Raw genomic sequence first — 144,179 nt, 5'->3', positions numbered from 1 at the left:
GCATTTAACACATTTATATGATACTTTTGATAGATTGTCAAAATCAAATTTGACTGTTAATCTTGGTAAAAGTGAATTTTGTCAGGCCACTGTTGATTATTTAGGGTATACAGTTGGCCAAGGTCAAGTAAAACCTATTATGGCTAAAGTGGAAGCTATTTCCAAATTCCCACCTCCTACAAATAGAAAACAACTTATGAGATATTTAGGCATGATTGGATTTTACAGAAAATTTTGTTCAAATTTTGCTACTGTTGTTCAACCATTGACTCATCTTTTACGGAAAGATTCTAAATTTATCTGGAGCGGAAATTGTCAAAAAGCTTTTGAAAATAGCAAATCACTTTTAATTAATAGTCCAGTTCTGATTACTCCAGACTTTGAAAAACAATTTAAACTTGCCGTTGATGCAAGCGATGTAGGAATAGGAGCTGTTTTATATCAAGAGACAGATGATAATGTTGAAAAACCTATATCATATTTTTCTAAGAAATTGGATAAACATCACAAAAATTATTCAACTATTGAAAAAGAGTGTTTTGCAATGTTGTCAGCACTTCAACATTTTGATGTATATTTGAATCCCACTGTATATCCTATTCTTGTTTATACTGATCATAATCCTCTCACCTTCATGCATAAAATGAGAAACAAGAATCAGAGGTTGACTAGGTGGAGTTTATTGTTACAGGAATATGATGTAATTGTAAAACATATTAAGGGTAAAGATAATGTAATAGCTGATGCTTTATCTAGAGCTTATTAAATCACTTTGTATATATTACGTATTTTTGTTCATATTATTCATGATAAGTTTTTGTTACACTAAAACTTCTTTTAAGGGGGGAGGTGTTATGATATTGTAATTATTATGTTTATTTATGTTGGCCTAATTTGTGTTGTATGGCCTGATAGTTGTTTACCAAATAATCTTATAACTGTGCAGTTAAGGAATCACTGGAACAATCACAGAATGATTGGAACTTTCTAGAATGATCCTTATAAAAGATGCGTAATTTAAACTTCTACGTTATTCCAGAAACTTCCGTTGTAACTTTCCAGGATTTTCCACAATGTTTCATTATAGAGTGTTCTAGAATTTTCCATGACAACACTATATATACAGACACTAAAGTTAAACTCTCATAATTAAACTTGGACATAGACATTGATAGACATTAGTATTCACAGCATTTGGATTGACACTTTTATTCTACAAACAACATCATACTGGATTGTGACCTTAGTAGTGAACATAATATTCAGATTGGATTCCGAAAGATTTCCGGATACAGATAAAGATAACAGATTGGACTCATATTTTGACAGTTAAGTTAACAGTAAATTTTGTGTAATACCTTTTGTAAACTTTTGTATAATAAATATTGTTAAATTTTACTATTGATTTGTGTCTTTTGTTGGCTACAATTTAAAGGCGATTTCTGGCCGTAACAAAATTTCTTTCAAAAATAAGGCTCAAAGAACATTTTACATTATTTATATTAACAATAACAACGTACACACATGTTGGCGTATGAATACACAACGTCAGAGTGGGCGTGTCGCCATCAAAATTGACAACATTGAAAATAAAACTAATAATTTTAACCAATCAGAAGACAGTAAATACACCAAATTTATTTATTATGAGACAGAATTGCAAAAGCGCATGCACATATTTTACTCCATTAAAGTGCATCATTTCATCTAAGATACGTTCAGCATACACACGTTTGACCAAGGAACACACGTTTGACCAAGGAACACACGCCAAGCCCTGAAACATTGAAAGAATAAACGTATTTACACTTTTGGAATTTAACTGTATTTTGCCTCCAAATGATATTAGATCTACTCCGAATCACCTTTTGACGTCAAGCAACAATTACTTTTTATTTGTGACGTCAAATGTTTTGAATTATGATGTTAAAGTTTACGGGAACATGTGTGATTTTACGTAATGGCGGACAAATTTGCATACAAGTGTAAATACGTCTATACGTTGAAATAACGAATTATATGCCAATGCTCAATTGATAAATAATGGCTAACCATTTTGCTATTCTTATATTACGGCGATAGTAATTTACTGATATTCAAATCTAGTAAATCGTTTGCGACAAATTAAGTTAAGAAACAAAGACTAAGGTAATCGCATTAACCCTCTTGCTGCGTAGCGAAATTTCAAAATATTGCCCAGAAACGGGTCAATTTCAGTAAAAAATACCAAAAACAGTAAATTGTTATTCAGTCTTGTATAACAGCATGTTAACTCAAATAATTGAAGAATTACGAAACATAAAGTATAGATGTTTATTTTTTTCAAAAAATAACGTTATTTACATGACATAACGTAACGTCATAATGATGATCACGTCACGTCCTAAGGAAGTTTTGCGCTATTCAATTAGTCAAGCACTTTGCAGTGTTTTGAAGAAAACTTTCAGTTTTTGCAAAACAGCACTATACTTTACAAAATTTTAAGTCAGATTTACTTATTTTTGGTTGGTCATCTTAGATCAAATCAAACATTTCATTGGATAAAGCACATATTAAAAAAAAAGATGGTATTTCGTATTCCAAGTGTACTTCAACAAACATGACATATACAACATGACAAGTAATGTAAATAAAACATAATGCAAAATAAGAGAAAATTTATTATATGCTGTATCTATAACTAAAAGTCTATTTTTTGTATAGTTCTTTATTTATTTTTGGTAGACTAACTGACACTAAGCATTGTTTTGAACTTTGAATTGTGGTTTTCTCATTGTTAATTTAATGACCGTACGGTTGCCTGTTATTACAATGTACTACTTATATCCACTTCATTTGAACTTTGGTGGATAGTTGTCTTATTGCCAATCATACCACATCTGACATCTCCTTTTTTTATATTCAAAATGCTTGTCTTATATATTTACAAATTTGGTTGGCATCAGCCATTTTATTTTGATTAATTACATATGATACTGATTTGATAACATTTACTTTAACCAATTTTTGAAAACTCAAACATGAATTCTCCCGAAGGTTTTTATATTGGGGACATTATAAAAGGAAATGCGCACAATATTCTGCGTTCTCTCCGCAAAATTTACAGAAACTTTCAGTTGCTAGTGCTTTATGTAAAAAACTGTGTATCACCCCGTTTCAATAGCAAGTGATTGTGCACTTTTTTTTGATTCGTAAGAAGTAAGGGAGCTACCATTTGATTTTTATGGGGGGGGGGGGGGGGGGCCAGGATGGAATTTGAAAATAATTAGCAGGACAGGAATTTTGAGTAAAAAAAAAAGGCAGGATGAGACAATTGCCAAAAAAAAAGTCAGGACGACAATTTTGGTAAAAAAAAGTCAGGATAAACTAAAAAAAAAAAAAAAAAAGCAGGACCAAACAGAGTGAAAAATAAAAAGGCAGGACAGAGATTACAGCTAAAAAAAAAAATGCAGGACAAAATTTTTCATCCTAGCCCCCCCCCCCCCCCCATAAAAATCAAATGGTAGCTCCCTAAGCTCTCATATTTTGGTATAACAAAGCATAGGCAAGCTTTTTAAAAGTCAAACGATTAGCAAGTTATACAAACCAATCTGAGTTAAATAGTGCTGTGTTATTAGGTTAACTATACTCAAGTTGATATAATGTTATAAAGAATGTATGTGCCCCAACATAAATATCGCCACACCTAAAAACAAAACCATTTTATTGGCTTAACTATGACGCAATTTATATTCAGCCTTAATTTCTTAAGAAAGACACATTTAAGATTAATGGTGATTACACATGCACACTTTATATCCTTTTTTTAATAGAAATGTTTAAAGATGCCAAAAATATGTCAATGCTGTAAAATGTTTTGCTATGTATACTATAAAATGGACCTGTCTCCGTAAATATTCTCCATCAGTGATACACTGTAATCGTCTTGTTCCCTTTTCTGTGTAGATGATGGTTGCACCGACGCTAGTGTCATCACTTGAAATATTTCTTGTGTTTACTACTTTTATTCTTTTCTAAGTTATACTGATGTCCAGTAGTTGTCGTTTGTTGGTGTGGTTCATAAGTGTTTCTCGTTTCTCGTTTTTATATAGATTAGACCGTTGGTTTTTCCGTTTTTTTTTTACACTAGAATTGTTTGGGTTCTTTATAGCTTGCTGTTCGGTGTCAGCCAAGGCTCCGTGTTGAAGCATGTATTTTGACCCATCATGGTTTACTTTTATAAATTGTGACTCGGATGGAGAGTTGTCTCATTGGCACTCATACCACATCTTCTTATATCTATTCATATCATATTTCATTTGTCATATTCATTATCATATCACATTGATGCTTGACGAATCCAAATCAAACACACATTTTTACCTGCATGCTTACTAATTACCACCATAAAATTCCTTCTTAACTGTAATATCTTTGCATACCTGTATTTTTTATTCAGGTGTTGGAATCTGTGGATGGTGTGCGCTATTAGCTATATTTTTACATGTTTGTTTTTTTCTGTTTCTTGTTTTTTAGGTTCGGTTCTAATATTTTCGTTAATAACTGCTTAATTTCTTTGATTACTATTGTTCAATGGTATATTTATACTATTTGTAAACATCAATATGTATATATTTATAGAATAAATAATTAGAGGGCCCTTCCGAATTTATATGAGTACTTCAATCTAATATCTGCACATATTTAGAAAAGATATTTTATTATTTTATTACATCTTTCGATTTTTACCCCCCCCCCCCCAAACTGATATATCACGTGAAGTATACTAAGGAAAACATATAGATTTTTGTTTAAAGCACCTTATTCAGTATCAGCATGATAGATCATTATATGAGTTTTAAAAATGTTTACTGGTCTCAAATTTAAACATCGTATGGTGTTACTTCATTGAATAAATGTAAAGGAATTTCAAAATTTGCCGTTAAAAATTTGAAACTCTGATCTTCTATTGGTATAAATACAGTTCCAATGTGGTGTAACTTCGAGTCATTACAATCCACGCGTTATAAAATTATAAATATAATAAGAACACTTGTTCTGAAAGGTTGAAAGGCAGGATACAAAAATCTATAACACAAAATAGATTAAGTTAGACATAAGTTTTCAGCAGCAAATATTTCAAACGGTAACAACACTCGTCAAAAAAAAATGACCGGAAAAATAAAGATAGCACACTCTTTTGTTTACGTCCCAAGTCCCAAGTCATGAGTCTGTAATTCAGTGGTTGTCGTTGGATCATGTCTGTCTCATATGTTTTTCATAAACTACATTGTTATAAATTATGCCGTTAGTTTTTATGTTAATTTTACATTTTTTTCATGTCGGGGCCTTCTTTAGCTGACGGTAAAGGCTTTTCTCATTATTTGGCTGATTCCTGCTCCTAACGGGTTTTCAATAACTCCATAGTATCTATCAATTTTTGCACATAAACTAGAGTTTATAATAGCTAATAATGCATAAAAAACATTTAAATGCAGAATGCTATTTTATGCCAAATTTACAATTCGGGTCAGTAAATTAATGTAGACTTATTTACCAACGTAGACTTTTCGTTGTTTAATTAACTTGTTTTTTAAAGAAGTAAGAAAACCAAGGCAATCATCAAGTTCAAGACTTAATATATATGTATCCCTCCAAATCTAAAAGAGTTAATAAGGACATTTGTTTTAAATATTTATGTATTGTTGGGCACAAGAACTAAAACCAATTAGCAAATAGTTTTATTTGTATTGCCTAATGATCATTTGTTGATGTTGGCTTTTTTTTCCTTCTGTTTCATACTATGATTCTTTTTTATCTTATCAATAAAAGCATACAAATCGTTCATTCTAGATAGCGCTATCATGCCGTCAAATCAATTACGACGTCGAATGACGTCAAATAATATATGACGTAATGATGACGTTTTATGAAAAGATAGGTAAAAAGAAAACAACAACAAAAATAATAACCACATGATGAATAAAATATATAAAATGTATTCAATAATTGAAGGAATAGGTGTTTTTTTAGAAATATTACGAAAGGGAAAAAAATAATCGTTTTTTTTTTACTCAAAGGACATATATGTCCTTCCCGCAGTAAGCCAGGGGAGGACACATATGTCCTTCCCGCAGTAAGAGGGTTAACCCCAAAAGGAGAGAGACTGCATACATCGACAGTATGAGCGTCACAAGATATGCATGTAATACCCGCCATGAGAATTTACCTCTAGTCAAACTGTCAAAATTTTGAACACATTTGGACACATTGGTAAAACAACAGATACGACTATAATAGAGATTAGGTTGTTAGATCACGAAGAGATGTCACTAATACATTACCCTCTTGCTGCCGACCGTTTTTCAAGGTTGCATTTCATATGCCGGAAGATACGACAGCTCAACGTCTGTGACGTTACATGCCAAACAACGACGTTATCCGATATATGACGTCACAACATAATGACCACTACAATTGGGACCCATTGGAGAAAAACATAACCCTGTTTGATCTTCGGTATTTTAATTGAAAGAGATACATCATTGATGAGAAGCTTGCATAAATTTATTCATGGACATATGTGTCCCTCCGGCACTGCCGGTTTGGACATATGTGTCCCTCCGGCAGCAAGAGGGTTAAGACACCGAAACAACGTATTGGCCAATCAGTTTGTGGTGGTGACCTTGGTGTCCATTTGTTAATAACCTTTATATAATAACCCTCTATGATATTTTTTGTATTCTTGTCTTTCAGTTTTGCTATTGTGCTTTGTCTTTATGCCTTTTTGTGTTTTCTTGATACCTACGACGTGGCTCAGTATTTATTATTCCGTTATTGTTCTATGATAAGTTTTGTATTCTCGTTTTTTTGTTTTTTGCTAATGTGCTTTGTCTATATAAGTTTTCGTGTTTCCTTGATACATATGACGTGGTTCTGGTACCTTTGATAACTATTTGTACCGTTACATCCTGTTATTGTGATTTTGTGCTATGGTAAATTTTTGTATTATTGTCTTTCAATTTTGGTAATATTCTTTGTTTATATACCTTTTTGTGCTTCTTTGTTACATATTTGATTATTTTATATTGATTAAGATTATAACACAATACAATGCTGACTGCTTTACACCTAATTTTTGACACTTTTACCTATAATGTCTGCTTGTTTTGTTCACACATAGTTGTCAATACAATGGAATGTGACTATATTACAAGTGAGAGGTTAAGCAAGCTATAACACCAGGTTTAATTCCCCATTTTCTACATAAGAAATGCCTTCACAAAGTCAGGAATATGACCGTTTGATGTGTTTGAGCTTTCGATTTTGCCATTTAGTTAGGGACTTTCCGTTTTGAATTTTCCTTGGAGTTCAGTATTTTTGTGATTTTAGATTTGTTTTCTTACGGCATAGACGAAAAAATAAACATACACCTCTCAACACACTTTTCTGTTAGTATTATCAGTGTTTGTTTCATTTGGAGATATTGCTTTTTATCTTTCTTAATTTAATTTTCAAATTATACATGTTAATGTGCCAGGTTTTTAGACAGGAACCTTGACAGTTGTTTTATTTTGTTTATTTTAATGACAGTAGGCGCTCGAAAGTCTCATTAACATTAATTAACCGCATATACGTAAAGTTAATAAGATAAAATTGAGAATGGAAATGGGGAATGTGTCAAAACGACAACAACCCGACCATAGAGCAGACACCAGCCTAAGGCCACCATAGGGTCTTTAAGGTTTATGACCCCTTCTGTAGCCATTTTTGTACGAGTTTTTCAAACATCAATTGTATCAAAACTACAGATATGATGAATAATTGTGACAGGCTATTTTGTACATAATCTAGGGGGAAACTTGATGCAATGCATTATTATTTACTGTTTTGTTGCATTTAATAGAAAAAGAGTACGTTGTGGCAAATAAACCAAGATTTTTATAGAAAATCCACAGCCTTTAATACTGAGATTTTCGTTATAAAATTTGAAACATAGCTTACTCACTTGCTTTTCTATGATGTGCTAGTGTTTATTTTTTACAAAAAGTTCCAACCAACCTGTAAATTCCAAAATACCTCGTGCAGAGTCACTAAAGTCGAGTGCACCCTAAATGGTGTACTTGATTTGGTCCACATTTTTATTTGTTTTAACCAATAACTACATTAATAAACTTGTTTTAAGGAAATCAATGCTAGTACTGCATGCAATAATCCTATATCTATCAGTTATCGAATTGCCAAATATGATAGTACAAGGATAAAGGCTGTGGATTTTCTATAAAATTTCCATATGTTTAGCATTGAATCAACAGAAGGGTACATAATCCTTAATGTAGCGATAAACTCCCGCACCCGGAGGTGTCCTTCAGCTGGCCCCTAAACAAATATGCATACTAGTTCAGTGATAATGGACGTCATACTAAACTCCGATTTATACACAAGAAACTAAAATGAAAAATTATACAAGACTAACAAAGACCAGAGGCTACTGACTTGGAACAGGCGCAAAATTGTGGCGGGGTTAAACATGTTTTTTGCGATCTCAACCCTCCCCCTATACCTCTAGCCAATGTAGAAAAACAAACGCACAACAATACGCACAGTAAAACTCAGTTTAAAAGGTTTGGCATACGGTATAAACACGTGTTTTAGTAGAGAAATTGAGTACTGACCTTAGATGTCGTTCGGTTTTTATGTGGTATAAACAAATGGTTATGTTGGAGACATTGTTTTTACTTCCTTGGTTGTCCCGGGAAATCTCTTATTGAAGTATACTCTCAACAAGAGGCTGTCACAACGACAGCAAACCGGATTTATTAACATTTATTTGTGTCCTGGCAATATCACAAGAACCATTACTGATGAATGGTGAAAGTGAAAATCGTCAATATCAAATTTGACCTCCATTTTGTCATCAGTATCAACATATTAACATTTGAAAAGCTTAGATTGAATGGTTCATGAGTAAATGCAACAACGTGAATGGAAACGCCATTTTACGATCTTTCAAGAACCATAACTCCTGAACGGTAAAAGTCAAAATCGTCATTATTGAACTTGACCTCTATTTTGTCATCAGTAACAGCATATTAAAATTTCGGAAGCTTTGGTTGAATAGTTCATGCATAAATGCACGGACACGACTGGAAACACCATTTTTCAATCTTTCAAAAACCATAACTCCTGAACGGTAAAAGTCAAAATCGTCATTATTGAATTTGACCTCCATTCTGTCATCAGTAACAACATATTAAAATTTGGGAAGCTTTGGTAGAACAGTTCATGCGTAAATGCACGGACACGACTGGAAACTCCATTTTTCAATCTTTCAAGAACCATAACTCCTGAACGGTAAAAGTCAAAATCGCCATTATTGAACTTGACCTTCGTATAGTTGTCAGTAATAACATATTAAAATTTTAAAAGCTTTGGTTGAACGGTTCATGAGTTAATGCACGGACAACATTTGATTGCCGTCCGCCCGCCCGCCCGACCGCCCGCCCGGCCGCCCGCCGTACATCCCCAAATCAATAACCGACATTTTTGTCACAAAAATCCGGTTAAAAACCTTTTCTGGTTTCGATATCGTTTGGAGAAAAATCCATAAACAAAGAATATATGGTTATGATGCTGAAAAGTATGTGCTCATGTCCTAGTGTTATTTTGATAGATGTAGCAAACACAAATTTGCTTGGATGATGACATTTTGGTAAATGTAAATTATTGCAGAAAAAGCAGGTCGGTCTCCAGCATGTTTAAAGTTTTGCACTAAACCTGTATATGTTAATCGCCTTGGTATGTATATTTACATTTTAGTGTTGTGTTTCTGTTGTGTCGTTGTTCTCCTCTTATATTTGCTGTGTTTCCATAAGTTGTAGTTTGGCAATCCGGATTTGTTTTTTTGTCAATCGATTTATGAATTTATGAACGGTATACTACTATTCATTGTCAATAACATAAGAACACTATTTTTTATCATCATTAAGTATCCTAATACAGATTACATTTCCTCGAAAATTATATTTGAAAATTATACTGCTGAAATTCAACCAACTTAATTTAAGTAATAAACATAATTTTATAAGTGATATTATTCAAACTACTGCAGACTATAATAAGAAAGTCCATGTTTTGTATATAAAAAACATACACATATGCGTCACATAATGATTTTATGCTATATTTGATTCCAGTGCTTTTGATACTAAGTCTTTACACTTCATGTATGTCAGATTTTATTTGAACCTCAAATTTCATTTATTTATAAAACCTATTAGTTCATCTTCGTACAAAAAGATCGCATTTTCTTCATTCATTTGGAAGTCCTTATAAATCTAAGACTACCTAGTAATCGTTTCTTTATAAATTCATATTTTACTATTGTTAATGAATCCGGTATATAGTATAAACTTGAATCTACAAATCTCGCCATCAAATGAATGTTTACTGTATTAACTATAATTTTATCGCCTGGAAAATTGCCGGTTTTAAAAACTAACAGTAAATCTGTTTCCAACAAAGTAAATCTACAAAAAAGTAGCACATCTATTGATATAATCATACATACACAAGTCTGATATTATGTAGAAATGTTGTGATGTTATACTATTGTTTCAGAAAAAGGAGAATGCTGGTGGACGATTCGTCCCCGAGGGTATCACCAGCCCAGTAGTCAACACTTCGGTGTTGACATGAATATCAATAATGTGGTCATTTTTATAAATTTACCGTTTACAAAAGTTTGAATTTTTCGAAAAACTAAGGATTTTCTAATCCTAGGCATAGATTACCTTAGCCGTATTTGGCACAACTTTTTGGAATTTTGGATTCTCAATGCTCTTCAACTTTGTACTTATTTGGCTTTATAAATATTTTGATATGAGCGTCACTGATGAGTCTTATGTAGATGAAACGCGCGTCTGGCGTACTAAATTATAATCCTGGTACCTTTGATAACTATTTACACCACTGGGTCGATGCCACTGCTGGTGGACGATTCGTCCCCGAGGGTATCACCAGCCCAGTAGTCAACACTTCGGTGTTGACATGAATATCAATAATGTGGTCATTTTTATAAATTTACCGTTTACAAAAGTTTGAATTTTTCGAAAAACTAAGGATTTTCTTATCCCAAGCATAGATTACCTTAGCCGTATTTGGCACAACTTTTTGGAATTTTGGATTCTCAATGCTCTTCAACTTTGTACTTATTTGGCTTTATAAATATTTTGATATGAGCGTCACTGATGAGTCTTATGTAGACGAAACGCGCGTCTGGCGTACTAAATTATAATCCTGGTACCTTTGATAACTATTAGGTACCATTAAACCGTTTAATCCCGCTGAAATTGTTTGCACCTGTCCTAAGTCAGGAACCTGATGTTCATAAGTGTTTCTCGTTTCTCTTTTTTTTATATAGGTTAGACCGTTGGTTTTCCCGTTTGAATGGTTTTACACTAGTAATTTTTTGGACCCAAGGCTCCGTGTGAAGGCTGTATCTTGACCTATTATGGTTCACTTTTATAAATTGTTACTTGGATGGAGAGTTGTCTCATAGGCACTTATATCACATCTTCCAATATCTAAATGATATATGTGTACGTACTGAAAACTTTGTGAAGATTTCCATGCGCAACTGCTGCGTAGGAAAATGACTGTTGTTATCCATTCGTTTGAGCTTCAGATTTTGCCATTTGATTCGAGTCTTTCCGTTTGAATTTTCCTCGTAGTTGTGATTTTACTTTTTCGACAAACTCATTTTTTATTAAATATACTATTTCAACTGTAAATTATAGATGTACATATTTAATTTATATCGTAATTTGCACTAAGTTTTTTCTTCCCAGTCAAGTGATAGGAGCTTAATAGTCAAGTAGATATATCTATGAGAAACGAAAATTAACAAAAACAGATTAAATGCATTTTTTTTTTTCATTTTTGTAAAGTGTTAACAATGGTTGGTTTTTTTTAAAAAAAAAGGAGATATAAATTTGAAAAAATATCCAATGCATTTGGAAATATATTCCTGTTATTGCATCGAAAATTATTTTCTGAATCAATATTCTTCAACGTAAAATACTTGTTTGTAAACTTCAAAATCTTAATAAATTTGTATGAACATATTTGAATTTGATGCGACTGACAAACAAGTAACAGGTAGCTAGCTAGCTATAAAACCAGTTTCAGTCCACCATTTTCTATAGAGGAAAATGCCTGTACCAGTCAGTTGTTATCCATTCGTTTGATGTTTTTGAGCTTTTGATTTTTGCCAATTGATTAAGGACTTTTAATTTTTTCTCGGAGTTAAGTATTTTTGTGATTTACTTTTATTACTTACATAAAACGTGTGTCATTACAGCCAAAGAAAGAGTCCTCCGCTATAAAAGCCAAATTCATCTGAAAATAATCGAATATTTGTACACAGAGTATTTGCACTGAAAGGATAATCAGTCATTATATGTATACAGTATATTTCAAGTGAATAATTCGACCTCATTAAATCCGTATATATGAACTCCAATTTAACCCCGTAGAAAGATGTAGAATAACGCATGCATTGTCCATGTACGGTTATTTAAAGAAAAAGAATGTCAAACTTGAAAGTGAAACAAAGGTAAATAATTTGATTGACTGATTCGATCCACAAAAAAAAAAAATCTTATAAAGGTAAAAACGACGATAAACTCACTTTTTTTAATCTATAATACAAAATTTAACAGACCTATAAAAATCCAATTGCACGAGTAACTCAATCTATTTATATCTAAGCTTATGTTTACATTGCTTATATGGTCATAGAAGGCCAACTCGATAGTTAGTTAGATGGCGTCTTGGCTAAAATTCACACGAAACGAAGCTACATCTTATTGAGACCATGTCCGGTAAATTGTTTTTTTTTTTTTATATACTTTTGATAGTTTGGACAAATGTTTTACATTGTTATAAATAAAATATTAGAATTTGAGTCAAATCGGTGAACATTAATTTGGCAGCTAGTGTAATATATAATCGTAAATTACCTCTTGACAAATACTGAGATTAAAAGCATCTGTATCAAAACTTTGGGACACCGAGCTATTAAAACTCATCTTGATTTGAATCGTTACTGCAAACAAAACAAACACTAATTAAATTAATCGTTAGAAAATTATTTATCATGTCTGTTTTGGTATGCTCATCTGCTTTTGTCAATATAACTTTACGCAACTATCATAAAAGTGAGAGGTTTAGTTAGCTACTAACCAGAATTAACACATCATTTCCTCGGTTTATTTTCGACATAGTAATATAGACCTATAGTTGTTAATGTCTTTGTCATTTGGTCTCGTGTGAATAGTTGTCTCAATGGTAATCATACCACATCTATATATACCCCTTTTTTTTAATTTACCATGGAGATCGGTATTTTTTTGTAAATACTTTTTTCATTGTCATCAATGTTTCTGCTAAATTGCATTGGAAACAAAATATTTTTCCATCTTAGATAAACTGAAAGTGACAGATTTTTTTATCTTGATATCAATTTTCATCTTTAGACATTCTATCACATCTTTCGGACATAATACTTGAATGAAGTAATGCATCCTAAAGCTATCATTATTTAATTTGACGTCCACAATTGTTCTTACTATACTGTCTGTGAGAAGAAGTGAATAAAAAAAGACTGCAATTAAAGTTCTGTGTGGATCAAAATTAAACGATGATAATGTATTTGACAATTTACAATTTTCAACTTGGTTGCTTCATGTAAGTATTATATTGACGACACTATAATATCGATGGTTGCTTCAAGTTGATCATTAGTAATTAGGTAGAACGTGCATATAGAAGGCTATAGAGAGATGCAGAATCCGAAAATTTTATTTTGCGAAATGAATATCGATTTAATTACTGGCTTTATTCACGAACGTTTTATGAGCTGTATTTTTTTAATGATTTATTCTATATTGTTCTATATTGTTCAATAAAGTCATTTCTCGATGCAAATAATTAAAAAGGCTGATGTCACACAAGTACGAGTACGCTTTTTGTCGTAGAAACATATCAATTTTGTTTCATTTATATGCATTATTGAATAGTGTATGTAAAATATACATGCTATTTCATATAGGTTCCATCAGGTATCTTACCGTAATCTGACTTGTCTGTATCTGAAAGATCAATAGAAATTCATAGTATGTAACATATGCAGTTGTATCATCAGTAGTATACTACTTCTTTTATCATATGATAATAATAATACTTTATTCAGAAGCAATACAGCTTATAGAATATACTTTTTTACAATATAGTATTATCATTTATTATCGCTATTTTGTGCATTTGTCCTTTGATCTTTTTTTGTGATAATTTTTCATATCATGCTACTCGCTTGAGATGGAAAATTATCGCTAGAAACTAAGGAGCGTGGCGTTGCGTTGCTAATGAAATTAACATGAAATTGACAACGTTGTCAAAGGTAAAATAGCGATAAACAGATTATCATTGGTCATCTCAACTCGATTGCTTTTCTCGCTTTCGCCGTGACCGGATCAAGCGAGAAAATCAATCTCGTTGAGATAACCAACGATAATCTATAAATATTGTCCGTAACGATCATATTTGATTTATTATCAATGTTTATATGTATAACTTAACATAAATACTGCTACTCCTTGCAGTAATCTAAATTTTTCAGTTGCTTTATAAATATGCTCTTATGCTTTGCTGTTAAACCACTGTACAGGTTAGAAGGGATAGTTTAGCATTCATAATCCTGTTGAACCCAGCAATATGTTGTGTTCGTTTTTTACAAAGGACAAGGTTCACTAATGGCACAAAATATCAACTTTATCATAAAACACCAAAAAGGTCTCAATTTGGTTCGTAAATGGGTCTATTTCAAAAGTATAAATGCTAAATATATCAGTTCTTTTCATAAGACTACAAGATATTCGCCAAAGTAAGCCCATTTTGGACATTTTGTCAAAATATGATGATTTTGTGCATTTTTCAGACCTAAAAGCTTTTGAAACACCTTGGCCGCCACCTACGATCCAGAATGTGTTGTAACCGAAAGATTCCAATTTTGATATAGATTTCATCAATATAAAAACATTTTGGATCGTAGATGGAGGCCAAGGTTAATTATGCCAAAAACAATTAAAATTATGGACAAAAAGTACCAAAATTGACCTTTTAATACAAATTATGCTCATTTAAGGGGTCATTGCTCCATAAATAGTAAAGGAAAGTGACAGAAAAAATATTTTTGTCTTAGTAGAATTATCACAAGTATTTCTATGTGACATTTGTAATTTTTTGCCCCAATTTAAAAAACAAAAAAACAAAAAAATCAGGGCCAATTTTAACCCTTCGTGAACCTTCTCCAAATTTACAATGTCAATTACTTCATTAAGGTTGTTAGTTTTCCACTTTTCACACTATTAAGATACTAGTATGAAAGAGCATTTTACAGATTGCTATACGTTATTGGTTTTGCTCATCATTGTTTGTGAGCTTGACTTATTTACATCATTGAGGGTATGACGAATAGATCTCATTGAAAATTAAAACACATATTTTTCGTTCCTTCACTGATTTTTTACAATTTTTTTCGCTAATTTATTAGAATGACATTTAAAATAGAGATACTTCAAAAGGAATAATTCTTCGAAGATGACAATAAGCAATCGGTATTAAGAGTGATGTTCCTTAGCGAGAAAAAAAAAATACAACAGCTGTTGCATCGCACTTTTGATCGATGTCATATGCAAAATATTTCAGCTGGCTATAAACTAACATAGTTAACGATGACTATCCCAATTATATTATACTACTACTTAAACGCATACTTACATATATAGATGACACTTATAACGGGGAAAACTGCTACAACTATCAGGAATAGTCCTAAAATACACATTACTACATTATTTGTCTTGTTTCTTTGGTGTGTTCCTTGATCTTCTTTGTCAGCTAAATTTGACCTTGATATATTTATCTGGGTACCATCAGGTATAGTCCTTGAAGGTGTCTTAAACAATAAAATCAATATGTTTGCAGATAAATACATATACCACCAAAAGACCGGAGAAAGACTTTTAATTAAAAACTGTATATCTTAACTCCTTCATTTGCTTTTTAATACTTCAAAAGATGTGTGTGGCTATTACGGGGCGCCGAATGGGACTCTTGTGGTTTTGTACTCAAAATTCAATTTTGTACGGACAAAAGTGACTTTTGTTCAACAAAAATAAGTTCAGTTTAACAAAATTTGTATCATACTACAAATTTAAAATTTTGTCATACAAAATTATCTATCAGCGGACAAAAGTCACTTTTGTCATGACAAAATTCATTTTTGTTACACAGACTTGAATTTTGTTACCTAATTTGAAAATTGGGCGACAAAAGTCAATTTTGTATTCAAATTAGTTTAGTTTGGTTTCTGTGAACTAATTTGCATAAAAAATCGACTTTTGTTACACAAAATTGACAAAAACGAATTTTGTCTCAACAAAATTGACAAAATTGACTTTTGTCTCAACAAAATTGACAAAATTGACTTTTGTCTCAACAAAATTGACAAAATTGACTTTTGTCTCAACAAAATTGACCAAATTGACTTTTGTCTCAACAAAATTGACAAAATTGAATTTTGTATCAACAAAATTGATTTTTGTCTCACGAAAGTCAATTTTGTCTCACGAAAGTCAATTTTGTCTCATAAAAGTCAATTTTGTTGTTACAAAATTGAATTTTGTCGTCACAAAAATGAATTTTGTCGTCACAAAATTGACTTTTGTCTCAACAAAATTGACTTTTGTCTCAACAAAATTGACTTTTGTCTCAACAAAATTAACAAAATTGACTTTTGTCTCAACAAAATTGACAAAATTGACTTTTGTCTCAACAAAATTGACAAAATCTCAACAAAATTGATTTTTGTCTCACGAAAGTCAATTTTGTCCCACGAAAGTCAATTTTGTCTCATAAAAGTCAATTTTGTTGTTACAAAATTGAATTTTGTCGTCACAAAAATTGAATTTTGTCGTCACAAAAATGAATTTTGTCGTCACAAAATTGACTTTTGTCTCAACAAAATTGACCTTTGTCTCAACAAAATTGACTTTTGTCTCAACAAAATTAACAAAATTGACTTTTGTCTCAACAAAATTAACAAAATTGACTTTTGTCTCAACAAAATTAACAAAATTGACTTTTGTCTCAACAAAATTGACTTTTGTCTCAACAAAATTGACTTTTGTCTCAACAAAATTGACTTTTGTCTCAACAAAATTAACAAAATTGACTTTTGTCTCAACAAAATTAACAAAATTGACTTTTGTCTCAACAAAATTGATTCTGGTCTCAACAAAATTGACAGAATTGACTTTTGTCTCAACAAAATTGACAAAATTGACTTTTGTCTCAACAAAATTGACAAAATTGAATTTTGTCTCACATAATTGAATTTTGTCTCACAAAAATCAATTTTGTCTCACGAAAGTCAATTTTGTCTCACAAAAGTTAATTTTGTCTCACAAAAGTCAATTTTGTCTCACAAAATTGAATCTTACCTCACACAATTGACTTTTGTGATTTAATTTCCATATCAGGTAACAAAAGTCAATTTTGTATGCAAATATGTTAATATGTTAATATTTGCATACCTTTTAGACAAAATTGACTTTTGTCATGACAAATATGAATTTTGTCTACAAAAATGAATTTTGTCATGACAAAAATTAATTTTGTCATGACAAAAATTAATTTTGTCTACACAAATGAATTTTGTCATCACAAAATTGAAGTTCTCACAAAACAAGTCTGTAGCACATAGTTTTGAAAGACAATCGGCGCCCCGTAGCTATTTCTATGTCATCTGATAAAGGTGGCCTTCAAATGAAGCGTTTCGCAAGCACAGCATTTATCAAGTTTTATTTTCATTTCCTATTAGATAGTTAATACAACTGTGGTGGAGGTTAATACCATTTCTTTAATTTTTGTGCTAACTTTCACATTTTTTCAGCGTAGCGAGAAAAATTATTTCTCCTCATCAGGGAAAACCCTGTTTTCACCAAATGGTTGATTGGTCGAAATTTAAATATGACGTTAAATTTTTCTTGATTTGATCTGAAGTTCCTTTTTATGACGTTCTGAAAAAGGTGACCAAGCTTGATGACGTCGTCGCGTATAAGAACATAACTTTCTGCAAATCTTTAAAAAGGAATAATTAAAATCATTAAAGAAAAAGATTCAACCCTATATTTTATGTATTACGATATTTCTTCACTCTCAACAGTTCTGATTATTTAAAAAAAAAATCGGCAAGCCTCGCGCTTTAAATGTTAAAATTTAACTGTCTCGAGTGGGAAAATATCGTAACACGTGTTGCAGTAATGGAATCTATATATCATCAGCTAAGTAACCAGTGCTTCGGTCTTGATAAATTACACAACTTTTCCGTGAATAAACTTTCATTATTATGATACTTTTGTTCCAAGTCCCTCACACAATGTTGACCTCAATTTGATTTGGCTATTCTTTATATGTCATGTTTTGTCATATAGATTCTTAACTATTCAAGTATTTAGACATCTTTGGATTTCAATTTTATGGTTTTAGATTTTTGATTATAGATTTGTTACATTCATTCTATAAAAGTATAATGAAAATGAAAGCAGGAGTTATACCTGATCACGTGGTGAATATGTCCGCGATGGCCTATTGCTTCGTATTCGTAAAGACCATTTCTGTATTGATTCTTTTACCTGGAATGCAAAAAATAGGAAATTAACTAATTTGATTAATTCAGAATGTATTACACACACTTTAAGATTATAAAAGATATTATTGATTATAAGTAGCAAGAGGTACATACTACAGTTTATATTTACCACACTGTGATCATTTCGTCTTGTCTTAAAAAAAATGTTTTTCTAATTGATTACTGTGTAAATTTACGAATAAAAGAAGATGAGGCTCTTGACTTACAACAGGTATTTGAATAAGTTAAGAGCCAAAAACACCATTTGGTCAAAATGCTTATTTCATATTGACCCGTCTCTCTCAATTTTTAAAAAATTATGTCAAATAGTTATTACAATGTATTAATCAGTGAAATCGTGATATTTCATAATTTCTTTGAACAATATTATTCAAAGAAAACACATTAATATACTTCTGAAAACGACAATGGTTTACCTAAAATCACCTTATTCATATATGGTATTGTAAATATTCACCTACTTGTTGAAATCGTTGAGTAAATGAAGATTTTCTTGACAGTAAGTCTTTCGCCCACTTTGGCATTTCAAAATCGGTTTCATCAGTTTCTGTGCTCCTATAACAACGCTTGTTTTCTTGAATATGGTTCACATTTGTGCCAATGGAACCTTTGGAAGGACTATTTTGACAACTATGAGTTTCGTTCACATAAGAAGTTGGAATCCTATCCACATCGTATGTATTGTCATTTTCTCTCTGACTATATTGAAACGGATATTGGAGTTTATCCTCTGCTTCATATTGTATAAGTTGGGTTGGATAAGCCCCTATTGGATTGTAATTAAATCTTTCTCCCTGATCGTGAGAATGTGTTGTCGTTCTGTAGTTATCTACTCCTGGTGCATGATTTATTTTTTTCTGCGTTAGTTTGAAATCAGGCTTAAACTCAACCTTCGAACCAAAATTTCCACGATTGTCAATACTTTCATCTCGTAATAAAACCTGTCCATGTGGTCTGTCATTTTCAAAAGAAAATGATGTATATGGTTTATCTGAAAAATCTCGTCTAAGTTGTTCACTCGCTGTTATAAATGAAATGTCTTCTTTATCGTTCACTTCTGGTTTGTTCATGTAATGTGTTCTGTGATCTTTGTAGGTTCTGTCGAACACTTTCTCAAGTGACGAATTATTCCATTGTACATTTCTTCTAAACTTTCCTGAAGTTCTAAGCTGATAATTACTCGAACTAGGTATATAGCGTGGATGGTGAATTCTATACACATTGCTTCGCGATTTCATATAATTGTAATCCATATTCTATGAAAGCATGCCTCGCGGATGGAAAGCTTTGTATCTAGTTCTGTGATTTCGGTTAATTACATTTTCTATCGTATGGAAGCATGCATCACGGAAATGAATAAAAGCAAATGTTTGAATTACAACTTTTACTAAACACAATCATTATATTAGGCAGACATAAAAGAACTATAAACTGGAAAATAATTAAATGTAAAATACCGTGTATTGTTTTTGATCATAATAATACAACCATTGACCCATAAATAGCGTAAAGAGTACTCCTTTCACTGAAATCTTGTAAATGGGTGCTTATAAATCGATTGTTTGCTTTAAAGAATTAAGTAATCGAATCAGAGTACGACAGCATATATAAATACTGGAAGTAGTATAGTATAGTCATCTTCATTAGTTGTGGGTACATGACAATAATCTAGTGTCAGAATTGCTTTTTCGGAACATCAAACCTAATATGTGTAGCTCACGGATATTAAGTATGTAGAAACGTTAGGAGGTATTTGATCAAAATTACCGAAAAAGACCGTATCCATTTTAGGCAAACTTTACCTGAGGGAATTGGAAATTTGGTTTCTTATTAATGACTTTGTTTATCAACTGGACGATTTAGAAATGTATGTTGTAAATCATGCAAGTACCTGACTACTGAGCCTATGACATACTCGGGGACAAAGAACACAACGTTAGAGTTATCGTACCAGTATTTGTAAAACGTTAAATAACAAAATACCTCACTCCAAAGAAATTCCAACACTGATATCCCTTAACAAATGTCAATATCAAAAGTTCAAACACACCAAAATGAATGAAAAACAACTATCACATTCCAGACTTGGAAAAGTCAGTAAATGAAAATAAATAGTAATTAACTTTGCTCGTCTGAAAGTTTTTCCTTGTTTACTTTCATCACGAAATTATTAATCTAAAAATGTGTAAGCCATGGAAATGTTAACAGCGATATAAACCAAAAAGACTTCAGAAATAATTGATGCAACCTATAATTTATTTCTGTTTTAACATGGGTAGGCATTATATTCGTGATTAATTTTGCCCGAGCGATATCTATCATTTCGATTCTGATTGGGACAATTAAGGTAATTTCTATGTCCGGTAAGTATAAGTGTAAAATCTTGTGTTTGTGTAGGCTCTTCCATCAACCTCCCTTTTTTGTTTGTAAAGAGGCAAACGGCTGGTACTGTGATTTTTCAGAGGGAGGAGTTTTTGAACAGCCAGCATAAATGGTTGTCGTATCTAGGTCAAATATGTCAATTTCGGAATGCAACACATTACAGTCATTATAAATGAATAGTAACATCATGTGCACCATTTGAGAGTTTGGAAGTGTTTTAAAGTTAAGGAAATTTATTAAGTGCATGATAATTTGATAAAATTCGTTATCCTGAAGAAGTGCAAACACATTTTATTGGATTGGGAGCATGGATTTGCTCACAAAGCCAAAGAAGCACGTCATATTAGAATTTAAGATTAGGCGAAGAGTTCATTATAGTTTATCAGAGTTAACTTCTTTGCTTCTATAGTGGCAAAACAGAGCATGACCTAGATATGCGATGTTTTATTCAGTAAGTATGAGAAAGGCATTTAACCGTGATTTGAATTTTGATTATTGATTGCATAAAAGTAGTTTAATATCGAATTTTATGTAAGATAAAAACATCCCGATACCAATATGTGTTTCATAAAGTGTACATAATATCTAATATTTAAAAGGGCAGGATATGGAGTAAATAAGTTGGACCAAAAGAAAGGCAAAAGATAATAGACGGACATTCAACCATAGATGTCGAAAATAGACAGATAAACGCCATGACTAAATAAGAAAAAAAACAATCGATAAACAATTGTCTACAGAAATAATAAGGAAATACAATTCAAATGTATTTCTTTTTTTTTATATCACATGTTTCAATTTCTTCAAGCTATGTCAACTGGGTGTAGTCGATTCAAAGACTTATTTGTTTTAAAAGTTGCTGGAAATAATCATCATTAACCCTCCCTCTCTATATTCGTTCTGTGAAATTAAAGATGAAATACAACACATATACTGGTCAATCTGAGACTAAAGTTTCAATGCATAATGAATTGAAAACATATATAAAATATACATTTAGAATCATTTAGGAGTCCACAAATTTTTAAAAAGCGCAATTTCGCTAACTGGTAATATTATAGAATCAAAAATTCAAGTATAAACAGGAGTATTAACATAAATTAAAAACACCAAAAACGAATGCTTTCTGATAACAAATAATTTACTCGAGAGAATTAATACTCATAGGAATCCATTAATGATCATAAAAACAAAGCTGATATTATTACGCACAGCTTTTTAATGGTCAAGTTCGTAAGATATGATAGACCATAAGAACAAAAATAATGAGATAATACTGCAATATATCTGACCTCTGTTTCAATACAGTGCAGACAAAAGACCACGTTCGAGTTAATATGTCCATCATCGATAAAACTTATGATCGCCTTTACGACGACTTTTACCGGAAAGAGTGGACCGCATTATCCCTGCACTGTATTACAGTTCATCAAGAGTCTTCGTAGTCGTCAATATGCGGGATAAACTAGTAATCATGCTTGTCCCGTTAGTACTTAATCACAATTTCCTGATGACGGCAGTGCTGATTATATATTATAAAACTTTAATAAGCCTTATAATTCGTGCAATATATCATCATTTGCTATTTCAACACGAGAAGGAAGTGAGGAGGTCCCTAAACGCACGAACGATGTTCTCTTAACCCGTCTTTTGACGGCAATGCAACGAACTCGAAAATAGTCTAATGAATTTTCATATACATGTATATGTCCTGTGCACAGTATTATGTACAACCTGTACATTTTCCCTGTCTTTGCACATGATGTTTAACAATAAATTATCATTTTTCGTTTTTGGACAATATAAAAAACCGAGGCTTCACTTTCGTAACGTGTGAAACAGGCCTAGTTTAGTTTTGAGTATTGTGCCTTATAGCGACATATCTAGTATAATATTAAACCGTGTCATCTGACCATATACTGCACACAGTACAAGCACACGTTGTTTTTGATATAAAAACGTTTCCTCTAACATTAATATACACATTATCAAAACTCATAGTGTATTGTATTCAAACGTGTCCTCAGACCATACAGTACCCATTTCTTGATGGTCTTGAAGTATAGATTATGCGCACTGACGTTGTTTATCATCTTAGTAAAATGTATAAGTAGTCTTTTGTTTGTCTTTGTTAATATTACTTTTAGTGTTAAGTCTGTTTTTTGTGATATCTATTTGACGTCACTCTGTACTTAGACATCCCGTCTTCTTTAACGACAAAATTATTTTATATTTACCTGTGTGACGTTAAACGCGCGATTCTATGTCAGAGTTAATGTTAATCTAAATATAGGTAGCACTCCACAGTAAGGTGGGTAGTTCCGCATTTTGACCCATGTGGATTTTTCAAATATGAGAGATAGTGTGCAATAAAATTCAATGTTGAATAGCTGCAGATTAAAATAGCCTTCCTAGTGGATGTATATTAATATCAAGATTATGTAATGTATGTAATATAGGCTGTTTAGGTGGCACGGTAGTATTTCCTGGCCCATAAGGGATAATAATAGCCTTTTTAGAATTTTCACCACCTTCTATAAACACTACAAAAAGTTCTACATTCACAGTTAACTGAAGTACTTTCATTTTACTATTTAGAAATTGATTTGAATGTGTATCATGACCGTTTACTTTTTTCGCTATTTTTAAAAACCTAAGGCCACTAGTGCTTTTAGGTCTTTTATCATGAAGTGAATACACAATTAAAAAAAGTTCTCAAAAAATCATTTTACCACCCTTTTGTAAAATTAGTTCATATTTTTCTACTATATTTTACGAAAAAATTAGGCGAAATACACCCACTTTTTATTTTATCTCTTTGTAGATTTATGTGAACAGTAACAGAAAATGTATCACTCAAAGGCATTGAAATTCTAGTTTAAACTAAATTTTGGGGGAATATGTGACATTTTCCCCTCCCTTTTTGAAATATTTTATGGTACATAAATGCAGAATGTTGCCATGGATAAACAATAAAGGAATTATATTTAACCATTTTAACTTTAGAAAATCAAATCTATGGAAGATACTGATTACATACATATGCATATGTATGACACAAACATTTAGGTTAATGTGATAGAAAGACAGGAATACAAGTTTATTAAACATTTAGTGGTTCAATTTTACTTTCATTTTCTAACTGTGGAGTGCAACTATGTGTCTGTCCCATTGTTACAATCCTTTATGGGTGGATTTTACATAGATAAATTGAAATTGTATAATAAAAAGCAAAATGAGGTTATTGGGTTCGATGTATGCCTTTTTTATGCTTCTTTGTTACATTTGTTTGTTTTTATAGTGATTAAGATGATAACACAATGTTGACTGTTGTACTCCTATTTTTGACATTTCTACTTATTATGTCTGTTTGTTTTGTTCACACATTGTGTCAATGGAATTTGATGCGACTGTCATACAAGTGAGGGGTTTAGCTAGCTATAAAACCAGGTTTAATACGCCATTTTCTACATAAGAAAATGCCTGTACCAAGTCAGGAATATGACAGTTTTTAAAATCCTATTACCTTTGATAACTATTATCCATTCGTTTGATGTGATTGCGCTTTTGATAATGCCATGTCATTATGGACTTTCCTTTTTTAATTTTCCTCGGCGTTCAGTATTTTGGGGATTTAACTTTTTTCTGAATCATGCTCATAAGATCTTAAATTATAAACGTTCGTCCTATTGAAACAAAAAGTATACACTTAAACTAACTATATGTAATACAAATATAATACAAAATCAAGCCAATTGTTATCAAAGGTACCAGGTTTATAATTTGATACCCCAGACGACCGTTTTGTCTTCATAAGACTCACCAGTGACGCTCAGATCAAAAAGTTAAAAAGCCAAACAAGTACAAAATTGAAGAGCATTGATGACCCCAAATTCCAAAAGTTGTACGGCTAAGGTCATATATATCTGGGATTTTCCTTTTTGAATTTTCTTCGAAATTCATTATTTTTGTGATTTTACTTTTGTTTAAGCACACAATTCTTTATTATATAAAACATAATTTATTTTTTCTTGCTTTACACAAAACTGACACATCCCATATTGTATAAAAATATTGCAGATATTTCAGATATTATTTTGATATAACATGTGACAGAATTGTATACAATACATGTGGAAACGGAGGACATCTTATACTTAATACCAGATATCTTTTAACAGACTGAAACTAGATTTCTCAGGATTCCAGACAGTCCTAATATAAAAGACATGTTTGCATGGTGCTAGAGTCAGTTTCTATACATGAATGTTGACGTTTGGTTTTGTAGCAGTTCAGTGTTTCTGTTGGTCCATTGTTTTCCTCTTATATTTTATGTGTTTCCCTCGGTGCTGATTTGTGACTCGGATTTGTTTTCGATTATTCGATTTATGACTATTGAACAGCGGTATACTACTGTTGTCTTTATTCATCTGATGCTAGATGACTCATAACTGTAGACAGTATTTAACACAGAACTTTATAAGATGCTAAATAACTCACGATTGAAGCCATGCATTATATGATGCAATATTGCTAAGGGCTATGAGAGTTACTGAAATAGAGGATCTTTATATATATATAGGATACTTGATGTCTCATGATAGTGGAAAGTAAAATAACAAAAATATCGAACTCCGAGGAAAATTCTAAATGGGACGTCCCTACAACAGTACTTTAAACAAATGGATTTTTTAAGTAATATAGTTTTATTTGTAAAATGTTGAAATATTTAAAACGGTAAGGTTTTTTTCTACCCAAAATATAAATTTCCATAGCCGGTTTTCGCATACAACATTTGGGAATATTCGTTATAAAGGCTGTTCAACTTCGTAATATTTGATTTTTTCTTGTACGGACGAAACGCGCGGACAGCGTACCAAAGTATAGATCTGGTATCTTTGATGAGTATGTTTGATACTTTGGTTATAATAACCATAGATGTAATACCCATAGCTATGGTTATTATATCTATGTAATAACTGATTTGAAAGAAAAAAAACAAAAAAAAACAATACAGCTTATTTCCAATGTGATCCTTTCACAAGTACTGGCTTAAAGAATGCGTATAAAGTTCAGATAAAAATCAAACATAAGCGTGGACGTGGTGTTTCTAACATAAAGAAAAGTAAATTGATAATAAAAAAATAATACTATGACTTAAGATATTTATATCAACTACTTCCATTTTAAACATTTGCAGCTTGGTCACATCAGGTATAATGAATTCCTATATTGCATTATTGTAAAATGTTGTTGATTATATGCGTCTGAATTTGACAACTATTTACACCACTGGGTCGATGACACTGCTGGTAGACGTTTCGTCCCCGAGGGTATCACCAGCCCAGTAGTCAGCACTTCGGTGTTGACATGAATAACAATTATACGGTTATATTTATAAATTTACTGTTGACAAAAGTATGAATGAATCGAAATACTAAAGATTTTTTTTTATCCCAGATTTCCTTAACCGTATTTGGGACAATTTTTTGGAATTTTTGGTCAACAATACCATTGGCTTTCTAACCATTTTGATCTGAGCGTCACTGATGAGTCTTATGTAGACGAAATGCGCGTCTGGCGTATCAAATTATAAAAATCAAACTCAGTTAATTTGTTTTGTGTGTATACTTTTTGTTTCAATACGACGAACGCTTGTATAACAGTCGCATCAAATTCCATTGAAAACGATGAGTGAACAAAACAAACAGACATAGGTAAAAATGTCAAAAATAGGGGTTCAGCAGTCAACATATTGTTATGATCTTAATCTATATAATAACAAACAAATATGTACCAGAGAAGCGCAAAATATGCATATAGACAAACAACATTAGCAAAAATATAAGATAAGAATACAAAAATGTACCATAGCACAATAACACAATGGCGGGATATATAAGTACAAAGCCACGTCATATGTATGAAAGAAACACAAAAAAAGCATTCAGACAAAGAACATTAGAAAAAATGAAAGACAAGAGTACCAAATGTTTTATAATATCCCAATAGAACAATGACGGGGTTATAAGAATAGAGCCACGTCATATGTATGAAAAAAACATACAAAAAAAAACATATAGACTAAGAACATTAGAAAATAAAAGACAAGAATACAAAAATCATCATAGAACAATAACGCATTGACGGGATGTATAAGCATTACATGTAGGTACATATCCACGTCATATGTATCAAACAGACTAAACAGTAAAATAAATATTCATTAAGACAAAAACTGCCAGTATACCGATTGCCCTTTCTCTAAAGATGTCAGTATAATGGTAATCTCTTAGTTATAACAGTTAAATTGTTAAAGGGGCACAACTAAAGAATTGTTTTTAGGAAGGAACAGATAGCAAGTCTACAGTCGATGAACCACTTACATATTTTAAAAATAGGGTGCAAATTTCATCGTTTGGTCGAGATCATATAACGTTCCATAGGCTTGATTATCTTTAAGAAAAGTTGCACATGATAATACAGATAGCATACTATTTGCTCTATTTCTTTAACTGCGATAGCACATGCTGAAAATATGATATATTCAATTACGGTGTATCAATATCAGATATAAAAATAACATCTAAGATATAAGAGTAAGCTGTAATCATTTCCTACAGTGCAGGTGTGGTATTCCTTAACGAGAGGTCGGTGTTCATATCATTTTTACAACTGCATCGTAAAGTAGTAGTCGAAGGGAAGCATCTGTGAAAGCTAGGTAAGTAATTTTGTTTTATTTGTGGATATGCCTCCTAATGAAGATATTACTTTTACGTCACTATCAAGTTGCATATACTTTCAATTTTAGTATCAGACTTCAAGTTATTATAAAAGATTACCACAATGAATCGTATATGATAAAAATATATATATATAAACCAGAAAAATAAATGGCTGCGTATCTATACATCCTGTCCCATTTTCACCATGGTTTTACAACCGAACGAGAGAATTCCAAATATGCCCATAGTTTTATGCCCCATGTAGTCAACCAAAATGTGTGAAGTAAAAACCTTATAAAACATTTTTTATCATAGCTACGCTAGTCACAAGAGTCATGTAAGTATCGTAATCTCATTAAATCCTATCCTTCATCTGAGTTATAGTAATCACTCAGAGATAAACTAATAGAATTAAGTACAAGCTGTCAAATTATACTGTCCATGTAATCTAACTCGAGACAACGTTACTAGAAAGACCAATACAAAAACTCAAAAGAATAGTCATCAGTCCCAGAATTTTCGGAGAGTGTATTTAAATAGACTCCAACACGAAATATATTTTTATTGCGCCTGTCTCAAATCAGGAGCCTCTACGGCATTGTATGTTGGTTTTTTTTTTTTTGATTTTAGTTCATTTATTTGCTTTGCAGTTTAGTCCATTTTACTGAACTTGTTCACATGTCTTCAGATTGGTGTTTTAATCGCTGCGTTGAACACCCATTAATGGCCATCGGCTGTTTTCTGCTCTTTGGTCGGGTTGTTGTCTCTTTGACACATTCGTCTATAGTTTTCAAGTTACGTAAATTGTCAAGTCAAGTGTAACAATTAGCGATAAGATATATATCTGCGGGTATATTAAAATTATCGTATTATGCATACGACAAAGATAGAATAGATACACATTTAGTTGGGTTATAAACACTTTCTACTTTATCTCTCTAATCTTTTCTAAACTATAAGACACTTATTTTTTCTTCCTTTCAAAATGCGATGTTTTACCCTCAAAAACTTCAAGAGACTTTTAAATACACATGTATGAGATGAATGAATTCTATTATAAGGAAATATTCAGAGAACTATGTAATACCCTTATAATCTCAATCGAAATATAAAATATGAATTTCATTAGCAATTTACATGTACGAGTCATGCGTAAGAACATGCTTTGCTTGAAAAACTGATAAAGGCATGTAATAGAATTAAACCGACCGTTGATTCTTTTTTTTCTGTTTTTGATCGTTTGCATACAAATGTTTCATTGTCTGATGTTCCTATCCGCTGATCGTTACATCGTGAATTGTGCATCTGCTGCAATATTTATCTTTGTGATGCATGCCAAAACTACGTTTACCCAGTCCTGTCGTTCCTGATGATGAAATAAGTTGATATGTTTCTGTATTTCTGCAGTGAGATCTGTGTATTCGATAACACTATCATTGCTTAATTTTCCGTGGAAGTTAATGAATTATTTCATTTGATTGATGATAAACTTAGAAACAATTTTAGACAACATTATACAATTCAAAGTGAGTGCAGCTGTGTATCTACAAATAGCAAGCTGATCTATATATTCATATCCATAAAATTACTATTTTTTATATTAACCCAATTTTTTTTTCCGCGTTAGAATGGCTTAGAAATCCACGTTTGTGGGATTCAGCGTAAAACGATTTTACAATTTATTGTATATTATGTAGTATTATAGATAATGAATCGTTTAGAATAGAATAGATTATCAAAACCGAGCTATTTCTGGCATATAATATGTCTCCTTTAAAAAAAATATCGAACTCCAAGAGAAATGCCGTCAAAAAGGGGCAAAACCAAACGCTCGACTTTATAAAGAAATCAAATCAAATCAATTTGCTTTTTCCAATCATATTGTTTTGTAAAATGATGCCCTTTATGGGTTCTTTGGTTAGAGTAATAAAATTCTTATCTTATCTTATTGTCAACATTCGCCTCCCTTGAATTTTCTACAGCAAAATTTTTTTTTGAAGTAATAAAATGAAATATTGACAATATGTACATGAAGAACTTGAATTTATATTATAAACAACACAAGTTTACAGTTTTAACAGTGTTTTACCGAAAGTGAACCGTTTCAGTATTTTATTTTTCGTGTGGCCGTCCGTCTGTTATTCGGTATTCGTACGAGAACACATATGAAACTTTGCTTTCGACAATTTTGAATTAAACTTAACTATTCACATTTATTTAGGGGCTCCATTAAGCAGAGGAAATTCCCTTTGTATTGTGAATCTGTTATGATATTGGAAATTCGTTACCGGCTGAATCAGCTGTTGTGTCATTTTTTTTAACGTCTCCCGGCCGATCGTACGAGAACATTATGGTCAATGCCTAAGTAGTTAAACACTCCCATTTGTTGAAGTAGAGACTTTCTAAACTAAGTATATACTAGTTTAGAAAGTCCCTGGTTGTAGTTATATACATGTCTGTTCAGCTTTCAACAATATTAAAATTCAAGGTCCTCGACAAAAAAAAAATTGCTTTCTATGATCTTGCTTTTTATATGTTTTTTAACATACCAGTTTGAATTCTAACAAAAATATCTTTAAAAATACAGAAAATAATTGTTTGCATAAAAAATTGCTTCAAGGATCCAGCAATACTGATGTTTCTTTAAGTAAGGAAATCGAAGGAAAACGGCGGGCGATTTTTAGCCATATTGAGAACAAAATCCGCGGTCACAATGTATTTAATGTTAATAATTATAGGTTAAAGTTCGGCCTTCAAGACGGAAACCTTGGCTTACCCCGAACAGCAATCTCAGTTTGTTCAACTTTGTTGTGCATAAAAAATGCTTCCAGGTTCAAGCAATACTGATGTTTCTTAAAGTAATTAAATCGAAGGAAAACGGGTCATTTTTAGCCATTTAACTGCGAAAAAAAAAAATCGGCGGGGGGGGGGGGCTGCGCCCCCAACCCCTCTCTCTAAGGGGCATCAATCGGCGGCCCCAAACCCCTGCCTCCCCTGAATTCGAACCCTAGTTACGGCCCTGTCAAAATAAAACAAAACAGTATAGAAAAACGCAAGTGACAAATCTATAATAATATTACAATATTAACACCCACGTTACAATGAAGTAAAAATCGTAAGGTTTGCATATTTTGGTATTTATATTGATTCACTAATACATAGGGTGATTCACTAATACATAGGGTCTTTGCATAAAAAATAAACCTCATTTATTCTAAAACCAGTTGTTGGCATGATACGGGTTATGTTCTTCTCATATATTTTATGATGGTATGACACTAAAACCCTAAGGGGAATGGATGTACTTGATTTTCATATGATGAAGACATAATCTTTCAATCAGTTTAATTGAGGTCTGGTGCTGGCATGTCAGTAACTGCTAGTAGTCCTTTGTTAATTTGTGTACCATTGTCGTTTTGTTTAGTTTCTTTTTTTATGGGCCAGCTGAGGACTACCTCCGAGTGCGGGATTTTTCTCGCTTCGTTGAAGACCCATTAGTGACCTTCGGCTGCTGTCTGCTCTTCTGTTGTCTCTTTGACATATTCCCCTTTTCCTTGCTCAATTTTATAAGCAGCTCCGGTTTCTGACAACTGTTTGTCGGTTGCCACTGAAAAAGTTCAATAGCAAGTAAAAAAGGTTAGCAGAACATTTCTATTTGAAGAAAAGCTGTCCGACTTAATTTTTATACGTTAGTTGACCACTTTATTGAAATCATTTACAAAAACAAAAAAATGAAAGAAAATTGAAAGCTTCGAGTAAAAAAATATATATACAAAAAAAAAAATTCAAAAGAATGAATGGTTTTCCGTAGTTTAGAGATATATATATATAAGTTTCATTATACATAAATCAATTGAAAAATATTTACAATGAACATAATAACTTGAAGGAAATTGAATGAACACTTGTTTCAATTAGTATATTCAAAGTAGCAACAAATGCTTTTATGTTTATATCAGAATGTCATGATCAAAATGAATAATTTAATGGAATAACATGAATAAATGAAGTGTATTATCACAAACAGATATTTTGTTTCCTTCAAACGAGATATTATCATTTCCGTATAAACATTTTTGAGTGTCGAACCTAGAAATAAACCTGTATTATAAGAATGCCGACCTAACTGAAAAGACAGTACGTGCAATGTCTGTGGAATGGTGAATCATTGCTAGAAATATTTAAAGTTCATGGAGTTAAGCTATTGAATGCGTTCATCGTTCACCGAATAAGGGAAGTACTATTCGTCAAACAAATGAAAATGAAAAAAATGTTTATTAGTAAACTCACGTATATGATAAAAGATAAATGTATTATATGTATATGCAAAAAAAATATGAAATAATATGTATATATATATATACGTCTAGAATTCAGCTCTCAACAATGTTTAACTTGTTCGACAGCTACGTTTGTGCGAACTCGAGCTGTTTAGAAACTGATTAAATTACCATCTTTATCGTGGTCAATGCTCTGAACCCTTTGGTCAAGCAGGCTGTATAAAAATGCAGCTTTCGTTTGACGGACAATACCTTTCCTCAATTGATCGTACACAAGCCTTAATCTTGATTTTAGAGTTTGCTTATTCATTCCATTTTTGAGGCACGTGCAAAACACGTGGCGATTAGGAGCAAGATAAAAAAAAAAAGAACTTAGGAATCATAAAAATATGTCTCAGTAATTTGAAATTCTCAACAAAATATTAATCAAATAAAAACCCAACCCAGACTAGCATGTCGATCTAGTGATTGCAAGTTTCCTCCTATGTCACACCAATGGTTTTGTCCAAGTGTTTGTATGTAATATTTGTAACTGAACGTTTAACACAAATACGCCCATGCATCATATTATTTATCTATACTGTATTTCGTTTTATCGGTCTGGTTACTATATCACAGTCTATTTGATTGTGTTGCAGTAACCTGTTTGAGTTTATTTTGTTACTACACGGAGCTGTTTATTTGTGGAATCAATACAGACTTAAGTAGAAACCCATCTGCATCTATCGATTGATAAATATGTCTTGCTATGTTTACGGAATTATAATAACAAATACCAAATATTTTTATCAAATGTATAAATATTTTTGCGATATGATAAACAAACAATGATACAACTCGTAAAAAAAATGCCTTTGAACTTGAAATAATTGTGATACAAAATACGAATGCAGTTCTATACTGGTTATCTATCGTTTTGGTTCGAAGCTCAATTCGGCTAATCAGGTGGTTGAATAGGACTGATATAGTTGGGTATGATTATTGGCTTCATCTATGATTCCAAAAGATCCCGAATTTATTGTTTCTATGAAGTTTGGTTAAAGTAGGCCCCTCATATGATTATGCACGATTCTTCATTTAAATTGTTCGACGATTTTTAATTCATAGGAAATTAGAGAAAAGGGCAGGCATGTGTTACCTGTCCCCAAAAATAGGATTGTGTTTTCGTTAAGATTTTCTTAGAAAAAAAATTAGACACAACAGAAAAAAGGGGGGATACCCCAACCCTGGTGTCTTATTCTCAGTCCAGGCATATCAGTGTTTTCATAGATCTCCGTTGTAATATAAATTAAAAATAATGCATCCAAGCAAGTTTGATATAGTATGTTTTTCCGAATGCGTTTTGCCTCCATAAGGTAAACGGAGGTAAATCATCAATTTCACTTTGATTTCAGGCTTATTCCTCACAGTTAACATGTATACGCTACTGTTCTGGAATCACTCCTATAGACATTTCTTTAAAGCAATCACATTCTCACTGGCTTTCTTTATGACATCTTTAAATATAAATCACGATCTCCATTTCTCAAAACGTCCATTGCATACGCGCATGTGTTATCCGACACCGCGTGTGTTATCCGACACCTCATCCGGGACGCTTTCCGCGTCACATGACATTTTTGTTGCTATTAAAGATTTGCGCATCCGCAGACGAATGGCCGGACGAATAGAGATTTTTAACTATTCGTCCGGCTAGCCGGACGAATAGACACTCCGTATTTGAAAACTCTTTTAGACTCAGAGTCAGAGCTTTGCCTATTGTAAAGACGCCTTAATTTTTCTACTGCCTTAGACTGTATGTTGACAATAAAAATAAAAATACTGTTTTGGTTTATATGTTTAATGACAATCTCCACATGCCATTTTATTCACTTGGTTACACGGCTAAAAATGTACCTTCAGTTCTATCAGTGACCAGTAGAGGTGTAGGTATTGACATATTGACAGTTCTTGTACAAATACTCATGATTTGGATAACAATAATTGAAATATCCTCCCTTGAAACATGTGGCAACCTTCATCAGGTCAAAATGGTAACTGTAATGCAATGAAAGAAACATTATATAAAATGTGATTCGTCAGATAGAGAACAATGTATACAATGAAGACTTTAATTACACTTGCGTCATATTCTAAACTTACTATTTGTATATCATTTAGTCTATTTCTATTTGTCCTTTTCTATTTTCGTACTAGTGTGTATTTATAGAAAAACACGTCTATATATATATATATAAATATATTCTTGCAAATATATGTATGGGTTTTGCTCATTGTTTGAAAAGCGTACGGTGACCTATAGTTGGTTCTTTCTCATTTGGTCTCTGGTTGAAAGTTATCCCATTCATAATCATATTGCATCTTCTTATTTTTATAAAGCATTTAAAGACAATAACGCTCAATTCAGAAAAAGAGAGATAAAACAAACGATTGATTCATGGTTGTTGGTGTCCAGTGGCAAATATTTCATGCATATTCAGAACAGTTATAGTGAAGTTAAAATCATGTAATCATCGAAAATGTTACCATTATCTATCTATATATGCTATTTAATGTCACGTATATTTAAAACATTTTGAATTGTATCGATACAAAAATATATTTATATCTTGTTTGTACTTAATATTGGTAACACTAATCTTAAAATATTTCTCCTGTAAAATGACGATTAGTCAGCAGACTTAAATCGGCAAAAACGCAAAAAACAAATACATTTAAATATAAAGTTTTGACATTGATTTTAATTTGCTATAATTTTCCAGTTAAGTTAAAGTAAGTGCATTTATACACACACAATAGTGCAAGGTTTGTTATTCAAATATGAGATTTATTAATCGAAGAAAAGAATATAGACAAAAAATTGCGACGCGGCTGAGGACAACCAAACTTAACAATTGTAACCTTGTTGGTGCTTGATGGTCACCGGCCATATTTTTTATAGACTTTTGTCATGAAGGCTCAGATTCCATGTATATGAAGTGAGAAATTGGGGGTATATAAAAAAACAAACGAAAATACAAAGTTGAAATTGTTGGAGATCAAAGTTCAATGTAGAAATCCAACTCAAATACTTAAATAGAGCCGTTAAATCCGATGCACGAGGGTCTATATATACGTTCTTTGTATGAGAAAAAAAAATGCAACAACCACAAGAGATTGTTACATTTAAAAGTCAAGTTTAAGTCGCTACTAAACATACCCTCTGTTTCAATGACTGTTCAAACTCTCCGTTCCTTAGTTAAGGTCGACCAAATCGACAGAATCTGCCTATTAGATTTACAGGTATTTGAAATGTGCTTTCGTCATTAATAAACATGAATTATTTGACAGTCGACATTAAGCAAACAACAATCAATCAAGCAAACATCTATTTTCAAAATCATAACTGAAGTTTGGTATTGTTCCTTGCTTCTACCAAGAACTATGACAACTTTGATAATACTGCAATCTTGGCACGAACATAACCATTATTGCATTAGTCGGTTAAATGGGAAAACAGATTTAACAAAGGTAAAGAAAGTCAACTGTTCAAACAGAAGCAGTAATTGTAATAGTTTGAGGTAAAAGCCCTTGGGATTCTTCAGGTTAATTACAATGCATGGCTGTTCTAATTATCAGGAGCACGTGCATTCATCACATCACTGATGTAGAATTGTAATTTTGTTTTATAACCAGTTTTTTACGTTAGTTATTTGAAACCAAAAAATGTAAGACTCTCATAGCTTTTATACTTTACAAAAATCATGAGTTTGATAAGCTATTTTTTTTTTTTTTTTTTTTTTTTTTTTTTTTTTAAATATAATTGAATTTTAGAATTATTCCAAAAATATATTATTATATTTTCTAACGTTAAATATGAGGTTTAAAATAACAAAATCGTCAGACCGACATTCATCAGTAAGCAGGTAATCATCTTAGACTGTCACAAAGCATGAAATCATCTTATCTTCAGGCGGACATTAGACTGACACGAAGCAGGTTATCATCTTATCGTCTGAGTGACATTAGACAGTCACAAAGCATGTAATCATCTTATCTTCTTACGTATTTTAGACTGTTTCGAAAGCATCTATTAATTGTGTCGTCCGACTGACATTAGAATTTCACAAAGCAGTAATCATCTTATCGTCCGACTGACATTTGACTGTCACGAAGCAGGTAATCATCTTATCGTCCGACTGACATTTGACTGTCACGAAGCAGGTAATCATCTTATTGTCTGACTGACATTTGACTGTCGCAACGCAGGTAATCATCTTATCGTCTGAAGGAGGTAATCATCATCTGACCGATATTAGACTGGCAGGAAGCAAGTAACCATCTTATTGTCTGACTAACATTATATAGTTATGGACTTTGGCAGTTAATCGTCTTATCGCTGATTTTTTATACATGACAGTTATGCACCTTTTTTCAAATGTTCATCGGAAAATACCAAAATATGGGTTATTTCTGATTTTTAATCCCAATAAACTTTCATACAATCTCTTATATGTTGCATATATATAAATTATATATTTGTTTTTGTTATGTACTTTAGTATTTCATCTTTTATTTATTAGTGAACTGGCATAATTGATAAGCTTAATATAAAGCATGTTGCTTGCTTCTGACATTGTTTAATTATAGAAAGCATGTTGTTTGCTTCAGGCATTGTTTAATTATATAAAGCATGTTGCTTGCTTCAGACATTGTTTAATTATATAAAGCATGTTGTTTGCTTCAGGCATTGTTTAATAATATAAAGCATGTTGTTTGCTTCAGACATTGTTTAATTATATAAAGCATGTTGTTTGCTTCAGACATTGTTTAATTATATAAAGCATGTTGTTTGCTTCAGACATTGTTTAATGATATATAAAGTATATTGTTTCCTCCTGATATTGTGTAATCTGTGCTATCAGTTTGCACCTTTATTGTATTATTAACATTTCATGAGATGCAATAACCCGCACAAGGAGGTAGAATTGATTCACAACAGCAGGTCCAATTTACAATATTTTAATTACAGTTTTAGAATTGGTAGGCTGGTTGCAATCATATCTACATATTCTTTTTATAGGAATGCAAGTTTAAAATGCTGCCGAGTCTTGTAATACCTCTATTACAAATGTGCTATATTTGCTGAGGGAGACAATGAACTTTACTATATAACTTTCATCTGTACAAGCCACAGTATGCTTTGACAACCTATCATTATATTCATGGTACATAGACATACAATCTTGTCGATCTTTATCTTGTTGATCTGTCTGTCAGTGATACCTCTATTCTTACTTGTGTCTTTTATAACAGTAATAGACTACAAGGTTTTATAGGGATATCTAACATCTAGTCCGACAATCTTTCTAGAATGATAGGGCACCATACATAATTTACGGTCCTCTTCGACAGACATGCCGAATGGAGGAGACAAAACAAGAGAGATATTTATGTACAGGTACATATGTCCCTTGTGTATGATAGTTGTCAAAACATGCTTTCTCTTGGATGGAAAGTTGTCTCATTGCCACTAATACCACAGTTTCTTTATATTAATATATATACCTATCACGCAGTAAATTTATTGGAATTTACAAAAGCCGTGTCTGCAGCAAAATAAGTATATTTCTAATGAAGACATTTCAAGGTACCCAATATATATATATAGGACTCTAAAGTGCGATGGGGACGCTAAAGTACGATGGTTACGCTAAAGTGCGATGGTCTACGCTAAAGTCCGATGCCTTCATACGCTAAAGTGCGATGGTCCGCCAAAGTATAGACGTACAAAACATAGTTGGATTATGACGTTAACAGTCGTTAATACAAACCAAAAATTAGACTGGTTCCCGATCGCAATATTCAGTATGTTACACATATACCAAGTCAGGATCCTACTTCGTCAAAATTATCTCCCCATTACGCCAGTTCATTTTCACAATCGTAGAAACGGAAGCCATTGTAGGGATGACGCGCTACCAATTTTGCTCTTGGAAACCGATAAATTTATCCATATTGCACCATTACGATCCTTATATGTCAGTTGTATTTTTAAAGACAAATGTATCAACTAGCTAATGAGCATCAGTTAATAATCTTGTCTGCATTGATTCAACTTAAAACTATTGTCTGATCGGTTGTCAGTGGAATTTTCGAAAATTCATAAACATTTAAAAAAATTCTAAATAAATATTTCGTGGAAGGGCAGACTAGATTTTTTTCGTGTATGAAGACTATAAACTCTAGTTATCACACACAAAAAATTGGAATTTTTCGAAGATATGCATTTCATCATCCAACTTGAAAGACTGTCGTCAAGTACTTTCAGTAAAAAAATAGCTATTCGAACACACTTCTCTGTTTTTGTGACTCATTAGATAGGTATTTCACTTGACCTATATATTTCATCTTTTAGTACTGTGATTTTTTTTGTGTTATAACGTCAACCTGTAGCTTTAATGTATACAAATAATAGAATTTGAAGCGAGACGATGTATGAAATATCTTGCTTTGTACGATATCAAGACAAAATACTCAACTCAAACACGCCCTAACATAAAACGGTGCACTCAATTTTCTCTTTTCGATACAATTGTTACCCATTTTTGGATTTTTTTCTTCAGTCACATAATGGAAGGGCAGACACGAAAATTACTGATGTAATAGATTGATATGGTTTCCGTCCGTGGTAATTTTTTCAAAAAAATCGGAGGTTATGCATTTTTGTCATCCAACTTGAAAGATACCCATGTCGTCGACTTGATATCTAATTGTTCTGCTTAACTATGAACTAGATAAATTGAAAACTTATGCAAATGGTGTTTTTAAAATAAAACACCTCGTAATTGAGAAGAAAATTGCAATTTTGTTTGTTTCTATTAACTTTTAAAATTTTTTGTCAGTATAGTAAACTTTACAGTAAACATTTATCGCCTTCTCTAACAAAGAGCTTCGATTCTTTTGTTCTATTTCAACCTGGTTTCCGACTGTACCAATATCGTGAGAGAGTATGCTAATAGCTAATACCTGGAACGTAGTCCCGGGAACCAGGATAACCAAAAATGAACATACCGGAATATGAAATAAATAATGGAAGCGAACAGATGCAAATTTATGTTTACGTTAACATTAATATATTGATTTTATTGAAGAGTATAAACATCGGTAAAATGAAGGTTCACGTTTTCAAGCGTAAATCAGAAATTGTCCATTAAAACATCAGTGTGTACATTTTGGTTAAAGATAACATGTATTAATACTCGCTACGAAAAAGGGGAAAAATAAATTTTATTTATTCCGTCCAGTGGCAAATAGTTCATGCATGTTCAGGACGAAGGGCGTATTGCATGTAGCTTGATGTTTACACAGCCTATTAATGTAAACACATCCCCTTGCCAGTTGCAAATACAAAATTCGTCTTCTTAATTTATAAACAGTCACATAAGACTACCGGTAAAGTAAAAGCCTATCGCATTATATGTTATATCATAGCAGACTAGATTTTGCAAAAAGACTTGTTTTTAACATTAGTTCCCTTGAACTTTTCTCTTTTGTGTCATCGTACTTTAGCAAATAGGCAACCATTGTACTTTAGCGTGAGACACCATCGTACTTTAGCGTGAGACACCACCGTACTTTAGCATGAGACACCACCGTACTTTAGCGTAAGACACCATCGTACTTTATCGTTACCATCGCACTTTAGAGTCCTACATATATATGCATGCAGTCAACAGTTCAAAATTCATACATATCGTTGAATTACATAACATATAGTCGCCGATATAGACTTTCTGTGTTGGGGCGTCGTAAAGCAACCATCAATCAATCAATTATAACAGATTGTTTGGTATATTAGTTTTACTGAAAAGACACAATTGATTATCTTGATATAAAACAGATAGTTTCCTACTGAAATTGTTTAACATCTATTATCAGATTGCACTTTATTGCATTATTGAGATTTAATGAGATGCATTTACTGACACAAAGGAGAATAATCAATTCACAACAGCATGTCCAATTTCCGACAAGGAGCTATAATGATATATACGATTATATATCAATTACGGTCTGGATTAATTTTCAAAGGCTGGTTGCAAATATATACTTATAACCAGAGATAGGAATAAATATTATAAAAACTAGAAGTATCTTTTAAAAAAATACATTAGTTTGCTGCATACACGACTCCTGTAAATTTCAAATTAATGTACTATACGTGATAGATAGCATGTTTTCACAACCATCATACACTAGTTGTGTATGTCTGTACACAAACCACAGTATGTCTCCTTTGCCTTTGGCATGTCTGTCAAAGAGAATAATAATGATTAAAAACTTGTCCTGTTGAATTTGAAAACATTTGTATATTGCAGAATTAACCAAGTCTTATTAAGACCGTCTTACATAATTCGACAGAAATTCATGATGAATCAATGCTCGGATTCATGCTTGCGTTTTTCGAGGGCCTGTTCTTGTCATTACTTCGAATACTACTACTATCTTAATTAAATGGTTGTTCACTTATAGAACATACCATTTTCAGTTTCATTTTTTGACATTGATTCTGACCTGTCATAAGTTTTTACCATGCGTACACTCAACATATTTTTTTTTATGTCGGTGACAGAACATTGCAAGGATTAATTCTACTTTACCTCGATTCCTCATTTGTCCCTACTTAACTGCACTCAAAGAGAGGTAGTAAATATAATCAACTTTTTATGTTTGTGTTTCTCTGTTTACAACCTTGTATAAATTAACATTATTACACAAAGCAATAAAAACAGGAACTGCATGAGCTGTATCAAAAACTACTTTGGTACAAATAAAATTATCCAATAAATGTCTTCTTTGTATAGTGTCGTTCGGTACAATAACTAAAGAGGCTTTTTTTTACAGAGTAGTGCATATCTATTATTATCTGAAATGCATTTTGATATTTAGATCTATGTGATTTCCTTATCTGTATGATCTTTTCTATTTAAAATTTTTGATGTAGAAATATGATGGGAATTTTGGAGATTTCACAACAAAACCAATAGTATAACACCAAATAAGTTAAAGACCCGAGATAAAAAGCGAAAATTCAACTGCTCAAGAAAGCTTATAAGTTTTTATTCGACTTAACTTGGTTGTCACAAACTTTTGTTTTATTTCATTGTTACAAGAGTTGTGGTTTTGCCTAAGTAAATATTATCACTGTCAATCTTGTACATAGAGAATTGCCAAGTGTGTATACATAGTATAGACAAAGGTACATAATACCGTTCAGCCAAATATAATAATTAGATTAATGACAGTCATTAACCAATCAGTTTGGAGTATATAACTGACGGGGGGTAAACGGTTAATTCATTCTAACTTTTCTCTTACAATTGATTTAGTCCAACAGAAAGTAACGGTAAGTTCTTTCTTACTTTCCTTGTATGTTTTGTTATCTTTTACTCTTAGATAAAATGTGTGTTTTCAACTTAAAGTTAGGTATATAAAGTAAACATAAATGTTTTCCTCATTGTTGAAGGTAGAGAGATACGTTTGATTTTTTAGTTTTTATTAAGGTACATCTGCATATAAATTTCTCGGTATACGCAGTAATCAAGTGTTTCGTATATTCAATACCTTTTATATTTGAAGATGTATTATCTAAGGTTATAGAATTATTTTTTATAAATGGGTGATAGTTCAATTATGTAATGAAAAGAGACATGCATACCAATTCACTGTCTCACCATCGGATATGTTTCTTCAAAGTATTAACAGGAGTATCACAATGGATATCACTGGTGGAGCTAGAAATACTATCCCTTCCAGACCTCATGAGTTTATCCCTGTGTATGGTTTAGTTAATACTTATTCTTTGGCGTTTTGTGTATGTGGACTTGTTTGTCTTTTTAGATTTTCATTTGTGTTTAATTCCGTGGCACTCGTTTGTTTTTATTGCCTCCGGAGCACCTGGATCACCACCAGTTTTTTTGGTGGGGTTCGTGTTGTTCAGTCTTTAGTTTTCTACTTCGTTTCTTGTGTACTATTATTTGTCTTTTTGTCTTTTTGATTTTAACCATGGCGTTGTCAGTTTATTTTCGATTTATGAGTTTGGCTGTCCCCCTTGCATCTTTCGCCCCTCTTTTATCATATCTCCCCTTTTAATTTCAAGCAATGATTGACTTAGTGATTATACGCAATTTAACTTTCTCTTATGCTCTTTGATAGATAATAATAGAGCCAAATGGTTAAGAAAAAAGTAATGACTTTGCTTCTCATACTTTTTTTTATAGTAATATTGGAACTTGTCAAATAATAACATTGTTTGTAATATCAGTCGTAGCAGCAAATATGTTGTTTTTACTATAATCTTCTTTGCTTAATAATCTTAAAATGGCATACTGTAAAACATGGTATGGTATGATGGTATGGTATGTGTTATGTTATGATGGTATGGTATGAATACCATCATACCATGGTATGTATGAATGGTACCATGGTATGGTACAAATTCCTATACCATGGTACGAATTCCTATACCATGGTACAAATTATTATACCATGGTATAACTTTATAGTATGAAGCATGGTATGGTTTTTTTTGAAGTGGGAAATTTTGAAAAATGAATTTAGGTAATATGAACTATGATTTTTTTTTTATTTGTTGACATTATGTATCTGTTTTATTTATTAGAATAATATTTTACGAAATAGATGTTGACAAACAAGATAGAATATCACTTACATGTATAAAGCTGTGAACAGAAAACAAGAGAAAACTCAATTTAAACATCTCAGATAACTATTAAGTTAAGATAAGATAGATATAATGTCCTGTTCTGACACATTGTAAATAGCTGTCAATTATTCTTTGAAATTTTGGGAAGTACTGCATATCTTTTGATTGTAATCTAGATAATGTAGTTAAAGTTTTATTGCATAACCTTCTGTCAATGGTCAACTTTTATATTGTTTTGAAATATGACACTTTAAACAGTTGCATATTCTGTCTACATCTATGGCCAAGAAATTCCACTAAAAATGTGAATAAAAGGTGAATGCATCTCCTGTGTGGATTAGAAAACACCATACTTTCAAATTAAACTGTCACTAACAAATACTATGTTAGTTGATAGATACCACATGTTGTAGAGTGTATATTGTTTTCTTCATTTATATGTAACAAGAATGTGTCCATAATACACGGATGCCCCACTCCCACTATCATTTTCTATGTTCAGTGGACCGTGAAATTGGGGTCAAAACTTTAATTTGGAATTAAAATTAGAAAGATCATATCATAGGGAACATGTATACTAAGTTTCAAGTTGATGTAACTTTAACTTCATCAAAAACTACCTTGACCAAAAACTTTAACCTGAACTTTGCACTATCATTTTCTATGTTCAGTGGACCATGAAATTGGGGTCAAAACTATAATTTGGCATCAAAATTAGAAAGATCATATCATGGGGAACATGTGTATTAAGTTTCAAGTTGATTGGACTTCAGCTTCATCAAAAACTACCTCGACCAAAAACTTTAACCGGACGGACGAACGGAGGCACAGACGGACGGACGGACGAACGGAGGCACAGACCAGAAAACATAATGCCCCTCTACTATCGTAGGTGGGGCATAAAAACAATATGCATTATGGAAGTTAATACATTTTGTACACAATATCAACCAAGGAATGAGTCTTTTTTTATTATGTGAGATTTTTACTAAACAATTTTATTTCATTTTTTTAATACATGCTGAGAGTGATAGCTATTTCTGTGCAGATAGAGATCAGAATAGTTTTTTTTTAAAATGTATATATTTCAAGGTCAATTATAATCGACATGTGTTGTTAATATTTGACCTGTAATTACATCAATATTTAAGAACGAAATTTTTTCGTTTGAGCTTTAATAAAGGGTTATAATAATTTGCTAGACGAAAAAACGTCGAAACGCAATACCTTTTTTGGTATTAACCTGTTTCTGCCTTTTTGTTTTTAACTGTTATTTGAGACAAAATTAAACTGTTAACTGTTTTCAACTTACTGGCTGTTATCTGTTCTGTTAAAATTTGAAATGTTGTTTACTGTTTATGAAAATGGGATTCCTGTAATCTGTTACTAGACACTTAAAGTGTTTTTGGACATAATTTGTCCCTGAGAACTATTCTTACATGTACCTGTTGTTTACAAGAATTTTAAGATTCACGCTAATCACATTATATTTGCTGTCCATTTATTTCTTTACGGTGCTTGCTCAAAGGAGTGACATGAACAGCATATATGTAACTGTATTTGAGTATAGTAAATCCTTCACAAAATTTAAAATGGAAATGAGGAATGTGTCAAAGAAACAACAACCCGACCAGAGAGTAGAAAACAGCCCAAGGCAAACAAAAAAAAAGTTGTTAACACAGCGAAAAAATCTTGCAACAGGAGGCGGGCGGAAGCTGACTCCCAAGGGAGCAATAATTTAACTTCAAAAAAGGGGGTGGAGGTTAGAAGTTATATGACCATTTTCTGAACAAAAATGTGTACTAATTCATATAAAATAAACGTGACAATACAATCCGAAACATATAAATGAACCAAAATTTAAAAAAAACAAGACTAGAGCAGAGGTTCCAGACTTGGTACAGGTGTAACAAATGTGGCAGTGTTAAGCATGTTTTGTGAGATCTCAACCCTCATCCTATACCTCTAACCAATGTAGTTCATTTCTGTCTCCTATTTATAGTGTATCCTAAAGTTAACAGCCAGCACTCCTCAACAAGCTAAATCCCTGTTTTATTTTAAAGTCATCCAAACCCACCCAAGCAGAAAGTATTGATCTATCTTCTATATTAATATGCTCATATGCACTGGTAATTTTAAAAGTAATTGTTTTGCTTTCCATATATATATGTTACAGTGAATTTGTATAATCAGGGATTATGTAGAATCCCTAAAACTTTCAGGGATTATGTATAATCATTGGTTAGTTTAGGTATTATACATTATCACTAAAGTTTTCAGGGATTATGTATAATCACTGGTTAGTTTAGGTATTATACATAATCACTAAAGTTTTCAGGGATTATGTATAATCACTGGTTAGTTTAGGGATTATATATAATCACTAAAACTTTCAGGGATTATGTATAATCACTAGAAAAAACGTCAGGGATTATACAGAATAACTGAAATGATACTAAAATATATAACATATTGAAATATCTTAAAAGTTAATCTTAATATATCATAATAATAACCTTAATATTGTAAAACGTTAGGCATAATTTATTAATATGAAAGACACAAAAATATTGAAATGTTATACACAAAATAATTAAATGATAAGCACAATATAATTAAATGATAAGCACAATATATATAGAATAATTGATGTTTTGTTTTTAATGCTGACTTTATCAGTAATAATATCAAGCAAGCCCTTTTTGATATTGACTGTATTAGTATTAATAATATCAAGCGAGCCCACACGGGCGGGTTGATGAAGTCAGTATGAAAATATTAAATTGCATAATGATTATTCTTTTTATCGTATTGTTTTAGCAATTGTTTTTAGGTGGAGGATATGAAATAAAATAAAATTGTCATTAAAACTATTTTTATGCGTACAGTCGTTTTGATAAATGTTAATGTTATGTATAATATTTTAATATTAAACATTTTATTTACAAACTAAATTTGAATGGCATCGACTATTACACATTTGCCCTGATTTTCTACAGGCATATCTATCAAATTCACATCTGTTTTTACCACGATATCAAATTTAAAAAAATGAACCTTGTCCTCAACATCAAATCAAATTTTACGACACGTCTCAGAGAAATAGAGTTTTCAGCACAAACATCTGAAGGTACAAATTGTACCAATGAAGGGAAATCAGCAACCTCAAACTGATTTCTTGTATAAAGATCCGAGCAGGATTCAATGCTATATAGCAAGGCGATATCCTTCTTCAGCCTTTTCGTGAATATTGACTATTAATAGTTTTTTGGGATCTCTCTTTCCTGGAACCAAGGATTTGTATAGTAAGACTATACAAATCCTTGCTGGAACCACTAGTGTAATTGGTTTGAGATATCATCTTTGAAGCTTTTAATTATTGATAATCCCTGAAATCATATTAGGGAATGTGTAGAATAATAATTAAAATTATCAGTGATTATATAAAATCACTGTCATTTTCAGGGAATCTATATAATCACTAATGTTTTTAGTGATTCTACATAATCCCTAAAAAATCAGGGATTCTACATAATCCCTGATTATACAAATTCACTGTAACATATATATGCTCATTAGCATTGATGTTTTTTGAAATGATCATAGATTTCAAAATTGAACCAATAAATATTTGGTTTACATTGTTTTTCAACAAAAATTCTTGTTCCTGTTTCTCATTAAAAAAAAGTTTGTTTTGGAATAGGTCAAAAAAGAAAGAAAAGAAAACAGATATTTAATAAAATTCTGTTTAAGAATAGGTTTATTAACTTCCAAATTTCCTCTTTTGAAAAACCATACCATGCTTCATACAATGGTATAATAATTTGTACCATGGTATAGTAATTTGTACCATACCATCATACCATACCATGGTACCATTCATGCATACCATGGTATGATGGTATTCGTACCATACCATCATACCATAACACATACCATACCATCGTACCATACCATGTTTTACAGTATGCCTCTTAAAATAGTCCCAGACGTTTTACTATAATCTCAGTCTCAGTGGTTTTACTCAGTAGTTTTCTTACAGTCTCAGTCGTTTTATCGTTTTACTATTATCTCAGTCGTTTTACTATAATCTCAGTCAGTATTGAAGTTTTCTCATTGATGCAAACAGTCATTTCACTTGTTGAGATGTTATTCATTATCGTGGCGATATAGGATTATAACATGTCTATCTATTTAATACCAGTTGTAAGCCTCATAAATTTGTAAATCCTGATTGATAACTTAAACCAGGTTTTAACAGTATACATTTCACCTCCATTTGAGTCCTGTAATATGTTTCCGATCTATCTATAGAATATGATTCGTATTAAAAAATTAGATGGCTTTCGTTTTCCCATTATCTTATTCTTATCAAATGCCTTCTTACTCTGAAGTACAACGTGCTTTGTATACATTTGTAAATTTAACTATTTCATTGATGTTTGATGTATGGTATACACATCTACTCTTTCGTAATGATGAAGATTAAATGTTAAATTAAGCACAAAACGAATAATTTTCAGTAAAATTATAGAGCAAGATAGAGCATTGCCAATCCTTAATAAACCAGGTCAAAGACCGAGTATATATTAACACCAACAGTAATGTGTTAAGTACATAGGTTACTAACGTACGGAATTTACGTTCTTTACATTTAATGTATGCAAATACTACATTCTGATGTTCTGCTTTCTCATCTACCGAAATACCGACAATAAATGAGAAGGATGTTAGTGATTTGTTCGAGGAGGAGGATAAAAGTAATGATATGTTTTATTGTTGCTTTATTTATTATACTTGATTGTCAAGTAGCTCGTTTTGAGTGCTTACTAGAACTGAGTCTAATTACACATACACACAACCACTTTAAATTACTGTTCTAGTGCAGAACATCAACAACAATGGTTATAATGCTACAATAAAGTGCCTTATTGATACGCTGCTAGAGCGGGTTGCCATCTGATGAAGTATTTTAATGATGACAAAAAAAAACAAATTAATTATCATAAATAAATCAATTTTATTTTCAAATTAAAACTTTGGTCGATAGTATTGAAACTTCGGTATGTTATGGAACGTTTACTAACAAATTGAAAAGCACTTCATTTAAAAAAAACTTCTTTATAGTTTTAATCTTAGCTTGAAAAATATTCTTTATTTTGGGCATAAAACTGATTATATATGTTCCTTATGTCTTAACTATACAATTCCCTTCCATTTGCATGAATGTGACTTACCGAATAAGACTAGTACCGGGTTTGTAATAGCATGAGTAACGCGACATGCAGGTGCCACATGTTGAGCAGGATCTGCTTACCGTTCCGGAGCACCTGCCAGTGAGACCACCGCCAGTTTTTGTTGGGGTTCGTGTTGCTTAGTCTTTAGTTTTCTATGTTGCGTCATTTGTACTATTATTTGTATGTTTGTCTTTTTCATTTTGAGCCATGACGTTGTCAGTTTATTTTCTATCTATGAGTTTGACTGTAACTCTAGTATCTTTTGTCCATCTTTTATTGTTATTGTTACAAATTATTGAAATAAGTTTAAAATTTTGACACAATATCACTGGAGTCATACACATCAAATCATGTAATTCTAGTCCGTCCTTATGTTTACTGTATAAATGAACAATTATAACAATGACTTTAGTCCATCCATTTGTATACTTAATTACACCTTATCTAAGAATGCTGGGTTTTGATTGGTTGATAGCCAGTGTATTTTTTACCAATTTACTTTTATCTAATGAATATCATTATTTTTCACGTGACTAAATTAGAAAATTCATACGCATCGTTAATACAAATGTTTCCCGCTATTCAATGAAACGCGGGAAAATGTAATTACTCTTATCCATCTTTTTGTATACTTGTAAACAAAAACAAACAATTACTCTAGTTTGTCTTTTTGTAAACTTGTAAACAACAACAAACAATTACTCTAGTTTGTCTTTTTGTATACTTGTAAACAACAACAAACAATTACTCTAATCCGTCTTTTTGTAAACTTGTTAAAAGTCAACAGACAATTACTCTAATCCGTCTTTTTGTAAACTTGTAAACAGCAACAGACAATTACTCTAATCCGTTTTTTTGTATACTTGTAAACAACAACAGACACTTACTCTAGTTTGTCTTTTTGTATACTTGTAAAAAACAACAAACAATTACTCTAGTTTGTCTTTTTGTAAACTTGTAAACAACAACACACAATTACTCTAATCCGCCTTTTTGTAAACTTGTTAAAAAACAACGGACAATTACCCTAATCCGTCTTTTTGTAAACTTGTAAACAGCAACAGACAATTACTCTAATCCGGTTTTTTGTACACTTGTAAACAACAACAGACACTTTTTAAGTCTGTCTTCTTGTAAACTGTGTTTATGAAAACCAAACTAGTACGCTTGTGTCTTGCAGATATACGATGAATATATAGTCTGTTTGGTATAAGTGACTGTGTTGTGCTCTTTACTTAGATATCATTCATTAAAACAAATGTAACTTGGTCTTGATATTGTTGTATGCTATCATACATAATTATCATTGTATGTTTGTTTGTTTGTTATTTTTATTTTTGCTTTGATTCTGATTGAGGCTTTTGGTCATGTTCCGGTATATGTCATATTGTAATGTTTTATTGTTGACTCAATTACTTTTGTTATTGGTTCTAATGTATATTCTCTTTATGAGCCCTATAATTTGGAAAATAAAATATAAAACACTGAATTATGTCAGATGTCTGTGGTATGTCCGATCTCTTTGATATGTAATACGTAATCTAGTTATTCAACAGCTGGTCGGGAAATCTCATTTAACAGTCTGGTAATGAAAGATCTGCGTAAATAATCAAATATTTACATCTCCTTTGAAAACGGAATAGTAAAGCGGTATCCCATCTTATAATTGTCTGTTAGATTTTACACGAGTCTTATGTTTTCCTCTGTAATAACATCTTAAATACAATATCTAAGAGTTACTTCCAAAGACACCATATTTTTTGTAAGGGAGTTTATTGTTATTCAAATATTTTGACATTTTGAGCAATGTTCTGTCAAGACCAGTAATCGGAAATTATCTAACTTTTTCGAGGCATTAAATCGCCCATTTTTTTTTTCACTTCGCTCCGCACGGGGTTATATATACCATTTTTTTGAATTACAGTACTGTAGTTGAAGAGTTGCCAACGTTAATTGGCGATTTGACGGTCGCAAATGCAGGTTTACTGGCGACGCGTAGCGGAGACAGTAAAACGGAAATTTTCGACCGTCAATTATAGACGTCCTTCTTTTATTTTCATTTTCATTAAGTGAAAAATATGTTTTGTGTTAAAATGAGAAGAATGCTATAAATTCGATACAGGTTCATTCCGATTTGTTTAAATAAATTATTAAAACTGATGAATTTTTCAGAGATAAGTTCATCCTCCCACATGCTAGGATAGTAAATGAGTGTGTAATATTAGGATTGAAGTTGAGTGAGTGGCAAGTACGTAGAAAATGTGATTTATTATAACAAGTCCGCATACATATTTTCTTTTCAAGAGGAAGGGAGTGGAAGTTGTGTAAGATTGTATAGTTTGTGGCATCGCTGTATTTCCTAAACTAAGGTGAAAATTGGACATATAACGTTAATAAGTAAGTCTTAATTTACTTGCGTACATGTTTAACAATTGGTTAAATAAGCTTGAAATTTGTCAGATATCTGACTATTTTGTTTCCAAATTGTTTATTCATCTAAGTTTGGATACTATGTATATTTAAAGTTGCGATTTATAGAGGTATTACTTTAAAAAAAAAATAGATAACCAGTGGCGGATCAGTATAGGGTCCGTATAGTGCGTTCCCTTTTTTGATCGCCAAAAAAAATCTATTTAAAAATCTCATGTTTTTTCACCGATATTAAACTATCGAGAAAATTTTCGCCGACTCCCTTTCAAAATACTGGATCCTCCCCTGGAACCTGAGCCTGCAACAAATCAAAAGTAACTTGTTTATCGTATAAATGTAGGTCACGATAAAACCCGGCAAAACCTACGTTTGCCCTATCCATGTTTCAGAGAACAATGTCTTGTGCTTCATATGTGTTTTTAACAAATAACAGATGGACATTGTCGGTTGAAAACACCAGATTTAGTCATACCATATTACATCTATGGTAATGCTGTTAAACTTATACACAGAATAACCCCCTGAGCATTTCTATTTCATTCAATACATTATTCCTAATTTGTCCAATCAGAAAGTAGTAGTAAAGGTCTGCATCCAATCAGAAACCAGCATTATTAGTTAATGCATTTCCTAAGTATCATGTCACAATACATAATTAAGTAAATCAATCAGGTTAAGAGATGCCTGATTTTTGTATGTTAATATATTAAGTAACGGATTTCTTCTTGGCAATATCATCCGTGTACTTCAGAAGTTGGGTAAGTCCGTGTCTTCATATTTATATTCTTGATATCTATTTTCGCCTAAATTATTTTTCGGAGTTTTATGATTTCTTATGAAAAGGAAATCCTTTATATTACTATAAATTATGTGCATTATCTTTAAACTGTTCTTATCTATAAGCTTTATAGTAAATGATATGTTTGCTTGACTTACAAAAATAAAATTTACATTGTACCACACAGATTATTAATTTGTTTTTAATCATATTACGCAAACACTTTTTTAAAACTTGTATAAAAGTTTGGTTATTTTTAAGTTTTCTGTATCTATAAATCTCAGGTTACCAATCCCAATTACAAATGAAAAAGGCACTACAATAATGTTTGATTATGGAATTACATTATTTATTCAATGAAAACTTTTTTTCATAAGTAAAAGTCATTTCTGTTTCGCACTTCAATTAATAACCGTGCGAAGCATCTGCTGCATGACTTTGTCATCGTGTTCTATCAGACGGTTGCAGATGTAGATTGCAGCAGACCTAATCATAAAGTGCACAATAATTAATCCGATAATGACAACACGGGTGTTCGGCTGACAGGTTAATTGTTTCCATCTTTCGACAGTTCGCTTAATAGCCAATGCCAGATGATGGATTAACGAGATTATCAGTAAATTATAAAAGAATAAGAGATCCTCGGTGATTTTTTTTAAGTCTTATCAAAAGCTAGGCAATACAGTATAATATTGTTATCACTAGAAATTACACATGTAACGTAATATTACATGGCCCTTTATGTACTACATATAAAAACAATGATTAAAGTATAAAATGTAAAATAAACAATATGTTTTTGTGATAGAAATATCAGGGAACTAATACTTTAAAAAAATAAATTTCATACGTTTTACAGAGGATGACCGTGAGGGCATTCCGGTGTATTGCTATCTCCTAGATTTCCCTACGTAGTATTCGTATCGGGTTTTTAACCGATCTATAAACATGAACAATGCGTAGAAATCATCAAGTGTAAAGTAACATTCCTAGTCGCTTGTTATAAATTTTACAATTATACATATAAGTGAAAAATCATAAATACCTATGCACATGCGGAAGAATATCTCAAAAAGGTTTGCAATCTTAAGGAACGATAACTCTGCATGGATGTTTAAACATTTCTTGTGGGAAATTACGAATGCCTACTCAAATCCATTCTATTAGAAAAATCGAATTATTACAGAAGAGTGACGTGTCAACCATGCACTTGCATTGCACTATTATTAATATAGTAGGATAGAATGATGTAACTGTAATATACAAGTATTAATATAACATATAACAATAAACCAGAGTATACTGATTTGTATCACTACAGTATAATAGTCATTACGGTGAGGATGAATAATTTCCCTGTCATTAATTTATCATCCACGCACGAGCTTGTCCCAGAAAAAAATTATATCTGTACATTAACCTCACTTTCGGGTATAGAGATGTGATTTTTTTCTGAGACAAGTGCTTGTCGGACCATGATGTTCAGTACTTCAGTACTTTGATTATGGTATAGTTTCCTAGTATTCATGCAGGTTGAACCATAATTTCATTCATACATTCAGGCATCCGTTACATACCAATTTAAGAAAACCTTCCATGGTCGTTAAATGTAATAACCAAAAACATTTTCGACGAAAAGAAGAAATTACCAGAAACGTAATGGGTGTCATTATATAGATGCTTTAAATTTTAGTTTCTTGTGTATAATTCGGAGTTTAGTATGACGTCCATTATCACTGTACTATTATGCATATTTTAGGGGCCAGCTGAAGGACACCTACGGGTGCGGGAATTCTCGCTACATTGAAGACCCATTGGTTGCCTTCGGCTGTTGTTTGCTTTATGGTCGGGTGGTTGTCGCTTTGACATATTCACCATTTCCTTTCTCAATTTTATTACATGTAAAAGTTATAATCAAATAGCCATGTTACTAATTATGTATATTTATTTGACCAACTGAAATCATCGCAACACTTTCTGATACTTTACACACAAATGCGTTCTGTGAAAAAAAAACAGAACTTGTGTGTGCTCAATTGTACAAATGCTGAAATTTATTTGACTAAATAAAAACTGTTTAGGGAAAAAATACCGAGCTCCTATTCTTGTTTGATAACCAATGAACAAATTTCCAGTGCAAACTAATTTGCGAAAAAAATCTCACGAACCCCACGGTACCCCCCCCCCCCCCTACTCCCCCTACCCCGGACGTGAATCGTTTAAATTTTCTACTTTATAAGGAGTTCTTCTGTATTTTTTTAAGTGTTAAAAACTCAAAAGACATGATCAATTTCCATTTTAAACGGAAAGTTTAGAATGGCTTTCAATATTTGGGCAATAATATTCGTCTAGTTCTATCAAAAGTAAAGCTATATGTACTGTCGTTCGTCGTTTTAAATTTCTACTTTATATATACAGGAGATAGTTGACATACCAATCTACATGTGGTAGTGAGCTGCATCACCTGTTTTTGGCAGAATTTTAACTGGTTTTTTTTTCACACAAAAATTGTACGATAAAAGTTGATTTTAAGTATGCTGAGACTCTATTCACAAAACCACTCGTAGGACATTATTAGGACATTATTATTTCTGTAGAACTTAAATGATTGGTCATGACTTTGTGAAACTGTTCACTGATTCAAACAATTAACTTGCAGCGTTCCATCATTATTGTATTGTTACATTGTAGTTTTATGATGACCGTTATTGTAGTTCTATGATTAACATGATTGTTATAAGAGGTAATGTGTTTTCCGATACAAGGGATTCCGATGATTAATGTAAAACAACAGAGATCTGACAAACTAATTTCACAATGCAATGATGAAAGATGAGAAACTAGCGAGGTGCAGCTTAATCAAAATAGCAACGTATTCTTTTCTTGTCTTGTCTAATCAATAAAGCAGAGACAAAGAAAATAAAAATTGAAAAATATTGGCAAGCTGCATTATATTTTCTGGCAAAATGTGACGAGTTTTTTTAATACTTTTCCATTTAACTTGGATGGTCATAGCTCAATTTTAAATCTAATACAGAATTTATAAATACCATGAAAATATATTCCAAAATAGTTGTTACGGTCAGAAATCACCTTTAAGTTGTAGCCAACAAAAGACACATATCAATTAAAAATTTAACAAGATTTATTATACAAAAGTTTACAAGAAGTATTACACAAAATATCAAAATATGAGTCCAATCTTTTATCTTTATCTGTATCATGAAGTCTTCTCGGAATCCAATCTGAATAATACGTTCACTACTAAGGTCACAATCCAGTATGATGTTGTTTTCAGAATAAAAGTTTCAATCCAAATGCTGTGAATACTAATGTCTATCGATGTCTAAGTCTGAAAGTTTAACTTTAGTGTCTGTATATATATAGGTGTCACGGAAATCTCTAGAACACTTCAGGAAACGAATGTCATAGAAAACTACAACGGAAGTTGTTTCCAGAAAAATGTAGAAGTTTAAATAACGCATCTTTTATTAAGATCATTCTGGAATCCTTATGTAATTCAAATGGAAAGTTCCAATCATTCAATCAGTATCTGTGAATTTTCCAGTGATTTCTAAACTGCACAGTTGAGGCCACACAACAAAAATTAGGCCAACATAAATAAATATAATAATTACAATATCATAACATAGTAACTATAACTTGTACAAAGTATGTATCTTAATCTGTGACTACAGAAAATCTGCTCTAAGAGCATACGAGATTTGAAAAGGTTCAATGATTAGTATCTCTTCTTCCATGTAGGTATAGAGAAACAACTATAACCTTTTCACACTCGATGATGGGGTAGAATCTATATTTATCGCTTCTCTTAGCTGGAGGGATGTTTTTAAGGAAGCAGGTTTGAGACCCTGATATTACTGAAGCAGGTTTGAGACCCTTATCCCAACCATGATATTACTGTTTTTAATGAAGCATGTTTGAGACCCTTATCCCATCCATGATATTACTGAGACCCTTAACCCATCCATGTTATTACTAAGACCCTTATCCCACCCATGATATTACTGAGACCCTTATCCCGCCCATGATATTACTGAGACCCTTATCCCACCCATGATATTACTGAGACCCTTATACACTTTATATTTTCAGAGAGGAAAACCAAAATGGTGAGTCTGATTGACAGTTTGTTACCGGAACAATGGAAGGAAGTCACGTTAGGTGAAAAAGGAGATGGTGAGTTAAATTCCATTGGTATCATATTAAAGAAAAAATAATGAAATAACTAGTATAAGTGGAATCGTTTAAAATCTTGACATTTATATATATGCTGTTAACTTCAATGTCATTAGGTTTCTGTGGAGAGTTTGTCTCATTGTCAATCATACCATGTCTTCTTATCATAGTTTTATACAATGTATATACAATTGAAATTTACAAAACATGTAAGAATCGATTTCTTTTGACGCACAACTAATGTTAAAATTGTATACAGCCTTTCATCCCCAGCTACCCATGTTGTTTTCACTGCAATAATTGATGCAGAAAAAAAGAAATCTTATAAATAAAACAAAAAAATAAAAATAAATAAAGGTTATCCTTTTTCTAGCTTCTTAAATTATATAAAACCTTCCAGATTCATTGGCATTCAGTAAATGTTCAACAACAAATTGAGCTGTTCTACCAACTAGTACGTTAAGAACTTACGGGGGAAGGTTTGGCGCTAGCAAACATGTTTAATCCGCCACATTTTATATGTGCTAGTCCAAAGTCAGGAGTCTGTAATTCACTGGTCGTTGTTTGTTTCTCTATGTCATATTTGTTTATCGTATATTGTCTACATAACCAGTTCATTGGTATAGTTTTCATTTGTCTGTTTGGGGCCTTTAATAGCTTACTATGTGTTAGGAGTTTGCTCATTGTTGAATGCCATGCGGTAATCTATAATTTATAAACGGAACATCATCTATTAATCTATAAGTATCGTTGGCCATTTCAACGAGATGGATTTTCTCGCTTGAGCCGGTGTGGCTAAAGTGAGAAAAGCAATCGAGAAAGGTTGAGATGACCAATGATAATCTGTTTATCGCTATTTTACCTATGACTACATTGTTAATTTCATTGACAACAGCATGTGCGCCCTTAATTTCTAGCGATAATTTTTCATATCACTCTACTGCGCTGACATTGGAAATTATCAGTCAGTAAGATCAAAGGAGAATTTCGTAAAATACCGATAATTGTTCATTCTACATCATTTGGTCTCTGGTGGAGAGTTGTGAAAATGGCCGGAGTGGTGTACCATACTGATCTTCACATGACTCGATCAAGGTTTTCTGCATCGATGATACTAAAGAGAGAAAACAAATATTCTTTCAATATCTATTCAACCTTCTGAAAGTTTTCAGAGAATAACCAACATTGAAGCCATGGTTTAAATGAATGAATTGTACATGAATGAAAAGTTGTTAGTTTTTGATCATACTACTAGTACTTTGCCCGTCTTTTGATTTCTTCATACTGCTAGTACTTTTCCCGTCTTTTGATTTCTTCATACTACTAGTACTTTGCCCGTCTTTTGATTTCTTCATACTACTAGTACTTTGCCCGTCTTTTAATTTCTTCATACTACTAGTACTTTGCCCGTCTTTTGATTTCTTCATACTACTAGTACTTTGCCCGTCTTTTGATTTCTTCATACTACTAGTACTTTGCCCGTCTTTTAATTTCTTCATACTACTAGTACTTTGCCCGTCTTTTGATTTCTTCATACTACTAGTACTTTGCCCGTCTTTTGATTTCTTCATACAACTAGTACTTTGCCCGTCTTTTGATTTCTTCATACTACTAGTACTTTGCCCGTCTTTTGATTTCTTCATACTACTAGTACTTTGTCCGTCTTTTGATTTCTTCATACTACTAGTACTTTGCCCGTCTTTTGATTTCTTCATACAACTAGTACTTTGTCCGTCTTTTATATCAACACAATAATAAAACGTGTAACTCATTAAAAAATGCCAATAAATTGGCAGCAGTCCTTTTGCGCCAATTGCTATTTTTCAGGGTTATCATTTGCGCCAAATTTTGTTTTCCAAATGCCTCAATTGCGCCAATATTCGAAACTCATGTGCGCCAGTTTACCTGTACACATATCTATCATAAATATTAATGATTACTATATATTTATTCTTATTTTTTGCTTAAACGTATCATATGTTCAGAGATATTTCACAATGAAGATGAGCATCTGAAGAGAAATTACTTAAAATGCATAAGACAGTCAATGTACAAAGAGAGAAATATAGATTCCTACACTGCAACAAGTGTATTACGATATTTCTCCACTCGAGACAGTTTAATTTTATTATTTAAAGCGCGATGCTTGCCGAGCACTTTAACTAACTAAAATTTAACTGTCGAGAGTCAAGTTACAAGCTAGTACATACATTAAATTGGGAGGTATCCATGCACCAGCAGTAAGAAAAAGACATGTTACAGAAAAGTAAACATTTGCCGGTTTAACTACCGGTTCGAAGTCCGAATAAAGGAGTAAGGAAGTAATTTTTCTTCTAATTGGCGCAATCGTATGTTTTATATTTGGCGCAAATGATACCATGTAATTTGAAAACATGTGGCGCAAACGTATCATTGAAGAAAAAAAGTTGTGGCGCAAAAGGATGCATTTTTGGCGCAATCGGATCTCTCCCAATAAATTAGCAGTATTTTTCTGCAATTAATCTCCTTATTTTCATATTACTGTTACACTCTTCTTTTAAAACCTGTTTTAGTAATAATGTACTTTTATGTATATCAGATTATTTTCATTTTAAATCCATTCCAGGTTTTGTTGAATATCATCTGAACAGACAAAGAAACCACCCAGATCCCAATACATTACGTCTTTTCTTAACTAATGATGATGGCGATCCTATAACGGCCATGATCAAAGGAACAAAACCAAATGATGATCCATTCAAAGCCGTCAACGCATGTGAATTTAAATTAAAAGGGGAGGAAGTTGTCGGTATAGACATATGTGGTGATGTGGTGTTAAAGAAAACGTAAAATTCATTGACTATAAACTGTGCTTGTTGAAATGTGTCTTTATATGTTACCAATGTCCCTCCAACTATTCCACAATATATGGAACTATACTCAATTATATTTTTAACAATTGTGTATATATGTTAACATGTACCATTTCATACAGATATACAAAGGACATTCTATATGAAACTATACTCAAATGTATTTTGAACAATAGTGTATATATAAACATGTGACCATTTTATACAGATCTACAAAAAGGACTACAAACACCGAGAAATAAATGTTTGTCTTTTTAATCAATATTGTGATGAAACACTTCTCGCTTTTTAATTCTTTTTTCTGTACGCTCCAAATGGATGAAAAACAATGTAAATGATGATCAAAAAGCAGTACACCAAGTCATTATTTGACAATTGCTCAATTAGATGTACGGTTATAACTATATGCTTCAAGTTCCTATTGTCATAACCATGTACGATTATAACTATATGCTTAAAGTTCCTATTGTCATAACCATATCGTAGTGGTTTGTTCACCTTTTTTATTTGTTATTTTTGTATATTAAACATGTAAATAATGGATGTTTTTACTGATTTTAAAATATCGCATTGCTGATCATTTTGTTGATCAATTCCGCCAATTTCGTCGAAAAAACATTCAAGAGTCGTGTTTGATGTGTTATAGGAAGATTCGTTACTAAAGGCAAGGTTTGTTGTATTGTTATATACGAAGAGAGTAAGAAGACCTGCGGTGGTTCTAGTGAATTGTATTGTATTGAATAGATTTTTAAGGCGGCATGGATTTTGTCTTAAATATATCATAATTGTTCAGATGATACCGTGTTGATTTCGTGTTGTACACTGGTGTCCGAGGTGAATGTGTTGTTGTCGCGTTGTTCAATGATGTAAGAGATGGATGAATTGTTTTCGTTTTGTACACTGATGTAGAGGTGGATGCGTTGTTGTCGTGTTGTATACTGATGTCCGAGGTGGAAGCCTGGTTTTCAAGTTGAATACTGATGTAATATTTGTATGTGTTATTGTCGTGTTTAACACTGAGGTGGATGAGCTGTTGTCGTTTTGTAAAGTGATAAAATAGGTTGATGTTTTGTTGTCGTGTTGCACACTGATGTAAGAGGTGGATGTGTGGTTGTCGTGTTGCACACTTATGTAAGAGGTGGATGTATGGTTGTCGTGTTGCACACTTATGTTAGAGGTGGATGTGTGGTTGTCGTGTTGCACACTGATGTAAGAGGTGGATGTGTGGTTGTCGTGTTGCACACTGATGTAAGAGTTGGATGTGTGGTTGTCGTGTTGCTCACTGATGTAAGAGGTGGATGTGTGGTTGTCGTGTTGCACACTGATGTAAGAGGTGGATGTGTGGTTGTCGTGTTGCACACTGATGTAAGAGGTGGATGTGTGGTTGTCGTGTTGCACAATGATGTAAGAGGTGGATGTGTGGTTGTCGTGTTGCACACTGATGTAAGAGGTGGATGTGTGGTTGTCGTGTTGCACACTGATGTAAGAGGTGGATGTGTGGTTGTCGTGTTGCACAATGATGTAAGAGGTGGATGTGTGGTTGTCGTGTTGCACACTGATGTAAGAGGTGGATGTGTGGTTGTCGTGTTGCACACTGATGTAAGAGTTGGATGTGTGGTTGTCGTGTTGCACTCTTATGTAATAAACATGTTGCACACCAATGTCATAGATGGATGGATTGATGTCGTGTTTTACACTGATGTAAGGGGGTTGTTGTTGTCGTGTTAAACATTGATGTAATAAATGATTTGTTTTCGTGTTGTACAATGATATAAAAGGTGGAAGTGTTGTTGGTGTGTTGCATGAGGTGATTCTGTCGTCATGTTGTTTACTGATGTCAGAGGTGGCTATGTTGTTGTTGTTGTTTTGTATACTTATGTAATAGGTGAATGTGTTATTAGCGTGATGTACACTGATGTCAGAGGTGGCTACGTTGTTGTCATATTGTATACTAATGTAAGAGGTGGATGTGATGATGGTATGGTGTATACTGATGTCAGAGGTGGCTATGTTGTTGTTGTTTTGTATACTGATGTAATATGTGAATGTGGTGTTGTTGTCAATTTTTACACTGATGTCAGAGGTGGCTATGTTGTTGTTGTTGTTTTGTATACTGATGTTATAGGTGGATGTGTTATTAGCGTGATGTACACTGATGTCAGAGGTGGCTACGTTGTTGTCGTATTGTATACTAATGTAAGAGGTGGATGTGATGATGGTATGGTGTATACTGATGTCAGAGGTGGCTATGTTGTTGTTTTTTGTTTTTTTTTGCATACTGATGTAATATGTGGATGTTTTGTTGTCATGTTGTACACTGATGTCAGAGGTGGCTATGTTGTTGTTGTTTTGTATACTGATGTGATATGTGGATGTGTTGTAGTCATGTTGTACACTGATGTCAGAGGTGGCTATGTTGTTGTTGTTTTGTATACTGATGTGATATAATGATGTATTGTTGTCATGTTGTACACTGTTGTCAGAGGTGCTATGTTGTTGTTGTTTTGTATATTGATGTAATATGTGGATGTGTTGTTGTAATGATGTACACTGATGTAAGAGGTAGATGTATTGTTGTAGTGTTGTAGTGTTGTACACTGATATACGAAGCTGATGGGGTTTTGTCATGTTGTACACTACTATAAGGTTGAAGTGTGTTGTTGTCGTGTTGTACACTGAGGCAAAGGCTGTATGCGGGGTTGCCATGTTACATACTGATGTAATAGGCAGATGTGTTGTTTCCGTGTTGCACACTGATGTAAGAAGGATATTGTTGTCTTCGTGTTGTACACTGATGTAAGAGAGGGATTGTTGTTGTAGTGTTGAACACTGATGTAAGAGATGACTGTGTTGTGTTCGTGTTGTTCACTGATGTAAGAGGCGGATGTGTTCTTGTTGTTGTGTTGTACCTCTATGTAAAAGGTGGATGTGATGTTGTAATGGTGTACACTGATGAAAGAGGTGGATGTAGTTTCGTGTTTCACTGATATAAGAAGTCGTGGTTTTGTTGTGGTGTTGTGTACTGATATAAGAAGTGGATATGTTTGGTTTTTTTTAAACAAACGATATAAGAAATAATCTGTTGTTTCGTGAGGTAAACTTAGATAAGAGGTAGATGTGTTGTTTTGTTGAGTAAACTGAGATTAGAGGTCGATGAGTTGTTTTGCTGAGTAAACTGAGATAAGGGGTGGATGTGTTGTTTTGTTGAGTAAACTGAGATAAGAGGTGGATATATTGTTTTGTTGAGTAAACTGAGATGAGAGGTGGATGTGTTGATTTGTTGGTTAAAGTGAGATAAGAGGTAGATGTGTTGTTTTGTTGGGTAAACTGAGATAAGAGGTGGATGTAATGTTTTGTTGCTAAACTGAGATAGGAGGTGGATGTGTTGTTCTGTTGACTAAACTGAGATAAGAGGTGGATGAGTCGTTTTGTTGAGTTAACTGAGATAAGAGGTGGATGAGTTGTTTTGTTGGGTAAACTGAGATAAGAGGTGGATGTGTTGTTTTGTTGAGTAAACTGAGATAAGAGGTGGATGAGTTGTTTGAGTAAACTGAGATAAGAGGTGGATGTGTTGTTTTGTTGCTAGACTCAGATAAGAGGTGTATGTGTTGTTTTGTTGCTAAACTGAGATAAGAGGTGGATGAGTTGTTTTGTTGAGTAAACTGAGATAAGAGGTGGATGAGTTGTTTTGTTGGGTAAACTGAGATAAGAGGTGGATGTGTTGTTTTGTTGAGTAAACTGAGATAAGAGGTGGATGTGTTGTTTTGTTGACTAAACTGAGATAAGAGGTGGATGAGTCGTTTTGTTGAGTAAACTGATATAAGAGGTGGATGTATTGTTTTCTTGACTAAGCTGAGTTAAGAGGTGGATTTTCTTTGTTTTTTGAAGTAAATCTGAGTTAAGACGTGTATGTGTTGTTTTGTTGGGTAAACTGAGATAAGAGGTGGATGTGTTGTTTTGTTGCCAAACTGAGATAAGAGTTTGATGAGTTGTTTTGTTGAGTAAACTGAGATAAGTGGTTGATGTATTGTTTTGTTGAGTAAACTGAGATGAGAGGTGGATGTATTGTTTTCTTGACTAAGCTGAGATAAGAGGTGGATTTTCTTTGTTTTTTGAAGTAAATCTGAGTTAAGACGTGTATGTGTTGTTTTGTTGGGTAAACTGAGATAAGAGGTGTATGTGTTGTTTTGTTGGGTAAACTGAGATAAGAGGTGGATGTGTTGTTTTGTTGCTAAACTGAGATAAGAGGTTGATGCGTTGTTTTGTTGAGTAAACTGAGATAAGAGGTGTATGTGTTGTTTTGTTGCTAAACTGAGATAAGAGGTGGATGTGTTGTTTTGTTGAGTAAACTGAGATTAGAGGTGGATGTGTTGTTTTGTTGCTAAACTGAGATAAGAGGTGTATGTGTTGTTTTGTTGCTAAACTGAGATAAGTGGTGGATGTGTTGTTTTGTTGAGTAAACTGAGATAAGAGGTGGATAAGTTGTTTTGTTGACTAAGCTGAGATAAGAGGTGGATTTACTTTGTTTTTTAAGTAAATCTGAGTTAAGACGTGTATGTGTTGTTTTGTTGAGTAAACTGAGATAAGAGGTGGATGTGTTGTTTTGTTGGGTAAACCGAGAGAAGAGGTGTATGTGTTGTTTTGTTGCTAAACTGAGATAAGAGGTGGATGTGTTGTTTTGTTGGGTAAACCGAGAGAAGAGGTGGATGAGTTCTTTTGTTGACTAAGCTGAGATAAGAGGTGGATGAGTCGTTTTGTTGAGTAAACTGAGATAAGAAGTGGATGTATTGTTTTGTTGCTAGACTCAGATAAGAGGTGGATGTGTTGTTTTGTTGAGTAAGCTGAGATAAGAGGTGGATGTGTTGTTTTGTTGGGTAAACTGAGATAAGGGGTGGATGTGTTGTTTTGTTGAGTAAACTGAGATAAGAGGTGGATGAGTTGTTTTGTTGACTAAACTGAGATAAGAGGTGGATGTGTTGTTTTGTTGAGTAAACTGAGATAAGAGGTGGATGAGTTGTTTTGTTGGATAGACTGAGATAAGACGTGGATGTGTTGTTTTGTTGGGTAAACCGAGAGAAGATGTGGATGAGTTCTTTTGTTGCTAAACTGAGATAAGAGGTTGATGTGTTGTTTTGTTGAGTAAGCTGAGATAAGAGGTGGATGAGTTCTTTTGTTGACTAAGCTGAGATAAGAGGTGGATGAGTCGTTTTGTTGAGTAAACTGAGATAAGAGGTTGATGTGTTGTTTTGTTGCTAGACTCAGATAAGAGGTGGATGTGTTGTTTTGTTGGGTAAACTGAGATAAGAGGTGGATGTGTTGTTTTGTTGCTAAACTGAGATAAGAGGTGGATGTGTTGTTTTGTTGAGTAAACTGAGATAAGAGGTGGATGTGTTGTTTTGTTGAGTAAACTGAGATAAGAGGTGGATGTGTTGTTTTGTTGCTAAACTGAGATAAGAGGTGGATGTGTTGTTTTGTTGGGTAAACCGAGATAAGAGGTGGATGTGTTGTTTTGTTGCTAGACTCAGATAAGAGGTGGATGTGTTGTTTTGTTGAGTAAACTGAGATAAGAGGTGGATGTGTTGTTTTGTTGGGTAAACTGAGATAAGAGGTGGATGTGTTGTTTTGTTGACTAAACTGAGATAAGAGGTGGATGTATTGTTTTGTTGGGTAAGCTGAGATAAGAGGTGGATGTGTTGTTTTGTTGCTAAACTGAGATAAGAGGTGGATGTGTTGTTTTGTTGGGTAAACTGAGATAAGAAGTGGATGTATTGTTTTGTTGCTAGACTCAGATAAGAGGTGGATGTGTTGTTTTGTTGACTAAACTGAGATAAGAGGTGGATGAGTTGTTTTGTTGGGTAAGCTGAGATAAGAGGTGGATGTGTTGTTTTGTTGCTAAACTGAGATAAGAGGTGGATGTGTTGTTTTGTTGGGTAAACTGAGATAAGAAGTGGATGTATTGTTTTGTTGCTAGACTCAGATAAGAGGTGGATGTGTTGTTTTGTTGGGTAAACTGAGATAAGAGGTGGATGTGTTGTTTTGTTGCTAAACTGAGATAAGAGGTGGATGTGTTGTTTTGTTGGGTAAACCGAGAGAAGAGGTGGATGAGTTCTTTTGTTGACTAAGCTGAGATAAGAGGTGGATGAGTCGTTTTGTTGAGTAAACTGAGATAAGAAGTGGATGTATTGTTTTGTTGCTAGACTCAGATAAGAGGTGGATGTGTTGTTTTGTTGAGTAAGCTGAGATAAGAGGTGGATGTGTTGTTTTGTTGGGTAAACTGAGATAAGAGGTGGATGTGTTGATTTGTTGGGTAAACTGAGATAAGAGGTGGATGAGTTGTTTTGTTGGGTAAACTGAGATAAGAGGTGGATGTGTTGTTTTGTTGCTAGGTGGATGTGTTGTTTTGTTGAGTAAACTGAGATAAGAGGTGGATGTGTTGTTTTGTTGGGTAAACTGAGATAAGAGGTGGATGTGTTGTTTTGTTGCTAAACTGAGATAAGAAGTGGATGTGTTGTTTTGTTGAGTAACAAGCTGAGATAAGAGGTGGATAAGTTGTTTTGTTGAGTAAACTGAGATAAGAGGTGTATGTGTTGTTTTGTTGAGTAAGCTGAGATAAGAAGTGGATGTGTTGTTTTGTTGAGTAAACTGAGATAAGAGGTTGATGCGTTGTTTTGTTTAATAAACTGAGATTAGAGGTGGATGTGTTGTTTTGTTGCTAGACTCAGATAAGAGGTGGATGTGTTGTTTTGTTGCTAAACTGAGATAAGAGGTGGATGAGTTGTTTTGTTGCTAGACTCAGATAAGAGGTGGATGAGTTGTTTTGTTGCTAGACTCAGATAAGAGGTGGATGTGTTGTTTTGTTGCTAGACTCAGATAAGAGGTGGATGTGTTGTTTTGTTGCTAGACTCAGATAAGAGGTGGATGTGTTGTTTTGTTGCTTAACTGAGATAAGAGGTGGATGAGTTGTTTTGTTGAGTAAACTGAGATAAGAGGTGGATGAGTTGTTTTGTTGACTAAACTGAGATAAGAGGTTGATGTGTTGTTTTGTTGCTAAACTGAGATAAGAGGTGGATGAGTTGTTTTGTTGAGTAAACTGAGATAAGAGGTGGATGAGTTGTTCCGTTGACTAAACTGAGATAAGAGGTTGATGTGTTGTTTTGTTGAGTAAACTGAGATAAGAGTTTGATGAGTTGTTTTGTTGAGTAAACTGAGATTAGAGGTGAATGTATTGTTTTGTTGCTAAACTGAGATGAGAAGTGGATGTGTTGTTTTGTTGCTAAACTGAGATAAGAGGTGGATGAGTTGTTCCGTTGACTAAACTGAGATAAGAGTTTGATGAGTTGTTTTGTTGCTAGACTCAGATAAGAGGTGGATGTGTTGTTTTGTTGCTAAACTGAGATAAGAGGTGGATGTGTTGTTTTGTTGCTAAACTGAGATAAGAGGTGTATGTGTTGTTTTGTTGCTAAACTGAGATAAGGGGTGGATGAGTTGTTTTGTTGAGTAAACTGAGATAAGAGGTGGATGTGTTGTTTTGTTGAGTTAACTGAGATTAGAGGTGGATGAGTTGTTTTGTTGCTAAACTGAGATTAGAGGTGAATGTATTGTTTTGTTGAGAAAAATGAGATAAGTGGTGGATGTGTTGTTTTGTTGAGTAAACTGAGATAAGAGGTGGATGTGTTGTTTTGTTGCTAAACTGAGATAAGAGGTGGATGAGTTGTTTTGTTGAGTAAACTGAGATAAGAGGTGGATGTATTGTTTTGTTGACTAAACTGAGATAAGAGTTTGATGAGTTGTTTTGTTGAGTAAACTGAGATAAGAGGTGAATGTGTTGTTTTGTTGCCAAACTGAGATAAGAGGTGGATGAGTTGTTCCGTTGACTAAACTGAGATAAGAGGTGGATGAGTTGTTTTGTTGAGTAAACTGATATAAGAGGTGGATGAGTTGTTTTGTTGAGTAAACTGAGATGAGAGGTGGATGAGTTGTTTTGTTGGGTAAACTGAGATAAGAGGTGGATGAGTTGTTTTGTTGAGTAAACTGAGATAAGAGGTGTATGTGTTGTTTTGTTGAGTAAACTGAGATAAGACGTGGATGTGTTGTTTTGTTGAGTAAACTGAGATAAGAAGTGGATGAGTTGTTTTGTTGCTAAACTGAGATAAGAGTTTGATGAGTTGTTTTGTTGAGTAAACTGAGATAAGAGGTGAATGTGTTGTTTTGTTGCCAAACTGAGATAAGAGGTGGATGAGTTGTTCCGTTGACTAAACTGAGATAAGAGGTGGATGAGTTGTTTTGTTGAGTAAACTGATATAAGAGGTGGATGAGTTGTTTTGTTGAGTAAACTGAGATGAGAGGTGGATGAGTTGTTTTGTTGCTAAACTGAGATTAGAGGTGAATGTATTGTTTTGTTGAGAAAAATGAGATAAGTGGTGGATGTGTTGTTTTGTTGAGTAAACTGAGATAAGAGGTGGATGAGTTGTTTTGTTGGGTAAACTGAGATAAGAGGTGAATGTGTTGTTTTGTTGGGTAGACTGAGATAAGAGGTGGATGTGTTGTTTTGTTGGGTAGACTGATATAAGAGGTGGATGAGTTGTTTGAGTAAACTTATATAAGCATAGATTTTTTTGTTTTGTGATGTAAATCTGAGATCAGAGGTGGATGTGTTGTTTTGTGAAATAAAAAATGATGCAAGTGACTGGGTTGCACAAACGTCTATTAAATTTAATAGTCTATTAACTCATTATAAAATACATTACTAATGGATGCCGCACAAGTGTTTGGCTTGCATGTACCTCAAAATTAGATGTGTTGGTTTGTGAAGTAAAAAAATATGATGTGAGAAGCGGATGTGTTTGGTGGAGTAAACTGATGCATTGTTTTTTTTTTAATAAAACATATGAATAAGGCAGCTGTTTTTGTATGGAGAAAACTGAAGTTAGAAAGGGTGCTTTGTTTCATGGTATAAACTAATGTTAATAATAGTCATTTGTTATCATTGATGCAAGAGAAGATTGTTAATTTTTTTTTTAATGAGCATGTCCCACAAGCCTTTGTCTCAGATTTTTTTACCTATATACATTCATTTAACATTTTGTTAAATGTTAATAATTCAAATGAGACTAGTACCTTGTCTAATATTGAAAAGCAGGCTTAATTGGATTATTGGATTGATGTGTTCTATCATAAGTTATCATGCTTTGACCCAACTAACATGGTTATTTAGACGGTGTCGAAATTAATCATACTAATAATCATAATAGTTGGGTCAAAGCATGATAACATTTTTGTGCAGTTATGCTTACCGTATTAGGTATATAATTAATGAAACGTTTAAAATACACATGTGTCCTAGATTTCCCTACGCAATAGTAACATGTCAACTCCGCCCACTGACCTCACTCTTAATGTGAAGTATACTTTTACATCATTCAAATCACAAAGAAACAACACCATACCTATTGCTATAACCAATTCTATCATCTTCAAACAACAGGCCACCTACAACCTACAAAATGTTGTTGCAAGTCTTTTTACCTGCAGAGACCATCATGACACTTTATCCTTTGGCTAATGAGTCATTTATACTACTAGGCATACATCTCTCAAAGAACAATGCTTTAACCTGTGATGCAGATTATACTGGCAAATTTAAAATTGAACTTAAATGTATACCCTAATAGAAAAAAACTTTTCCTTTTATCCAACTTTGATGGTCTGCTTCTTAAAAACCAGTTTCTTTGGGACAGGACAGCTTTTTTCCTTCTCCTTTTATCCGTAATGTGTTTGTTGACTTTCATATCCTATTGTGTTTTACTGTGCTAGACTTGCATAAATATACTAGAAATAGCATTTGTTTACTATTTACTATCAACAGCGGTCACAGATTATTTAATCAGTCTTCACGATCACGAAAAACTCTTAAATCTGCACTTTTACAAGCCTGGACTTTGATAATATATATGTACAGAGATATTATTTTTGGACCCAATATTCTCTATTCTGGATACCCAATTCCAGACCCTCATGATATATTTTATATAATCTAGAAATATCAACTAAGAACATCCTGAATGAAGCATATGTCCTTTATAAGTGTAATGACATATTCCAAAACTCTAGCCTCCTGTAATTTAAGTTTGGAACAACATAGATATTGGTGGTGGCTGGATATTATCATATAGTTATAACTGTTAGTAATTTGATTTGATTTTTGGTGTTTTAACGCCAGTTTTAAGCACCACATTTAGGCTATTCCATGGCTGTCAGTTTTTATTGGTGGAGGAAGCCGGAGTGTCCGTAGAAAACCACAGACCTTCAATAGGAAAACTGACAATCCTAGTCAATTAAGATTGAAGTTGAGTGCACCCACACGAGCGGGGTTCGAACTCACAACCTCAGTGTTGACTGGCTAGTGATTACAGTAGTAACTACTTAGACCACTCAGCCACCGAGGCCCCTATAACTGCAAGTAAGACAATACTACAAATTAAGTTCTCTTGTATTTATTAGCTACAAAAAATATATAAGCACATGATACATGTACATCAGTATGACAGATATGGCAATAGGTAATTAAATAGTTTTCATAAAAAAAAATGTGCAAACAATATCTGTAACAACCCTACAAATAATTATCAAAGATATATCACCATAACAATATATTATCCTTTAAACAGCAAACTTATATTTAGATACATGCATACATAAGTTAATATGCACTTCAAAACTATGATATACTATAGTATACTTCAAACTTGAGAACTGCACAACACGTCATTTCAATCATAATGACACTAGAATGATTTGGCGATTGCATTGATGTCTACTCACAATTTTGATAAATTTCAAGGAAAAAAAATATAACCTTAACATTAACCTTTTTCTATTGTTTACAGGGATTTTTACATCCTTTCCTATAGTGCTTACTTAAATTTTTGTAATCCTTTGTTAAAAATTGAAGAAAATTTAGAATTTGTGACAGTACCTGGTATTTATACATTACAAATATGCTATAAAAAATATTTAGTAAATAATTTTTTTAAATTTCAAATAGTCACACATTGTAAACTCTACAGTTCATTTTCTTCTTACTCTCATTTCTTTGTGTATCTTTCAAGTAAGCAACATTGTAATTATTTTTAAATTAGTTGTTAGAATTTGATAAATGTAAAAAAATAAATACAACAGGTTTAAAATACAATATTACTCCTTAAATGCATATTTTCCTCTTTGGAAACAATATCTAAATAAACATTATTTTTTACATTGGTTACCTCATAGAATGAAAGCAATGTGAAATAAGAATAGTTTGTCATTCCTCCTTCTGGCATAATTTAAAGACTATAAACATTAAACAGAATGCAGTTAAAAGTGACTGTCCCATGAAACCATTACTTTTATATGAAAGTTTCTGAATAGGATTGGCTTACTGATACTTTAATCAAGTCAGTTATAACAAATAAAACCAATTTAAAATTAAGTAAAAACTTTTCCAATAAGCTATACTAAGTAATTAAAAACAAAATCAGAAATACTGGAATGTAATCAGAATGATGAACATTCAAAAACCTTACTCAACAAAACTGGTAGAAATTTTAGAAAATTCATCATTTTCAATTTTGTGAATCATAGTGATGGTATGCACTGAGAAGTTAAAGATTACTTTAAGTAAGCATTAAGCATGGCATTAAATTAGGCAAAACAATATATTTGTAAATTAGATATCTGAGTATATATGATCAATCAATTACAGGACATGGATATAACCTTTATTCAATAACACCAAGTCTTAGTTCTGGCTCCTGAGTTCCACATACTTGACAGACAAGCAGTATATAATAAAACTGTTTTTGGATCCAAATGACTATGGGTAATTTCATTGTTTTTACCTCAAAATGAAAATTAAATCAGATCATTGATTTAATTTCCATAGCTTAGGATATGGTTAGCTAATCACATGATTTTAAATTCTAAATGACACATTTTTGTTTAGTGGATAAACAGATAGATAGAAGATACCAGGAGTGCCATCAAAACCATAAGTTCAAAAAAACAAGACAACACCCAGTGTTCTCCCCAGGGCCTTTTAGCATCATGGTAATGTGATGCTATATTTCTGAATGTGATGCTATATGAATTGATTTTCTTATAGAATGTGTTATGGATGTGATGCTATAATTTTTAGAAACAAGATGGTATTTCAAAATTCCTTGTTTACCAGGATGCTATATGAAATATCTGGGGAGAACACTGACACCATGTCTAAAATAAACAAGATTACCTTTGAGCCATGGCTCACTTTTATTTTTCCCATATTAAGACATAATTTTTTTAGCATACAAGAAGTAGAATATTGAGGGAAGTGAAAACAGGTGATAAAGTATGGCATAACCAGATGAAGTATGGTTCCATACCAAGAAGCTGTATTTGATGAGAAAACAGTAAGGCCGTAGTTTTTTTATTTTTAGTTTTACGAACCCTCCTACCCTAATTTTTGCCAAATAGGAAAAAAAATAAAATTAAAAATGTTGATTTTTATTTTTTTTTCTCCTCCGACCCAGTGTTTTTCATGCAAAAAAAAAAAAATTTTAGTTCATAACTGCATGAAAGAATCTAAATTTATGCTCTTGGTGATTTAGTAAGTTGTTGCACATTGATTTTCAATTCAAACCTTGTCAAGAAAAAAAAAATAGTTCGTTACACTAGTAGAAAATCTCCTGGTGAAATAATAAAAAAAAAATTTGATATTAACGGTTGTTTTTTTTTATTTTCGTCCTCCTACCCATTGGTTTTGTCAAAAAATTTCGTAAAACTAAAAATATAATAACTATGGCCTAATGTGTTATAGACAGAGGTAAAACAATATACCCCTTCCTTTATATAGGTGATCAACAAGTTCAGTACTTCCTGTTCCTCAAATAACACCTGTCATGTTGCTCTGTTAAAATCCATTGATGAAAAGTATCTTGTGATAAGGCACCATAAAATAGTGCTTGGAATAACATCTCTCGTCTAACCCTAAGACATTCATAAACTATCAACAAATTATCTAATAGTATGGAATGACTGGATATAAAAGTTTGAAACACAACTTTTCTGGACAAAGGGTACACAAGACCATTATCAGTCTAGGAAATTGACCTGTGAACTCCAAAGAATGAGAGAAAAAAGTCGTCAGACAAACAAAGAATGGATGATAAAATAAAAAGTAACTACTCATTTTAGTCATATAGGACAGGTGGGCTAAAATTAAGACTGATTGATGGATGCCTAAAATAAGCAGCAAATATCATATGCATGTCTTCCAATCTGAATATCAAACATTGTATTGTTAGACTCATTTTTGCTGAAGATGTAAGGTAGATCATAAGTATATATTTTTTGAGACAGAATTTTCTTATAATTTGCCAAAATGAAGATTTTTCTATGCTTTTTTCAAAAATGTAATAAAAAGTATAGGTCACCGTGCTATTTTTCAAGCTATGAGGCGTTGAAAATTGACTAAATTTGGTTAGTTTGTTCATGAAAAAACACATTAGTGTGCTTAAAAAAAATTCTATGAGATAGAATTTTGAAATAAATTGTGAGAAGATAGGTTTCATAATATGTTTTAAGAAAATAAAAAGAAAACATAGTGTCACCGAACTTGTTTTAGTTCGGTGACACTATGTTTTCTTGCTACAAGTAAAAATAAAAAAATTCCATATTAGCCCAGTATAAATTTTGTACTGAAAGAGTTATCTTCCCTTAAATGGCTCATTTGAAAACAATGATTTTAAAAACCAAAATATTTGATATTTGTTAAAATGTTTTAAATAAAACAATAAATTAACAAGTTTTCTTTATATAAATAAACAGTCTAACCATTAAATTGCAAATCTGTCTCTAAATTTGCAGATCTAGTCAAATATCTAGACCGATTTTGTACTGTGATTGTACAATCCAAGATGGCGGTATACCATGAATCTACCTTAAGACTTTCTGGTTCAAATGAAAATTTAAGATAATATAAAGTACAAGTACATAATACAGATCAAATACAACGAAACTGTTATTTTCTAAGAAATGGCAGTTGTTTTTCAGCAATTCAATAACATTTCATAAACAAAATGTCATCTGCTGTAGTTAAAAATGCTATACACATGATACACAAAGACACTCATTTTAATAAAAGTAAAAAAACATATAACAATATTTTTCATGCATGTGAAATTAAAGGGGCATTAGCTGTTTAGTTCACTGATTTTACTCAAATTCTCATATTTGATTTATGACACACTAAAATGTATATCAAAATAACAAGTAGTCTGAAACAAGTGAAACTGGGAGCTACTGCTCACTGATGATACCCCCGCCGCAAGTGGATAATATTAATTGTGTAAAAATATGCAAGTGTTCGGTAAACAGGAAGTTGTCGAGTGATGAATCTGAAAATGCATCACACGGTATAGCTGACTTATATTAACCCTTAAACCAAATTTCAGAAATCCTTGGATTGTAGTTCCTGAGAAAAATGTGACGAAAAATTTTCATGGTTATCATGTGTAAAATCAAACAAGTGTTCGGTAAACAGGAAGTTGTTGAGTGATGAATCTGAAAACGCATCACACGGTACAGCTGACTTATATCAAGCCTGAAACCAAATTTCAGAAATCCTTGGATTGTAGTTCCTGAGAAAAATGTGACGAAAAATTTTCATGGTTATCATGTGTAAAATCAAACAAGTGTTCGGTAAACAGGAAGTTGTTGAGTGATGAATCTGAAAACGCATCACACGGTATAGCTGACTTATATCAAGCCTGAAACCAAATTTCAGAAATCCTGGTAGTGTAGTTACTGAGAAAAATGTGACGAAAAATATTCATGGGATGGACAGACGGACTGACAGACTGACGGACTAACGGACTGATGGACTGATGGACTGACGGACTGACAGACAGATGTAAAACAGTATACCCCCTTTTTTTCAAAGCGGGGTATAATAAACAATTAACAAAGTATGATATGTCTATTAGTCTAGACGCCATAGTTTACCCTAAAGATACTCTAAAGACTGCTATGGTCACATAACCTGATATAAACACTAATATATATAGATAATGATTTTTCTGCATCTGTTTCATTTCATGTTTAAGGTTGAAAACAAGAATGTGTCCCCGTACACAGATGCCCCACTCACTCTATCATTTTCTATGTTCAATATATGGGTTAAAAACTCTAACTTGGCATTAAAATTAGAAAGATCATATCATAGGGAACATGTGTACTAAGTTTCAAGTTGATTGGACTTCAACTTCATCAAAAACTACCTTGACCAAAAACTTTAACCTGAAGCGGACAGACAGACGGACACACAGACAAATGAACAGATGCACAGACCAGAAAACATAATGCCCTTCTACAATCGTAGGTGGGGCATAAAAATAAGTTCATCATCATTTTTACCGGTATAAGATTGAGTTTTTGTGGATAGAATCAGTCGACGAAATGGATCACCATTTTTCACTTTCAATGTTAACATTTTCCTGAAACATGCCTTATACATCAAAAAGTAATATTCATTTATACTTTGACCTTTAATATGGTTTACGTTTATAAATTGTGACTTGGATGGAGAGTTGTTTCATTGGCACTCATACCACATCTTCTTATATCTATAAACTAATCTCTACTTAAGGGGTTTAATTAGCGGTCATATGAATAGGTATTCAATGAGGTCGATTTATTCAATTGCAAGTGAAAAATTCATCAACAATGTTTCTTACCTTATTTTTGACAAAATTGAACCTAAAAGCGTAATTATTATTTTACTTTTTACTTTTATTGATGATTGAACAAAAAAAAAATTTTTTTTTTATTTTTTGTATATCTCATAGCTAATGTCCCCTTAATAGAATAGATTCGCTGAAAAATTCCTTGTAGTTCAGCATCTTACATTACATTCAATACCTAATGATAAAAATAATTGATATTAAATGCCCAAAAGGCTTAAGCCAGGGCTGACTGTACCAGACCAGGATGGTCCATTTCATCCATAAACACCCACTAGTAGAAGTAGCAATAGATTATAGTAGTAGTCTTTCACAATTTTTCAGAAAACATCATATTTTGATTTAAAAAATTATTACTTTAAAATAATGTAAAATATTCAGCAAACTATTCTCAATATCATTTTTTATCACAGTTTTTAAACGAGCATATATATTCCTACACACAATAATGCTTCATACATGCCAAAAATAATAATATCTATGTGTGAAATACAAATATTTCAATTATATAAATAAATATAACATATATTCCTCAATTTAAGTTAATTCAATTCTGTCATCTTGTTGTCTGTTTGACCTTAATTCCCTGGCCATTGCTTGACCGTCTAATGACTGGACAGTATAATTAGCTTCAATCCCATAATCCTCTCCTTCTGGGTCATCAAAAATGTCGGCTGTTACATCTTTCATTAAAAGTTTTTCTTTCATAGAGCGTCTACTTCTAGTAGATGAGAAATTTTCAGAAATTCTTATTCTGCTGTTTAGTGAAACACTTTCTGGATTTATGGCATCGTCATTATGATGAATTCTGAATAAAAAAAAGTAAGAATGATAATACATTGTTGAAGAGTGGTAGAAGAGGGTGTCATCTGAAATTCTTGGAAAAATAAATTATAAATTTGAAACTCCCCAAAAATCAAGCATGGTTGTGTTTTGTTGATGTCGTTCATAAATGTTTCTGGTTTCTCTTTTTTTTAAATAGATTAGACCGTTGGTTTTCCCATTTGAATGGGTTTACACCAGTCATTTTATGGGGCTCTTTATACCTTGCTGTTTGGTGTGAGTTATTACCTCCTAGTTAAAGAAGGTACTTTGACCTGTAATAGTTACTTTTACAAATTGTGACTTGGGTGGAGAATTGTCTCATTGGCACTCATACTACATCTTCTTATATCTATTTCCCATTTTCCCTAAAAAAATAATTATCTATTACTGAAACCTGAAACATGTTAATTCTGAAATTTAGCAAAATCATAGGTAAATTCAACAACAATAAAACTGGACTAAATGCTGCCATTGTCAATAGTATCCTTATAACAAACTAATCATTAGTAAACCATTATAAGTCAATGGTTTGTGAATTTAGAGCTTTACTATCTCCATTATAAGTCAATGGTTTATAAATTTAGGGCTTTACTATCTCCATTATAAGTCGATGGTTTGTGAATTTAGAGCTTTACTATGTCCATTATAAGTCAATGGTTTATAAATTTAGAGCTTTACTATCTCCATTATAAGTCAATGGTTTATAAATTTAGGGCTTTACTATTTCCATTATAAGACAATGGTTTATGAATTTAGGGCTTTACTATCTCCATTATAAGACAATGGTTTATAAATTTAGAGCTTTACTATCTCCATTATAAGACAATGGTTTATAAATTTAGAGCTTTACTATCTCCATTATAAGTCAATGGTTTATAAATTTAGAGCTTTACTATCTCCACAGATCGTTGATGGTTTATGAATTTAGAGCTTTACTATCTCCACAGATCGTTGATGTTACTGATGATACAGCAACTGCACACAAAACATCACAGACTTACCATAAATGGTTCCTGTTAAACCGACTTTCTTACAAACTTTAAAATGTAAATATTTATAAGTCAGGGGACAATGGGGTTGAGATTTAGTATTTAATATATGATGTATATCATATGATGCATAATCACATCAAATAATAATAAAGTTTCAATATCAACATTTAATAAATAAGTGGAATCCATTTTCTTACCCAAATTTGGAGAAAAAATAGAAAAAATATCAAAATTTCAAATTCACAAAAATAAAACTTTTATGATAATATTATTGCCATGAAAACTTTACGTCTTTCTTATTATTTTCAACAATAAACACAAACATTAAGGACTGACAGGAATTCATCTTGTAATAAATATTGTATATAAACGATATGTATCATAGCGATATTAGTCAATGATGATTAAACTAAGATTTATAGAACAAAGTTTGAAAATCGTAAAAGATATTAGTTAGTATATTATATAATAAGGAAATTCTAGAATTATTTGAAAAATGGAAAAAAAGAAATTTATAGATTTTCTTCAATATTTTCTCCCCTTTTTGAAATTCTGCTAAACAAATGAACATGTTAAAAGTGACAGCATGAAAGCAGAAGGTTTTTATGCAGACCTAGAAAGCTTTTATTATAAAAACAATAATGACAGGAGTATTATGAATTCTTTTTGCAAAATGAAAATATGATATTATAATGTATTTTACTTTCATGTATAATATAAATTCTTCAAAATTTTAAATTAATTTCAAAACAAAATGGAAAACATTTCACCTTATCTGATGGAATAAATTTGTCATGTGCACAATACAGAAATGACATTTTCCATTGCAAAGATTCAACTTAAAATCCATCTGTTTTCTCCAGCTTTCAGGGAAGTTATTATGCATAGACACAAAATATTATTTACAATTATGATGTACACAACATCAACATGGAGTTTAGACAGAAATAAAAGAGAAGAGAAATGTGTTAGATATCATTAGAGCGTGGAGTTTAGATAGAAACAACAGAGAAGAAACATGTGTTAGATATCATTAGAATAGGGTGTTAAATAGACAGCTATAATAGGGATTTCAATAAAAAAAATCTTCCTTGTTATTAGTCAATCAGGTCACACTGTATTGTTATACAGTTCTTTTATGGTTTCAAATCATAGGTATTCTTTGATTACAAAGTTTGTCTCCCTTATATCATTGAAAAATAATGAAAAAAGTTTGATCAAACATGTGCCTATCGTCGCTGGGCTTCTAAAATGTCATATATGACTTTTTTGGCTAAAAATACTTCTTGACACCAATGGTCTGGGCGGAAGGAAATCTTTGGTATTACAAAATAGCATACAGTTAAAACAATCAAAATGTGTGAAATAAGACATATTACAAAATTGCCAATGTTAGCTGTTTGTAAAGTTTGCTTCCAAAATGTTGTATGAAAACTTGAAAATCATTGTAGAATGGCTTTGAGAAAAAAATAATTGTACATTTCTTTATTTCTGTGAAAATAATTTAAGTTCTTGGATAATCCAGAAATGTCAAAGTTTTTATTTCACTGCTATTTACAAAAATGTTCAAGTTCGCATACGACATTATGGAAGCATGCATTTTGCCAAAATTTTCAAAGCCTGTTTGTGAGATATATTTTCCTTGAAAATTTTGTAATTTACAACATTTTAGAAGCCCAATCGACGCTATAATAATCCAACGTTTATTCTAAACACCTTCAAAATTGATATCTAGTGAGCTTAAATCATGTTCATCGTTTTTAGAATGATCATGCTCCTTATAGTACATGACATACAAGTTCTTTAGACTCTTACTGTTGAAAAAGAAGAGCGACTATAAAAAAAAAAAATGTAAAAAAAAAAGCATGACTGATAGAGGTATTCTTATAGTCTCCCTGAAGTTAAATAAGGCAAGCTATGAACTTTATTTTTAATTCTACTTTTAATTTGCCATTTAATATAAGTAAATGAAAACAGAACCTACATTCAGCTTGATGAACAAAACTTATTATTTTATATTTGTTTAAGTAAGCTGTTCAATGCACAGAGACAAATAATAAATTGTCCATTTTTATTGAAAACCCTTTGAATGATACCTTACATCTTTAATTTCCTGGTCTTTTAGGACCAATAATAACATCAGTAAAATATACTTGTTTAGGACTGAACGTAGATCTCAGAATTCGTCTTCTACAAGCATTAATCAAAACTTCATTAGATTTTATTTAGAACCAGTAATTGGACATAAATGGATCACATTTAATAACTTCATTTGATATATGTAACAATTTTCGGTAGAATTTTTTAAACAGACTAAAATAAGTACCAACTCTAGGTTTTTCACATCAAAATATGATCAATTTGAAAAAAATCATCAACAAAAAGACTTGTTTTTATTTTATTTAAATACTAACATTTTTCTATTTACTTTACTTTTTGTATTGTTATATCACACTGTTAAATATGACTTTCATCACCCATAAAAGATATATTAATACATTTTTTGTTTTTATGATTGGAATATTTACCTTTGAACTATAAATATTGTTATGACAGCTAAAGCTGATAAAACATCTACGGCTATCCATAGTATCAAATAATTCCTTGGTGGCTGTAAAATAGAAAGAAAATAGTTAAATCAGAGGATAAAATATCTATGGCTTTCCATAATATCAAATAATTCATAGTTTTAACTGTCCTTTGATAAGTTTTGATGATAACAGATCTTTGGTAGTCCCTGTTGAACTTACTCATAGCTTATCTTTACTTATTTAGGACAATTCAGACTTGGAAGAACATTTGTCAAGATTATATTGTTGGCCTATTGATGTCATTGCTAGTTAAGTTGTTTGGTTGCTGTCTCATTGATTAACAACCCATGGTTCATCTATGCATTTAAATGTGTTCAACTTTATGTAATGAGAGCAATGGCTTTTGAATCTTAAAATTTAATGGTGATTCAAAAGCTGTGGTTCATATTCATCCTTTATCCATCATTTCATTTGTGTTTCTTCACAGTCATACTTACTAAATGCCAGATAGGTTCCTTCAGCCTTTCTAGAACATGGCATTTATCTGAAGTGACCGAGGACAAACCCATACACCAGTACAAGGAGTACAACCATACTGCACTAACTTGAAATACATTGGTTGTAATGTTATACTTCTGGAATTCCCTGTGGATGAAAAAAAATTTAACAGCATTACAATAATATTTAGAAGTTTTAAATTATTATCATCTTTTTATAGAAATAAATTTTTCATATCATATTGTTTCAAGACAAAAGATGATGTTTAAACAATTAATCAGCATAACTACAATTATAGACAAAGGGAGATAACTCAAATTTAAAATATGACTAATAACATTCACCATGCACAATTTGTGAATTATTATGAGACACATGGTTACACTTATAAAAATTGTGTGGTTTCTATCGTATTTGGGTTTTTTTTGTAATGCTTTGTTCATAAATTTGGTTGTTAAATTTTTCTTTCAAATTGTTTTTACATTTGTCATGAATGGGGCTTCTATTTACTATATAATGGTTTTTTTCCCCTTGCTCAAAGTTTGAGCTGTACAGTCTCTTTATTTGCTTACATCCATGTTACAGTAATTGGACAGTTGGATACTTGTCTCATTGGTAATCATACCACATCACCTTACCTTTATATCAATACTTGTTGTCTCATTGGTAATCATACCACATCACCTTATCGTTATATCAATACTTGTTGTCTCATTGGTAATCATACCACATCACCTTATCTTTATATCAATACTTGTTGTCTCATTGGTAATCATACCACATCACCTTATCGTTATATCAATACTTGTTGTCTCATTGGTAATCATACCACATCACCTTATCTTTATATCAATACTTGTTGTCTCATTGGTAATCATACCACATCACCTTATCTTTATATCAATACTTGTTGTCTCATTGGTAATCATACCACATCACCTTATCTTTATATCAATACTTGTTGCCAAAAACAAAAAATATAATACATTTATAATTCATATCTTCTGTAGGTAATGAAAAAGTGAAGTTGAAACATTAGTTACCTATATCATTTACTTACTTAATTTCCTCTCCAGAGAGCATATGGTGCTCAAAATTGACATGTGTAAAGTTATCTCGCATCACATATTGTACAGGATTATTGGTTTTAGGAAAAGGAATGCTTGTTACATTATAGTCTTTGTGGTTACCTGTTACCCATACCTACAAAATTACAAAAGATAAATAAATGTTCATTTTCTCTTTATGAAGTGTCTTTTTGATGCTATAAATAGTTTTATGGGATCCTGCAAGTCTACCAAACAATGGAACTGTTTTCAATACTGCAATTCTAATTCAGTTCTATCGCATCTTACAACACATATTTGTAATTCATGTATATTAAAGATCTTACCAATATGAAACCTATGACACACATATGAAAGCAAAACCACAGATCACAGCTATATTCTCAGATGGTCTTTTAATGTACATACCCGGGATTTTGGAATACCACTGTTTTTAATCATCTCCATGTAAATTTCGATAGTTCTGTTGTGTTCTGGATGCCACTCTGATGTTCCGAATACATCCATCATTAGTATCAAATCTGTCTTGTTTACAAACGTTAACAACTCCTCAAACGTTGGAATGCTCTGACTGTTGTAAATGTTCTTTTCTTCATCAGACAAATCTCCAACAGTCCCAAAAGGATTCTCCTGTTAATCAAACAAACAAAATTTTATATCATTGTTTAATTATAAGGATCATTAGCTATCAAATAACAGTTAAAAAAATACAAAAAATTATTTCCTTATTCTCTGTATGTGTTTGGATGAATAAAGGAGGAGGCTATATTACTTGGTTTCCAACAACACAAGGAAAAAAAATTGTATCATTCTTTTAAGGTGGTACCCAACACTTTAACTAAAATTAATTTGGCTCGTTTAATTTTCATAAAATTTTGACAAAGTATTTACTTTGACCCTATGACAAAAATATAAAAATTTCAAAAAATTTGAACCAACCATTTTATCAGAAAAATTACACTGGTTATATAGCAGTTTGACAAACACTTATTTTGATCATTGAGAAGCTTAATATTCCCTTTTCAACACAACGTAATTAAAACGTTTAGCTGATTTTACAGAGTTATCTCCCTGTAGTGTTAGGTACCACCTTAAACACTTTATAACACAACTGACGATGTGTTCAATCATAAGTATCACAGGAAGTAAATAGCTCACCTGGCTTCTGGCTGAATCTGTTTTAGTCAAAACTAAAATTAACTAATTACTATAAGAATTAAAACTATCATATAAGAAATACTTGCCTTTAAAAACCAAGACCCAACATTGAGTTGTTTTATTTCTGATATGTTAAATGCTGATACGGAACTATCTATATAATCAGGAAAGACATCAGCAATGTTTGTCGTACGACGGAATGTGGAATCATGAAAAACAAAGGGCACTCCATCATAACTGAAAAACAAAGGAAAAACTTTATATAAGTTATCATATCTTTATAAAAGTTATCATATCAAATAAAAGGAATTTAAATGGCACTCCATCATAACTGAAAAACAAATGTGTAGAATCATGAAAAGCAAGGGATACTCCATAATAACTGTAAACAAATGTGAAATCATGAAACACAAAGGTCACTATCCTAACTGTAAAACAAATGTGGAATCATGAAAAACAAAGGTCACTCCGTCATAACTAAAAAACAAAGGAACCATGAAAAACAAAGGTAACTCAATCACAACTGTAAAACAAATGTGGAATCATGAAAAACAAAGGACACTCCATCATAATTGTAAAACAAATGTGGAATCATGAAAAACAAAGGGCACACCATCATAACTAAAAAAACAAAGGAACCATGAAAAACAAAGGTAACTCAATCACAACTGTAAAACAAATGTGGAATCATGAAAAACAAAGGACACTCCATCATAACTGTAAAATAAATGTGGAATCATGAAAAACAAAGGACACTCCATCATAACTGTAAAACAAAGGAATCATGAAAAACAATGGGCACTCCATCATAACTGTAAAATAAATGTTGAATCATGAAAAACAAAGGACACTCCATCATAACTGAAAAACAAAGGAATCATGAAAACAAAGAGCATTCCATCATAACTGTAAACAAATGTGGAATCATGAAAACAAAGAGCATTCTGTCATAACTGTAAAATAAATGTGGAATCATGAAAAACAAAGGACACTCCATCATAACTGTAAAATAAAGGAATCATGAAAACAAAGAGCATTCCATCATAACTGAAAAACAAATGAAAAACTCAGTCATTATATCAAATCAAAGAATACAATGAACACAGCAATTTTTAGACGTAAATTAAAGTATTCATGAAGTTGATGAGCAATGGATGTGAAAATGCATCACATGGCATACCATGCTCAAAATGAGTTTGGTTTCCAATTCTAGTCTCTCTTGATTTATAGGTTAGGAAAAATGTGATTAACATTTCATACATGGCCATTTTGTGTAGGAATAGATAAGTAATTAGCAGGTAGTTGATGTGTATGAATGTAAAAGGTCACAGCACACACACATGAAGCTTGTTAACAAATTATAAGGCAGGGCAAAACTGTTTTTTCTAATACTCAACCAATGATTTTTTTTTATCACAAACCATATGTATGACAAACAACAATACCTCAAATTGTCAGCCATAAAGTTAGTTTACATTGTAAATCAAATTATTACATAGAGTCTCAAAAAACAAACAAGGTGTCTTTTCTCTATTTAATACCTACCTTAATCTTATATCAGTCTCTATACCATATACATTGTAGTTCATGGCAGTTTGGAATGAAATTAGAGTATTTTCTGGAGCTAACTGCAATAAATATATAAAAATAAGTGATTAAAACTGTAGTTTGGTCAGAAAATCAGGGTCTATGTTTGTTTTCTCCCATCTGGCTGTCTGATACCAGATATTTTCTAGAATTACTTCAAGGCTTTAAGTACTGATATCTAAAATTACACTAACAAGCTTGTAAATGTATTTCTTACATGATCAAACTGAATGATGTGCCTCTGAAATAGGCATTCATATAGTGTGTGAAAGAACAAATCTTGAAACTGTCCACCTTTCAAAATTAAAATTAGGATCAGTGCTTGAATATTTCAATTTTTTCAATTGTTCAGCATTTTGTACACCTGCCAATTTAAGCTTACGGACTTATTCTATTAAATTAAAATTGAATATTATCACAACAAACTTACAGCTGGTGCTCCTCTATGGCCTATTATATTTGGTTTATGAGGTATATCTTTAATGACCTTGACACAAGGTGATTCTATAAATAGTGGTGATATGTACAGTCCTGACATCACAATTAAATAAACTGTCAACCAAACAAATTGCACACCTAGAAAAAAAGAGAAAAAGCATTACAATATATAAAGGAATTATAAAAATTGTGACTGCCATATATCCCTCCTGTAATTGTATTGAATGCTATTCAGGCAATCTAGACTTATCATCTTACATAGAAGCACTGATAGACAGACAGAGTAATTACTATGGAATATACATTCTTCAATGATGTAATGATATATAGTCTTCATATATAAATTTACATTTTCATAAGACAATGAAAATCAGAGCAATGAAATTTTGAAATGTCTCTTTCCAATTTTACATAATTTTTAAATACTCGTATTCAATGTATTAACTGATGAAATTACATTTATATACAAACCAATCTACCTTAAACAGAAGTAAGATGGAAAAAAAGACAAAATAATATAGATTTACCTTCTTAGTTGAAGACAAGGCAAAAATAATTGAAGAGAACTTACAACAAGTAGACAAAGTTAGCCACTGTTTGGCTATGATCCATGTTAATGCAGTCATTAGTGTAACTACTCCAATCTGAAGGAATGGACCAGTAATCTGTAAACATAAAATATACAATTGAATAGATTGATGCCACCAATAAATATTACGGGAAAGTCTTTTAGTATAGGTGATTTTACAAATATAACATAATCTTTACCCTTAATTAATGAACCTTGAAAATGAGATCAAGGTCTGGTGAAATGTATAACTTACAATGATCTTTTGACAAAATGCAGTTTGTTCTTTTACTCAAAGTTTCTGAAAAGTTTATGATTAATAAACAAGACAAGAGTGCACCCACTGAGATGTTTCACCTTCTTTACTGACCATTGATTTTATGTTGATAGTCCTAAATAATAAAGTATAACTACAACTTTCACATAAACTTAACTTAACTTCATACAGTTAACTCTTGCATGTTCATCAGTTTTATTGATCCAAGAAAATTAGGTCAAGGTCAGAGAAATCAAACTGGAAATACATGTACACCTTAGAATCATTCCATACACGAAAGTCCTAAGTCAGTAACCTGTTGTTCAGTAGTTGCAGTTTGTTAATGTGGTTCATAAGTGTAACTGTGTTTCTCGTTTTTTACAAAGATTAAACAGTTGGTCATATTTGGGGCCCTTTATAGCCTGTTGTTCAGTGTGAGGGCTCTGTGTTGAAGGTCATACTTTGACCTATATAAAAAGATTTACCTTTAAAATTTTGACATGGATTTAGCGTTTAAGCCTAAATAAATAATATTACTCTACATCCAAATTAATCATGCTTATGATTTTATATTGCATTAAAAAGCACCTACTTAAAATTATGATTCCCAAGCCTTAAGAACATGTAATTTATTTATGTCTCTTACCATTTTAACATTACATTACTTTAAAAGTCCCTATATTAATGCTTATATATAAATTCACGACTTGTTGTACATACACTGGTATTTATGGTGGAGGACACTGTTCATTCATATTTTACAGAGGATTTATAGTGTGTTTTAATGTACAGATACTATTAACTTTTATCGGTCTCATCCGAGTGCTCCTAAACAGGAGGGAATTACAAAGAAGAAGGATGGAGAGTTGTCTCATTGGCACTCATACCACATCTTTTTATATCTATTTACAAAGCACTAACATGTGCTAACATTTATTTTACAATATACCTTTAAAGACAGCCAAACAACTGCCCATTCTGTTTTCCATAACTCATCTAAAACTACAGTAACTGCTATACAAAAACATAGACACAACACAACAAACACTATATGGACAGGATGTGTATAAAGCTGATGGCCGTTAATCACATGGCACACCGATAAAATCTGTAATATATAAATTAAAACACGACAGCAATGAAAAATGTTATATGAACATGATCATAGTTCACAATTCACAGTTTAATACCCTAAATATCTTTGGAGGCATTATCATTGATATCATAATCTAAGAAATTTGGTTAATCTATTGTATTTCAATTAATGTAAAAATGTTAAGCAAATATCATACCCTTGTTGACATATTGCTAGGAATTTGTTTTAGAAATCTTATACTATGGACAATCCTGCAATTGAGTTCCTTGGTAATCATGATATGCAACTGTTAAAGATTGTCAAATGTTTGAAGAGGTCAACTGATCACCATCTTACATTATAAGAGGCAATTCCAAAGTATGTTCAAGAGCTCTGGACTAGTACAAATAGAAAGTGCCAAATCATTGTCCTATTTTCAACCCCTTCTGTTTATTAAGGTGGTACCCAACACTTTAACTAAAATTAATTTGGCTCGTTAAATTTTCTTGAAATTTTGACAAAGTATTTACTTTGACCCTTTGACAAAAATATAAAAATCAGAAAAAATACACTGGTTATATAGCAGTTTGAAAAACACTAATTTTGATCATTGAGAAGCTCAATATTCCCTTAACAACACAACGTAATTAAAACGTTTAGCTGATTTTACAGAGTTATCTCCCTGCAGTGTTAGGTACCACCTTAAGCTACTGAAAATTTGAGATTCTGCCTTTTGAAAATTAATATAATACTCCGTTTAATCACAGTACTAGTTGTACTCCGTTTAATCATAGTTGTTCTTAAAATCTTTACTCACCATTAACAAAAATAAATAACAAAACAAAGTAACAACAACAGCTAACAGAATTGTATGTATTGAGATCCATTTCTTAAACTCCCAAAACATGTACCTAAAAAACAAAAAAAGATTTCATCGATAGGAAATGGAAAAAAACAATGTTTTTAACCCCATTTTCTATTTTCAGTCATGATTGCCATGTTGGTTGGCAGGTGGACTTTTTTAAAAAAGATTCTCAAAGGCAATTCTGATCTAGTTTGGTTCCAATTGGCAGGAACAAAACATATACTTTATACAAGACACCATAATTAAAGGTTATCTCGGCCAAGTGTGGTTGAATATGAACCAGTAGTACAAGAAAAAGATTTATGAAGACCTATGATGATGACAGACAGCAAGTTATGGTAACAACTCACATGGACATCTGGGCCATGTGAGCTAAATATAGATCCTTTCTATATAATTTATACATGATGTGACACAGAAACTGCATTTATGTTGGCATACATATATCTTGGTTTCAGAAACATTTGTCTCAAGCAAAACAATTATAAGACTACTGTGAATACATTTGTTTTTCTTAGGTACTAATTTTCATGGATTTTGGAAAACTTGCCTTTTCATAGATATAAAATTTTGTGGTTTTGCCAACGTCTGCATAGACCCTGATTGAAAATTTGTAATTTGTTGAACATTTAAATTTGTGGTTCATCTGTACCCACCAAAAACCACAAAATTGGTAACAATGAATTTACACTGAGTATTTTTTACTTACCAAAAATAGCAACTTACCAGTTCAAGTTATAAACATCATTTTTAGCTATGAGGACATAATAGAGTAGAAAATCTATAAACAGGAATGTCAGTAGTACAAGTGTAAACACAACCAAATCTCTCTGGAAAACAAATATTTACATCATCAATTTAACATACACATACATTTTGATTAAACAAAAATAGTTGTACTTGTTTATGTTATGTAAATTTAAAAGAAAATTGCATAACGAAACAAAATATTTTTTTTACCTTAATCATCGGTGACAAATGTTAAAAAGGTTTTGGACAACTGTTTTGTATCTCCTTTTGTAAACTTTTACTCCAAAATATAACACAAGACTTCTAAGGATTCCCCTGCAATTTTTTTTTGCTATCCTCTTTCTTGAACAGATTATTTTTACCAAATAAAGTAACAAATATTTGTGTGAATTAATCATTTCAATATAGCTATAACATATTGTATATTAGAGAACAAGAAAGATACTATTTACAACACAATAGTTGAATGTGTATGATAATAATGATATGATGTCGATGATAAAAATTAACATAAAAAGACTTTTTTAAATATCTGTACTACAATACAGTTTATTTGTGTTTTAAACTAGTTGACCCAGTTTCATTCTGGATTGTCCTGTTCAGAAACTTAGTGTCTAGTCTTTTAGTTTAATCAGGTTTATTTTACACTCAGGGAGTTTGTTGTTGATCTTCAATAAAACCTGTTGAATCCAATCAGATCCTTTTTAGGGTTTATGTGATTTAAAAATTGTCTCTGTATAAAGTTGTAAAAATACTTGAAATTTGTATCTGTTCAGTTTTGTTTCTTTACTTATGATTGATAATGAAATTTTGTCTGTTTTTGCTTCTTCCTTCCTGAAACCTTATAATGTATGTTAACCTATTACAGAGGATAAATCACCTTGCGACTGTCTCTTGTTGACTGTTTGTAACGGTGCCATCTGCATCCTAACAGTCCTGTCATACAAACAAGACAATAGTTCTGTTTATAGTACTGTAGCTTAGCATGATTCACCATTCTCTTCTCCGCATATCTTTTTACAGAAAATGGCTAAAACATCACATCAGTATCTAAAAGGTAGTAAGCAAACAAATAATGGCTAAATCATCACATCAGTATCTAAAAGGTAGTAAGCAAACAAATAATGGCTAAATCATCACATCAGTATCTAAAATGTAGTAAGCAAACAAATAATGGCTAAATCATCACATCAGTATCTAAAATGTAGTAAGCAAACAATTAATGGCTAAATCATCACATCAGTATCTAAAATGTAGTAAGCAAACAAATAATGGCTAAATCATCACATCAGTATCTAAAATGTAGTAAGCAAACAAACAATGGCTAAATCATCACATCAGTATCTAAAATGTAGTAAGCATACAAACAATGGCTAAATCATCACATCAGTATCTAAAATGTAGTAAGCAAACAAATAATGGCTAAATCATCACATCAGTATCTAAAATGTAGTAAGCAAACAAATAATGGCTAAATCATCACATCAGTATCTAAAATGTAGTAAGCAAACAAATAATGGCTAAATCATCACATCAGTATCTAAAATGTAGTAAGCAAACAAACAATGGCTAAATCATCACATCAGTATCTAAAATGTAGTAAGCAAACAAACAATGGCTAAATCATCACATCAGTATCTAAAATGTAGTAAGCATACAAATAATGGCTAAATCATCACATCAGTATCTAAAATGTAGTAAGCAAACAAATAATGGCTAAATCATCACATCAGTATCTAAAATGTAGTAAGCAAACAAATAATGGCTAAATCATCACATCAGTATCTAAAATGTAGTAAGCAAACAAATAATGGCTAAATCATCACATCAGTATCTAAAATGTAGTAAGCAAACAAACAATGGCTAAATCATCACATCAGTATCTAAAATGTAGTAAGCAAACAAACAATGGCTAAATCATCACATCAGTATCTAAAATGTAGTAAGCAAACAAATAATGGCTAAATCATCACATCAGTATCTAAAATGTAGTAAGCATACAAATAATGGCTAAATCATCACATCAGTATCTAAAAGGTAGTAAGCAAACAAACAATGGCTAAATCATCACATCAGTATCTAAAATGTAGTAAGCATACAAATAATGGCTAAATCATCACATCAGTATCTAAAATGTAGTAAGCAAACAAATAATGGCTAAATCATCACATCAGTATCTAAAATGCAGTAAGCATACAAATAATGGCTAAATCAAATAATGGCTAAATCATCACATCAGTATCTAAAATGTAGTAAGCATACAAATAATGGCTAAATCATCACATCAGTATCTAAAATGTAGTAAGCAAACAAATAATGGCTAAATCATCACATCAGTATCTAAAATGTAGTAAGCAAACAAATAATGGTTAAATCATCACATCAGTATCAACCAGATGCTCCGCAGGGCGCAGCTTTATACAACCGCAGAGGTTGAACCCTGAACGGTTGGGGCAAGTATGGCCACAACATTCAAGCTGGATACAGCTCTAAATTTGGATTGTGATTAAATAGTTGACACAGCATAGGTTTCTGACACAGAATGAATGTGGTCTAATGAACTTAAAATTTTATTTTTGCCTTTGAGCAATTCACTATGCTGTTGAATATTAATCCTCTCAAAAAAATGTTTGAAGAAATTTTCTTTTTATTTATGAAATCTGAAATGAGAAAAATTTAACCCCCCCCCTCCCATTTTTTTTCACATCCCCCTTTCCCTTTTTCCAAAACTGATCTCAATTCAAATTTCTAATGGAGTTTCAAACAATAACTACTCATTTAAATACATCATAAAATATTAAAATGTAACAAAAGGTGCTTGTTATCAATGAATGGTTAAGATTGTTTTAATTTATCAGTTGGTAGTAAAAGTGAATATACATTGTATATTGTATAAAACAATGATTTAAGTTGACTCAACTACTATTCTGGACAAAGAAAGATAACTCCAATCAATTGAAAATTTCTTGCTATTGCACAACATTGTGCAATTAGATATTTCTGGCTATTGCTCAATACTGTGCAATTGAAAATATTTGTTATTGCACAATACTGTGCAATTGAAGATTTCTTGCTATTGCGCAATACTGAGCAATTGAAAATTTCTTGCTATTGCACAATACTGTGCAATTGAAGATTTCTTGCTATTGCTGAATACTGTGCAATTGAAAATTTCTTGCTATTGCACAATACTTAATATAATAATTTAGATCCTGATTTGAACCAACTTGAAAACTGGGCCCATAAACAAAAATCTAAGTACATGTTTAGATTCAGCATATCAAAAAAGCCCAAGAATTCAATTTTTGAAAATTTCTTGCTATTGCACAATACTTAATATAATAATTTTAGATCCTGATTTGAACCAACTTGAAAACTGGGCCCATAAACAAAAATCTAAGTACATGTTTAGATTCAGCATATCAAAAAAGCCCAAGAATTCAATTTTTGTTAAAATTAAATTTAGTTTAATTTTGGACCCTTTGGACTTTAATGTAGACCAATTTGAAAACGGGACCAAAAATTAAGAATCTATATACACAGTTAGATTTGGCATATCAAAGAACCCCAATTATTCAATTTTTGATGAAATCAAACAAAGTTTAATTTTGGACCCCCATTGGACCAACTTGAAAACTGGGCCAATAATCAAAAATCTAAGTACATTTTTAGATTCAACATATTAAAGAACCCCAAGGATTCAATTTTTGTTAAAATCAAACTAAGTTTATTTTGGACCCTTTGGACCTTAATGTAGACCAATTTGAAAACGGGACCAAAAATTAAGAATCTACATACACAGTTAGATTTAGCATATCAAAGAACCCCAATTATTCAATTTTTGATGAAATCAAACAAGGTTCAATTTTGGACCCTTTGGGCCCCTTATTCCTAAACTGTTGGGACCAAAACTCCCAAAATCAAACCCAACCTTCCTTTTATGGTCATAAACCTTGTGTTTAAATTTCATAGATTTCTATTTACTTATACTTAAGTTATGGTGCGAACACCAAGAATAATGCTTATTTGGGCCCCTAATTCCTAAACTTTTGGGACCTTAACTCCAAAATCAATCCCAACCTTCCTTTTGTGGTCATAAACCTTGTGTTTAAATTTCACTGATTTCTATTTACTGATACTAAAGTTATTGTGCGAAAACCAAGAATAATGCTTATTTGGGCCCTTTTTTGGCCCCTAATTCCTAAACTGTTGGAACCAAAACTCCCAAAATCAATCCCAACCTTCCTTTTGTGGTCATTAACCTTGTGTCAAAATTTCAAAGATTTCTATTCACTTAAACTAAAGTTATAGTGCGAAAACCAAGAAAATGCTTATTTGGGCCCTTTTTGGCCCCTAATTCCTAAAATGTTGGGACCAAAACGCCCAAAATCAATCCCAACCTTCCTTTTGTGGTCATAAACCTTGTGTCAAAATTTCATCCATTTTATTCACTTTTACTAAAGTTAGAGTGCGAAAACTAAAAGTATTCGGACGACGACGACGCAAGACGACGCAGACGACGACAAGGACGACGACGCCAACGTGATAGCAATATACGACGAAAAATTAAAATTTTTGCGGTCGTAGTCATAAACCTTGTGTCAAAATTTCATCGATTTCTATTCACTTTTACTAAAGTTAGAGTGCGAAAACTAAAAGTATTCGGACGACGACGACGACGCAGACGGCGACGTCAACGTGATAGCAATATACGACGAAAAATTTAAATTTTTGTGGTCGTATAAAAATGTAGTAAGCAAACAAATAATGGCTAAATCATCACATCAGTATCTAAAATGTACTAAGCAAACAAATAATGGCTAAATCATCACATCAGTATCTAAAATGTAGTAAGCATACAAATATATAATTTAGAAGCTAAGAATATAACCATGATATGAACCAATGTATTAATAATCACATCTACACTTTGGTAAACATGAATTAGAGATCTTTTTAACTATGATTTATGGCTGATTTAGATTTGATTGTCATTGCAATAGTTATTTTACAAGGGGCTTTCTATCCTGCAAACCAAAAGCATCTATCTGACTGTGATTGTTTTTTCATGAGGGATCATCTGATTGTTACTCTAGAGAAGGCAGGGTCCACAAGCAGACAAATCTAAAAATCCTGGCAAAAATTACAGCTATTGTAACAATTGACAATGAAAAAAAATAATCTATAATTTAAGCAGAAAATACCATATTTGTTTTTCAATGATTAAATCACATCAAATCAGTGTCCATTGTTCATGCATGTTCATATGTAAATTTGATTTTATTGATACATGTAGACACTGCTTACAGAAACTGCCATTAATAAATATATAAGAGGTACATTTAATTGCAAAGTTACCACCCCTGACCAACACTCCAGAAAATTGCTTAAACATAACTAACAAAATAGCAACCGAAAATAAATCTAAGACATGGCTGATTGTTACATGTATTGATTTGTATTATCTCCCTTACTCCATGTGCCATATACATGTACATGTTTGATTATTGACACGAAAAGTAGGGGTAACACGAATGACTGAATAACACTGTAATGACCGAATAACACTTGAAATTTTAATATTAGCAAATATTGATGACTTTTAAACATTACTTTTTAAATAATAGTATATTATCAATGTATTTTAAAACGATAATATACTATTATTTAACAGACAATATTTAAAAGTCACCAATATGTGCTAATATTATAAAATTTCAAGTGTTTTTCGGTCATTACAAGTGTTATTCGGATAATAACAGTGTTATTCAGTCATTCGAGGTACCGCGAAAAGTGGCTCCCAAAAAATATTGCTACTGTTGATCGAAGCAAATGAAAATTATTTGTACTGTAAAATTATATCCCATTGGCTAAAAGGCATTTGGGATATTTATTTAACAAAAAGGTAATTATAACCCATTTGAGTGAATAGCGACTGTTTCCAACCTTTAATGGTGTAAAAGGACCTTATTTGCCCATACTTTCAATAAACTATAAGAAATAAGAGTAGACTGAGTGATATATTTATGTTTTAACAACAAGTTTTATTTGTCAATGAAGGCACCGCTAGGAGCAGTACAATTACAGTTTAAATAAGTCCAAATAATTTTGGTGTTTTTTTTCATTTAACTATTCCAAATTACATTAATGAAGATAGCTATTAGATTGTAATTTTTAATGTACCCTTGCAGAAAGGGAAATTGAAATTACACATTTTGTTTCACAATTTAAGTCGAACAATTGAATTTAAAGACAGCATTTGTTATCATGAATGTCAAATCTATGTTTTCAATAAACTAACTGTTGTCAGATTATGGATTTTAAGACTCTAAATCATCTGCAAAGTTAATGTTGATAAAATCGCAAAATCGCCATATTTTGGAATCCCGGAAGTGCAATATTAAAAGCAAAAACGACGTGGGTTCATTTCCGTAAATATACTATTGTGACACCACTAAAAAAAAACCACAATTTTTTAGGTGAAATCAAGGATTTGTATGGACTATACAAATCCTTGGTGATGTTTAATGTTATATATGGATGAATCATTTATAAAAGAGGAATCAAAGAGAGGCAAAATATACCAGTGGTAAACTCACAGGTCGAAAATAAAACTATATGTAACAACGCCATGCCTACTGCCAACCTGAGACTACTATAACACGTTATAGTAGTCTCAGTGCCAACTTTAAGAAAGATAATGTTTTTATACTGGACATTATCTGTACTTCAAAAGAACTTGTCTTTGAAAAAAATTACTTATATATTCCATAAAGATATGATATGTCTCTGAATAAGATCAAGATATTATAATTTGGTTTTTAGGTATACAATCACTGGCGGATCTAGATCTAGAAATTTTCACAAGTGGGGGCTTCAGTGATTCCCTATACAAGCAACCAAATTTTTTCCCAGAAAAGGGAGGTGGGCCCCCTGCCCACCCTAAATCCGCCTCTGCACAATAACTTTAATTCAATACTAGTATATACGTCATATCACAGAGACTGTGCATCTGTATCTGTATAAGGATTCAATAGCAGACATTAATTAAATGCACCACTGTAGTCGTTGCAGGATAGATCCGCAACCGTGAAACTCTAAACTGCCATCATCCAGATCATTCCGTTGCGCTGTATGTTTGAAAAAAAAATTGTGTATCTGTCTTATGATTTCTTAATTTAAAAGAGGAACGAAAGTAAACTGATCTACTCTGCAAATAAAAATTACCATCTTTAAAAATAAAAAGAATGCGATCATTGGCTATTGAAGTTTTCAAAATTATTAATAAAGATTGTCCTGTATATCTCCATGATTTAATACATTTGAAGGAAAACACTTACTCTGTAAGATACCAGAATACAGCCGATCTACCACATGTAAGAACAACTGCATATGGCCTACAATCTTTAAGATATGCGGGTGCTATGCTTTGGAATGAGCTGCCAGATGAGCTTCGTAAGCAATCATCTTTAAATCAATTCAAGCCCTTGATAAATTCTTGGCCTGGCAGCTCATGCCAATGATTTGCCTGCAAAAGCAGTTGATTTCTGTTCATTATTTTTGGTTTAATGCTTTATTTTCAGAATGGTAAATTTATTTTCTTATCTTTACTATAGTGCTTCTGTTGCTTTGTGCTAATTTAGTAACTAACTAATCTATATATGCTTTTAATGTGCTTTTTATGTGCAAACCATTTTATCTTAGCTTTTGTGCTTTTATCTCATAATTGCATGTATTAGTATGTGTTTAACTTGTAAGATGCTTAAAGAACTCTTGTACTAGCCTGCATGTTACACTGATATGAGCTCTTGCTTTATATGTTTTTAATTTTGTTTGCATGACTTGATATGTATGTTTTGTTTGCATGACTTGATATGTATGTTTTGTTTGCATGACTTGATATGTATGTTTTGTTTGCATGACTTGATATGTATGTTTTGTTTTACTGCTGTTATGTCGGTTTTAAAAGCTCTTCAGAGCTTATGTTTGTACTTGCAATGCTTATACCCACTCTGAATAAAGCTGTGTGTCTTATGTCTTATGTCTAACGCCATGGCTAAAAATGAAAAAGACAATCAGAAAAACAATAGTAAACATGACATGTAACACATAAAACTGAACAATAAGCAAAACGAACCCCACCAAAAAATAGAGATTTAAATTATCTGATGTTTTCAGCTTCTGGATTTTCCATGAAATTTGACTGTTTGATGTCACCTGGGACTAAATTTATTATATTCAATCATCAAATTTAATTGCAATCGGTAGCATTTGTGAGAGGCAAGTAAGCATTTAAAATCGTCCGTCGATCGAAAGAGAGAATAATTCCATATCCACTGAATTGTGAGTTATTTCAGAAGTTCCCGCAAGTCACGTCACGATACTTGTTTTAGTGTTAAAAAGTTTTATTAATGACATCACAATAAAAAGTAGGACCAAAATACAAAATATTGTTACATTTTCACTAGTAACATATCTGTACAATTTTTTTAATCCAAGGTTAAAATTTCCTCAGGCAAAGTCTTCCTTAGATAGATTGGTATATTCCTTTTAGTCCCCTTTCGGTCACTTTATTCTCGAATATTTGTGTGCGTCTGCTTGGGGGTAATTTTTGAAAATTCTGTTTATACCGGTTTCCTCTATCAAGGCTTTATAACTTAAATGTACGTTTTCTCGATTTTTTTTTTTTTGTAGTTTTTTTTCTCTCCATTAGTCGTTTCTTTCGGCCATTTACTCAAATTCTTTCTCTTAATTTGCTTATTTTTACCGATTCTATATATTATAGCATACCATTATTTTCCATCTTTTATCTCTTTTTTAACGATTGTTGTCTTGTTAATATTTTGCCTTTAATGCTATAATCTGTAAACCCTTACCCATCTTAATTTACACACCATGGCCTAGCTTTGGTTTCCTGATGAACAATGCTTTGGACGAACCAAATTTATTAAGTGGTATTTTCATTTACAGAAGCTGATAACAAATGTAGTTGAAATTAATCTAAAGTTTGAGGTATCTGAAAACGTGTAAAAGTGATGTTTGTGTTAATGCAACTTTAATTTCGTTATAGTCTATAGACCAGTGCAAAAACACAGTTCACTATTCATTAATTTTGAATAGTAAAAAGTGAAAAGTGAACGTACTTCAGCCCGGTAGTCTATAGCACATTCTAGTAAACGTACAAATTGTGAAACGTTCACGACTAAGGAAAGTTACTTTCCACATAGAATGCCATGAGTTCATAATTAGGAATTGGAAGATGCTCAAATGATAAGTAATAAAAAAAAACCCGTACGAACAAACAAATACGCTATAAATCAACCTACCAAAATCAATACAGGTAAAATTTCCCCAGTCCAGACGAAATAAGCATATATATTTATTATTTCACAATGTAAAAAAGAGGGGTTGTTCACAAAGAAGTCTTGCTGAAAACATCATAAAATATGAACAAACATAAGCTTCTCTAAAGGTACGAGTTAAGAATGGATAGTTTTGTTAATTGCAGCCTTAGATCACTATCATTTTTATTTCACTGCAATTATAATGCAAACTTCAAACTTTGAAGGATAATCATATGTTCATACGTGTAATTCCCTTGGGGTCTTCTACTGAACAGTTCGATACAAAAAGTATTTAATATCAATTGACGTTTCTATTACATTATAAAGTGCGTTTCAACATGTTATATAAGTTCTAACAGTTTATACGAGAAAATTCATAAAATCCCAACTGTTTCATCATCTGTGCATAAAAAATCGATGAAAAAGCTGAAAAAGCTTGTTCAATTTGACAAAAACTCATAAACAGTATTAAGAAACTTTATAAGTACATCTTTAAGCAGCAAGCTGACGACTGATTTTTTGCCAATATCCTCAATATCTTATTCAAGACACTCTTTTGTGGAGTAGAATAATCGATTTGCTAGCTTATACAAAGCAATATTAGCTGATTCTAAGTAAGACTATAAGCCATCCATCAATATCATTTTATTCACAAGCAGACGACTAGGTTTCCGCGTGTTGCCTTGGGGCCAATCAACCGACTGTGCGCAGTACAACAGCATGATTTGATATAATGCCAAGCTAATACTTGTACACTCTCAGTCTACTTAGCTAGTGAGAACGATATAGGTGAATAAAGTGGGAACAGAGCAAACACTATTAACGAAAAAGTCGGTCAGCAGAGTTCACTACTAGATCCATCAACGGTAAGAGACTTTTAACAATAATTTAGAACTTTTCATACTTTTTTTTTGTTTTCAGATACTTTAAAAAGATTTGTTTTATATAGTTAACAATGAAGTTCTGATGTAGTTCAGATAGGTAAAGTTGTAAAGTACATTAAAGTCTGCTCACTAATTCATGTGTTGTACAAAGTATTTATTAAGGTCGATGTATTACAATATATTTATATAGATCAATGTGCTTCGAGGACGTTATGTATATCTAAGCTATTTGTTATTCATTTCTGTCGAATTTTTAGCTACTTTGTCTTTATTATTGACTAAACATTATACGGGATAAGACATATATATTCAGAATGATACTTTAGATAAAAAGTTTACAGCGTGCACTGATAAAGTAATATGATCTGGCGCGTAAAAGCATATGGTACGTCTGCTGTAAAGTTGATTATAAGCAGACATATCTCTATACGTCACGACCTCGCCTTTGAGATTGTGAGTGTGTAAGCTGCTTAAGTTTTATTTTTGGCAAAGAGGCCGTTTTATATTGATTCGACAAAGGTCATTAATAACTTTAATACGAAGTTGTCAACAAGTAATGCGTTTACAAATACAAGTAAATGCAATTGTTATGTTATTATGTTTCTAGAGGTCTTAAGTGTACGTTATGAAAAATTATATTAATTGCTGCATTTTATGCGAATTCTATATGCAAATATAAGCGACAAGAAGTCAAACATTTACAAAAGCAAAAGTTTATTGCAGAAATATGTCATCTTGACTTTTATGTTGTCGAATAGAAATGGATTATTTACGGGCCATTACTCATTGTTCATTAACTTAAGAAGCCGATCTGTTTTCTTTCGTGTATAAACTACATTGATTTATAAATATGTTCATCTATAGGTGTATTGTGTTATTAAAGATATTAAACACTTACAACCGTTCACTGGGACCAGACACAAAAAAGCATAAGAGAAGTACTACGCATAAGTCATGAACGTTTCAGGTTAACATCTTAAACATTTTTAAATTAAAGATTTTTGTGAAATGAGCCCCAGTGCTTTTATTTGAGAGTTTCTTTTATTTACATTTTGTTCAACGAAAAATATTTCCTCTATGATTTGTTTTACTATATTGGCTGCTTTAATTGTTTTATTTCTTTGAGTATACTTAATATTGTCCTTACAAGGTACTTTTTGCCTGTCGATTTTCATAGACAACCAGTTCTGAAAAATGAAACTAGTTTTTGCAAACTTAAAATTTCCCGAAGCGAAATCGATATACACCAATACAGTTTAAAAATTGACTTAGATAACGTAGTCCTAAAGTAATGTAAAAAAAAGAACATTTGACCACGGGGTGTTTATAAATTATCATTTTTATGACATAACAAAATAACTTCCGACATTATGATTTATTTCATTTATTTTACGACAAGTTGTCATTTAATACTGTTCCTGATATTTCAATCAAATTACATACACCTATATAACTAGTGATGACCAAATAAGCTTTAAGCTATGTCAACATTATTACTCTTATTTTTAATAAGTTTTGCCTTAATGTTATGATTTATAACAATGAACAATTTGATTTTCTAATAAACCAGTTTCTACAAATGTACGGACATATAGTCACGATGATGTTAATCGTATTGTACACAAAGTAAAAAATATCTTATTATGTTATGCATAGAAAGATATATTTAACAAAAGAAGAAGCCGGGATACAGTGCATGATACCCGAACTCACAGTGATGGATTCTATGGGAAGCATGAAGAACGAGCCGTCCCATTGATTAGAAATTATATATATATATATAAATACATATAAAAAAGATGTGATATGATTGCCAATGAGACAATTCTCCACAACAGACCAAAATGATACAGAAATTAACAATTACAGGTCACCATACGGCCTTCAACAATGAGCAAAGCCAATACATCATAGTCAGCTATAAAAGGTCCCGAAATGACAATGTAAAACAATTCAAAGGAGAAAAATAACTGCCCTATTTATGTACAAAAAATAAACGAAAAACAAATATGTAACACATAAATAAACGACAACCATTGAATTACAGGCTCCTTATATCATGTTCTCAGATATAAGCTCCCATTTAAAGAAATCACACGAAAAATTAAACCTATTATGTGTTGCTCTCCTAGCTATAAAATGATGTGGAACATATTCTATCATAATCATTTGGTAACTAATGCTCGTCTTAAACATAAAAGCTAAACTAAATATAAAATAAACAACACTCCCAAGGCTCCTGTTGGTTGTCATCGTGCAACACAGTTAACAACACATATAGTAAAAATATAGAGCTACTTTTATCATAAAACACTGTCAAACACCCAAACATACTATCCACACTCATCTGTGTCCACACTTATATATATATATATATATATAAAAATAGTGTAAAATCGTCCATTTTTCACCTAATTCCGCTCTCCGAATTATATAACGTATTCGCCAATAACGACCCCAGTTCCTGGTTAACATTAATTTTGTTACTTCTTATTGTCAAATGAAAATAGCACTGAACCAAACAAGAACCAAATGGAATTGAAATGAGATTACAAAATCATTTTTGTCGAGCCTTCGACTTTAGTCGAAAAAGCGAGACTAAACGATCCTACATTCCGTCGTTGTCGGCGTCGTCGTCGTCGTCGGCGGCGTCCACAAATATTCACTCTGTGGTTAAAGTTTTTGAAATTTTAATAACTTTCTTAAACTATACTGAATTTCTACCAAACTTGGACAGAAGTTTGTTTATGATCATAAGAAAGTATCCAGAAGTAAATTTTGTAAAAATAAAATTCCATTTTTTCCGTATTTTACTTATAAATGGACTTAGTTTTTTTGCCAGAAACAAAACATTACATTCACTCTGTGGTTAAAGTTTTTAAAATTTTAATAACTTTCTTAAACTATACTGAATTTCTACCAAACTTGGACCGAAGCTTGTTTATGATCATAAGATAGTATCAAGAAGAAAATTTTGTAAAAATAAATTTCCACTTTTCCGTATTTTACTTATAAATGGACTTAGTTTTTTTGCCAGAAACAAAACATTCACTCTGTGGTTTAAGTTTTTAAAATTTTTATAATGTTCTTAAACTATCCTGGATTTCTACCAAACTTAGACAAAAGCTTGTTTCTGATCATAAGATATTATTCAGAAGTAAATTTTGTAAAAAAAAAATTCACTTTTTCCGTATTTTACTTATAAATGGTTAACATTACATACAGTCTGCAGTTAAAGTTTATAAAACATTTATTAGATTCATAAACTATCCTGGATTTTTTTACCAAACTTGAAAGCTTCTTTCAATCAAAAGACAGTATAGAGAGGGAAATTTTTATTGATGTTTTTCTTCATTTTTGTTGAGTCTGCGATTAACAGCAAAAGTTCCGTGGAACCCTTACGAATTTTTCTATAAGTATACTGCGCAATAGATTTATAAAAATATCTATAATACTAAAATTACGAGGTCCAATTTGTCAGCCGTCATCACGTAAAAACGACGAATCACAGAATTCAACTTTATATATAACTAATATAGTACAAAGGTGTAGATTAAAAATTACACCACTCCAGGCCCTTTTGTTTTCCACGTAATTAATATTGCCAATGATTAAGAAGTTCCGGGTCGAGTCCGCTACCGATACCAATAGTATATTCACCTGTTACTTATGACCTTATCCGTACGTTCCGCATCTGACAGGCGCACCACCAAACGTTGTAGTCAGGATTAATATGTTATATACACGGGTCATAACCACAGGGTTGACACTACTAAATTGTCAGATTGTTACCTATTGTAGTATTTTAATCAGTAAGACTTTCTAAGATAACAATACGAATACTAAAAATCTGGACTAAAAATAAGGCGTATAGATACAGTTTTCAATTTGTTAGTGGGCATGACGTAAAACAGCGAAGCAAAGAATTCAACTTTATTTATAACTTATATAGGACAATGCTGTTGATTAAAAAATACTCCATTCTAGGACCTTTTGTTTTCCAAATAATTAATATTATTGTTTCAGTTCGACGGGTTCAAACAGAAATACTAATACTAAAATAAGGCTTGCGCATAGTTATATACTTTAATTCAGTCACGGACCCGTGATATCACGGGTGTGTTCTAGTATATAACAAAAAAGTCATAATCAAATTGTGTTAAACATACATATGAATGGTAACTGACTCGTCATTGAGAAACAGGTACTGAAAAAAAAAATAGAATTGACGGTAAATCTAGACTTTTTTGCAAAGACGGGACTGAATATGCAATTGTGATTTTAAGTCGTTTCATATGTATTCTATTCTTTTTGTTTAACATTAAAATTTCAGATTTTTAATATTCTTTTCTATATATCGTTAAATGGATTTTTTCTCATAATGCTCGAACTTATGATTTATGTTTGATTTAGTTTTGACATCATGTCAGACGATTTTGTTTCATATGTTTCAATTAAATTATGTCAATCTATAAATTAATAATAAGTCTTAAGTGTCTCATGTAATGTTATATATCTAATTCGCTTGTCAGCCGTCAGTAAAAGCTTAAGAATTCTTATTTTTTTTTTAAATAGTTTAGAATGTTTCAAACCAATTTGAAAGTAAAACAGAGAAAAACATGAGACACAGACTGGTCACTCAGTTATGACTTGTCTACCATGTACTACTAACGTAGTAGGAAACACATTGTTTGTTCACGTGTGTTTTTTTTAATTATATTTTTTTTTTTATTTCGCGTAATGCAACGTAGAGCTAAAACTCTTTTGTGTATAAAATTAATTCAGAAGATTTTGGGCTTTTTTCGAACTCATTTATAGACAAATCTTTGAATACAAATTATATCAGTAGATCATTCAACATACAAACATTGTCATTTCGGGGCCATTTATAGCTGACTGCAGTATGGGCTTTGCTCATTGTTGAAGGTGACATAAAGTTGTTAATTTCTGTTATTTGCATGGTCTCTTGTGGAGAGTTGTCACATTGGCAACCATATGACATCTTCTTTTTTATAAACAGCCGGACAAAAACAAAACTATAATACAGTTATTCCATGTAGTATCATCTATACTTTTCCACTTTCTCACGTTTTGGACAGTTCAAACATTTTCACATTTTTGTTTTCTTTAGCAAGAGCTCACATTTGAAGAACGTGACTTATTTGACAATTATGACATATAAGTGTTTCTTTTACGAAACCTTAACGAAGTGGCAAGTAGCCCCACTTAAAGAGCTTGTCTATATAATGACATATTGAATAAGTACATTTAAAACGAAGTACATGTAGACGTATGCACATGTAGAACTTTGTGTCCTAAACACTATCCATTATAAATACATACAAGTAGGGTTAATGAATTTGTTTTTGTTATCATAACTTTGATACTGGTCTGCTGAACATGGGATATAGATATACATAAAACTATAACTAAAGTACGACATATTTGTCAAGAGTCATCAGGTACATTCACTTGAGACCAATGTTTTCAAACGCAATTTGATTTGAAAAAGATGTCGGCAAAGAGTTTTTGAGTTTGAATCTTACAAAGAAAAAGAATAAATAAGCAATCAAAAGCGGGCTTATATAAAATTCTGTATTCTGGGTTTGCTTTATGTTGAAGCCAACAGGGCGATAACAGAGCCGTTGCAACTTTGTTTCTTCTAAGAAATATCGAGCTGAACATTTTTCCAAATTCAATTTGAAAATAAGAAAAATGACATGCAAACTAGTCAATTAGGACTATATAAAAAGTGTTTATACGCAGAATCTATGAAATTGTACAGAATAAGGAGGAAAGCTGGTTGAAAATATGCTTTAAATTCTAAACATTCCAAAAGAGAATCAAAAGAATTTGCTTAAAATTAGACTTGTGTTATATTTCCTATATTGTTATAGATATATTTTGAAATTCCGAATTTGCAAAATAGGAAATATAACACTTGTAATAACAAAACCAAAATACTATGCCATAGCCACATATATCTGGACACAAAACCTTTAGAGCTACATAAAATAATGTTGACGAGACTAGGAAAAAAAAACCACGAGTATCTTACTTAGAATAGGGAATTTAGATATCGATTCATTTGATGACTTTTTGGACTGAAATCTCGAGAACTAAGAAAAAAATCCCCATATTTTTGTAGTAGAAGAACAACCCAATTGTATGTTTTGTTAATTTGTTGTAGTCCTGAACATGCATGCAATATTTGCCACTGGACGCAACATTCAGTCAAACAATCAATAATGTGCCAGGTCATAGAGTAACAATTCACATTCAGATATGTCACCCTTAGTCTACCAGTTTTGTTCTTACTCCTAAATGCCACATGTTAACGGAGAAGCAGAAAATACAAACTCTTAATTCCTTTTGGGATGACCAAGCCGGTAAACGAAACCACGATCTCCCAAACTCGAGACTTCCACTGCAAGGGCCTTTTTTTTTCAAATGACTTAAATATTTGTATAGTTCCAGCATTCGGCTTTTAAATTGGTTTTGTCACCAAGCAAGTAACGTATATATCTGAGTTAACATATTATTCGTAGTAAGTTGTAAGTTTAAGTTTTTTTTGTCCGAACCTAAGGAAGAGTATTGTGAATTTTGAAAGTGCAATACTACCAAAACAAGTAAAACTGACAATGAATTTTTATACGACCGCAAAAATTGAAATTTTTTGGTCGTACGTATATTGGTATCACGTTGGCGTCGTCGTCCGTAGTCCTCGTCGTCGTCGGCGTCCGAAGACTTTTGGTTTTCGCACTATAACTTTAGTATAAGTGAATAGAAATCTATGAAATTTAAACACAAGGTTTGTGACCATAAAAGAAATTTTGGGATTGATTTTTGAAGTTTTGGTCCCAACAATTTGGGAATTAAGGGCCAAAAAGGACCCAAATAAGCATTTTCTTGGTTTTCGCACTATAACCTTAGTTTAAGTAAATAGAAATCTATGAAATTTTGACACAATGTTTATGACCACTAAAGGAAGGTTTGGATTGATTTTGGGAGTTTTGGTCCCAACAGTTTAGGAATAACGGGCCAAAAAGGGCCCAAAATAAGCATTATTCTTGGTTTTTGCACAATAACTTTTAAAAGTATAAGTAAATGGAAATCTATGAAATTTAAACACAAGGTTTATGACCATGAAAGGAAGGTTGGGATTGATTTTGGGAGTTTTGGTCCCAACAGTTTATGAATAAGGGGCCCGAAGGGTCCAAAATTAAACTTTGAATTCATCAAAAATTGAATAATTGGGGTTTTTTGATATGCCGAATCTAACTGTGTATGTAGATTCTTAATTTTTGGTCCCATTTCAAATTGGTCTACATTAAGGTCCAAAGGGTCCAAAATTAAACTAAGTTTGATTTTAACAAAAATTGAATTCTTGGGGTTCTTTGATATGCTAAATCTAAGCATATACTTAGATTTTTTATTATGGGCCCAGTTTTCAAGTTGGTCCAAATCGGGGTCCAAAATTAAACTTTGTTTGATATCAACAAAAATTGAATCCTTGGGGTTCTTTGATATGCTGAATCTAAACATGTACTTATAATTTTTATTATGGGCCCAGTTTTCAAGTTGGTTCAAATCGAAGTCCAAAATTAACCTTGTTTGATATCAACAAAAATTGAATCCTTGGGGTTCTTTGATATTCTGAATCTAAACCTGAATTTAGATTTTTTGATTATAGGCCCAGTTTTCAAGTTGGTCCAAATTGCGGTCCAAAATTAAACTGTTTGATTTCAACAAAAGTTGTATATATGGGTTTCTTTGATATATGCTTAATCTAACCATGTATTTAGATTTTTTTATGTTTGGGCCCAGTTATCAGATTGGTCCACATTGAGGTCTAAAGGGTCCAAAATTGAACTTTATTTGATTTCATCAAAAATTGAAATCTTGGGGTTCTTTGATATGCTGAATCTAACCATGTATTTAGATTTTGGATATTGGACCATAATAGGTAATGTCCAATTTAAAATTTAAAGTTTTTAAGTTTAAGTTCTTAGACCACATTCATTATGTGTCAGAAACCTGTATTGTGTCAACTATTTAATCACAATCCAAATTCAGAGCTGCATCAAGCTTGAATGTTGTGTCCATACTTGCCCCAATGTTCAGGGTTCGAACTCTGCGGTCGTATAAAGCTGCGCCCTGCGGAGCATCTGGTTGAGTATTAAAGACCAGTCATTTTATACATATACCATTATAATGATTATAGAAACCATCAGTACTAGAAATGTTGTATTTGATGGAAAATTGGGATTTTGTAACTCCAACTATGATATTTTTTGCAGGGATTTTCTCTATCAGATTTTGAATACTAATAACTCACTTTATTTTAATTAATACTAGTACAACTGTTACTGTATTCAAAAACATGTTAAATAGGGACATCATATGTTGCATTTCATACGATTATTTTAATGATTTAGTATCGGGATATTTAGATCGAACTGATAAAGTGGGAAAGCTAGATTTTCTGTAAAATTTTCACATGTTTAGGATCAAAACAACAAAGGGCTTCATAGTCCTTAAATCATGGGAAAAGTTGTACCCAGTGGCGGATCCAGGGGGGGGGTTCCGGGGGTGCGCACCCCCCCTTTATTTTTGCCGATCAATGCATTTGTATCGGGACATATGTTTTGCACCCCCCTGCACCCCCCCTTTGCCCTGGGTTAGCACCCCCCTTTCGAAAATTCCTGCATCCGCCCCTGGTACCATATGGTAAAATACCCCCGGTCTCCCCACCCCCCTTATTATTTGGATCCGCCACTGAGCTTGTTGTGGTGGTGGTAGCTTTTTCGTATAAAGCTTCCCATTTTACCCGATAGAAGATATTTTAAAATATCTAGTATACAGATGTCGAATAATTAAAGGTTGTCCGTTATTCTTGACCTTGCTTCATGGTTCAACCTTACGCGTACATACAACATAATTTCTTCTAGTTGTCATGTCTTCCTCACATGCATGAAGTATTTGCCACTGGACGTTAAGTAACTATCAATCAATTTTAGTTATCATGAGTAAGTCAACTGTATTTGATAAATACTAACATTGCATTGTATACATCTCCAGGTTCAAAGTTACAAAACACATGTCCACTATCATTCCATTTGACAGGATTCACCTTACCTGATCTTACCTGGTTTCATTTTAATTTTTTTATTTTAGAAATGGACGAGAACTACCCGGAGACAATTAATGGAGTGTGTATTAAAGTAGAACCTAACAGTCCGGCAGTCATGTCAAAAGATACCAGATTCGATGAAAATTTCTCCCTCCAAAAGTCAGCTTTCGAAAATGGAACAAGTGAATATCCATCAGGCCACAATGAAAAAGATATGCATGATTTAAATGGACGACAAACACCCTCATACAGTCATTCATCGTCTGAATTTTCGGGATCTGGTTTTGGTTTTGGTCAGTCAAATTGTTTTGATAATCTGAGAAAACCTTCATCGCCAGCATTCTCAGATGAACTTAAAGGTGGAATGTCTTCATTGGATTCTAATTACAACACCTCAACACCCTCGATAAAGGAAAACATGTCACCGCGCGTTCCTCTGTCATATCATATGTCAAAAGGGGCTCCACCGTCAATGCTTGGTGACAGTATATATAGCTACGCCTCTTTTAATGAAAACAATTACTCTAAAATCAATATGATGTTAAAAACTCCAACAAATGGGAACGATTTTGATGAAACAGATTCTAAACTTAATCTGACGTATCCAGGAACAGCTAGACCGATTGGCAAAAAAGCACATCTTCCAAAACGTTACAAATGTGCAATGTGCGCCTATAAAACTAGATATAAATCTGATTTGAACCGTCATGTCCGGAAGCACGCAGTTGCAGGATATAATTGCGACATATGTAATATGCCATTTAAAACAGTTGGAAATGTTGAATTTCATAAAAGAAGAGAACATGCTGATACATATGTTGCTACAAAACAGGAGAAAAAACCTAAATTTAACTGTAAATTGTGTACTTTTGGAACCATGCAAAGTTCGGAACTCACTCGTCATGTTCGAAAACATTACGTTGCAAAGTTCACATGCACTTTATGTAATCGTCCTTTCATGTCGTCTGGTAGTCTTGTACACCACGAGAGATCTGATCATAATATGAATAACAAAGACACCCCTCAGAATGGCGAATACGGCGATCAAGCTTCTGAACAAAATGGCGATCACACGGAACCGATTATAGAAAGTGATGACGAGAATTACCAGACCAGTACAAATAAGGAACACACTCAAACAGACGACAGCCATAATAAGTCAATGAGTAATGAATATGAACAATCATGTGGAAACACCAACGGTTTGTCCAAAACTAATGCAGCGGTAGCAACAAACGGTAATACTTTCCACAATGGCGATGATTTAGACAGTAAAGACGATGAGATGGTGAACGGAATACAGGACAAACCATTAACAAATGGGTTTCACGATGATTCCAAAGATGATGATGGTATTGCCAAGCACAAATGTCAGTTTTGTAACAAATCTTTCGGGCGGAAACTTGTATTGGACTATCACTTGAAAAACATTCATAAAATGAAAATAAGGGAAGACGATAGTGCTTTCTTAGAATATAATGACGACTATGACTTAGCATTGGATATGTCTATTCAGGAACTTGAAAACAGTGGATCTCCTACACAAGAGGCAAAAGTTCCTAGAAATGTAGAACGGGAAGATTACAAGCACATGCGTCATCAGTGTCCATTCTGTGCATATGCAACCAACTATAAAAGTACATATGACCGTCACGTGAAGAAACACGACTTAGAGTGTCATATTTGTCACGTTTGTAGAATGCCGTTTATCACATATGGACACATGCAGCGTCATATCCGTGACAATCATCCTGAATATCACCTTAGTATGATAAATCAGTCAAATTCCGAAAAAGTTATGTCACCAGGAAAAGATGAAATGAATGGCAACGGAAAGCCGCCGCTTAAAATGGCCTTTAAGCGAGATAACGATAGACCTTTTCAGTCCGGTGTAGCTAATTATCAGGCCGTAGCATTAAATGGTCACGCAGACGCCAATAAAAACTTTTGTCCCGTAGTTCCTTCGAAACGAAAGAAACATCCACCAATCCAACGTCAAATGGAACCGGGTGTAACGATGGAGCCGCCAACAACTGGAAGATTTGCAAAATTAGTTTCGGATTTCGATGATTTCGCTTCCCGTCCGTTTGCTTGTGCTTTATGCTTCTTTAGGACACGTAGTGTTGATGAGTTGACCAAACACACTCAGAACCATTTAACAGGATGTAACCCGCAGCCAGTTCCAGACACAGCGCGGTTTAACATGGCGTTTATGCAACAGTTCCAGAACAAACAGGCACCAAAGATAGAACGACCTGAACCTATACGTCCGACAATACAGCACAATGTACAAAGTTTCAGAAAACCCAATCACAAGTTACAAGATGTAATATCCAAACTTTGGAATGAACCTAAACCAGGTGTTAAAATGGAGGAAGAACCCGAGGAGGAAGAAGACAGTTCTCATAATATCTCAGATTCTATCGTTCCAACTTTCTCTGTCCACTATCGTAAAGACAAAACTAATCTCACAAGACCATACTTATGCCTGTTGTGTCGAAAAAGATTTAGATTATTGACAATTTTGAAGCAGCATTTCCGACAAACTCACAGTGAATCACAAATAAACACAAAATCTTATACATGTAGTATCTGCGGCGAGTTGTTTAATAGTCCTGTGCTGTTGCAAGAGCATCATGATTTTACGCATAAAATGCAATCATAGAAACTTACTTATTGATTCTGTCTGTCATATTGAATAATGGTTAATTTACATGCTAAATACACTTAATTATTCGTGCATGTGACTAAATGGTGCATACAGAGCTCATGTTACAAACACTTCAACTTGTGTCGGAAAAGTTCAAGTTACCACAGGGTAGATCGTTTCCAAAGTATGAAAAATGGTCACCAAAACGTAACCGATTATGTTGCATCACTTGGATATGCTTATGTAACATATTGTTCTTTTACAAAAAAATCCTCTAGTATTCAGTGTATAAATGTACAGAACCGTCTCACTGTCATGACTGTATATACTGTACATTCATTATATATATGGGAAAAAGCTTGTTTCTTAGGTGCTTTCTTCACATCTCGCATTAACTATTTGAATCACTTCATTTTGAATTGATAATGTGGTAAAAGTGTACAGTATACATATATTTTAAACTTTCTGTACAAATGTTAAATATTTTAGTGTTGAACTTTATATATATATATTATATAAGTTGATATTTTTTGTTATTCCGTCGGATGCATTTGTTGATAAACATAGCCAGTATTACATCTACAAAATATATATTCCACTGTATATGTGTTCGTTTAAAATTAAAACTTGTTAATAATTATCTTTTATTTGAAATCAATTACTTGTGTTCATTTAATTCATCGAAGATCCCATGAAACCATCCAGTAGTATTATTAGCTAGTTTTCTATCCTAATGGTCACCATATATGAACTACATGTGATGTTACTCAACCACCAGTGAGACAGCATTCCAACATAGAGAATAGCACATCACCTTCAACAATGAACATTGGTATGAAATGCTCTGAGTCACTCTGGGTTTAGACACACTTCGTGAATTCCAAATAGATAAATGTTTCCGCACCCGGTATGAAATGCTCGGAGTCACTCTGGGTGTAGACACACTCCGTGAATTCCCCAAATAGATAAATGTTTCCGCACCCGGTATGAAATGCTCTGAGTCACTCTGGGTTTAGACACACTCCGTGAATTCCAAATAGATAATTATAACTACACTGCAAACAATACATACAACAGTCATTCCACGTAGAGTACACAGGCACTTTTATAATTTAATAGGATTTTTTTTAGATTCAAGTACATGTGGCGGCGTACAATGGACAATAAGATATGTGACTCATACAGTTGTGTCTTAAAGAAGTACATATAAAACATCGATTTGTCACTAGAATTCTACTTGACCTGAACCAAAAATTCAGATACCAGGATTTCAATTTTGTACGACAAAATTCTCACCAGTAATGCTTGAATCAAGAAATTACAATGGTAAAATGAAGCATGAAGTTGACAGACAACGAAAACACACAAAATACATACAGCTAAAGCACCATTGGCATTAGTAGAGCATTAACCGCATACCCTCGGAGTTCTTGAAACTTAACTCCAGTTTGTGTGGGGTTCTAACTGCTAGATAGATTGTGATAGATTAATTTCCAATGCATGTGTTGTAACGTTAGTCATGGTCATGTTTATCGTTTGTCTTGGAAACACCCCATGCTTTCATTGCAAACTTTTCACATTCTGTCATCTTACAGTGTTAGATAAATAAATGTTCTGGAATAGACATCTACTGATCGCTATGTTGTGCAGTTTGAATCGAAGGCGAACTAGTGATTGATAACTTGAGTAACACGACGGATGTCCTCAGTGAACCAGCAATCTATAACCCGTAGGGCCATTTGTGAGCATTTGAGTTTACATCCGTTTTTTGAGGGGTTCTTGTTGCTATAACTTCAGTTTTTTGTGTAACTCTACAAGCTTATCTCTATTTGTCACTGTGTTATCTGTTCTTCAGTTTTCTATGTAATGCCATTAGCTTATCTCTTTTTGTCACGTGTCTGTCTGGCAGGATTCATCTGACCTTGGCCTGATTTTGATAGTTAATTAGTTTCTTCATTTTTCCTGATTTTTTCTCAAGACACTATATACGAAAAATATCAAAAGTCATGGGCGGATCCAGTCATTTACAAAAGGGGGTTCCCAATGCAGGATATAAAAGGAGAGTTTCCAACCAAATGTCCCAATTCAAATGCATTTATCGTCCAAAAAAAAAATAGGGTTCCAACCCCTAGATTTCCACCCGACAGAGTTCGTCTGACCTTTGCCTCAAATTTTATTGTTTGTTTACTATGCATATCCATATATTGAAAAATTACTAGTATTTATTAATAATTTATAGTTTTGCGAGTGATACAAATCATTTTTCAAGGTCAATAACTCCTATAAACGGGATAAACTGACAATTTTGGTAAAATTCCATTTTCGTATGTTTGACTATGCTGAACATTTTTACAATTTGAGGTTTCTATCTATCATGGTTTCTGCTAAAAACAAAACAAAAAATGGTTAAGGTCATCTTTCAAGGACAATGATTCTTACAAGGGTTAAACTGACAATTTCGGCCATGTTGACTTATTTGTAGGTATTGTATTATTTATTTTTGCTGTTTTGGGTTTTAATCTATGAAAATTTAAAATTTGGTAGCAATCATCTTGCATGAACAATAACTTCTTTGACTGTCCCTCTGGTGACTTTCGCTCTTCTTTTTAATAAGGAATCATCTGACAATTTCGGTCAAATGACTTATTTGTAGGTCTTACTTAGCCTAATATTTTTGCTGATTGAAGTTATAGTTTCTGGAAAAAGTCACAAATTTGGAAATAGATCCTGACGGACAATCACTTTTGTAAGGGATCAATTGACAATTCGTACATATGCCTTTTTTGTAGTTTGCTGAAATTTTTTGCTGTTTGACTCTCTATCTATGTGTGGGAAAAACAACAATTTGGCAAAAATCATCTTTCAGGGGCAAAATATACTATAAAGAATCGACTGAAAATTGTGGTTTTTGTTTTTGTAGTTCTTGTTTTAGTTTTGCTATTTGAAGTTTCTATCTACCATGGTTTCTGAAAAGAAACATTAAAATTTGGTAACATGCAGTAATCTTTCAAGGGCAATAACTCCTTTTAAAGGATCAACTGACAATTTCGTTCAAGTTAACTTATTTGTAGGTCTTACAATTATTAATAGTTTTGCTGTTTGAAGTTTCTTTCTATCTATCATATTTTCTGGGAAAACTAATACAAATGGTAAAAATCTTCTTTCAAGGGCAATAACTCCAATAAAGTTGATATGATATTCAGGTGCTTGTAATTACTATCATGATTTCCCTGATAGAGGTTTGCTACTAACAAAGAAACTTATAAACCAAATGTTCCAAGTTAAAATCATCCCTTTATATATACTAAACTTACGCCATCACGAGATGGTTGAACATTATCAAAATACAGAAAATCTGTTTCACAAATGATAACTGATATGTTTCAATTGTCGTAACTACAATACTGTCACCTTTTCCCCCAAATGTGACCTAAGGGATTAGACTTATCACCAAGTTTGCACTTACATCAGCACCACAAATGGGCCTCATGTGGAGCAGGTTCTGCTAATACCCTTCCAGAGCACCTGAGATCCCCCCCAGTTAGTGTTGATCAGTCTATAGTTCTCTATGTTGTGTTTTGTCTTTTTAATCATGGCATTGTCAGTTTATTTTCAACTAATGAGTTTGAATTTCCCTTCAGTATCTCTTGCCTCTCTTCTATCATAGTTTCTAGGAAAAATATTTTTTACAAGCGCAATAACTCCTATAAGGGATCAATGGACAATTTCAGTCAAGTTGACTTATTTGTAGGTTTTACTTTGCTGAAATTTTTGCTGTCTGAAGTTTCTCTCTATCTATTATAGTTTGCGCAAAAAATTAAAACACATTAAAAATAACCATTTTTCAAGGGCAATAACTCCTACAAGGGATCAATTAGCAATATTAGTAATGTTGAATTTTTTGTAAATCTGGCTTTGCTGAAAATTTTTGCTGTTTGAAATTTCTGTGTATCTCTGTTGTTTTTTTTCTGACTGATAAGTTTTGCTCTTACTGATTTAATTTTTTCAGATTTAAAACAAACATTTTAGCCATGGTGGTCATGTTTGTTAAGTAACTGGAACAAAAACATAAATTTAACACTAAACACCATTAGGATCATTCACCCAAAATTTAGTTGATATTGGTTCAGTATTTCAATTTTGAAAAGTTTTGAAAAGGGATGCAGAAGGCTTAAATAAGTGGATTTTAGCAGAAAGAATAAACCCAGAGTTGCCTGAAAAATGGAGGCATGATAAAAGACATCATTTTAAAATAATTCAAGACTTTCAAAATTATTTTAAATTAGTAGACACTTTAGTGCAGAAAGGTAACTTTGGTATCACAGAAATATCTAAATTAATACAAGATCTCAAAATGAGGTTATTTTGGTAGATTAACACAAAATGCTGGGGGCTTTAATGTAAACATGCAAGAATAAATATAGAAATAGAAATACTGATGTGTGATAGCCTAATATACTGTGAATTTTTAAAGCCTGTTAGTTGGTAGATTTATAATAGTTTTTGATTTTCAAATTCATGATGCCAAATTAGTGGCCTTATCATTAATCAAACCTCCTCCTGTTTATTAACAAATAAATGTTTTCTTCAAGCTGTTTTGTTTTCCTCTGTCATTAAACACATGATATACTTTTATATTCTAACCTAAAAATCTGAATGTAAACTATTGTTTTCTATATTCATTTTGTAAATTACTTTTGAATGTTTATCTTAGATATTCCTCAGCTTACTTTTGTGTTTTTTTTTTTAAGATTTATTGTGTATGAATAAAAATGAGAAGTGGGATAAACTTAAGAAAAGGAAACTGATGCACAGGACAACATAATGTCATCATCACAACAAAAATGGATGTCACACCACACAAAACTTGAAAACATATAAATGAAACAAAATAAAAATCAAAATTCTGGTAAGCACTGAATGGTAAAAATTGCTTAAATTTATCAATTGGAAGTCAAATTAAATATTGCATTGTATAAGCATTGGTTGTAGTTGATTCAACTACAATTTTGGAAAAAGGAAGATAACTCAAATTTTTAAAGAAGATTTTAACAATGACATCATTGATATTTTTTGAACAGATGCAAGTGTGGACACAGATCAGTGTGGATAGTGTGTAGGATGGTTGACAGTGTATTCTGACAAAAAGAGTTCTCTGTTTTTTCCACCATAGAGTTTTATGTTGTGCACAGTGAAAGCCAACCTGTACCAAACACTGAAAATAGCAGTGTCTTTTATTATATATTGAGTTTTAATGTTCAAGTCTGTCATGGACTAGACACTCCTTTAAATCAGTGAGGATCATTCAAAGATTTTATTTAGCTAGATATTGCTTTTAATATCAAATCTACATATTGGCCATCTTACTATAAGTGCTTCATTTATATAATATGTACATTCTTGTAAATAAATTTTTAAAACAGATATTAGATTGCTGTTTGTCTTTCCTTGCAAAAACCCTTGCCAAATTTACTTAATTTTCCTGACAAGTATAACATCATTTTGTGAATTAAATATCTGAGCAAATATTTCGTTGATAAATTTCTGGAAATGTTCATGGATAGGATGTATAGAATGTTATGATCAATGCACTATATTTTGTGTATCTCAAAGAAAGTGATAAACCTTGGAAGATTTGGATATCAAGTAGGTACCATAAGGTTTTGATTTGATTTCATGCAATCTTTACCAAAAAAAATAAAAGATAAAATTGAGAATGGAAATGGGGAATTTGTCAAAGAGGCAACAACCCCACCATAGAGCAGACAACAGCCAAAGGCCACCAATGGGTCCTTAATGCAGCGAGAAACTCCCAGAGGAGTCCTTCAGCTGGCCCCTAAGATACATGTTTTCACAGGGCTTCCATGTGAAACTGAGATTATAAAATGTTATGTTATCAGTAAAGCCAATCAACTGCTTTGCATTTATATAGACTGTTGAAATAGAACAAAACCAAGATATAATATCACAGTTTATTTTAAACTCAAGGTCAATTATTTTCAATTGCAATTAGTAGATAATTTAAAAAAAACTTGAAGATGGAGAAAAACTTGACATATGTATGAGGCTAAAATTTAGTCAAAGTTATTGTACTTGAGGAAATCCTGTAATATTTCATGACATTCAGGTTTATCCATAAACCATTGAAGGTCTCATTGTATATCTTTGGACCTCCATAACACGGTTTATAGACTATTTTAAGACCTCTTCAATTCAATTTCAGGACCTTCATAGTTAGATTTCAGGACATCCATTTCTATTTCAAGATGTCATCAATGATTTATTGATACACTGAATTTGAATAATGGAGGTCCTGAAATATTTCAGGATCTCCTTAAATACAATAATTTTGACTAAATCAGCACCTCATACATAAGAGTTATAATTCTTGATGAGACAATTAAAAAGGATAATGTCATACATTTTGTACTACATCACAACTATCATCATTGAAGATGACATACACATCAATATCAATATCAGAAAAATAAATATTTCCAAGAAATTATATAACAAAACATTCACAACATATACCAATCACAAGAAAGAAAGAGATATAGAAGAAATATGACTGCTGAAATGGCAAAATAGTAAAATTATTCAATCATTTAAAATATATGACAACTTTATCCCTAAATGAATAGGATGATAAAAGTAAGATTACCATGAAAGAGCAGAAATAATGTATTTCACCAAAAAACTGGAATCTACTTCATAGTGAAATATGAGAAACAGCTTATCACAATAAGAGATTTTGCCACACTTTTACTTTAAACAAACAAAAAGATGGGTCGAATCAAACATCTTTTTGGGTAGGGCTGTGGCTCATATCTAATTTTAACAAGAACCTCTCAAAATGAAGCAATTATGATTTTCTTTAAGAAGTATAGAAATGTTGAACAAACATGTAAGGCAGTATTCAAATGATTCAACATACCAATGTCTATCTGAAGGATGCTACTTGTGATTTTCAAAGGGTAAAACACAAGCAGCCCTTTCTCCTCTGAAGTATATAAATAAAATAAATATCACAAATGAACAAAACAAATATTGGTAACGGGTTCCCCAGAAGCTGTGTATGGCCTGTTATAGCTGCTGTTAGAATCAAAGTTTAATGTTGACTGCCAAAGACTAACTCAATTTGAAATAAATAAAATAGATAAAACTCTTCCTTGAACTGGAAGAAGCTTTCATAACATTCTATAAAGATTTGACAAAGTTATTGATGTCTGATCAATCTAATCTCAGACTGTTTTTTAAAGTTTACTGCAAAAAAAAAAAAACCTCATACATTTAATAGTGAAATACAGAAAAATTTAAAAATTAAAAATAACTTTGCTCTAGAGGTACTGTAGGGAACAGCAGACATTAATAAATTATCAGTCTTTATACTTAAAGTATCACATCAATGTTGAAGGAAATACATTTAAGGTTGTCCTTTGTTAAACAATTACTAAGTCTAAATGTACAATGACAAAAGCAGGTGAAACAGAAGACAATTTAGTTACAAAGTCTCCTCCATATTTGATGGAAATAAAAACTGCATTGGTTAAGTATTAACAGTCTGTGCAAAAAAATATTATCCCTATTTAAAGCCTATATATAGTAAAAAGTAGGTTCAGAGTGAATAATCTAAATAATTGGAAGATAGATACATTGTAATAGCATTATCTTGAAATGTGCTTTCCTGCTAGAAGGTATAAAAGTTTTTTTGCACAGACTGAGTTTATTTACACTGTAGTGTATAAGATGGTAAAAGGTTACTATTAAAAGGTAGTTAAAATTAAAAGTGGAAATAAAAGTATATGAGAATAATTTGGAACTGATTTACATATGGTATAATATCTATACAGTAACTGTCTGAAAAAAGAAAAAGACATATCTTTGAAATAAATATATAAAACAATGAGCAGAAATTCTGTAGAAGTGAAACATTCTATTGCACTCAACATATAGTTGTGGGGGTGAAATGTTAATATTCATGATGTGACAACTCATGGTACCTATTTTATGTAACATTTCACATATCACATTTAGTATATCACAGAACTAATTTCAAACAACTAGACCTAAAATTCCTTTTCTACAAAATTTTGTATGATCTTTAACTTAAACAATCTGATAGATTCAATCACTTCACATTTATAACAGTAACAAATTTAGTTCATATTTTTTTTTGAAAGCATATGTGAGATTCAAACATTATATCCATAATTTCCTTTAAATAAATTCATTTGATAAAAAGTTTTGGGTTAACCAAACTATTGGCATACTTGGGAACAATTCAGATTTTTTTTTTATTTGATTGAGTTTGTTTTATGCTTTGTTTTATCTTGTTGATTAACTTACATCCCTTACTAAATGTCTTTATTTTGTTTGGCCAATTCCTGGACTTATTGAGATTTTTTTTTAAAGAGTAATAGGTTGAAACACTATCACTGCTCACTATTAATACATTTTATTTTGCTAAAGGATGGACATTTATTTTTATTATTTCATTTCACTTCCAGATTCATAAATAAACTTGTGGTAAAATGAACAGACAGGGAAAAATCAAAATAAAATTCTATAGATGACATACTCTCTAAAACATGTAATATTCACAACTTAGTATCAAATTATACAATCATGGTTTAAAAAATAAATTACAGTTGAATGTAACTATGAAAAATAATAATCTGTATCAACTTTCATTCAGTTAAAATATGAAACATCATAGATGCTGCTTGAGGCAAAATCGTGAAAACTTGTTCTTATCTGTTGCCGACAACACTGAACACATCTTTATACTATGTCCTAATATTACATATCACAGACATTATCATCAACCTATCAACTCAAATTCATCATCTGTTTCACAACCTGTGCCATCCAATACAGCAAATTCTGAAAATAAAATACGATAGGAATTATGTAAATGGTGTATGACAAAATAAAATTACAATAGGAATTATATAAATGGTATACAGTGTAATCTGTCTAGTCCGACACGGGAGTATTCCATCATCCTGCATTAACCAACACATTTTCATGGTCCCAAAATATGCTTATCCTTTCAGAAAAAAACTGAGTATTCCAACACCCTGCTTAATCCGACATTTTTTTCTGGTCCCCTGGTGTGTCGGATAACACAGGTTACACTGTATTACAAAATACAGATAACAATAGGAAATATATAAATAGTGTATTACAAAATAAAATAACAATAGGAATTATATCAATGGTGTATTACAAAATAAAAAAAAAAGTTTGATAGCATTCTGTTTTGTCAAGATCAAAATTAAAAAAAGAGGGGGAGATAAGACATAACAAATTAGTTTAATCTGTGAATGTTTATGGGCCTGTCCCAAGTCAGGAATCAGTGTTTATGGGCCTGTCCCAAGTCAGGAATCAGTGGATGTCTCATGGGATATTTTCTTTCTAATTTTCAGAATTTGTTATTGATGGCAAACCTTCTAAACTTTTTAGACTGGGTGATATAGAGGTTCAAGTAAAGACAGTGTTGAAGGCAATTGTTGACTGTAAATAATTATATTTGTTATTTGTTTAATTATTACTTTTGTTAGTTTATTAAAGGCCTGTTTACTTTAATTTAGAGTAGATTGTGCTGGATTCATATCGTAATTGTTAGTTTATTAAAGGCCTGTTTACTTTAATTTAGAGTAGATTGTGCTGGAATCATATCATAATTGTTAGTTTATTAAAGGCCTGTTTACTTTAGAGTAGATTGTGCTGGAATCATATCATAATTTGATGGTGGCTAGGAAGACCCAAGATATTATAACAAATTAAATATGATTACCAGAAGAAGAAGGAAATTTCCCACTGTATGGTTCATATGGTGGCCAGTGTGGTGGTCTGTCTTGGTACAATTCAAACATTGGTGTTCGACTTTCACATGTTATAAACTTTCTTATAGTTGTACATAAATCATCAAATTCTGATTCTGTTCCACAGTAAAATCCCTGAAATAAATACATGTAAAAATTCTTATTCTGTGCAGCAGTTCAACCCTGAAAATAGGTCAAGTACAAATTACTACAATAAAACGTCTCCAAATCTTTCTGACATTTTTGGGTGTAATGCCAGAATTTGTTTTAATGAAGATTTCCACATTGGAAATTACAAAAAGTTTTAAAAACATAGTATCAAAATGATAGAACTCTATATTTTATGAATTGATTAGCAGGATGTCATTACAAGACAAATTATTTGCTAGTATTGAGGAATAATGCCAAATTAAGACATGGTTTGCTGTTCATCTCTAATCCAATCAGGTTATTGTTTTAGTGAATGTTGATGCTTTTAACAGTACCCGTTTTACATTAAATTACTTACAACTGCTATAGAAGGATCAAGTTCTAAAATATTCATCATACAAGGGTGAGGACAATGGAAGCTGTCATCGTTACTTAAATGGTCATTTAAGTCTACAGATACTTGTGTAGTGTGAGGATCTAAGTATATCAACTTGTCTCCTGAAAAAAACAGATACTTGTGTAGTGTGTGGATCTAACTTGAAAATAATGGTATAATTGTACCTATATTTATTCATTTAATTTGAAGAATTGCTTTACCGTGTGATAAGACTTTTGTTATCAACTGCTTCCGGTTTTTATTGCATGCTTTTCTATAACGTTATCGCATTATATTTCGACGTCATTCGTCAAATTCCGGAAAATACACCTCAATTTTTTTTTGTGTAAAACATAACAAAGTTAAATAAAAAAAAAATTGGAATCAGGAAACATGGGAAAATATATTATTGAAAAATGCAAAACAAAAATAATTATAAAAAATATTTTAACCAGATGCTCCACAGGGCGCAGCTTTATACGACCGCAGAGGTTGAACCCTGAACGGTTGGGGCAAGTATGGACACAACATTCAAGCTGGATTCAGCTCTAAATTTGGATTGTGATTAAATAGTTGACACAGCATAGGTTTCTGACACAGAATGAATGTGGTCTAATGAACTTAAAATATTTTTTTTGCCTTTGAGTAATTCACTATGCTGTTGAATATTAATCAAAAATGTTTGAAGAAATTTTCTTTTTATTTATGAAATCTGAAATGAGAAAAATTTAACCCCCACCCCCACCCCATTTTTTATTCACATGCCCCTTTCCCTTTTTCCAAAACTGATCTCAATTCAAATTTCTAATGGAGTTTGCAACAATAACTACTCATTTAAATACATCATAAAATATTAAAATGTAAAATAAATTGCTTGTTATCACTGAATGGTAAAGATTGTTTTAATTTATCAGTTGGTAGTAAAAGTGAATATACATTGTATATTGTATAAAACAATGATTTAAGTTGATTCAACTACTATTCTGGACAAAGAAAGATAACTCCAATTGAAAAATTTCTTGCTATTGCACAATATTGTGCAATTAAATATTTCTTGCTATTGTGCAATACTGTGCAATTTAAAATATTTGCTATTGCACAATACTGTGAAATTGAAGATTTCTTGCTATTGCGCACTACTGTGCAATTGAAAATTTCCTGCTTTTGCACAATACTGTGCAATTAAAGATTTCTTGCTGTTGCTGAATAATGTGCAATTGAAAATTTCTTGCTATTGCACAATACTTAATATACTAATTTTGGATCCTGATTTGAACCAACTTGAAAACTGGGCCCATAATAAAAAATCTAAGTACATGTCTAGATTCAGCATATCAAAAAAGCCCAAGAATTCAATTTTTGTTAAAAGCAAACTTAGTTTAATTTTGGACCCTTTGGACTTTAATGTAGACCAATTTGAAAACGGGACCAAAAATTAAGAATCTACATACACTTAGATTCGGCATATCAAAGAACCCCAATTATTCAATTTTTGATGAAATCAAACAAAGTTTAATTTTGAACCCCGATTTGGACCAACTTAAAAACTGGGCCAAAAATAAAAAATCTAAGCACATTTTTAGATTCAGTATATCAAAAAACCCCAAGGATTCATTTTTTGTTAAAATCAAACTAAGTTTAATTTTGGACCCGTTGGACCTTAATGTAGACGAATTTGAAAACGGGACCAAAAATTAAGAATCTACATACACAGTTAGATTCGGCATATCAAAGAACCCCAATTATTCAATTTTTGATGAAATCAAACAAAGTTCAATTTTGGACCCTTTGGGCCCCTTATTCCTAAACTGTTGGGACCAAAACTTCCAAAATCAAACCCAATCTTCCTTTTATGGTCATAAACCTTGTGTTTGAATTTCATAGATTTCTATTTACTTATATTAAAGTTATAGTGCGAAAACCAAGAATAATGCTTATTTGGGCCCTTTTTTGGACCCTAATTCCTAAACTGTTGGAACCAAAACTCCCAAAATCAATCCCAACCTTCCTTTTGTGGTCATAAACCTTGTGTCAAAATTTCATAGATTTCTATTTACTTAAACTAAAGTTATAGTGCGAAAACCAAGAAAATGCTTATTTGGGCCCCTAATTCCTAAAATGTTGGGATCAAAACTCCCAAACTCAATCCCAACCTTCCTTTTGTGGTCATAAACCTTGTGTTAAAATTTCATAGATTTCTATTCAATTTTACTAAAGTTAGAGTGCGAAAACTAAAAGTATTCGGACGACGACGACGACGCCAACGTGATACCAATATACGACCAATTTTTGCGGTCGTATAAAAATAGTTTTTGTCTGTATGTCTTCTGCTGAAGTATATATATGATAAAAAGAACATAACATATCAGACCTCTTATCAGCCGTAGGTCATGGTTTCCCTCCAATTATACCTAGTGGTTAAAACGAATGAGGCCCTAATCTTGGACATGTACTTACCTACGTAACCCACAAACCAATGAGCCTGATTTGGTTTACCTCCAATTATACCTACAGAGTGGGTAAAACTTAAACATTTCTGAAACAAAAAATTTACAAAAGTTATTTATATACAATCTATACAAATCTATATATATCAAACTTTGTATTTTATGCAGTTTATTTTGATATATACTGTGTATTGTATATTGTAATTGTATGTGCTTATGAATAACTTTTGGCATAAACTTAAAAGTAAAAAAAAATCATACACAATTGATAAGTTGACAGACCTTTTTTTTGGGGTAATTTTATTGACAGAACAGGGATTGTCTCCTGTTATCTTTCTATTTGACTAAGTAATGAACGTAAATATATTCAAACAGTACTACTGTTGTCAAATCTGGAATCCTGATTTTTTGGCAAATATACATTTAGCCTGTAACATTTTAAAGAGAGCAAAATGACAATTTTTCATGAAACATGGATATACATGTAATTGATTTTCTTGATTTGTAAAGAAATGATATTTACAAGAATTGCATGGTATAGATTTCCATATTAAACCCATATGTTCTATTGTCAATGATGGCAACCATGTTGTTTGGGAAAATTAGGAAAATTCTGCAATTATTTATGATTCTATCTACCCCCTGTAAATATTGATACTGACCTTTAAACTTTCTATATAAACAGCATTTATATCTGTTAAACCAAGTCGCAACGGTAAAATCAATAATAAAGGTTTCCATTTTGAGGGATCAACATGACTAGATTTATTTTTGTCTTGTGGTTTTGCACGACTACTACATCCCGTAGCACCAGCTTTCATACTGTTCATTCCTAATATATCACATGTTGTCTTCTCATAACCAGGTTTACATAAACATTCTGAAGGAAAGAATAAACTTCAAAATTTATTTAATGTTCATTAATGGTATGTTTGAACTTTTTCACAAATTCATCTAAAATGTCTATAAGTTGCTATGAGCACAAAAAATGTAAATACACTGTTACTTTAGGATGTACAACTACCACTGTAAATCTGTCCAAAAATCTGGACATCTGTCCATTAACATAAAGTTTGGCAAATGATGCCCATACAGCAAGAAATTTACTGTAAATAAAAGACATTTAAATGAAAATAACTACTTTTTTTCTTCGTTATTTGTTTTTATGGTAAATTACCAAACTAATGAGTCAAGCCCTTTACAATTCATTTTTACAGTTTGTCTTACATAGTGTTGCTACACAACTATCCAAGTATGGAGTGCTCTCAATCATGTAAAACCCTACATATTTATTTTAGCCTGACCCACGTCAGGAACCAGTTATCTATAGGGTCACATCAGATTGCTGTCTGCTAATTTTTTTTGTATAGTTATTGTTTAACAAAAATTTAGGCTATTGTTTTTTCTCTTCTGATTTGTTTTCGTTCATTCTTAAGATACAAGAATGTTTTTAACAACTTTGATAATTATGAAAAAATCAAATCCAATACATTACTTATATCATGTTCTATAATTGTGTTGTCCATAGCAACATGAATCACCAATGAACTCCATTCATCAAACACTACTAATTTTCTACAAAAAATAAACATAAGAGGCATTTATTAAAATTTAAATTTCTTAAAAATAAAAACAAATTGGCACAAAAAAGTTACTGAATTATGTTGTCTATAATCTATATAAACTTGTTTTTTAGGTCAACATTTGAGAAAATTTATTACAACAAAAATAAAATCTTTACTTCAAATGTTATTTCTAGCAAAATTGTACTTTATCATATGTCTCTCAATTTTTTTTTTTAAAGTTAATTTTTTTGTCCATAAATTAGGTTTTTCTCATATGAATTAATTTACATTTTGTCTTGTCAGTGCTTACTATATGATATGTTTTTTGCTCATTGTTGATGACTGGATGGTTAGTGACTTACAGTTTCTTACATCTACATCATTTGGTCTCATGGATAGTTGTCCTATTGACAATCATACCACATCTTATGAAACAATTGAGTTATCTCCCATTATTTGGAAAGTCTAAATTAAAAACAACTCAAAAGTAAAACATGGCCAATTGCAACTGCAATATATGTATATCAAACCAATCCAATATTAATTTTCATTTAACTTATGTCACTTCTTCAGACCTCTGTTTTTTTTTATTGGTGCATTTTATTGATGAGTAAAATTTGGCAATGTACAATAAGAAAAACTAGCTCTTTTTTTTTTAAATTAAAAAATCTTTCTGTTTACAGTGAAAAAAACCTTACTCAAGTCAAAATAAAAATATAAAGCATTAACTAAGGCAGGAATACGTCTCATATGGTTCATTCTAATCTATGCCAATCTTTATCTAAACCTATAGCACAAAATTTAGTATTGTAAGTAAGCATTATTATCGTTTTTTCACAATGATATGCAAAGAATTTGTTTTCCTTCTACATGAAATCATGAGACATAAATGTCTTTTTTTATTGGAGTCACAATAGCAAAATTGTTGGAAAGCAAGAGATTTTGATGTTATAACTAAATTTGGAACTATAGAGAACCAAGATCAAATAACTCACAAGCTGAATATAAACAAGAATGTGTCCATAGTACACGGATGCCCCACTCCCACTATCATTTTCTATGTTCAGTGGACCGTGAAATTGGGGTCAAAACTTTAATTTGGAATTAAAATTAGAAAGATCATATCATAGGGAACATGTGTACTAAGTTTCAAGTTGATGTAACTTTAACTTCATCAAAAACTACCTTGACCAAAAACTTTAACCTGAACTTTGCACTATCATTTTCTATGTTCAGTGGACCATGAAATTGGGGTCAAAACTATAATTTGGCATTAAAATTAGAAAGATCATATCATGGGGAACATGTGTATTAAGTTTCAAGTTGATTGGACTTCAGCTTCATCAAAAACTACCTCGACCAAAAACTTTAACCGGATGGACGAACGGAGGCACAGACCAGAAAACATAATGCCCCTCTACTATCGTAGGTGGGGCATAAAAAAAACATCAACCCAGCTAGAGTACTATAAATCAAGAATTAGATAAAGAAATACATTTATCAGCATATTTTATGTACTAAAACTACATATTTATTTATTTGAAAAATTATTGTAAAAAACAGTTAAATCGGTTAGAATTGAGCAAGTCCTTATCTAAAAATTAGATGAGCTCTAAATGCAGAAGTAAAATCAACTCAACTTACTTTAAAACTTGTGCCACTGTATTTGGACCAAACCACTGACCAATGTTTTTACCTTCAGATACACCCATGGAAGCTGGAAAAATAAATAACTGATGTTGTAAAATAAACACTAATTTTTTTACAAGAATAAGAACAAGTCAAGTAAAATCACTGATTAGAAAGAAAATTTCCTTAGCCAGCACTTTAAATATTGCATGTATAGTCCAGACATTTACTGATCTCTTTGGAGTTGTTTTTCATGTTTTTTCTGGTCTGGAATAATATAAATTTCAAAACTATACAGAAAGTAAATGTATACCTATTTGATGAATTGAATAGTATGCATTCTTTTTATCCAGAAACATTTCCAAAACTTTTCTATATTTTTCATCATATATCTTTCTTGTCCATCTCCAATCTGAAAAATAACAAGAGATGTTATGACAAATGACTCGGGAAATGAATAAACTTTATAACAAGTTTTCCTTATATTTAAATCTCATTACAAGAATCCCCCTTATTGTTAGTCAAACATCAGATTTATTGTTACTGGAATATATTGGGATTGATATGGAAAATAATTTTATTTACATTTCTGAATAAATGAATAATTTGGAAGATTAAAATGTATTTTCAGCAAATCTATAAGTGCAATTGCTTTAGGAATGTGTTTTGCCTTGGTATGTTATGTAAAGTTTAATAATCTGGGTTCAGCACCTATTCTTATGTATAGAACATATGCAAGTTTATGGATCTAAATATGACTGAAACTTCAATGAGATGAACTTATTATGACTTATGACTTGAAATATAGCATGAAATGCATTTGAAATGGATAGCTTTACAGCCGATTGCATTGAGTGTGTAGGGAAAGGTAATATCTTTTGTTAGCTTGCTTGGTAGCTGAACCGCAAAGACATTATCATGTTAGGTAAACTATCCTCCTATAACAGTAGACTAGTCCGACAGATAACCAATCTATGTGTCTGTTGGACTAGGTTACTTTGAAAGGAGGGTAGTATCCCTGACCTAATAATGACTTCACGGTTCAGCTAACAAGCAAGCTAACCAAAGATATTACGGTTACCTTTGCCTACACACTCAATGAAATCGGCTGTAAAAGTATAAATCTTTATAGTATTCTTCCCATAGAGCATTTCCAAACAATAAATCTCAGGTGTTTTGTTGTTTGTCCGTAGTTCAACAATTTATAACAATAAGAAATGCACACAAGAAAATCTAAATTTAAAGTTCTTATACGGTGGCTTCAAATAAAAGTAAATATCTCCTGGTTCAAACAATAGATAATCTATCCTACCTCTACCACAGTGTCTATTTAACAAAGCTTGGGCTAACATCATCTGACCACATCTCAACATACAACCCCATCCTGTGTCTAATGTTGGTCCAGTTCCTCCTTAAATAGTAAAAGCATCGATTTATCCTTAAATGTTCACACTACTAATTAGTTAAAGTCAAGTTTCTTTTGGAATCTGCCAGAGAGAAAGATTATTCACACAATACATAAGATAAAAGTGCTTGACATCACAATTGAATTTGCAATGTCAATTAATTTTAAAGGTCACATACAGATCAAAATGGACATTTCTATGGGAGTTGCACTAACTCTATATGTATGAATTTCAATAATATCTTTCCAAAATATATGTATTTGCCAGCTGGTATTTGCACACTTTAAATAATGAAACAGTTACACTTGTTCTTTGCTTCATCATTTTTTGCCTTGTGGTAGATAAAGGGTTGATTAACTAACAGCTTTTTATTTCAAGTAGAAGACATGGTCATCATTATGATTAACCTAGAAAGTCACTTTTAACCAAATTATCACAATTATATAAACTTGAATAAGAAAAATAAAATTCTATATTACCTATGGCTGGAAAGTTTTTCCTGTATGTTAACCAAATTCTGGACAAGAAATCAAGTTTTAACTCATTTAAATCTGAAAATATGTAAAAACATGATAAAATATGCCATATGAACAAATAATGAATATTATATATATGTACATTGTGCATTGATAATCTACAGGTACATAACAAAAAGTGTTAAAATCAATAGACAACTTTCAAGTTCAATGCTTTTCCTTTAAAAAAACTTCGGTTTTAGTGAACATCATTAGTGCGTTTAGGGGCGTCATCACTTCCGTTCCAATGTTGAACAAGTTGTTGGAAAACTATAAAGCTATATTGCACGAATTATTCAGCAAACTGAATTCTTTTAATTGTCTTTCAGCACTGCTGTCATTAGGGAATTGTGATTAAGTACCTACAGAGCAAATATTATTTCTATTATCCTACACAATGACGATCACTAAGATGCTTGATGATTGTTCATAGTGCAGGGATACAGGCGATCCCCTCTATCTGGTAAATGACATCATAAAGGCACACATAATTGAAGAGTTTTTGCCGGTGAAGGACAAACTCGAAAGTGGTCTATTGATATAAATTTGGATAATGACTGAACTTATTTAATTCAATAATTTGTTAAGTGCATTGACAAGAATGGAAATTTGTCTCATTGGCACTGATAACACATCTTGCTTCATGTACATGTATATCTATCTATTAAATAATGCAATGTCTACCTTGATTTATTTATGCAATTTTACAATTAATTCAGACACATCTTCTTGAATTCAAAAATGCAATTTCATATCTTCAACTACCTAGATATTGTAAATAAAATAATATACTTTTAAATAATGTTCCATATTAAACATGTTAAAAGATGACTTTGATGTAGAAATAGAATGAATGATTTCTTTGAATTAGAAACATAATGATTACCATATAGAGTACTGTATGGGGTTCCCATAAGGTATACAGGTTCTTCTGTTGGTGGGAACTCATCATAATTCACAGGCCCAGCTTCATAGGTGAATGTTGAGACTAAAACAGAGACTAAAACAATCAAGATTTCTTAAATCATAAAATAAAGGCAAAAGACATTAAAATCACATTTAAACCTATGAGTCCAATATAAACTGACACTGAGTGACACCATCATGGAAATTATACAAACACAAAATAAACTGATTAAAGAAGAATCACTAAATGGCATGTTTTCAAAAGTCAAATATGATGGTTTCATTGAAATTCAAATTTACTTGTACAGTTCCTTTAAAAAAAAAAGATTGTTAAGAATGTTTGTACCAGTTGAGTTTTACACGGTAGTTCATATAATAGATATATATGTAGAATTATACTAAATGAGACCACAATACAGCAAATTGATTTTTTGGTCAGTAAAATGGATATATTCAAAACATGAGTTTTTGTTAGTTGATTATGCAAAAAAATTGAGAGTGACGAAAATTATTTTTTTGACAAAGGTGGTGAAAAAGAAAATTGACCCAGGAGAAACCCTGACTGTTACTTTCTGTTGTATGGGTTTGTACTTGTTTATTAGTTCTCTGTTGACTGGTACTTATTGGTTCTGTTGTATGGGTTTGTACTTGTTTATTAGTTCTCTGTTGGCTGGTACTTATTGGTTCTGTTGTATGGGTTTGTACTTGTTTGTAAGTTCTCTGTTGGCTGGTACTTATTGGTTCTGTTGTATGGGTTTGTACTTGTTTATTAGTTCTCTGTTGGCTGGTACTTATTGGTTCTGTTGTGTGGGTTTGTACTTGTTTATTAGTTCTCTGTTGGCTGGTACTTATTGGTTCTGTTGAATGGGTTTGTACTTGTTTGTAAGTTCTCTGTTGGCTGGTACTTATTGGTTCTGTTGTATGGGTTTGTACTTGTTTATTAGTTCTCTGTTGGCTGGTACTTATTGGTTCTGTTGTATGGGTTTGTACTTGTTTATTAGTTCTCTGTTGGCTGGTACTTATTGGTTCTGTTGTATGGGTTTGTACTTGTTTATTAGTTCTCTGTTGGCTGGTACTTATTAGTTCTGTTGTATGGGTTTGTACTTGTTTATTAGTTCTCTGTTGGCTGGTACTTATTGGTTCTGTTTTATGGGTTTGTACTTGTTTATTAGTTCTCTGTTGGCTGGTTCTTATTAGTTCTGTTGTATGGGTTTGTACTTGTTTATTAGTTCTCTGTTGGCTGGTAATTATTGGTTCTGTTGTATGGGTTTGTACTTGTTTATTAGTTCTCTGTTGGCTGGTACTTATTGGTTCTGTTGTATGGGTTTGTACTTGTTTGTAAGTTCTCTGTTGGCTGGTACTTATTGGTTCTGTTGTATGGGTTTGTACTTGTTTGTAAGTTCTCTGTTGGCTGGTACTTATTGGTTCTGTTGTATGGGTTTGTACTTGTTTATTAGTTCTCTGTTGGCTGGTACTTATTGGTTCTGTTGTATGGGTTTGTACTTGTTTATTAGTTCTCTGTTGGCTGGTACTTATTGGTTCTGTTGTATGGGTTTGTACTTGTTTGTAAGTTCTCTGTTGGCTGGTACTTATTGGTTCTGTTATATGGGTTTGTACTTGTTTGTAAGTTCTCTGTTGGCTGGTACTTATTGGTTCTGTTGTATGGGTTTGTACTTGTTTATTAGTTCTCTGTTGGCTGGTACTTATTGGTTCTGTTGTATGGGTTTGTACTTGTTTATTAGTTCTCTGTTTGCTGGTATTTATTAGTTCTGTTGTATGGGTTTGTACTTGTTTGTAAGTTCTCTGTTGACTGGTACTTATTGGTTCTGTTGTATGGGTTTGTACTTGTTTGTAAGTTCTCTGTTGGCTAGTACTTATTGGTTCTGTTGTATGGGTTTGTACTTGTTTATTAGTTCTCTGTTGGCTGGTACTTATTGGTTCTGTTGTATGGGTTTGTACTTGTTTATTAGTTCTCTGTTGGCTGGTACTTATTGGTTCTGTTGTATGGGTTTGTACTTGTTTATTTGTTCTCTGTTGGCTGGTACTTATTGGTTCTGTTGTATGGGTTTGTACTTGTTTATTAGTTCTCTGTTGACTGGTACTTATTAGTTCTGTTGTATGGGTTTGTACTTGTTTGTAAGTTCTCTGTTGACTGGTACTTATTGGTTCTGTTGTATGGGTTTGTACTTGTTTATTAGTTCTCTGTTGGCTGGTACTTATTAGTTCTGTTGTATGGGTTTGTACTTGTTTATTTGTTCTCTGTTGGCTGGTACTTATTGGTTCTGTTGTATGGGTTGTACTTGTTTATTAGTTCTCTGTTGGCTGGTACTTATTGGTTCTGTTGTATGGGTTTGTACTTGTTTATTAGTTCTCTGTTGGCTGGTACTTATTGGTTCTGTTGTATGGGTTTGTACTTGTTTATTAGTTCTCTGTTGACTGGTACTTATTGGTTCTGTTGTATGGGTTTCTACTTGTTTATTAGTTCTCTGTTGACTGGTACTTATTGGTTCTGTTGTATGGGTTTGTACTTGTTTATTAGTTCTCTGTTGGCTGGTACTTATTGGTTTTGTTGTATGGGTTTGTACTTGTTTATTAGTTCTCTGTTGGCTGGTACTTATTGGTTCTGTTGTATGGGTTTGTACTTGTTTATTAGTTCTCTGTTGGCTGGTACTTATTGGTTCTGTTGTATGGGTTTGCACTTGTTTGTAAGTTCTATGTTGGCTGGTACTTATTGGTTTTGTTGTATGGGTTTGTACTTGTTTATTAGTTCTCTGTTGGCTGGTACTTATTGGTTCTGTTGTATGGGTTTGTACTTGTTTATTAGTTCTCTGTTGGCTGGTACTTATTAGTTCTGTTGTATGGGTTTGTACTTGTTTGTAAGTTCTCTGTTGACTGGTACTTATTGGTTCTGTTGTATGGGTTTGTACTTGTTTATTAGTTCTCTGTTGGCTGGTACTTATTGGTTTTGTTGTATGGGTTTGTACTTGTTTATTAGTTCTCTGTTGGCTGGTACTTATTGGTTCTGTTGTATGGGTTTGTACTTGTTTATTAGTTCTCTGTTGGCTGGTACTTATTGGTTCTGTTGTATGGGTTTGCACTTTTTTGTAAGTTCTATGTTGGCTGGTACTTATTGGTTCTGTTGTATGGGTTTGTACTTGTTTATTAGTTCTCTGTTGGCTGGTACTTATTAGTTCTGTTGTATGGGTTTGTACTTGTTTGTAAGTTCTCTGTTGACTGGTACTTATTGGTTCTGTTGTATGGGTTTGTACTTGTTTATTAGTTCTCTGTTGGCTGGTACTTATTGGTTTTGTTGTATGGGTTTGTACTTGTTTATTAGTTCTCTGTTGGCTGGTACTTATTGGTTCTGTTGAATGGGTTTGTACTTGTTTGTAAGTTTTCTGTTGGCTGGTACTTATTGGTTCTGTTGTATGGGTTTGTACTTGTTTATTAGTTCTCTGTTGGCTGGTACTTATTGGTTCTGTTGTATGGGTTTGTACTTGTTTATTAGTTCTCTGTTGGCTGGTACTTATTGGTTCTGTTGTATGGGTTTGTACTTGTTTATTAGTTCTCTGTTGGCTGGTACTTATTAGTTCTGTTGTATGGGTTTGTACTTGTTTATTAGTTCTCTGTTGGCTGGTACTTATTGGTTTTGTTGTATGGGTTTGTACTTGTTTATTAGTTCTCTGTTGGCTGGTACTTATTGGTTCTGTTGTATGGGTTTGTACTTGTTTATTAGTTCTCTGTTGGCTGGTACTTATTGGTTCTGTTGTATGGGTTTGTACTTGTTTATTAGTTCTCTGTTGGCTGGTACTTATTGGTTCTGTTGTATGGGTTTGTACTTGTTTATTAGTTCTCTGTTGGCTGGTACTTATTAGTTCTGTTGTATGGGTTTGTACTTGTTTGTAAGTTCTATGTTGGCTGGTACTTATTGGTTCTGTTGTATGGGTTTGTACTTGTTTATTAGTTCTCTGTTGGCTGGTACTTATTGGTTCTGTTGTATGGGTTTGTACTTGTTTATTAGTTCTCTGTTGGCTGGTACTTATTGGTTCTGTTGTATGGGTTTGTACTTGTTTATTAGTTCTCTGTTGGCTGGTACTTATTGGTTCTGTTGTATGGGTTTGTACTTGTTTATTAGTTCTCTGTTGGCTGGTACTTTTTGGTTCTGTTGTATGGGTTTGTACTTGTTTATTTGTTCTCTGTTGGCTTAGTTGGTTCTTCTTTGTTTACTGTTATAGCAACAACATAGAGTTTTCAGGATATCATGGCATATTTAAATTAATTTCCTTCATACTATAAGTTGCAAATTGAAGAAGTATTCTTGAATATAAATTTCCACTGGCACTGGAACAAATATTACAGAACAATGTAGCTGTTCTGTAACTGAAAAAATGATAACAAATATTTGTTCTTACAGAAACAGATAATATGGCAAAAAAATTAGCATTGTCATTACAAAGTTATGAGGGAGGCTTTTACAAATACACATTATTGCTATTCCCAACTGTCAAACCTGGGAATCTGTCATGCTTGAAGTATTGACGTCATACAACAATCACTTTTCCATTGTGACGTCAGATATTTTGTATTGTGATGTTAAAATTTTACGGGAATATTTTTCAGTAATGGTGGACAAATAGGGATAAGGTGTATATAACACCATATTAGATAAAGGTTTCCAGTAATATCTACTGCTGGTTGACCTGAGGTCAAATTGTGTGTAACGGACCCCCTTAAACAACTAGATCTTGCTATGACGCAATAACATTAGCATAATCTGTGACATGAGAGGTAACGTTCATCAGACTACTAACACAAAGGTTCCTTGTTTGATCCCCGTTACGGGAAGAAAATTGCAAGGATTTAATTTTCGGCTCTCCCTGTACACCATTTGCGAGTATGGTCTTGAGGAAACAATGATAGTCCGTCAGAAGGGAACGATAAATAGCTGACCCAGTTTAAAAGAGTCATATCTCTTGGACGTAGGAGACATAATAATAATCAAGCATTATTAAGAGTCGGCTAGGTATACAAACAGAGACAACATAAGCTCTAATGAGCTTTTAAAAGGAAACTTGGCAAAAAAATTAAAAATTGATATTATGTCCATTCTGTTAAAAAACACTCAAATTCATAGATATTAAAGTTTTATTCTGCTAGATAAGAGATCACCATCGATTTTAAATTTAGAGTATCAATTCTCTGCGTTCGGCCATTTTGTCATCTTCTCCGATTTGAAACAACGATATGTCTAAGGACCAAAACTACAGTAACCTGATGTAGTCGTAATTGCGTGTCGATATCTTGTCAATCATACGGTTGTTTTATCCAACTAGTTAACTAACTTGATACGGAAAATTTTCTTATTTTTTTAAAATAATCATGGTCTGTTATTTTTAAACTGTTAATATCGGAATTAATTAATAAAGGGCTGCGCTTAAGCGCATGATACGCCCGTTGCTCTTTTAACTTGTCTTTTATACTTTAAATGAATTTATATGATCAACTAGAAATATATATACAAATCAAAAGGGATGTTACATTAATATATTCACCAAAGTTTCATAAAATCCCCCTTTTTTAAGTATAAAAATTCATTACTTAAGAAAACGTAAAATCTAAAATTTATAAAAATGGAAAGGGAGCTTATGTCAATAGATATAAACAATTTATCAAAGTTGCATAAAATTTTGTGAAAGTGTTAGTTATTGTCCCAAAATTGGAAAATCCCCCCTTTTTTAAGCATAAAAATTCATAACACGGAAAAGTGAAATCTGAAATTATAAAAATTGAAAGGGAGCTTACATCAATAGATATAAACAAATCACCAAAGTTTCATGGACATTGGTGAAAGCCTTTTTGAGTTATTGTCCGAAGTGTTGAAAATCCCCCTTTTTTTTATGAATAAAGCCCCATAAATCCAAAACTTAAAATCTGAAATTTATAAAAATTGAAAGGGAGCTTACATCAATAGATATAAACAATTCACCAAAGTTTCATGGACATTGGTGAAAGCCTTTTTGAGTTATTGTCCGAAGTGTTGAAAATCCCCCTTTTTTTATGAATAAAGCCCCATAAATCTAAAACTTAAAATCTGAAATTTATAAAAATTGAAAGGGAAGATACATCAATAGATATAAACAATTCACCAAAGTTTCATGGACATTGGTGAAAGCCTTTTTGAGTTATTGTCCGAAGTGTTGAAAATCCCCCTTTTTTTATGAATAAAGCCCCATAAATCCAAAACTTAAAATCTGAAATTTATAAAAATTGAAAGGGAGCTTACATCAATAGATATAAACAATTCACCAAAGTTTCATGGACATTGGTGAAAGCCTTTTTGAGTTATTGTCCGAAGTGTTGAAAATCCCCCCTTTTTTATGAATAAAGCCCCATAAATCCAAAACTTAAAATCTGAAATTAAAAAAAAACGAAAGGGAGCTTACGTCAATAGATATAAACAATTCACTTAAGTTTCATGGAAATTGGTGAAAGTGTTTTTGAGTTATTGTCCGAAGTGTGGACGACGGACGGACGGACGGACGGACAACGGTATACCATAATACGTCCCGTCTAAAAGACGACGGGCATATAAAAAGTCAAAGTTCAAATCATAAATAAGTGTTCCGTGAAAATTGAATTGTTTTTTCGAAATCTAATTTGTTCATAATTCTTTCATGTAATAAACTTTATTCATATAAATTCGGATCTTCTCTCAACTGATCACGGGCATGGCTAAAGGTATTACTCCAAAAGGTATTGTGAGGGGTGTGAGGCGACACGTCCAGGTATTCAAGCGATTTCCTGTCGGGCTTGTAAGTTCATGCATCGTTTCACTTCTAATGGTATTGATCAGTGTACATGGCCGATAACTTATAACTTTCCATTTTGAACTATTAGGTGTATAATATATATCTCTGTCTTGCGTCTCTGAAAGTGATATAATAAACTAGTCATTACTTAATGCATATGCTTGTTTATAAATAACATTTCTGGTCTAAAGAATATTATTTATAAAAATATAAATAATACAAAAATAACACCAGATTTGATGAAATAAAAATCTATATACATACTTTTTCCAAGGGTAAATTTGGTAAAATGTAATATATACTCGTTGTCAATAGTGAAGGACAGATTGGAACATATCAGAAATATTGATTTAAAAAAATGTACGCACTTGTCGACTATTCGTTTATACGCCTGGATAATAAGTTACAGAACTATAGTACAAATTGAAATATATATATGTATACATTGAACATAAGAAAGAAACATACATTTTGTGTAAATTGGGGTAAAAGTTTTGTAAATAGACTAGTCCACGTATGCCAACAGTATGTAATAGACTATTGTATACCAAAAGAAGAAAAAGAAGAAGAAGAGAGCCAATTTGATTTAAATACAGGTCGATATATAACTTGCTTTGGCTCATCAAAGTTATGGACATAGTAAAATCACAGATTTATATATCAATTAGATTGTTCTCGAATAAAGGAAGAAATTCGTCATCATCACAATTGTTCTGGCATGCATGTAATATATATACGCAACTGGGCGTACACTAATAATCCCCAAGGGATGTGAATATTTTCGAGTAAAAACTATAGAGTTTCAAAGTTTCAAATGAATTTCGGGATTTATTTTCTTTCTTGATATTCAATGACAACAATTTAAAGAATAAACTGCTTGTCCGTTTTAGGGGTATTCTTGCCAGTTAAAACAAGACTTAAAATTTGTTCTGGTTTTTTTTAAACATCGTTGGTCAAATAGCTAAAGTATATACGTTGTGAGACGAAGACTTTTTTGATAAGGACATTCCCGATTATACATAAATTTTGTTGATGTTTTTCACACTTGAAAAGAATATCTTTTCGATTTCATTCCAAGAAGATCCTTTAATTTCCTAAATTTTTTAAAACATCTTTTTTTTCAAATAGCTGAAGTATTCATGCGTTGTGAGATTTAAAATATTTTGATGAGAACATTTATTCCTAAATAGGTAAATAAAGATCGCTTTGGATGGACTAAATTATATAATTGCAATTGTTAATGATCTGTTTGAAATATTTAAGGTTGTCGATTCTAATTTAAAATAGTACAATTTTTAGTTCATACACTCGTGTTTAGAACTTCTGAAGGCTATTTTTATTTATAATAAATTTGTGCAACCTTATTAATCCCGTTAATTAATTTTAATTCTTATTTTTACATTTATGTGTCTAAAACTATGACTGACTCCCGTTTACCATTCCGATACGAAATGTTGTTCACACCTGAAATGCCAGTGAACTGTAACGCCTAGATTTCACTGAAGGAAGATCAAAAGATTTATCATAATGCTAATCTTATAATAACCTTGAGTTTAACTATGCATGTAACATTCACTTAGTGTCACAAAACAATACACATTTTATTTCCAACGTACAAGCAAGTGAAATATTTTGCTGGAATGAAGCAAAAAGGTCGGAATACAAACATGTATTTTTAATACATTATCGATCATGTCAGTTTCATATGTTTGTTTAAAGTATTTGTAGAAAAAAAAAATCATAAAAATGTTCTATTGTATGATTTACTTTTATTATTAAAATTTGTTTAAAAAAATCCACACAATTTAATTTAGTTGCATGGCTATCACTTATTTTTCGTTGGTTAATAGCTACACCAAAAGTCATCGATGCGCTTTAAATCACGTTATCAGATGGTTAACGAACAAGACTTAAATGAGATTAATTTCACTCCCGGCATGCAAAAAGACTTAAACCATGTCGCATAAGTCAGGAAGTTTCAAGAAATAAAATTAATAATTCCCAATTTTCTTCTTTATTAGTTTTCATATCAAAATAAAACTTGGTGAATATGTTTTTTATGGTATTATGAACATAATCAGTGGCGGGTTCAGAGGGGGGCGTAGAGGGAGTACGCCCCCCCCCCCCCCCTTTTGCTTGGACTTTTTTTTTTTTTTGGAAAATAATTAACTAGTCTAGACTTAGTGAAATTTGCCATTTCCCGTGTATTTTGTTTTTATGCGACAATTCGTTACTTATACAGATATATTTTACTCGTATTTACTGTAATATATATATATTATTGGTTATGTCAAAGTCATGTGATTCGCTACGCTGGAGTTAACCAGTGCGTCGAAAAAACGTCACTCAGTCATTTCCAAATTCAAATTACAGTAACACATTGCTTATGCTGCTCATCAAGGGTGACAAGCATGACACCTTCAAAGCGACAAAGAATTAAGCAGGAATCATGGAATGTAGTGAATGTACTGACTTCTATTTCACAATTTCACCAAACAGAAAGTTATACTCTATTACACTCTCACGATTAAAAAAGTTTCACAGCAATATATTTACCTACGAATACATATTAACCCCACACGCCCCAGCATTTTAATAACATAGCTGAATAATGATCCCCAGACAGTAATCTCTACATAGAATTTAAGTCCAAGGTACAGGGCCAACATTAAAAATATCTTTGTTTCCCCTCTCCGGACTGAGGTTGTTAGAGTATGGGTAGGTAGGTAGGCAAATTATTTTATTTTATTCCTTGATATGGTTTTCTATATTGAATTTGTAGAAAATTCAACAGGTAAGGCTGAAGTAAAAAAAGTGGGGTATTCCCTGTATTCTAATTCAGTGTACACCACAGTTTTCTGGTGTTAAAAAAAAACAGTATACAGGGACCTTCTTTTTTTTTCCTATTCATTTAATGTAATGAAATCTACAAAAGCGCACATTCTACTTGTGATAACAATGCTTAATGATAGCAAGTGTTTTTTTAGTTAGAAAATCAAGCTTATTTCAAGTCTAATTTGATGCATAACTCACAACAAAACAATTCCTTTGTTCACTAATTCATACCTTGATCATCAATTATGAGATGACAAAAAGATACATGTATGTTAATCACTTGGGAATTAAAATTCAATGAATAAAAATTTTCAATAGAAGTGAACATAATTCAGTTATGTTCAGTTACACCTGGATCATGCAGCTTGGTCAATTGATTCCTAAACAAAGATTTGTATGTTTTTTCGAGTTCTATAAGAAACAAGGATTCACTTTATATTCATGTTTTGTATTTCCTAAAATACTTTTAATAAGTATTTACGAATTCTACTGATGCAGTTATAACGTTAAAATGTGTCCTTTTGTAATTTTCATGCCATAAATGAAATCCCATTTAAACTGGGTTTTTTTTACACCAGAAAACAGGGACGTTCCCTAAAAGCAGGGAATACATGTATCCCACATTTCCTGACTTGTGCCCAACCTGTTCAAAGACAAAGTAGATAGATTTTAAAGCACGAGTCAGACCATTTTTACTCAAAGTCTTTAAGATTTTATCCTTTAAACAGGAACAGAGGTTAGACACAAAGCATTTTTCAAAGCAAATCAAGATGCACTCAGCGGGTTGAAAGATGCTTCAGTTTTTTTTTATTTTCAAAAAAAGATCACCCTTGCACACAAACAAGAGAGGGACGAAAGATACCAAAGGGACAGTCAAATTCATAAATCTAAAACAAACTGACAACGCCATGGCTAAAAATGAAAAAGACAAACAGAAAAACAATAGTACACATGACACAACATAGAAAACTAAAGAATAAACAACACGAACCCCACCAAAAACTAGGGGTGATCTCAGGTGCTCCGGAAGGGTAAGCAGATCCTGCTCCACATGCGGCACCCGTCGTGTTGCTTATGTGATTACAAATCCGGTAAATAGTCTAATTCGGTAGGTCAAATTCATGAAAGGGAAGGGGATTGTAGTTACGACGTGAGGAACATATCCGATATCATTTGTGAAATGGTTATTCCATAACGGTCAACCAACTCGTGATGGCGTCCGTAAAATTTACGAAGGGATGATTTCAACTTCACCATTTGGAACTCTTGATTTAATAGCTTCCTTGTGAGCAGTAACCCTCTATCAAGAAAATCATGATAGGAAATGCAAGCACGGGAATATCGTATCAATTGAGAGATATATACCCCGTATGCAGGTGCTGCTGGAATGTTGCTACTTAGAAATGGAAAGTTCACAATTGGAAAGCTGAAATCATCTCTTTTGTCGTAAAGTTTTGTCTTCAACCGACCCTCATTGTCAATTTCTAGATGACAAATCGTGTGGAAAGCATTTTGTTTGTTTTCCTTGATTCCGAATCATGTAGACGCTTCAATGCAAAAATACCTTGATTTAAAACGCTTGTTGACTACAGCATCGGAAAGGTATCACCAAAACCCAACGATCGTTGACTACAGCATCGGAAAGATATCACTAATAACCAACATAGCAAAAAAAAAAAAAATAGTGGACAAGAATTGCCAATAAAATTTTTCGTGTCACGTTGATTTTACCGGGTCGGTCGTGTGAGGGGAAACAAACAATATTTTATTTTTGGCCCAGACCATTTGATTTGAGTCCGCGTAGTCTGAGATGTTTGAGAAAACAAATTCCTAGCCTGATTTATCTGGATTGAAAAAAAAAATCTTATCTACGTATTTGCTATTAAAAAACAAAAATTTCCAACAGAATTATTTAGCATTAAATGAACATGATTAATAATAAACGGACATAGTTTTGAGGGGGCAGGGTTTGCATGTAAATCCTATATCCGACCGGAATGTCTCTTTCACCGAACTGATATATATTGAATACAAGCCCGACTGCAACCTGCCTGCTGGGTCAGGCCTTCATGTCTCCATTTGTCGACTGTCATTCGTAAATTCGTTGTCATTTCAGACTTATTCGTAGCCTTTGGCTGATTTGGAACCCCTCACTTTCCTTGTTGGCTGAAACATTTCAACCAAACATTTGGATAGAAATTGCTAGTTTGTGTCTTAACTCGTGTCGGTCGTATTGGAGAATACGGCATCAAAAATGTTTAACCCTTACACTTAACAGCAACTATAAAATATACATGCCAAAAGTCAGGAACCATTTAAAAAGTGCATTTTACACTTATTTTATGTTTTTAGCCTAAAAAAGGTCCCAAAATTTTTTTCGCCTCGCTCTGATCGGCACACTATTTTTTACTCCCCGCGCCCCCTTTCCAAAATCCTGGATCCGCCCCTGAAATAATAAGATGAAAAGTGAAAAATCCCGAATTATCCCTTTTAACCGACATCCTTATAGATTTCAAATAAAGCAGGCTACCCTTTATACCATAATTTCGATTTCTTGTCAGGACTATTTTCAATTTTCACCTTGGTGTTAAAATCATGCTAATATGAAGTACAGTAATTAAATTATTTGACATACTGTTTCTTTCAACCCTTTTCTTGTACATGTAACTGTCAGAGATATACTAAGAATTTGAAAGCATGAACATAGAATGAAACAATAACATGTTTTCAACTGTGGAAAAGACTGTTAAGATTATGCACCTTCTGTTAGAAAGTCCATTTCTGAAGACTCTTATATCTTTTCAATTTGCCATTTGTCATATTTTTCCTTGATAAAGTCCGAGGCGACCAAAACGAATCATAACATTGAAATTTCCGAAAATTTTGTCTCGCGGTCAGCGATTGGCTTAATTTTAACATTCCATCCAATCAGCGTTGATGTAACATTTTCCTCTCATAATCATATGATAACCGGAAGTAATTTTTGACAAGCAGTCGACAAGCGATTTTGACAGACTTTTATTCCTCCCATCATCTAAATGGATGCAAATGGCAATGGCAGTTCCACTCAAGTAAGCTTTGTTTGTCAAAGATGTCGACAGCCTCTAAAGCTTGATTATTCGTTCAACACACTTGACCCACAGCTTATCCAAGAGTTGACCACCCCCTTAGTTCATAAGCAAGATGCTGATGAAACCATAAACATCTTCAAAGACACACAGCAAGAGAATGAGAAAGAGACTGAAGCAATATCAAGAAGAACAATTTCACCAAATTTCCCTGTCTACGATGAAGAAGACACTGACTTTTTACTGCTTGGAGAGACTGGACCAGAATCACTTGGTGTTTTGGGACACAAAATTAAAGTTTCTAGCATACTTTTTGACATTATGTCTGGCCAATCTGAGGTAGACCATCCTCTCTGTGAAGAATGTACAGATACGCTGTTAGACCAGCTTGATCATCAACTTAAAATTACTGAAGATGAATGCAAAGATTACAAGGATTTCTTAGAAAATTTGAATACTAAACAAGAAAATATTGATGACAATGCTCTTGATGATGAATTGAAACAACTTAAATCTGAAGAAGAAGCACTAAGACAGCAGCTTGAAGATGTTGAAATAGAAAGAATTAAAATAACTGAAAAGATAGAAGATGAGAAGAAAGTCTCTAAAACATTAGATGACGAAGAAGAAAAGTATTGGAAAGAGTACAATGAATATAAACGTCAAGTTCTTTCTTTAGAAGATGAGCACAGAAGTGTAGATAATCAATTAAAATATGCACAAATGCAGCTAGATAGACTAAAGAAAACAAATGTCTTCAATGCAACATTTCATATTTGGCATAGTGGACATTTTGGAACAATTAACAATTTCAGACTGGGAAGGCTTCCCAGTGTACCTGTTGAATGGCATGAAATTAATGCAGCTTGGGGACAAACAGTCCTACTCTTACATTCCTTGGCAAAGAAGATGAACTTGACATTTCAAAGATACAGATTAGTTCCATATGGAAATCATTCATACATAGAATCCTTGACCGACAAATCCAAAGAATTGCCTTTGTACGGATCAGGAGGATTTAGATTCTTTTGGGACTCAAAGTTTGATCAAGCAATGGTTGCTTTTCTTGATTGTCTTCAGCAGTTTAAAGAAGAGGTAGAAAAAGGAGATACAGGATTTTGTCTTCCTTATAGAATGGAAAAAGGAAAAATAGAAGACAATAGCACAGGGACATCCTATTCAATTAAAATACAGTTTAATTCGGAAGAGCAATGGACAAAAGCCTTAAAATTTATGTTGACTAATTTAAAATGGGGGTTGGCATGGGTTTCATCACAGTTTGCTAGCAAGTAAAATAATGTTGTTATAATATATTAATTGAAGTAAAATCACAAATCATATTTGAAGTGTATGTTATTTTATTAATTTTGATAAGTTTGTGCTAATATACATGTAGCTCACCCTGGCTATAGTACAAAATGTAGGCTGAACCTAATTAGAATTAAAATAACTGAAAAGATAGAAGATGAGAAGAAAGTCTCTAAAACATTAGATGACGAAGAAGAAAAGTATTGGAAAGAGTACAATGAATATAAACGTCAAGTTCTTTCTTTAGAAGATGAGCACAGAAGTGTAGATAATCAATTAAAATATGCACAAATGCAGCTAGATAGACTAAAGAAAACAAATGTCTTCAATGCAACATTTCATATTTGGCATAGTGGACATTTTGGAACAATTAACAATTTCAGACTGGGAAGGCTTCCCAGTGTACCTGTTGAATGGCATGAAATTCATACTCAACTTTTGTATAAAATACAAATTAAAAAAAAAATATAATAAAAAAATTGAATCTATGCATGGTAACTGAGTCCATGCGGTTTTACACCAGAAATATTACACTAAAATCTGTTTTTCTTTAAAATACCTATAAAAATGAAAAAGTTATGGTTTGGTCTGTTAAATATTACAGAAGAAAAGTGAGATAATTTTTAGCATTGCTGGTCTTAATTGTGAGCTTTTTCCATCACTTTGAGTCCCTCCATCTGTCGTCCCTAAAAATCTCTGAAAATGCTCAATGAATTGGAATCAATGTTTGTCTGTTTCATCTTTAAGATGTCAACTACAAGATTTGTGATTTTCATCCAGGTTGATTAACCGACATGGCTGTCGTGTCTAAAACTAGATCATAGGAATCAAACTTGTTTTGGCATATATTCTTAAATTATAGCAACTGGAGAAAAACATCGTAACAATGGTCATCAGCACAACAATTTCTATCTACCCTAAATTTGGGGAAAATATACTTGCCTTTTTTTGGAGGTATTGCCCCTGAAATGTTGATACATGTATATATATTTTTGGGGGCATTTCTTTGCTATTGTTTTTAAAACCATATATGAGCTAGGTTAAACGTGTGTATTTTCAAAATGTCCAGCATGAAAAGATGTTCCATGAAAATTGTAGAAAAATTTAACTTCTAATGTTGAGCAACTGACCCTGAAATAGATTTTTTTTCTCCAATTTTCCGTTATATAAAGAAGAAGATGTTGTATGATTGCCAATGTCAGAGACATCTTTCCACAAGAGACCAAAATGACACAGAAATTAACAACTATAGGTCACCACTGTACAGCCTTGAACAATGAGCAAAGCCCATATCGCATTGTCAGCTATAAAAGGCCCCAAAATGACAATGTAAAACAATTGAAACGAGAAAACTAATGGCCTTATTTATATAAAACAAGAGTGCACATGCTGAAATGTCTCGCCTTCTATACTAATCATTGATATTATGTTGATAGTCCTAAGTATAAAAAAGCTTACAACTGTCACATAAACTTAACATTAACCAAAATAACTAAACAAAGACCAATGAACCTTGAAAATGAGGTCAAGGTCAGATGAACCATGCCAGGCAGACATGTACAGCTAACAATGCTTCTATACAACATATATAGTTGACCTATTACTTATAGTTTAAGAAAAATAGACCAAAACACAAAAAACTTAACACTGTGCAATGAACCGTGAAAATGAGGTCACGGTCAAATAAAACCTGCGCAACTGACATAAAGATCATAAAATATTTCCATACACCAAATATAGTTGAATATAGTTGACCTATGGCATATAGTATTAGATAAAAAGACCAAAACTCAAAAACTTAACTTTGACCACTGAACCATGAAAATGAGGTCAAGGTCACATGACATCTTCCCGCTAGACATGTACACCTTACAATCATTCCATACAACAAATATAGTAGACCTATTGCATATAGTATGAGAAAAACAGACCAAAACACAAAAAATTAACTATAACCACTGAACCATGAAAATGAGGTCAAGGTCAGATGACACCTGCCAGTTGGACATGTACACCTTACAGGCCTTCCATACACCGAATATACTATCCCTATTGCTTATAGTATCTGAGATATGGACTTGACCACCAAAACTTAACCTTGTTCACTGATCCATGAAACGAGGTCGAGGTCAAGTGAAAACTGTCTGACAAACATAAGAACCTTGCAAGGTACGCACATATCAAATATAGTTATCTTATTACTTATAATAAGAGAGAATTCAACATTACAAAAAATCTGAACCTTTTTTTCAAGTGGTCACTGAACCATGAAAATGAGGTCAAGGATATTGGACATATGACTGACGGAAACTTCGTAACATGAGACATCTATATACAAAGTATGAAGCATCCAGGTCTTCTACCTTCTAAAATATAAAGCTTTTAAGAAGTTAGCTAACGCCGCCGCCGCCGGATCACTATCCCTATGTCGAGCTTTCTGCAACAAAAGTTGCAGGCTCGACAAAAATGAACGAAAAACAAATATGTAACACATAAACAAACAACAAACACTGAACTACAGGCACATACATACATAATGTGGCTGGGTTAAACATGTAATTGGGATTCCAATCCTCCCTCTTACCTGGAACAGTGGTATAACAGTAC

The 144,179-nt window shown here is 32.2% G+C and overlaps 6 protein-coding genes across 14 annotated transcripts; 3 read left to right on the top strand and 3 right to left on the bottom strand.

Moving 5' to 3' along the window:
• Window positions 1-10,139: 10,139 nt before the first annotated feature.
• LOC143066975 (uncharacterized) lies at window positions 10,140-20,158 on the bottom strand. 2 transcript variants are annotated; one of them, XM_076239865.1, is made up of 7 exons: window positions 19,216-20,155; window positions 18,660-18,737; window positions 15,820-15,997; window positions 14,112-14,132; window positions 13,002-13,087; window positions 12,320-12,378; window positions 10,140-10,508 (listed from the first exon to the last, which is right to left on the bottom strand). In XM_076239865.1, the coding sequence occupies exons 1-7, from the start codon at window positions 20,005-20,007 to the stop codon at window positions 10,295-10,297; spliced, it is 1,428 nt and encodes a 475-aa protein (XP_076095980.1). In that variant the 5' UTR covers window positions 20,008-20,155; the 3' UTR covers window positions 10,140-10,294. The 2 variants fall into 2 exon arrangements, with proteins under 2 accessions (XP_076095980.1, XP_076095981.1); XM_076239866.1 differs by lacking the exon at window positions 13,002-13,087 and having other exon boundaries at window positions 10,369-10,508; window positions 19,216-20,158.
• A 7,597-nt stretch (window positions 20,159-27,755) lies between these two features.
• LOC143066995 (uncharacterized) lies at window positions 27,756-58,887 on the top strand. 4 transcript variants are annotated; one of them, XM_076239915.1, is made up of 3 exons: window positions 27,756-27,857; window positions 55,411-55,494; window positions 58,100-58,887. In XM_076239915.1, exons 2-3 carry the CDS (start codon window positions 55,425-55,427, stop codon window positions 58,321-58,323), a joined length of 294 nt encoding a protein of 97 aa, XP_076096030.1. In that variant the 5' UTR covers window positions 27,756-27,857; window positions 55,411-55,424; the 3' UTR covers window positions 58,324-58,887. The 4 variants fall into 4 exon arrangements, with proteins under 4 accessions (XP_076096030.1, XP_076096029.1, XP_076096028.1 ...); XM_076239914.1 differs by lacking the exon at window positions 27,756-27,857 and adding an exon at window positions 41,436-41,529; XM_076239913.1 differs by lacking the exon at window positions 27,756-27,857 and adding an exon at window positions 51,123-51,274.
• A 13,145-nt stretch (window positions 58,888-72,032) lies between these two features.
• On the bottom strand, window positions 72,033-93,101 carry LOC143066992 (glycerophosphodiester phosphodiesterase domain-containing protein 5-like). Of its 4 annotated transcripts, none has more exons than XM_076239906.1 (15): window positions 93,019-93,101; window positions 87,598-87,767; window positions 86,694-86,797; window positions 85,920-86,013; window positions 84,977-85,135; window positions 83,775-83,868; window positions 83,196-83,341; window positions 82,724-82,806; window positions 81,265-81,415; window positions 80,429-80,650; window positions 80,014-80,156; window positions 78,953-79,100; window positions 78,453-78,535; window positions 78,026-78,114; window positions 74,781-74,915 (listed from the first exon to the last, which is right to left on the bottom strand). In XM_076239906.1, exons 2-14 carry the CDS (start codon window positions 87,712-87,714, stop codon window positions 78,030-78,032), a joined length of 1,629 nt encoding a protein of 542 aa, XP_076096021.1. In that variant the 5' UTR covers window positions 87,715-87,767; window positions 93,019-93,101; the 3' UTR covers window positions 74,781-74,915; window positions 78,026-78,029. The 4 variants fall into 4 exon arrangements, with proteins under 4 accessions (XP_076096024.1, XP_076096020.1, XP_076096021.1 ...); XM_076239908.1 differs by having other exon boundaries at window positions 74,784-74,915; window positions 78,021-78,114; XM_076239905.1 differs by lacking the exon at window positions 78,026-78,114 and having other exon boundaries at window positions 72,034-74,915.
• Window positions 93,102-96,415: 3,314 nt separating this feature from the next.
• LOC143066974 (uncharacterized) lies at window positions 96,416-109,368 on the top strand. The gene is made up of 2 exons (XM_076239864.1): window positions 96,416-96,927; window positions 106,123-109,368. Exon 2 carries the CDS (start codon window positions 106,125-106,127, stop codon window positions 108,741-108,743), a length of 2,619 nt encoding a protein of 872 aa, XP_076095979.1. The 5' UTR covers window positions 96,416-96,927; window positions 106,123-106,124; the 3' UTR covers window positions 108,744-109,368.
• A 5,318-nt stretch (window positions 109,369-114,686) lies between these two features.
• LOC143066994 (cysteine protease ATG4B-like) lies at window positions 114,687-140,090 on the bottom strand. 2 transcript variants are annotated; one of them, XM_076239912.1, is made up of 12 exons: window positions 139,957-140,090; window positions 127,533-127,634; window positions 126,611-126,682; window positions 126,038-126,136; window positions 125,039-125,137; window positions 124,741-124,813; window positions 123,027-123,106; window positions 122,194-122,411; window positions 121,542-121,620; window positions 119,067-119,206; window positions 118,531-118,693; window positions 114,687-117,614 (listed from the first exon to the last, which is right to left on the bottom strand). In XM_076239912.1, exons 1-12 carry the CDS (start codon window positions 139,973-139,975, stop codon window positions 117,553-117,555), a joined length of 1,206 nt encoding a protein of 401 aa, XP_076096027.1. In that variant the 5' UTR covers window positions 139,976-140,090; the 3' UTR covers window positions 114,687-117,552. The 2 variants fall into 2 exon arrangements, with proteins under 2 accessions (XP_076096027.1, XP_076096026.1); XM_076239911.1 differs by having other exon boundaries at window positions 127,533-127,646; window positions 139,957-140,042.
• Window positions 140,091-140,150: 60 nt separating this feature from the next.
• LOC143066993 (beclin-1-like) lies at window positions 140,151-141,604 on the top strand. The gene has a single exon (XM_076239910.1). It carries the CDS (start codon window positions 140,235-140,237, stop codon window positions 141,555-141,557), a length of 1,323 nt encoding a protein of 440 aa, XP_076096025.1. The 5' UTR covers window positions 140,151-140,234; the 3' UTR covers window positions 141,558-141,604.
• Window positions 141,605-144,179: the final 2,575 nt, after the last annotated feature.

The sequence above is a fragment of the Mytilus galloprovincialis genome, chromosome 3, assembly GCF_965363235.1.
Source record: "Mytilus galloprovincialis chromosome 3, xbMytGall1.hap1.1, whole genome shotgun sequence".
Classification (NCBI taxonomy): Eukaryota; Metazoa; Mollusca; class Bivalvia; order Mytilida; family Mytilidae; genus Mytilus; species Mytilus galloprovincialis.
Note: the sequence above shows the minus strand (reverse complement) of the source record. Positions and strands in the feature narration are given on the sequence as shown.

Bases quoted from the DNA above. Each gene is read 5' to 3' on its own strand.
- LOC143066975 (XM_076239865.1), bottom strand. From the start codon at position 20,007: ATGGATTACAATTATATGAAATCGCGAAGCAATGTGTATAGAATTCAC. The intron at 13,088-14,111 runs GTAAGATACCTG...TTTTGTTTGCAG, and splicing joins TACAGACAAGTCAGATTACG to TAACGATTCAAATCAAGATG. The intron at 12,379-13,001 runs GTAATTTACGAT...GATTATTTTCAG, and splicing joins ATCTCAGTATTTGTCAAGAG to ATGAATTTGGCTTTTATAGC.
- LOC143066993 (XM_076239910.1), top strand. From the start codon at position 140,235: ATGGATGCAAATGGCAATGGCAGTTCCACTCAAGTAAGCTTTGTTTGT.
- LOC143066995 (XM_076239915.1), top strand. From the start codon at position 55,425: ATGGTGAGTCTGATTGACAGTTTGTTACCGGAACAATGGAAGGAAGTC. The intron at 55,495-58,099 runs GTGAGTTAAATT...AATCCATTCCAG, and splicing joins GTTAGGTGAAAAAGGAGATG to GTTTTGTTGAATATCATCTG.
- LOC143066992 (XM_076239905.1), bottom strand. From the start codon at position 87,714: ATGGTGAATCATGCTAAGCTACAGTACTATAAACAGAACTATTGTCTT. The intron at 83,342-83,774 runs GTAAGTTCTCTT...CTTTTTTTCTAG, and splicing joins GCTAACTTTGTCTACTTGTT to GTGTGCAATTTGTTTGGTTG. The intron at 74,916-78,452 runs GTAAATATTCCA...TTTTTTATTCAG, and splicing joins ACAATATTTATAGTTCAAAG to AATTCATCATAATGACGATG.
- LOC143066994 (XM_076239911.1), bottom strand. The intron at 119,207-121,541 runs GTAAGTACATGT...TGTTTTTTTCAG, and splicing joins TTGGTTTGTGGGTTACGTAG to GAGACAAGTTGATATACTTA. The intron at 118,694-119,066 runs GTAAGTAATTTA...TATTTATTTCAG, and splicing joins TTGATCCTTCTATAGCAGTT to GGATTTTACTGTGGAACAGA.
- LOC143066974 (XM_076239864.1), top strand. From the start codon at position 106,125: ATGGACGAGAACTACCCGGAGACAATTAATGGAGTGTGTATTAAAGTA.